We start from the raw sequence: 141,758 nt of genomic DNA, 5'->3' as shown, positions 1-141,758 counted from the left end.
TGAGGGTCATCCTGCTAGGTGACCACAGCTTGTTTTGTGTCTCTAAGAGCCAGGACCCCCGTCTCAGAGAGAACCTGGAGTCCTGACACTCCTGAGCCTGTCACTAGGATTCTGTATGAGGGTAAGTGCAGCTGGGAGTAATTATGATAATTGTCCTTATAACTATCTACCTTCTCTGCCCCACCACAGCCCCCTCAACTTCCCTCCCTACCCCCACAAATGAATATTATTGAGCTTCCCTGTAGAAGACCCCCTCTTTTTTTTAAACCAAGTTTTGTTCTCTGAAGCAATATCAAAAAACAGAACAAATCCACCCACACACAATGATGACCTCTAAATATTTGAAGAACACGTTGGTCACCATGTTAAGGCTTCATTGCTCCAGCCTAAACCAAGCCAGGTCATTGTACGATATTTTCCAAGCCCCTCGCTAGCCTGCCCACCCTTCTTAGAGGTCACCCATGGCATTGTCAAGGGCAGTGCCTGGAACCAACACGGTGGCCCCATGATCCCATCAGAAAGACTCACTCTAATTCTGCTACGGCTGCGAAGGGCATTAAGGAGGTATTTGTGTCCCCAGCTGCCCCTGCAGCATGTCGGCCTGCGGTGTGGGGCTCAAACTCAGAGCTTTGCCAAGTGAGTGGCTACTAGACCATGGCTCCCCTCTGCTGCACCTGTGCACTGGCTGGGGGCACAGGGCCACTGGTGCCAATCACAGCCCCCCAGGAGACCCAGGTCAGCGCCGGTCAGTGCAGGGCCTGGTGATAAAGTCTGGAGAAAAGATGACAAGGGAGCAGGGAACCCCACACTGCTCTGTGGGCCATGCTCTCCCTGGCCCTTTGGCAGGAACCCCCTCCTCTCACCCCCATACCCCACTGTAGGCAGAAATATCTCCCTTCCTTCTTATCGCCAAGGATGTTACCCAAGATCTTGGCCTCTCCTGCAGCTCTCCCTCCTTACTCTAGAACACGTGTACCTTTGCTGTGCTGTAGGCCTTGTCCTTCCTCCAGGGCCCCTCTTGGAGGAGACAATCCTCCCTGACATTAGAGGACTTGATCAAATTGCTGAGTATCCCCCTTTCCCCTCACAGACCCCAGGCCGTGCTCAGATCACAATAGAGGACATTCCCTCTACAGCCAAACCCACAGCACTCCAGGGCCGGCTGTGCTGGCCTCTCCTCTCCTCGGTGCACACCTCGTCCCCTCAGCTGCCTCCTCTCTTTGCTGTTGTGACCACGTTCTGGCTGACTTTGGAGCATCTCCCCCCGCCCCCGCCCCCAGCAGCATTAACTTTGGCAGATTTCTTGGGGACCAGCGATGTCCTAACCTGTTTGTTTTTCCAAGGCTGATGTTTGCAGAGGTCGTTTTGGAACCAGACCAGAAATCATCCCACATCCTTATGCAATTCCTCTGGCGGGCTCCAGCAGATAAATAAAGCCCTCAGCCCCTCCATCGGCCTACCTTTCCCAGCAGAGCACCTGGGTTGGTCCCGAAGCCTCCAGCCACCTGCCCACACCTCTCTGGGGCAGCCATGAAGTCCTTCGTCCTGCTCTTTTGCCTGGCTCAGCTCTGCCACTGCCTCTCTCTCCCAAATGGCCTAAGTCCGGCTTACAGGCAACTGAACTGTGATGACCCCGAAACAGAGCAAGCAGCCCTGTTGGCCGTGGACTACATCAACAGCCACATTCATCAGGGCTACAAGCACGTCTTGAACCAAATTGACAAAGTGCAGGTGTGGGCTCAGGTAAGTGAACCTGCTGTGCATGAGTTGAAAGAACCTGTGCGCGGGGCTCAACTGGGTGTCTCAAAAGATCACATCTCCCAGCACAAATGAAACGGCAGATGGGCATACTCTCTGATTTCTTCCCAGGACTGAGGGAGGGGGCAGAGGGAGGGGGCAGAGGGAGGACAAGAGTGGAGACAATCCGTGCATAGTCATGGGTCTCAAGGAGGGCGCTGGGTGGGGTGTGGGGGGCTGTGGGGAGGTGTGTAGGAGGAGAAAAGGCTTTGAATGGTATTTGAAGATCCCAGGTAGAAAGTGTGGCTTGCTAGAAAAACGAGGCCCTAAGAGCCTGGATTCCAGTTGCCAAATGGCCACTGACTAGAAACCACTTATTTTTCTTTGCCTCCGTTTCTCTGGATGAAGATTGAGAGTGAATGAAACGAGCATTTGACAGTTGCCTACTATGTGCCAAGCCCCCTCACATACATCATCTCCTTAACCCCTCCCACCCCTCGACCTGTGTGGTAGGTATTATCTTTGCCTTACATAAGAGGAAGCCACTGCTCTGACAAATGAGGGCATTCTTTTGCTCAAGGTCACATATTTACTAAGCATTAAGCTGGCGTTTGATTCCAGGCCTGTTCTACACAAGCTGCCTCCCAAAGAGAGGCACCCACATCTCAGAGAGAAGTCTTGGCATGAACAGAATTCACTTCCCCACACACTAGACAGGAAACCAATGCAGTCTGAAGCCAGGGACAATGAAGATCAAGGTGAAAATTATGCCTCGGGGTCAGTGGAGAGTTTTGGAGAGGTGGGGAAAAGGCATCTGTCTGCTGCCTATGTTGAAATTAGATTTTATATCTGATGGAGGATAATTCTTTCAGCAAACATTTATTTCACGCCTTTTGTGAGCAAGAAGCAGTGTCAGGTGCTATGGGCGACATTAGGTTGAACCATAAGAAATGGCCATTTTTGCATATTAAAAGCAGTCAGATATGGGCATTTTAACGGTTCAACCTAATACAAAGGTGAGAAGGACATAGTTTGCGCCCACAAGTGCAAGTGAGACAAGATATTTGAAATCAGGATTGCCCCAGGTGCATTTTCGGAGTGCTGCAACCAGACTGAAGTACGTCGGTGGTTCAGAGGACTCAGCGATCCCTTCAGGGAAAATCAACCCAACGGGCATGTGTGAAGGAAAGGTAACGAGGGGACACTGCGATTTTCACTAACGGCAGAGCTTGAGGGTTGCTTTCTGGAGACACTCAGAAGTAGCCGGCTCCTATTCACTGCAGCTCTGAGTCTTCAGGAAGTTAAGCACATCTTAACTTGAGCACATCTGCACAGCGTAAAACACAGCTTCCTCCAGGAGAGGAGATTCGAGGCTTCAGGCACGAGTGAGTCAGGCAGAAGGGAAATGAGAGGGGCAAGCAGAGCTGGGCTGAAAGAAAAACAGGCATACTTGTACCTTCTGGATTTTCTGGGCTTTGAAGAAAGGATACAGAAAGAGGTGAACTGGCAGGAACAACTCCAAGGAGTATACAAGCTCCCTTCTCACCGCCGCCCCACCCCACCCCTCCTTCCTGTCTATACTGGCGACTTAACTGCTTCCTCAGCGTCAGAGGGAGGCTCGCTCTTCCCTTTCATTTCCAGCAGGGGGCAGCAGAGAGCAGTAACTTGGCATCCTGGCATCTACAAGCCGAAAGACAAAAAGCCAAGGACAACTAGCCCTTTAGGAAGGAAAAGAAAATGCGGAAGTAAGGAAAGTAGATGATGAGAGGGAAGGAAGAAAGAAGTAGAGATAGAAAAGATAAGGAAGTGACAATAAGGTTTTATCCTACACCACCTTCTTGGCTGCTTGACTGGGAAAACCCCAAAGCTGATTTTTTCAAAGCACTGCTTGAAGGGTGGAATTTTATAAATTAAGTAAATATCGACCCTCACTTTTAGCTTCCAGATAAAGCTCAGAGTGATGACTGTGGTCCCATCCACCTGTGCAAGCCCATGCCCTCTTCTTCCTTGTGAACACAATTTAGCACTTGCCCAGTCCACTGAGGGAGACCAGAGAAGCCCTGGTCATTTCCTGTTCACTGGCCAGGCCAGAGCTAGGTGGAGTTGCAGACGTCCAGCAGGAATGACTTTTCCCTCACCTCTCCCACAGGGGGTGCGTTCAAGCCCAAGGGGGCTCACAATTTGGTCCACTCAACAGGATCAGGGGAACAGGCTGCTCACCTCTTCATTCTGTCTCCACAACAGCCCACGGGAGAGTCGTTTAAGCTTGAAATAGACACTCTGGAAACCACCTGCCATGCACTGGACCCCACGCCCTTGGCAAACTGCTCCGTGAGGCAGCTGACCCAGCACGTGAGTGCCCCTCTTAGGGTGCCCCAGCCAGTTCCACAGTGGTTCTGCAAAAAGCCGGCCCATTTTATCCAGCTTCCCTGACTGCCCTCATGACTAGCCAGTGTGCAGCTTCTAAAACTGCCATTTGATGCCACCTTCTGTGGGGATGATTTTTACAACGGTTCAACCTGCTTGCTGTAGCCCTCCCCGAAACCAGAGAGTGTAACCTTTCAGTGTCACCCAGTGAAGGGGCCCACCTTGGACAACCGTGCCTGAGGGACCCAGCCCTCCTCCGGGGCCCTCACTCTGGGTTTCTTTCTTCAGGCTGTGGAAGGAGACTGTGACGTCCGACTGCTCAAACAGAACGGCCAGTTTTCCGTGTCGTTTGTAAAATGTAAATCCAGCCCAGGTAGAGATGATTATTATCATTCTTATTTTTACCTTGTAGAGAGAGTGAGGAGGAAACCGGAATTATTTTCAAGATAAGTAGTTCTAGCCGCTTTGTTGGTGAGGAAAAGGAGAGGCCGAATTAACTGGGTTTGGGGATTTTGAAACTGTTTTTTAAGTCGTTCTCATTGGAGATGAAAATTGCCCCTTGATGAGAGGGGACTCCTGCAGAAACGTCGGCGTGACAGGAGCTCCCTGAAGGTTTAGTCAGAAGCCATTTGGAGCATGTCTTAGCCCTTTCTAAAGAAGCTGAGCTGGAGCGAATGCCCTGGAGAATTACAACCCGGATCCTGGTTTTTTCTTTCTGAGCGCAGACTCGGCCGAGGACGTGCGCAAGGTGTGCCTAGACTGCCCCCTGCTGGCCCCGCTTAACGACACCAGGGTGGTGCACGCCGTGGAGGCTGCGCTGGCCGCCTTCAACGCTCAGAATAATGGCTCCTATTTTCAGCTTGTGGAAATTTCTCGGGCTCAACTTGTGGTAAGACTGAGCCCTTTGGACAGATTGGGCAGTTCGGTGGCCCTTCGGGAATGTACGTGGTGAAGCAGGGGTGATGGACAGAGCAGGTGCAGAAGCAGGAGGGGGAGGACAAGGAAGGTGGTGGGAGAAAAGGGATTGAAAGGGCCCTGAGGGGTATGAGGACCCGGAGTGTCATGAGGACCCAAAGAACCCCCAGGGTCTCCTCCATGCTGAGTCACTCTTAACCTTACACATTGCGCCAGTTCTAGTTAACACCGGGGCTGCGTTCAGCTGGTGTGGGCGCCCAAATTTTCCGGAAGGGCTTATTGTAAATTCACGGGTCTCTGCGTCTTTCTCACCCATCACCACTGCACATCTGTAGCACTCTCATCATTGAGTCTTATAAAGGCACGAGCCTACTTACAGAGCCTGCTGACACAGATAAGCACACCCGGGATCCTAAAATGCCTTTCGAATCACTGAAAAAAATCTCATTGTACTGTGGATAGTTCCGCACGGTTGAATGCAACAGAATTCTAATATTTAAGAAAACTGGTATTCCCGATACCAGTCATGGCACACTTGGAAATGCGTTGTATAGGTGATAATTGTATTAACCGGATGGAATATGTGATTCTCAGAACACCCGCACCCCAGACTACACCAAATAACAGGTATTTTATCACTGGAGGTGTCCATATGCCCCAGGTGTCCATATGCCCTAGAAGAAAGAAAAGCACAAGTATCTTCCATACTTTAACTTATATTTTTCATTTGAGTCTGCTCTATACAATAAGTGGGAGAGGTAGTCATCTCTCTACTTCCCCACCCTGTCTAGGAGTAAGCCGAACCTTGGGTCTCAAAGTGCAGCCCCACAAGGGGAGGCTGGGGGAAGGCAGGGTTCCCACTCAGGTCAGTATAATGTCAGCCCTCTGGGTTCCTGCTTCCTGTTTGAAAACTCACCTCTGCCCTGAATGATGGGCGCTGGCTACCTGCACCTCCTTCAGGAAGGACCCCACGCTGACCTCTCTATAAAGCACTTCAGTTCACAACGCCACAATAACGGCCGTGTGTAAGCCATTGGCCTGCTTCCTGGCCGCACAGTGTGGTCTAGGTGAATGGTGCTCCCTGGAGTGTGCAAGTGCAAGGCCGTGGCCCTGGCTACTTCCCTCCAGCTTCTCCCTCCCTGCCTTTTTCATGCTAAATCGTGTTGCCTCACGAACATTTTCGTTTGTTCTCATCAGCCTCTTCCAGTTTCCGTCCATGTGGAGTTTGCAGTAGCTGCCACTGACTGTGTTGCTAAAGAGGTCATAGACCCAGCCAAGTGCAACCTGCTGGCGGAAAAGGTGAGTGGGCCAGGCCCTGGGGACAGCAAAGCTGGTCATAGAGCACACTTCCGTAGAGCAAGTTAGTGTCTTGGGGCTGCGGAAAAGAGATAACAGTGCAAAATACCCACTCCCTGTGAGGATGGGTCATGCCAGGCCTTCCTCGGGGGTGTCACCATCCCCCCCCCCTTAAAAGCTGTCGCCAAATCCTCTCGCCCACTGGAGGCCCCTGGAGTTAGGAGAAAGACAGAGGCTGCTTCCTAGTGAAGCCAGTCATGCCCAGCTGCTGGGAGTGTGAAGTGTAGAATTTCTAGATATACCTCTGATGCGAAATCTTTCAAGCCCTTGAGCCAGTAATGTTCACTTCCAGGAATTTAAAGAGAACATCAGAGATGTTTGACAGAAACATATCTATAAAGATTTATTATAGATACAAAATGACCCCAAAAAGATCTGAATGTCCAACAACTGCAAGTCATTGACTAAAATATGGCACATTGGTAAACAGAAAATTATGCAGACACTAAAAGTTATGCCTTCAAAGAATAATGAACGATATAAGAAAATGCTGTCGTATTATATAGTAAATGAAAAACATAGGCTACAAAATAGTATAGACACAATATCTCAATTTATAAATGTCACCATAGTGTTTAAAAAGAAGAAAGAAATACATGGATGTTAGTGGAAGTTCTCCTGGGTCACCAGCATTTCTGGGATTGTGGGTGATTCTCCCAGTCTCACAGCATTTCTGTATTTTCTACATTCTATGTGGAGGTATGTGTTGTATATATTCTATAAGCAGAAACTGTAAACTTTAGGAAGAAGGTATTTTTTAAAAAAAACGGAATTAGGAATTTGAGGTTTTTTTCTTTGACATATTGGCGTATCGGTGAAACTGAGGGAGAAATTTACTTTTTTGAACCAGTTCAAATAATTCCTCCCTTTTTCTGGACAGCAATATGGCTTCTGTAAGGCGACACTCACAGAGAAGGTTGGTGGGGAAGATGTTGCTGTGACCTGCACGGTGTTCCAAACACAGGTAACGGCGCCATGGGTATTCTCGCTCTCACCTTCAGAATACATTTATGCAGTGCATTAGTAACCACAGGGCGTTTGCTGCCCTGTCCTTCTGAATTCCACAGTATAAACAGCACGGGAGTATGTGGACTCATCCACGAATGGAAGGACTATTTCAGCCATGACTTCTCCTGCCACAAGCTAGCGACTACAGGGCAGAACCACCCTAATGTGTAGTTGACAAAGCCAGCTTTTCATTTGTGGGAGGTGGGAGTGGTTTTCTGAGTTCCAGAGACCGTGTGGCCAGATCTGCCTGGCATCTCCCGGTGGCTGCAGGTATAGATGACCAAGAGGATGACACTGCTGGTGAAGGTTAGCCATAAGATGGGGTGCTTTTGTTCATAGGTTGTGTGTGTGAGTCCACCGTCCCCAGGAGAATTGACGAGAAACGGGGCCAGTTACCCCAGCCCTGTAGCTCTGATGACAATCGTTTGCATCTAGGTGGTTCTTTTTTGCCAGATTCCTTGCAAATAAAAGTTATTACTGGGAGCAAGTTGGGTGGGGTTCCACCCAGAAGCATGGGTGTCCTTGTCTGGGAGAAGAAATGTAGCTAACCTAAGGAAATGGGCCTTTCTCCAGCCCGTGGTCCCGCTGCCCCAGCCAGACGGCCCTGATGTGGGGGTGCCCGGCCCTGTGGCAGACGCAGCTACGCCTGCACCTTCTCCAGCTGACCTGCCTGTAGCTTCCCTGGTGGTGGGACCTGTGGTGGTGGCAGCTCCCCAGCTCCCCCCGCCAGTGCACCGGGCACACTATGACCTACGCCACGCCTTCGCGGGTGTGGGCTCAGGGGAGTCCGCCTCAGGAGAAGCATTCCACGTGGAGAAGCCACCCAAGGTGGCACATCCTAGCACTGCTGCTGCCGCTGGTCCAGTGGTCCGCCCTTGCCCGGGGAGAATCAGATACTTCAAGATCTAGGTGAAGGTCAGAGATGAGAAGGTTTGGCACAGAGAACACAGCCACCGTTTTGTCCAAGTCTGGGTATGGTGGGGGCCCTGTCTGCTAACAAAGCAAGTTCTCCATGTGGTCTTGATTAATATCAAGTCTTGACTCCCAAGTTCTCTTCGTTCTTCAGAGGACGGAAGCAGAGCGGGTGATGGTTATGTTTGCCAGTAACTTGATTGTCCTTGTTTTGATGCTAAGCAGCCACCACTGTATTCTCTGCCTTCTTTTGACCTCACGAAAACAATTAGAACTATGACTTTCAGAGGTGCTCTTGCCAAGCTTATATGTGCTTGTTAATAAAAGTGCCTGAAGGACCTTCCTTAATAAAGAAGGTTCTGATCTGAAATGTGGTCCTGATTATTGCGTACTTCATCCACACTCACATGAGTGGTCTGTCTTCCCAACAACCACACCACAAGCGTCCCTAAGCAAAACCAAAGTAAAAATAGAAACAAAATAGAACAAAACTCTGCTCTATTACTACTGCTCATGACCCATAGGACGTCCCCATTTCCTTAGGAGAAAATAATTCTTTTCATTTCATAAGGGACGGAAAATATTAATAAAGGAGGATGAAACGCCTGAACTTTGTACAGACAAACCCACTATTGGTTTTCCCCAATACTCAGGTAAGGAGAGATTGGTAACACGGGAACCTCACTTTAATTATATCTATTCATTATTTATGTTTAAAATAACTGTTGATTGTACTATAGACACTTCATTTTATATTGAAGGGTTGGTCTTTCTAGCTAGTCCATTTTAAGGCCTTACGTTAAAGCTCTAGTTTATAGTATGAAGAGAGGAGGAATATCTAGACAGGTAAATCCAGTGGACGTTTGTAGACAGCATCCAAGTGTTCAGATAGCATAAAGGAAGAAACATTTTTTATTATAGAATAGTGCCTAGACTATTTCAATTTTGGTCTACTAGCATTGGGTTGTTCTGAGCAACCCATCACTTAAGAGGGGTCCTTTCAGATGGAATTTTAAAGGAGTAGAACTAGTAACCCGTTGAGTGGTTTCGCTTGAACCAAGGAGATTGAATCAAGCATTGACACTCATCACTCTTTTTTTGTTTTGTTTTTCTTTGAGTTCATAATAGTTTACATCATTGTGAAATTTCAGCTGTACGTTATTTCTTGTCTGTCACCACGTAGGTGCTCCCCTTCACCCCCTGTGTCCACATCCCAACCCTCTTCCCCTCATAACCACTCAAATATTTTCTTTGTCCGTATGCTTGTTTATATTCCACATACAAGTGAAATCATCTGGTGTCTCTCTCAGTCTGGCTTATTTTGCTTAGCATAATTCCCTCCAGGTCCATCCATGTTGTTGCAAATGGGATGATTTTGTCTTTTTCTCTGGCTGAGTAGTGTTTCACTGTACAAATATACCACATCTTCTTTATCCAGTCATCGGTCGATGGGCACTTGGATTGTTTCTATGTCCTGGCTATTGTGAATAGTGATGCAATGAACATAGGGGTGCATATGTTACTTTGGACTGTTGATTTCAAGTTGTTTGGGTCGATACCCAGTAGTGGGATATCTGGGTCTTATGGTAGTTCTATTTTTAGTTTTTTGAGGAATCTCCATACTGTTTTCCATAATAGCTGCACCAGTTTGCATTCCCACCAGCGACACTCATCGCTCTTGTCTAGAGGTTTTGCCAGTATTCCAGTAACCCGAGGAATGGCAAGGAAAATGGGCGAACCACTACGTATCTCAGAAGTCAAGGAAGATGAGGTATGGTGAGCTGGGCTAAATGCTGCAGAAAGAGCAATGAGAATGAGGACCGAGAAAAGGCCGTGGGGTTAGCTGACTGACTTGGAGGTCATGGTGACCTCTGGCAGATGCATTTTCAATAGAAGGATGAGTAGAAAGGCCTGGTTTCAGAGGGTTGACTGGTGGTCTATGATAAGGAAGTGGAGGGGCGCATGTATTCCCTCTTTGAAGCGGTTTGATGGTGAAGGATAGGAGAGAGAGGATGTAATCTAAAAGAATAACTGGGTGAAGGGAAAATTTCTTTTTCAGGAAAGAAGAGTCTTGAATGTATTTAGGGCAAAGGATAGGAAGAGATGGAAGAAAAAAGAAAGAAAGGAGATGATGGGGCAGGGTTGCAGGGAAGATATTTAATGGAGAGCTGGAAATGGGAGGGTCTGGACAGCTCTGCCAAGGATTCTAGTCCTTCCTTGAGGGAACTTGGAAGAGGATCCTGAAAAGGCACCTTTTACCCAGTACTTTCCACCCTTGTTACACACAGGTGTGTCTGTGAGGGAGCATGGGGAGTGTTAGTCAGTGTGCTTTCCATGGCAGATGGTAGACGCGCAACCCGAAGCAGCTTAAGTAAAAAGGGTAAAATGTTACCTCTTTGTCTACTGGGAATTCAAATGAATGAGTCTTGCCTCAGGCACAGCTGGACCTAGGGGTTCAAAAGATGTCATCCCTCTCTCTCTGTGTCCCATTCTGTCTCTCTCTTCATCTCCCAACAATGCCCGCCTTCAGTCTCAGCCACATGGCCACTGGCAGTCTACGTCAGCATTAGTGCCTAAGCCCCAAGAAAGAGAGAAAGACCATTCAAGAAGAGCCAAGAGAGGACCTATTCCGGGGAAGAGCAGGCAGAGAGGCCTAGAGGAAGGAAATCAGTGGATATGGCCAAGGATGAGAAAGGAAGCTGGAATGAAGCAAGTTAGAGGAGAAGGAGAGCTGTAGAAGATGAGGTTGAAGAAGTGGATGGGGCCAGGTCATAAACAGCCTTGAGGTTCCCGGGGGAGTTAGGATGTAACTCTCAGTGCAGTGGGAAACCACTAAAGGTTCTAGGCAGGTCAGTGACGTGATCCAATTTACATTAAAAGATCACTCAGGCTCCTTGATTCTCAAGCTGGGGATGGGGTCAGACGGGGTAGAGCTATATCATCTTCCCCCAGAGGGACATTTGGAAGTAACAATTGGAGGCATTTATGTGAGATGCTTCTAGATAGAGGCTAGGGATGCTAACCATTCTGAAATGGACAGAACAGCCCCAACAATGAAGTCCCAACAATGAACAATGATTGATTAATGCCCCAAATGCTAATAGCATTCACGTTGTTAGTTGCTGTAGAGAAAATGGGTTGTAGCTGGGCAAGAGTAGCCACAGGACAGAAAGTGACTAGAGCTTTCTAGGGGAGAGATAGTGTGCCTTAGTCCAAGGTGGTGGACAGCGGATGTGGTAAAACAAGGATATAATTTGCAGGTAGAACTCCTAGGACCTGCTGATGGATTTGATGTGGGCGTGAGAAAGAGAGAGGTGAAGGACAACTCCTGGATTTATGGCTTTGCAAACTGGGTAGATGGTGGTGCCATTAACTGAGGCAGAGGGCACTGGTTCATTTTGTTTGTTTCCTCAACTTCTCTCCTCTCTGTCTTGAAATAGTGCATTGATTTCTCTCTCAGGCTAACCTATGCCTTGATGTCCTGCCTCTCAAGGAACCAGTGAATCCAACAGACTTGCGTGACCTGGGCCAAGCTGCTTCACATTTCACCTTGCACTTCTCATTGCCCTCATTGTACAAACAGGTGTATACAACAGCCTGGCAAGGCTGTAGCGAGGATTAAGTGAGATGCTGGAAGTATAAGCTTGGAAACTTCTAGGTTCTCAGGAAATTCCCTCCCTCTCTGCTGCCTCTTCCTGTCTTCTGAATGTGGTAGCTTCAGAGGATTATGTTCTTCACCTTCTCTTACATGTGTACTCTGCTTGGCAAGTCCATCCTCTCTTATGGTTTAAACTCTCAGTCTTACACAGATGACTTCCGACTTTACAGCTCCAGCTCGGGCCTCTTTCTTGACTTCCAACATTGTGTTTCCAAATGTCTCCAGAATCTCCTCATTGAATTCACCTAGAACAGTTTCCTGTGTGATTAATTTCATCTAAGAGATGCATACCTGAAGACTCAGCAGTATTCAAAATGTGCATATTCTAGAAAAATTTCTTCCCAAGAATAAACGTAAATTAGGATGAGTTATGGAGCTATTAAATCTACTGCACTTACAGCACATTTTTGCATTAAGGCTGCTCTATACTTTCTCAATCTTATCTTTAATATTTTGCAGAGTGCTCTCTCCTAAATTAATAGCATTGCATATGTCTCATTTACTTGCCTTCTTAGTGGCTTTTTAATCACATCTAACTCATGTTCCAAAGTTATTGGATTTCAGGTATGTTTTTTAGTACTTGTAATACCACTATCAATTAACAATATTTGGTGGGTGTTATGATAATACAAATATTTACAACTATAATAACAGTAAATGTTAGAATACTAGAATAGTGATCATCAAAATCGCTTATCAAAATTTTGCTGCATGTGCAAAAAAGTGTGGTCCCCATGATGTTGACAAAGCATGATGGGTAGTTCTCTTCCAAGGGACAGTCATATAGCAATGCTGTAAACAAGGCTTACAATGCACTTGCTTTAAAAATACTTAATCTTTGGCTAATTTTTACAATTTGTGGAATTCAAATTTAGAGTGTTATGTATAAGCTGAGACTTTATTGATATTTTAATATCCCATTATTTAAAATTTTCATGATTCAAAATCATGCAATGTAACTATCACAAAATGTAACTATCTTGTATGTCCAAACCTCAACTGATCCATTTCTTTTCCGAATTGACTCCCATCCCTGCATCTTTCCCATTTGGTTCATAACACTGAGTCACCCAGCAATTAAAATTTCACTCCTCACAACCTGAATTCTGCTTTTTTAGTCTTTAAGATTTAAAGGAAGAATATGTAACCTACGTGATATATAGCATTTTTAACATTAGTTTCCTAAATAATCATTTTCATAAAATATTGCTGGTGCTGGCCTATACTACTCCTCCCACCTCTACCCCTTTGCCTACCCACCACCTAGACCCGAAAACCCCAGACACTAGGAATATGTGAAATACGATGCTGACTTACTAGCATTCCTATCACCATATACATATATAACATATGTACATATATAATTATATAAAATATCCATTCACTAGGTGATGACTCCAACCCTCCCCTCATATGACCTTCCAGAGCCAAGAATGTGCGTGATATTTGTCACAGCATTATTTGAAAGAGCAAAAATTATAAATAACATTAATTTTCTATAATGATTGACTGGCTAACTAAGTTTTGTTACATTCATTCCATGGATTACTATACAGAAACTTTAAATCATGTTACAAAAAAGTAACAATTCATATAGAAAATATTCACAATATATTTTGACATGAAAAGGCACATTTCAAAATGATATGATCCTAATTTTATAAAAGTAATCTACATATGTAGGCGTATTCATATATACATACACACAGACATGGAAATTGCAGAGTAACAGGAAGGAAAACACTAAAATATTGATACTGATTATATCTGAGTTATGAAATAACGAGGAATTGTTTTTATTTATTGTATTAATACTTTTCTAATTTCCTAAACTTTCTATAACGCTTATGTATTGCTTTTTTAGAAAAAGATTTTTATTTTATTTTGTTTGCTTAGAACAAGGATCAGCAAACTTCTTTTGTAAAGGGCCAGATAGTAAATATTTTTGGCTTCATGGGCCTTACAGTCTCTGTGTCAGCTACTCAACTCTGCTGTTGTAGCAAGAAGCAGCCATACAAAACATAAACACATAGGTGGAGCTGTGTTCCAATAAAACTTTATTTACAAAATTAACAGTGAGCTGCATCTGGCCCTCAGGTTGTAGCTTGCCAAAGTGTCCAAAACGGTGGTAATAAGGATATTAGGAGAAAAATGGTGATCAAAGAGTGGGGCAGTTCCATGTGGATTTGAGTGCTGGTCTCTGGAGTGAGAGTGGTCAAGCAAGAAGGAAGCTAGAGTGATGCCATGGGAATGATGAATTTATCTGAATAATAGCAGGTGAGGGTGGAGGGCAGGAGTGTAAGCCAGGAGCTAAAGACATTGTAGCTGAGAGGGGGTGACCAGAAGGTCAGAAGATGGCAGTGACAGGAAGGGAGAGGCTACTGCAGCCATGTGCATCCTCAAAGAAACAGGTTTTTATGCAAGCATAGAGGACTAATGTCCTGGAAATGCCAAAGTTAAGCATCCATTCCAAAGTTCTTACAGAGAAGTTGTTTCTGATACTGGCCCTGCTATCAGTTTCCCTACATTAAACCCAACATATATGGGGTTAAAAGCAAAGAACTCATTCCCTGCTTACTCCCTGGCTTCCTGGCACCAGAATCTGCTATCCACCCTGGAGACAAATGGCCAAGGACAACCACCTGGATTTGTTATCTCCTCCTCCTCCTCTCTTCAAGTAGTCTCAAGGCCAAACACAGGCTGGTGGAAAAGCTCTGACCAGCAAAGCCATATTCTCCCCCTCACGTACCTAAAACCCCAAATAAAAACCCTTACTTTTAGCTTTTTGGGGAGTTTGGGATTTCAGCATTAGCTGCCCTTTCTCGTTGCTCAGTGCTGTGCAATAATAAAATTCCTACTTTCTTCCACTACACCCAGTGTCAGAGATTGGCTTGCTGTGCAATGGGTGAGTGAACTCACTTCAGGTTCGCTATCATTTCTTTGGGGAACACCAGGCTTGAGTTGAGCCCAGGAAAATAACTAACTTAAGAAGGTAGGTAGGCTTATCTACTAAGGAGTGGGAATTTCAGAAGGCACAGCGGAAAGAAACATTTGGGCAAAAGAGGGATTCTTGATGGTATACCAATTTGAGGCAGAGGAAGCAGAGAGCACAGAGAAGATCACATGGATGAGAAAGGATAGACAATAAAAGGGGTTCTATTAGGGGCGTGTTGGGCTTGCAAGGATTAGCGTCCAGAATGAGTGGGCAACAGTCTGCATTGACTGTAGTTTGGTAATTCAAGGTGGTTCGAGAGCAGGCAGTGGGATTAATTAATTGCCAGGCTCTCAATACAGGAAACAATGACAATCTCTGGAGTATGGGAGGCCTTTTCCTAACTAGGTAGCTGCCATCCCCTCTCCTTCCAACCCCATCTCACCCAAAGCCCATACATGTCTATGTTGCCTTAGGTCCTCATTAAGACAAGCCATAGATGTAACTTATTGGGCAATAATGTTTTTATCCTCTCTAGTGCAGCCTCCTTTTATTTTCTATAACACATAGTCCTTCTTATTCACTTCACCACCTCTTGATGCATTGCCTGGAGGAGGAATTCAACAAGTAAGGAAGGGAAGAATGACCTCCTAACTGATCTTTCCAGCTCCTGCCCCTCCTTCTTCCAGCTATCCCATACTGGGCTGCCGGATGCCCATGCACAAAGCCCAGCTTGTGGCCCTCTCCTCCAAAAGGAGGGTTCATATGATCACAGGTCTCCACACTAGGGAGTGCAAACCCCAGGGAATGCACAAGATACATCACTGGCTTGTGGGGAAAAAGCATCTGAAATCGATTTTTCTAGTTTTTAATATTTTACTGTATTTACTGGCTGTGTATATTTGAGCATTTGACAGTGATCAAATGACAATGATTTTCCTTTTAAATAGACTTTATTTTTTGGAGTAGTTTTAGAATTTCAGCAAAATTCAGCAGAAAGTACAAAGATTCCCTATATACCCATTGTCCCCACTCATGCATAGGCTCCATTATCAACATCCTTGACCAGAGTGGTACAGTTGTTATAATTGATGAACCTGCATTCACATGTTATTGTCTCCCAAAGTCCATAGCTCATATTAGGGTTCACTCTTGCACATTCGGTGGGTTTGGACAAATGTATAATGACATGTATCCACCAGGATAGTATCATACAGAATAGTTTCACTGTCCTAAGATACTCTGTGTTCTGCCTAGTCATTCTCCACATTCCCTGGCAACCACTGATGTTTTTGCTGTCTCCATAGTGTCACCTTTTCCAGAATGTCATATAGTTGTAATCATACAGTATGTGTAGTCTTTTCACATTGGCTTTTTTCACTTAGTAATATGCATTTGTGGTTCCTCCATGTCTTTTCATGGCTCAAAAGCTCATTTCTTTTTAGTGTTGAATAATATTCCATTGTCTGGATGTACCACAGTTTATCCATTCACCTATTGAAGGCGTCTTGGTTGTTTCCAAGTTTTGAAAATTATGAATAAAGCTGCTGTAAACGTTCATATGCTGGTTTTTGTGTGGACTCATTTGGGTAAATACCAATGAGTGTGACTGCTGGATCATATGGTAAGAGTATGTTTAGTTTTATAAGAAATTGCCAAACTGTCTTGCAAAGTGGCTATACCATTTTGCATTCCCACCAGCAAGAGATGAGCATTCTTGTTGCTCTATATCCTCACCAGTATTTGGTGGTGTCAGTATTTTGGAATTTGGCCATTCTAAAATGTGTGTGGTGGTATCTTAGTTTTGTTTTAATTTGCATTTCCCTGATGACGTATGATGTGGAGCATCTTTTTTTTTTTTTTTGATTTGATTTTTTTCCTTTTTATCCCCAAAGCCCTGCTGTACATAGCTGTATATTCTTCATTGTGGGTCCTTCTAGTTGTGGCATGTGGGACACTGCCTCAGCGTGGTTTGATGAGCGGTGCCATGTCCGTGCCCAGGATTCGAACCAACGAAACACTGGGCTGCCTGCAGCGGAGCGCGCGAACTTAACCACTCGGCCATGGGGCCAGCCCCAGAGCATCTTTTTATATGCTCATTTACCATCTGTATATCTTCTTTCGTGAGGTTCATGTCTTTTGCCCATTTTTCAGTCAGGTTGTTCATTTTCTTATTTTTGAGTTTTAAGAGTTCTTTGAGGGGCCAGCCCAGTGGTGCAGCAGTTAAGTTCACACGTTCCGCTTCAGTGGCCCAGGGTTCACCGGTTTGGATCCCAGGTGCAGACCTACACACCACTTGTCAAGCCTCACTGTGGCAGGCATCCCACATATAAAGTAGAGGAAGATGGGCATGGATGTTAGCTCAGGGCCAGTCTTCCTTAGCAAAAAGGGGAAGATTGGTGGCAGATGTTAGCTCAGGGCTAATCTTCCTCAAAAAAAAAAAAAAAACAGAGTTCTTTGAATATTTTGGATAAAGTCCTTTAGCAGATATGTCTTCTGCAAATATTTTCTTCCTGTCTGTGACTTGCCTTTTCATTCTCTTAGAAGAATCTATTTTTATTTATTTTTAAGAAAGAAATTAAGCTTTGCTAATACTTAGCATATCAGTTATAGATATAAACATATATAATAAATAGTCTTACATATATTGGGGATGCCTATTGAAACATTTTGTTACTAATAGGGTGCATGATCAAAAAGTTTAGAAACCGCTAATGCATAGAATAAAGTCTAGACTCCTTATCTTGGCATTCAAGTCCTTACAAAATCTGCTCCCTCCTCTTCTCTATTCTATTCCCTATACATACTATGCTCTAACCAAATTCAGCTACTGGGTCTCATCTGAACAGACCCCGGGATTTCTTGTCCCTGTGCCACCTCATGCTACTCCCTGTCTCCACTGCCTCTTCTCTCCTCCCGTCCCCCTCCCAATACCGTACGTCTTAGTGCTGTCCCAAGACCCATCTCACAAACCCTCTTCTTCAGGAAGGTTTCCCAAACCCCCAACTGAAAACCCCCACCTTTTTCTGGACTGGTTTTATGGCGCAGAGCCCTTCCTATTCTATTTTGTGGTTATTTGTTTGCATGTCTCAGATTGTCTGGTCCATTTTAATTCATCCTTTTATTCTTCAGCCTACATAGGATGTGCTCTTGTCCTTAGAAAGCTCAAATCTTTGCTGAGATGAGACACAGTAAAATGACACCACTTCCCTCCACACCCTCTCCAGTGGATGGGTGGAGCGCAGTGGAGGCTGCAGTTTTCCTCAGCTCCCTGCCTCTAAGGGCCAGGAATTGGTGTTGACACACACCTGTCTCTCATTGGCTTTTAGAATCTTTTACCACCATCCCTCAAATGTTTGTTTTCCTCTACCATTGGGCTGCCCTTTCTCATCCTTGTTACTAATACTGTGATACCCCCAGGGACTCCCCAACATTCAACAATGGCTTTAGTGTCTCTCCTCTCCTGCCCAAGCCAACTTCAACAGCCCTTCTGATGGCCCACCCACATAACGTCTGGATCTCTCCCCATCTTGCCACCTCTACTGATCCTGTTTCTGCCACCCTCTTCCTCCCACAGTCACACCCTCATGGAGCAGTTGTCCTCATCCTGAATGGCAACCTGATTCCACCCTTGCTCTGCCCTTAGCCACCTTTTCTTCCACCTCTCGTTCACCCTTGATCAGGTTAAACTGATTTTTCAGCCTCACTGAGGCTTCAGCCCCTCTGTCTCTGTGTATTGGTGCAATCTGTCAGACACCTCTTGGTTTCATTTGCTTGTCTGTGAGCTCCCATCCCACAGTCAGTCATTTCAGTGATACTCACATTAGCACCTTTTGTGAGTCTTGACCTTCTATCCTCTGGACCACATGCCTTTCCAAGGCCCAGCTCCAGCCAGACGTTCCATTCCTGTTTGAGCCTGCTGGGTCCAGCTGAAGGACTTCCCATTGCTTGGCTCTTGGTGCCCTGACAAATGTTGCTCTCCATCCTCAGATGGGACCACAGGGCTACCCACCTTAATGTTCCCCATTTTTACTCTATTTCCTGTTCTGAACAATGGCTAATCCACATAATATTTGCCTCTTTAAAATCTCTGATCACAATCCCAGATCTCAACCCTCAGTAGATTGAGATTTTCAGTTTCCAAATAAAATAAATGTTCATGGGTAAAAATTCCCTTCATTTCCCTCCAATATATCTCCAAAGTTCTCATTCTTACCTCCTCTTTTGCTCAGAGATGTCTTTTTCCTTTCTCCCGCGACTCCCCCGACCCACCCCTTCACCTTTCCTAGCATCCTTTCTAACCTAACATCAACCTCACCCTTTCCATGGACCACAAACGCTTTCAGATAATCCCCATCCTAAGAAGTCGCTCTCCCCTTGATCCTGCATCCCTCTCAAGCCACTTCCCTATCCTTCCCCTTCTCTTTACCATCAAACCTCCTTTCAATAACGTTTACTTAAGGGGCCAGCCTAGTGGCCTAGTGGTTAAGTTTGCGTGCTCCACTTCAGTGGCCCAGGGTTCGTGGGTCCAGATCCTGGGCATGGACCTACACACTGCTCATTAAACCATGCTGTGGCAGCATCCCACATACAAAATAGAGAAAGATTGGCATAGATGTTAGCTCAGGAACGATCTTCCTCCAGCAAAAAGAGTAAAACTGGCAACAGATGTTAGCTCAGGGCCAATCTTCCTCATCAAAAGAAAAAAATGTTTACTTAAAATTTTTTTAAATGTTACATGCTCACTAAAGAAAATTTGGAAAATACTGAGAAGCTGAAAGAATAGAAATAGTTGCCTCCTGTAATCCTATATTTCAAATACAAACATTATGAGCATTTTTCTGTATTGTAGTCATTCTACCTCCCACCCCCACTGCCTGGAGGTGCTTTGTAAAACACAGCATAATTACCTTGTGGTTTAAAGGGTGTATCCAGCTTTGTAACTTAATGTTCTCACATAAACATTTCCTATGATGCTACATAGGCCTCACAAACATAATTTGTAATTACTAGTCAATATTCCAGCAAATGGACATACTGCAGTTTACTTAACCATTCTCCTGTTGTTGGACATATAGCTGGTTACCACCTTTTCACAGTTGGAAGTGGCATGACATTAAATGCTATTATGTATAAAATTTTCCAATATTTACGAATACTTTCTAAGGATAGAGTCTCAGAAATAGAACTAATACTCCAAAATAATGTGAATATTTTAATCTTATTGGCATTTATTATCAAATTGTTTCCCAAACGGATTTTACCAATCTGCACTGCCAAAATATGAGAGTGCCCATTTTACTGAACTTTTGTCATCCCTTGGCATTATTATTGTTTCTCCCAAAAAGTGCTAACTGATAACCGCGTTAGTAATTGAGGAAATTTATTACCTCCCTGTCACATTTCAGTCCTCTATACTTTGGCTCATATTCACACCATTATAATGCAATTACTCTGGAAAAAGGTTGCCATTGACCTCCTTATTTGCCACTGATTTGTTTCGCTTCTTATACTATTTAATCTCTCTGCCATGTTTGATGCTGCTGTCTTTCTCTGTCTCCACCTCCTCCAGCCATCTCTAAAATGTTGGAGTCCCCAGGATTTTCATCTCGACTATTCTCACTTCATATGCTCTGCCTGGCAATCTTATCCACTCTGCAACTTCAATTTACTGAGTGGTCTCATTCCATAAAGTTTTCCTCTTTCTGCTGTATTTTTGATCTTCCCTTCTCCAATGGCCCTACACTCTCAGCAGATAAACGTACTCAAATCTCTTTTATTTTTTTAAAGGCCTTTCCTCAATCCTGTATTCCTCTCTCTCATGTGCTGCTTTCTTCTAGTTACAGCCAAGCTTTTAAAAACTGTGGTCTATACTTCCTTGTCTCAGCTTCCTGAACTTCTATTCATTATTTTACTGAAATTTGGCTCCCCACCCCCCCACCTTCACTCAACTCTGCTGAAACTGTGGTCAACAGAGGCCACCAGGGACCTTGTAGATGCTGAATCCAATGGACACATGTTCAGCCCTTTCTTGTTCAAGCTCCCAGTGGCATCTGACCCTCTGGCCACCCCATTCCTTTTTGATTCAGTTCTTCCTTGTCCATGGAGCCTGGGTTTCTCCTCTGCAGCCTTTCAATCTCAGACTTGGAAAACAATTTTTTTTAGCTCGTCTTCCTCTGCTTGTCCCTTCTGTATTAATTTTCCAAGCCATCCCCCTTGATTATCATCTTCTTGTTTTACCTGTCTTCCTAGATTGACCTCATCCACTCCCTCCGTGTGGTGCTGATGGTGAGCATTTTCATCCCCTTTAAGCTTCAGAGCCATATGTCCAATTCCTATTATAAATTTCCACTTAGAGATGCATCAGGCCCTTCAAATTTAACGGTCCCAAACTCAGCTCTCCATCTCCTCCTTTCCCAAATCGCTCCATTCCTGTGATGTCAGCATGACTCCTCAGCCCAGTCTCCTAGGCTGAAACCTCTGGCATCATTCTTGACCCCTCCCTCCTCCTCATTGCAGTATTTGATGGGTCGCCACGGCTTGATTTTCTATATCCTTCATATATCTCAGATCCTTCCCTTCCTCTCTATTTGCACCGTCACTTCTGTCTCTGCAGCAGCGTCACCTCCGACAGGTCTTTCTTATTCACAACTGTATCAGTCAGAGTTCAAGCAGAGGCGCAGAACCAGCGAAAGATATCATAGGGAATTGGCTTATGCACTTGTGGGGACTGGATAAACGGTCCCTGTAAGGCTGTGTCTGTATCTGATATTGGAGCCGGTGTTAGGGAAGAGATGGATGTGAAGTGGGGGGATCAAGAGCAGGCTGGAACCCACAAACATGAGCTGGAACTCCATGAGGATGGACTGACAACCATGTCCATTCTTGTTGCCTCTGACCTTGGTGACGAGGGTGTGCTGCAGAAGCTGGGGCCTTTGATTGCTGCTACCTGCAATATTTCTGAGAACCAAGTCTTTAAAACACTTTCGTGACTCCCCAGTGTTCTGAAAAATCATTACAGCACAGAAAGTCCCCAGGTCCCCTGCCTGCCTACCTCTCTGGCTTGGTAGCTTGTCATTTTCCTGCCCTCCCTCTTCTCACCTCTTCCTCTCCCCATTCTAATTTACACGCACACACACACACACACACACACACAATCTCAAGTCACACAGAACTGTAGTAGAAAAAAATTACCCATAATATGTGGGGCCTAGTTTATTCAAAATTAACAGTATTTCTGAAGTTTAGCTATCTTAACTCCAAAAAAAGGAGAAAACTTGAAAAACGATGTTATTACCTGCCCAAACACAGAAAAGGCTGAGAACCGTCACAAATTATGCATGACAAGCCAGGTATCCCCCATGTCAGGGGAGATTTCATTATAAAGAGCATGACGCAGGGTGCTTTCTGTTGTCACTGACAGATCATTTGCAGCCCCATGGTGTCTGTCACCCGCCACATGCCACTGGAGCAAATGATTCTCCAGCTGTTACCATGGAGTAAACTGAAAAATAGGCTCTCATTTAAAAAGCCTTTTTAGAATTTAAAAATGTGGACTAAGAACAGTTTAGTGGATACCAGGGGAAAGGTGGGGTGGGGGGTGGGCACAAAGGGTGAAGTGGTGCACCTACAACACGAATGACAAACATTAATGTACAACTGAAATTTCACAAGATTGTAACCTATCATTAACTCAATAGAAAAATAAATTAAATAAATTTTTTAAAAAAGCCTTTTTAGAACATTTCTGGGTTTGGGTTTGTTGGTGTTTAGACTCCAGCGTATAGTTCCCCTGAATCTACTTGCTCCCACTTCGAGGTCTTGAACATGTGATCCCTCTGCCTTGCCCCACTTCTTCAGGGAACTAACTCCTAGTCACTCTTCAAAGCTTTTCGACGATGTCACCTCCTCCAGGAAATCTTTGCTAGTTCCTTTTGCCCCCTCTGTCTGCCCAAGTCTGGCTTAGACTTGCTTTTGTGGGTAGACGTACCACGTTGTACTGTAATCTGCTCCTCGGGATGGGGGAGATGCTTTTGCGGTTCTTTATCCCCGGCATCTAGCATGGTGCCTGTCACAGAGTAGTTGCTGTACTCACTGGAGAAGAGTTTAGGACATTACTTGAATAGGGGAGCTGCCTTCTTACCCCCCAAAGTCCTGATCCATCTATCTGTCCGCTGAGAAGCCCAGAAACCCAAGCTTTACAGCCTCTCTCTGCCCTGTCAAGAGATACATTTCTTTACCAAGCTTGGGACATTCAAATGAAGATCATTTCCTAGTGTTTTATACACTGCTGGTGTGAATACTATTTGTTATAACTTTTTGAAGGGCAGTGTGGCAAATGATATCAAAAGCTTTAACATTAGGAATTCCAGTAATTCCATTTCTAAGCATTTGTACTAAGGAAATAATTAAGGGTGTGAACACAGATTTACCCACAAGAATGCTACTTGTAGTACTGTTTATAACAGCAGAAAATTGGAAACAATCTACATGTCTATCAAAGAGAACTGGTTTGAATAATTGAATCAGCCATCAATGACTACTATGTAGTAATTAAAAATTAGGTTGTACAAGTGGGTTTATTTATATGTTAAGATGTTCATGATCTAGGGTTGGATTTTAAAAGCAAGTTACAATACAGTAGGTACAGTATTATATTATTTTTATATAAAAATGTATATGATGTATGCACAGAAGAAAGTCTAGAAGAATATCCATCAACTATTAATAGTGTTGTGGAATATTATCATCTTTTTTACTTTCTGTCTTTTTAATTTTTCTATAACGCACAAAAATTGCTTTGATAGTATTCTTTTAATGAGAAAAAGATTTAAATAATTTGTAGTGCATTCTCTAAGCCCTCCACCCAGCTCCATGAAGAGGCATAAATGCTGTTGGACCAAAAGAAAGAAGGAAAAAAATTACCAAGTATTAAGACTTATGATTGGCTGGGCATGTATCACATGCATGGTGTCATTTAGTCCTGTAAAATATATACATTGTCCCCATTTTTATTGATGGGAAAACTGATCATCAGAGAAAATAAATTGTCCCTGTGCCTGAAGTCACACAGCCCATGACAGATTCCGTCCAACAGGTCTACCCAACTATAAGCTCCGGACTTTTCTACTACTCCACACAGCAGAGGCTTCTCAAGAGCACCTACCTCTGAGGGCAGTGCCAGCACTGAGAAGGGTGAAAATAAACTAATTCCTAAGGTCATTGTCCTCTGATGTCAGCCCACCAGAAGCCAGCAACCCTTGCATTAGCAGAAGCTGAATCAAAGCTGTAGGAAGTGTATATTGGTTTTGGCCTGTAGTTAATGGATGTTACACTAGTCTCCCGTTATCCACGATTTCAGTTGCCTGTGGTCAACCATGGTCCAAAAATATTAAGTGGCAAATTCCAGAAATAGACAATTTGTAAGTTTTAAATTACACGTCGTTTTGAGTCAGTGTGATGAAATCTTGCGCCATCCCATTCCATCTCGCCCGGGATGTGAAGCATCCCTTTCTTGGATCCCCAACCATTGACATCAACAGCTCCTGACATCCAACCATCAACAACCTCATGGCTAGATGATCCCCCTTCTGATGTATTGTCGGGTCAATATGTAGGAGCCTAACGCTCGGGCACAATGCCCATGTCATTCACCTCACTTCGTCTTATCACGTAGGCCTTGCATCAGCTCACATCATCACAAGAAGAAGGGTAAGTACAGTACAATGAGATAGTTTGAGAGAGAAAGAGACCACATTCACATAACTTTTACTACAGTATATTGTTATCATTGTTCTATTTTATTATTCATTGTTGTTGTTAATCTCTTACTGTACCTAATTTATAAATTAAACTTTCTCATAGGTGGGACGGCCCGGTGTCTCTGCCTTCTTGTGTCAGCTTTCATGCTGTAAACAAGTGTACTGTTTGTGGTCTATTTAGTGCCACGATTTTCACAATTTTGTTCATTTTGTTGGTGATTTCACTGTTTAAAATGGCCCCCAAGCATATTGCCAAAGTGCTGTGTAGTGTTCCTAAGAACAAGAAGGCCGGAAATGCATGTGTTAGGTAAGCTTCATTCAGGAATGAGTTATAGTCTGTCAGTTCAGTGTTAGTGAACTAACAATGCATGTTAAATCAGATATCTTTAAACAGAAACACATATAAAACAAGATTATGTATTATTGATCAGTTGATGAAAATGTTGTGACCAGAAGCTCATTGGTACACACACACACCCCCCTACATATTATATTTTCTTCTTACAAATCTCTCTTCTCCTCTAGGCTCTGTGTGCTTTATGGGTAAGGATCTTGTCTTATTCATACCTCAATCTCCCTTGCTATTTAGTACCTGGTACAGATAGGTGCTCAGCAGGGGTTTGATGATGAGGAATGAATGACCATCCCCTAAAGCTGAACCACACTAGAAAATCTCCAGTCCTTCACACACCTCCCACAGGCCTGAATCCCCGTGTAGCTGTTTCCTCAAGGTGATCAATGTGGGAAGGATAAAGATCAAGCCATTTGTAATAGCACCAGCTGGATAAAGCAAATGCCAGCTTCATGGTTGTAATTTTATTCCCTGTGCTTCGCCATAACACATATTAGTTATAAAATGAGAAAGCCTTGGTTCTCTTGGACTCTGGCTCTGGGGGAGTAAACACCGCCAACTTATTTAAGAAAGATGAGATGGCATCTTATAAAGGACAGGGTCCATCTTATAGAGGATCAAGTCTTTTTCTTTAGAAAATTACAGAAATGCAGTAGAACTCTGACAGCCAGTATCTAAAATCCCAAGAGAGCTAGTACAAAAATTCTGTGCTTGACTCTTTCCCTAAACTCAGCCCTGGTAAATTATCGATCCTCGGGGCTTCTACTATCAACTCAAGAGGCTATCTTCCAGCCTGGCCTCTCTAACTTGGCAAACATTTCTTGAGCAGGTGCTGTCTGGTAAACATCACCTGGAATTAAACCCAATACTTATTTCAAAATTCAGATCCTCATCTCATTCCTATCTTTCTCTCAAACCTTTTCCTCCTCCCAGTACCTCCCCTTTATGGTACTCCTTTCTCATGTCCTCTCCGAATCACAACTCTGCAGCCATTTCTGACCCTTCTTCTCCAAGGTCTCCCATCAGCTGCTTGCTGAGGCCCTTCACAGTGCCTTGTGGGTTGAATGAATAAACAAACTAGGGAGATCAATCAGTGACTCAGTCCTGGGTTCAAACAGTTGAATGTTTCCTCCTCGATAGTATCAGGATCTAGAGTATGAGGCAGAGATTATCAAAAGTAATGGAAAGGAAGAAGGCTCAGGGATGAATTTTAGGTCAGCACAAGCGCAGCATCAGACCCTGTGGACCCAGGGCCCCAGAAGTGGTCCAGGGATCATCTGGGTGGTAAGTCATTGAATAGAAAAAGGAACATCTGCACTCACACAGTCTAGTGGGAGTGTGAATTGGGCACTTTTGGAATCCATGTATAATGCTGTTGTTGGAACTGTCTCAAGCTATAAACATTTTTCCTCAAAACTTAAATCTCACCAGGAGATCACTTTAGATTTAGAGTTCCCTGTTATTTGGTGCTTAGTCAGCTTGAGCTGCTGTAACAAATACCACAGATTGGGTGGCTTCAACAACAGAAATTTATTTCTCTCAGTTCTGCAGCCTAGAAGTCTTTGGCTAGAAGTTCAAGATCAGGCTGGTAGAGTTCTTGATGAGGACTCTTCCTGCCTTGTAGACAGACACTTTCTTGCTCTATCCTCACATGATGGACAGAGAGAGCTCTGTTCTCTTCATCCTCTTATGTGGGCACCAATCCCATCATGAGGGCTCCACCACATGATGTCATCCAAACCCAATTACTTCCCAAAGGCCCCACCTCCAAATGCCATCACATTGGGTATTAGGGCTTCAACATATAGATTTGGGGGGATATATTCAGTCCATAGAATGGGGACATTTATGGTAAATAAGGCCATTAATAATTTTCTGCTTCTTAATCATCTGGTGTTTATATAACTAGCAATTTTTAATTTTTATTGTTATTTAATTTATTTCTAACTTCTTATTTTGAATTATCTTCAAAATTACAGAAGAATTGCAATAGTAGAAAGAACTCCCATGTACTCTTTGTGCAAATTCAGCAATTGTTGCTATTTTGTCGCATTCTGTCTCTCTGTTTCTACATACACACGCATACACACACATTCACACACTTTATGTTTTTCTGAACTATTTGAGAATAAGTTGCAGACATTATGCACTTCTCTCTTTATCCCTAAATACTTCAGGTCTATTTCCTAAGAACAAGCACATTCTCTTACATAATCGCAGTTTAGTTACTAAATTCAGAAAATTTAACATTTGTATACTATTAGATCATTTACGTTCCATGTGCAAAATTTGCCACTGGTCCCAATGATGTTCTTTAGAGCAGTCTTTCCTCCTTATTCTATGATTCAATCTAGGGTCAAAGTGAAGTCACACGTTGCATTTAGTTATAAAGTCTCCTTAGTCTCCTTTAGTCTAGAACAGTTCTTGAGCCTTTTTTTGTCTTTCATGAGTTGACATTATAGAAGAGTGCAAGCTAGTTGTTCTGTAGAATGTCCTTCAATTCGGGTTTGCCTCAACTTTCCTCATAAGGAGATTTAGGTTATAGCTTCCTCCTTCCCCAAGGAATATCATGGAAGTGATATTATGTTCTCAGTGCATGATATCAGGAAACACATGGTATCTGTTTGTCTCATTAATGATGATGTTAATTTTGATCATTTGGTTAAGGTGGTGCCTTCCAGGTTTCTCTGCTATATAATTTCCCCCTTTATAATTAATAAGTAGTTAATTAATTTTAATTAATTATTAAGTCATAAGAGGTCTGGGGAGATACTTTGAGACTATATAGATCACTGATTCCATATAAATTTTTACTCAAGAGCTTTGATATACATTGATGATTCTTGCTTGAATTAGTTATTACAATGATGGCTGCAATGCTGATTTTCTAACTCTATTATTTCTTCTGTATTTAATAATTGGCATTTTATTGTAAGCAAGTGTTTTTCCTTCTTCCTTATTTAGTTAGTATCATTATGGACTCATGGATCACTATTTTATTCAAGAGATTGTAATTCACTACTATCATTATTTGTTTCAATGCTCAGTTTGTCCTACATTTGGCAATGGATTTCCTTCAAGTGGTTTCCTTTCACATGGACTTAGCATTCTTTGAGCACTTCCTTACTTCCTGGCACAAGGCCGTCTTGGACTTTCCCATTCCCTGGAATTAGTTGTTTCTTCAAGGAGCTTTGGTTGCTTTTGATGGGGAATAGTACCTAGAAAACAATATCTGAGCACTAGTGGGCTCACTGCTACTGAGTGTCCTTGCTCCTAGGCCTTCACAGTGGACAAAATTGGAAAGAATAGTCATTTCATAGGGTTCAGCTCACACTCATGCTATCTATGTAAAATTATGAACTCATACTGCTACCTCTAGTACCAATACAAAATCATAGAATTTTCCTTGTCTTCCCCCATTCTCACTCTCTTCCCCAGTGAGAACCCTGGCTCCCAAACATCAAAACAATGGTATCATTTGCTCAATATTACAACACACAAATAGTTTCAGGGATTGCTACATCCATTCCACTATGGAAAAACAAACTTACTAGTGTTCAAGATCTGTTTGCATTTCTTTTTTTCTTTAGACTGATGATATGTAATCCAAGAATTGTGTTCAAAAGTTACTTGGATTCGTTCTCTGTTTTCCCTTTCACCATGTCTGCTACTCATTGGAAACACAGGCTCATTTGTTTTTATTTGTATTCAATTTTAGTTTTTTCCCTCCAGCTTTATTGAATTGATTTTATTCTTTTGAATATGTAAAACATTACAATGATTCCAAAAGTCAAAACAATACAAAAAGGAATACTCTGAAAATAGTACTGGCAATTTTAAGTAATTCGTTTTTTTGTCTCATTTATGTTTAGCATCCTCTTTTAATTATTACTAGATATGCCTCCATCCAATAGGATTTGGTGAGCTCTCCCATTGAACACACCTTCTCCTTGCTCCGCTCAACTTTAGCTGTCCCATATCCCTTTTTTCCCCCAGCTTTATTCAGATATGATTGACAAAAAATATTGTGTAAATTTAAGGTGTACAGTGTGATGATTTGATATATATAGCAATATATACCACAATAAGGTTACTTAACACATCTATCACCTCACATACTTACCATTCTTTTTACTCTTTTTGTGTGGTGACAACACTTAAGATCTACTCTCTTAGAAACTTTCAAGTATACAGAACTGCATTGTTAACTATAGTCACCATGTTGTCCATTAGATCCTCAGAATCTGTTCATCTTATAGGTGCAAGTGTGTATCCTTTGACCACCTTCACCCATCTCCCCCCATCCTCCAACTCATATCCTTTTAATTGTTCATCAGAATCTCCTCAACCCCCAACATTTAGGCCAAATCCAGAAAAGAAGCAACTGAATCACAGTTGAGCTTCCATGGAAGGAAAATGTGCCAGGGCTGCCGCCCTTCCGTGAGAATGTGTCCTGCAATCAAGTTCTCGTTCTGGTATTTTGGCAGAGGTTCCCACACCTGGGGTGTTGGAGAGGACATGTGTTTGGTGTGACACAGTCATCAAATGGGGATGAAGATACTTCCCAACAAGACTTTACAAGCATTCAGTGTAAGTACCTTGCACTCAGTAGCACCGGCATGCAGTAGGCACTCAGCAGTGTTAAGTACCCTTCCCTTCTTTGGTCAGTGTGTGGGCAGTACTAGTTAGAGTGGAATTTAGCAATAAAGCCACCCATCGGGAGTGAAACCCACGAGAACCAGCACCTCTGGGTGAAGGAAGCCATCTTCATGGCGGCCGCACCCTCCAAGTTGGCTGCAAAGGCATTGGTGAGGTAACTTGGGATGTGCCCAGGTCTGAGCCAGGTGTCCAGCGGCTCCTCAGAATGAGACTGTCGTTAACTAAAGTTTGCCTTCTGCCTAGGACTCCACCTCTACTTGAGGAACTAGGGTGTGTGCTGGGCAGTGGAAGCCAACTAATGAGGTTGCAGCCCACCCACGTGTATTATTGCAGTCTGTTTGTAGGATAAATAAGGTGGTCGGAGAGGAAGAACTCGTCAGTGTCTGTCCAGCCCTGCTGGGGAGACAGCGGAGAGGCACCCCTCGCCAGTGTCATTCACCATCAGGCTTCTGGTTTATGCATCATTTGCTTGTGCAGAGGGTCAGTGTGAGGTGGCCCCCAGGCCTGAGTGACTCTGCGTCCTCAGGAGAGCCTGAGTGTGTGACCCGCAAAGCTGAGATATCTTTGACATCTCTTCGTAAACCAGCGGTGAGGCCACCACCTCATTCACGACTGTGAGTATGAGACGCGGGTCTGGAGCTCACACCTTCCCTGAGGGCCCTTCTTTTCTTTTGGAATCTCCTTGGTGAGGTGCTGAGGGCAAACTGTGTGCCAGGCATTTTCTTTTTGTGCGGGATCCTGCCTGACCCTCACATTCATCCTCTGGATGAACTGTGACCTCAGTCTATGAATGAGGAAGCTGAGATTCAGAGAGGATGAGAAACTCACCTTTGGTCACACAGCTGATGAGTGGTGGAGCTGGCATTCCAACCCAGCTTGTTTGAACCTAGAGTCTGGGCTCTTGGTCTCAACGCCATAGAGATTCTTGGAAGAGGCCCAACTTTTGATGCTGTAAGGCAGATTTGCCCTAAGAATATTGTCAATGCTGAAAAACGCATTCCAAACATTCTGAGTTTTTTCATACATTGCCTAAATTATGATTGATAAAAGTAAGGGAGAGAAAGAGCTTACAGATGTAGGGTACTTTAGGAGACAGACTGCCAAAAGGTGACCTGAGGCTCCTGGGTGGGTTGGGAACAAATACTATTTAGTTTATAGAGGGAAAGCTTGGAAGGCCACGGAAAGTAAACTATCTAATTCACATGTTTTTTACTTTTACTCCTCCTACTCCTGCTTCCTTGGGCACCCTCCCTGCCTTGCCCATCAGAATACTGCTATTCATCCTTCAAGCCCCAGACAGAATGTCACCTCCCCTGGGAAGCCTTTCTTGATTTCCCCAGCAGAGCTAGTTTCTCCCCTTGTTGCTTTCCTCGCATCTGCTCATTGAGGGCAAGAACCCCGCCTTCCTCTCTGAAGCCATATAGGCTAGATGAAAACCCTGGCTGTAAGACCTTGTGCAAGCTACTTAACCTCGCTGTTCCTCAGTTTTCCTCATCTGAACAATGGGAATAATAGTGGTACCTACAGCCCTGGGTCGGTCGTGGACCTTAAATGAGAGAAGGAACGCAAAGTGTTTAGCATGGGACGGGGCACATCCTGAGAACTCATCAGTGTTACTTATTATTTATAACGCGGGGCCTTCACAGCGTGTGGAGTCAATGTTCATTGAGTATTTGTGGAAGGAAGAAAAGATAAAAGGAGGAAAAGAGAAGAGAGAGAAACAGACCAACTAGCTGCAGAGATCTCTTTAAGCAGGGCAGTGCCAGCCTGATATTTGGAGTTGTGGCTGCTGCACAATTTCCTGCCCTCTCGGGTCAAGGCTTGGTACCTAAGAGACCAATTCCATGCGCCACGCCTCTCCCACCTCTGCAGCAAACAATCCCTCACCTGTTTGCCCTCCTAAAATCAACATCCTAAATTGCTGCCCCGAATCACACCTGTGTTGGGAGGCCCGCGGGCCAGGAAGCCTGGTACAGCACCCCCTCCCCAACCACCCCCCCCCCGCCCCGCCCAGCTCAAGAAAAATCGGCCCTGTTCCTCCTAACCTGAGCCACTCAGTGGTGACTCCATTCAGGTGGGCTGGGAAAAGGTGGCCAGCAGAGTCGCATGGGATCTGCGCTGTGTGAGACAAGGTGAGGACCACAAGGGTTAGTCACAGCACTGACAGCAGACATTGCCCTGGGTGTCCTATGCACCAGGGCTGTGCCAAACACCTTGCACCTACTTCCCCCGTGACCAGTTCTTGGACCTAAGCCTCGGGATATGTGTGCTCCTGCCACCTTCCTTTGCCACAGAGGAGCCTGTGTGGTCTAATCAGGTGGCCACCTCTGCTTATTGACCTTGAATGAGGTTTGCTGTCGCATGAACCGAAGAATGGGAACTATCTCACTCATAATTTTTATATTAATTACAGGTTCAAATGATAATATTTTGAATTTATTGGGTTAAGCAAAATATTAAAATTCATTTCATCTGCTTCTTTTTACTTTTTTTTAAGATTGGCACCTGTTCTAATATCTGTTGACAATCTATTTTTTCTTCTTCTTCTTCTCCCCAAAGCCCCCCAGTGCATAGTCGTATATTCTAGTTGTGGGTCCTTCTGGTTGTGCTATGTGGGACACCACCTCAGCGTGGCCTGACGAACGGTGCCATGTTGGCGCCCAGGATCCGAACCCATGAAACCCTGGGCCGCGGAAGTGCAGCGTGTGAATTTAACCACTTGGCCATGTGCCAGACCGCTTCTTTTTACTTTTTAAATGTGGCTACTAGAAAATTTAAACTTAAATATGTGACTTGCATTGTGTTTTTATGGAAAGCACTGGATTTAGAAAATTCCCCTAAACCACAGCCAAGATTCCATCCCAGGTCGATGTCTCCACAGCCTTGCTCTTCACTTCTGTGCTGAAACGAAACTTCTATGCTGACATTAGAATCATCCCCACATGTGATAGGGACCAAACATAAGGGTACCTGGAGTGGGGCTCCCTGGGAAAGAGGAACTATGATCCCCTCTTTCTAGCAGTGGGTGCAACTATACATGGGGGCATGTGTGCACACTGGAGTGCTGCTGTTTCATGGACGAGGAAACCAAATGGCATGGCGCACCCTCTCCCATGTGTCTTAGGCCCTCTCCCAGGTCTCAGGCCCCCTACCATGCAAATGGCAGAGGCGGAATTTAAACCCAGGTCTGGCTGGCTCCAGAGACAGGCCTCTTCCCCCTGTCGCTTCTCCCAGGGCTCCTGTACTCCACAACCTAGAAGGAGGATGGGCTCAGGTTGGTCAAGACTGGGTTGAAACCCAGATCACCGGGGGCTGATGAACAATTCCCTCGTAGCGGATCTGAGGAGTGATTCTCCTGGAAATGGAATGGTGTCAGGTAAAGAGAAAGGCAGGAATGCTTCCTGTCGGAGCTGAAAGGGCTCTCAGCAGTTGTGTGGCTCTACACCCGACTTCACGGATGAGGAAGCTGGGCTTCAGAAAGCTTATGTCATCTTTGGTCACATAGCTAAGGGCTAAACCAGCACTTGTGGGTCAGTCTGTTTACTCTCCTGTCAGTGTTGAATTCCCTTTTACTCTGAGTCCTGCCTTTCATGTTAGGGGCGGTAAGGGCCTTCACCTGTGCACATCCGGTGCCATCCCTCAGGCCTCCGACCGTCTCCTCCTGTTTTGACCCCTCCCCATTCTTGTGTCCTTGGTCCTCTTTCTGTACCTCACTCGGGGCCTAGGAATGTTCGTTCACTCACTGGCTGGAAATCTTTGTTGGACCCCAGAATCTGAATGTCTCATTTCCGTACCCACTTCTGGTTGCCAGACCCATTTTCCTACTGTTGCTCCTAGTTGAAAACCATACCTAACGGCCATCTCTGAGGAGCTGGGATCGTTAGATTTGGGTTTGTAAAATCAAGCCTGGAAAACTATTTATTTGTTTGCAGAAATTAGGGACTATATCTTATCAATTTAGTCTTATGAACCCTTGCTTCCAGACAGCCTAACACAGTTCCTGGCCTTGTGGAGTTGTTCAATAAGGTGCTGTAGAATATCAAGTAACTATCACGATTGTACTTATAACAGTAGCTACCACTGTGGGCCAAGAGTGGGTCTAGCCCTCCATGCATATAGAACCTCCTAGGATGCAGGTGCTATGATTGGCCCATTTTACAGATCTGGCTACTGAGGCTTAAGTGACTTTCCAAGGTCCTTCAGTTGGTAATTAATAAGAGTTACAATAGGCTATTGCTATAATGTTTGGTTTCCTGAAAAGAATTCTAAACTCGAAGGTTTCTGTACTGGTTCTGCCCCTAATTCATTTACGATTTTTGTTTTGGCACTCCGCCTTCCTAAATCTCAGTTTTCTCCTGAGCATTGTGCTGGTTAGATTCACTAAATTGCCATTCAGGGTACTTTTCAGTGAGTCTATATCCTACCACTGAGTGACCTACAGTGCTAAGAGTTAGCTCTCCGAGAGCACGGTTATCAAATGAGAAAAAATATTTTCCACTCAACTTTTTAATAAAAATTCAAATTGTATCATAATAGCTGATTATAGTAATCTAACTAGCAATGAAAATCATTGTTTAATGTAAAATTAAAGTTTTAAATAAACATATCTGTAATAGATGCCTTGCTTATGTTTAGTTTACTGTTGTCAGCTGTGCCTTGCCACACTCGGAATTTTGGCTCAGGCCAGAAGGACATTTCTCTCAATGCATTTGGAATATACTTCCTGTGAAAATCTTCATACCTCTGACAGTTTCTTATCAAAAACTTCAGATAGCTATCCTTCTCTATTCGTACAGCAATTCCAAAACTGTATTTTGTGGGTTACTAATAAGTGTTAAAAAAAAAAAACCCTCTCGTATATCAAGTAAGTGTAGGAAATTGTGGTATATATAGGTTTCCTCACCTCAAAGATTCGGAGAGCCTTTGATACGCTCACGTGTGTCGAGACTCTACAGGACTGTGTGTCGAGACTCTACAGAACTGTGTGTCAATGGATGCAGCAGCTTCTAACCTTCTTTCAGCACAGAACACTGAGGATGGGAGTGGGAGGCAGGGATGGGGGAGAGTCGGGTAGGGAAGCAATCTTATGGACTAGGGTTCTGTGGAATACCTTGGGTGATGTCCTAATCTAGACGCTTCCCTCTGTCTTGGTTCTTTTCTCTTATGACAAACTACCTCTGATGTGTGTATTTTTTTTTAACAGAAAGCTTTGAAGATATTTGTGTTTTGTATGTTGCCAATCAGTAGAAACTTCCTGAACCCCAAGCAGAAGATGAAAGAGAAAAGCAAGAGTCTCTACCAATGTTTTACTGGGATTCCTGCCCACCTTCCAATCATTATCCCTCTCTTCACAATAGTATCGGGTTATAGCCTCTCAACAAATTTCTTTCCAAATAGCTCCATAACAGGAAGTGGCGATTTGGGATATGATGTGAGAACTATTGATGGACCATTCACTTTCCTAAATTTAAATGAAGTCTTTGTTTTAAAAAACTTAAATAAGACTAAATAGAACACTTTCTAACCAGTTCCCAAAGTGCATTAGGAATCTCACTGGTGCTTCTTGCAGGTGATGTGAAATTATACCACTTGTTCTGATCCAACAAGAACGGTGCACACGGGGATCAGGCAGGAAGTCTCAACTCACTAAGCAACACTGGGACCAAACCCCGGGCTGCCAGCCTGGGGTAACTATTAGTGTGGCCAAAGATATCGGCTGGAGGGAAGGTGCTAGGGGAGATGGGAGAACGTGACAGTCCTCGCCCCCGCCATTCTGCTTCCGGTGGAGCACTGGACACACAGCAGAATCCAATCATGACTTCCTAGGAGCCTTGACCCAAGTGTTTGTTATGAGTTCTTAGGAAAAGGTTAGGAAACCTAAATTTGTTTACATGTACACATGAATGTGAGGTTGCTCGGGGTCCAAGGTTACAAATGTTGGCAAATCTCATCAAAAGTACTAACTCAGGGAAATCCAAATTTAGAATTTAAAGAGATAAGATGGGCTATCAGGTTTCAGATTCTGGTCACCGGTTCTGATTGTGATTCTGAAACTGCTTAAATCAGCCTTACAGAGCCCTATAAGTAACCCTGACTCTGCAACTCCACATACTGACCCCATCCTGGGCCTTGCTCCCCACAGAATGGATCTGCTGCTACCCCTGGTACTCTGTACCCTGGCCGTATGCTGTGGGGCAAGATCCCCACCTGGGCCCCCGCCTCTCTTCCCCCGAGGCTGCAATGACTCAGATGTGCTGGCAGCCTCGGACCTCGCCCTGCAGGACATCAACAGGGACCAAAGAAAAGGCTTTGTGCTGAGTCTCAACCGAGTGAGCAATGTCTACGAACACAGACAGGCAAGTGACCTTTGCACAAGCTGTGGAAGCCAGGGGTTGGGAACCCAGAGACACATGTTGGCAGGTGCTTTCCAGATTGGAAACCCTGCCGAGGATGCTGTGCTTTGCTCAGCCAGGGTGTGCTATGTGCTCTTATTGTTATTAGGAACAAATGCTAATAGTATCCTACTCTGACACTTGTTGAGTGTTCCACAGTTTATGAGAAATCTTCACAAACATGATAACCTTTGGCTCTGCCATAAAACAGAGACTTTTTCAGCCAGTCTTTAGGGGTTTCTGCTTCATGTGAGATGTGGTGCATTTCTCCGCCCCTTCCCACAGGGTGATCTGGGATCAGTGTTCTATCTCACTCTGGACGTGTTAGAGACTGACTGCCATGTGCTCACCAAGAAGCCATGGAAGGAATGTGGAGTGAAGTTCCCACATGATACAGTAAGTGCTTGTTTCCGGGGCTCTGGGGGAGAAACTAGGTGCCTCTGTCTACAGGATACAGATTGTTCAATATGCGCCATCTTTACATGTCCCTCTTTATAGTCTCCTGGGCATGGTACCCATGAGGTTATTCTAATGCTATAGACAGAACAAAATTTCACCTGTCAGGTGGGTTTCCAGAAATAGCATTGTGGTCATGGAGAACAGAACTGCCAAGTTACTCAAAAACTATTTGGTGAGTCCAGTTTTCCACCTCCCAAATTCTTCTGTAGGGTTATAACAGTGTCTAAATTGTGAGAAAGGAATGGAAGGTAGAGAACTCTGTGTTTGTGTTTAAGGTAGAGTGTAGAAGCAACAGAAGGAAGTACTTTTCGTTTGTATTGCTTTGTTTTAATGGGCCTGCAGAGAATGAGTTATAGTGTGAGAGGTTTAAAATGTGTCATGGAAAGAAAAATACTTCCCTTGAAATATAGAACTTAAAGGACCTCAGAAATGACCCTTTAACGATGACCATAGGAGGTGAGTAAAACTAATATGGTCAGTTTTCATTTCATTCTTAGTTATTTGGGGAATCTTTGCGTTGACTGATATTAGACTTGATAGGTCTAATACAGTGATATGTGTGTAGAAGTAAGCTGTTTGACCAAGATCTCTTTCTCTAATCGTTTAACCAAATTTGTCATACTGTACCTACCTGATTTTGAAAAGCAAATGGTCTTTTTACCCTGTTTTGAATTACACTTATAAAGGTGACACTAGCTGCTATAACACATACACTGGAAAGTATGTACTGATGGCAATATAGAAGTTTATTTCTCACTCATGTAAAATTCAAAATAGAAATTCCTGATCAAGAGGGACTTTCCTCCAGGAGTGACTTAGAGACCCAAGTTCCTTCCGTGTTGTGGCTCTAGACTCTGCCGCCTTCAGCTCACGGCCTCTATGGTCACCATGCTCATCTGCATCAAGCTACAGAAAGAGAAAAGCATAGAGGACAGATGGCAAATGGGAGCTCTTTGTGGGCCAGACCTGGAAGTGATTACACTCACTTCTGCTCACCTTCCTGGGGTTAGGGCTGAGTTATGCACAGCACACCTAACTAGGAGGGAGACTGGGAAATGTAGTCCTGCTGTGTCCCGGGAGAAGGTTAAACTGTGTGATGATCAGCTGGTGGTTTCTCATATCCACAGTAACCAAAATTGATCTTAAGTTTTTTATTATGTAAAAATAAAATGTCGGGGCCGGCCCAGTGGTGCAGCAGTTAATTTCGTACATTCCGCTTCGGTGGCCTGGAGTTCGCCAGTTCGGATCCCAGTTGCGGACATGGCACTGCTTGTCAAGACATATTGTGGCAGGTGTCCCACATATAAAGTAGAGGAACATGGGCATGGATGTTAGCTCAGGGCCAGTCTTCCTCAGCAAAACGAGGAGGATTGGTGGCAGATGTTAGCTCAGGGCTAATCTTCCTCAAATAAATAAATAAATATAAAAATAAAAATAAATTGTCCAATTTTATTTTGGGATGTATTTTAAAAAGTCACAGTTTGTTCTACTATGTCGTAATATGTGTTTGTTGGTTCCAGGTTTATGGTCAATGCAAAGTGATATTTTATATTAACCAGCCAAGAATTGTCTATACACCTGCTTATAACTGTACACTTCGCCCAGGTAAGAAAGCACTCTGATTTTGTTCATTTTAATAAAAAATGGGAAAAAAGTATTAACAGGGCTATGCCCAGAGTGTATAGCCTATAGGGTTCTCCCATCCTCACTTCCTATTCATACCAAGGCCAGGTTCTTAATATATCCAATATTTGCACTGCTCTGCTTCCCACAATTAAGCTTCCTAAATGATCTGCAATAGCTTGCCATTGTGTACTGCATCAAATCCTAAATTTTTAGTGTGACATAAATGGTGTAATCTCTACGACGGGTCTTCAGGCTCTCTTTCTAGCTATCTCTGCCATTATTTCTCTGGCTACTCCAACTCCGCACTCCATTCAACTGGATGCCTCATTAATTTCTGAAGACACATTGCACTTTCCAATCTCTGCATCTTGCTTGTGCCTCTTCCTCTGCTGATGATGCCCTCCCCTAATAACCTCTGCCCTTGGAACTCTTATCCATTCTTTAAGGACCATTGCCAACGCCGCTGCTTCCACCATGTTCTCTATTCCAGAAAGGAATGGTACTCTCCTGTTCTCATTCCTATAAAACTTTAGCCTAACCGCTCATAAAGCACAGACATGCACTGCCTTGATTTGGGGTCTTGTATCTTATATCATGTAGAACATTTTATCCCTTCTTCCTCCCTGCTACAACCTCCTATCAAGTGTAAGGAGTCCATACTAAGGTTGAATAAATGAATAAATGCTTTCATTCTAGGTCCTTCTTTGGAAAGCTAGCATTCATGGCATGGGAAATAGGATAAGGCTACTCGTCAAACTGTTTTGTGCCTGTGACTTCCCTGGTGGACCTTGTTCAAATGCAGATTCCAATTCTATAGTTCTGGAGCAGAGCCTGAGATTCTGCATTTCTAACAAGCTCCAGGTGATAACAATGCTGCTAGTTCCTTTGAGGGACAAGGCAACAGAGTAAACATGTTATTAATCACAGCTTAAGCTTCCTGGTTGTAAAGATGAGACTCACCTAAAATAAAGTAGAGAACAACAAAAAGTAAAACAGATCAGAACTTAATGGAAATCACAGGTCCCAGAGGTGTGGGAGGTCAGAAAGTGACCTTTCAGCTGGCGCCAAGAGTGACAAGCTGTGGGGGTAACACCGAAATACACAGTTGATCAAAACAATGTGTTTGCTCTACAAAAATAACTTCTAGACAAGTCCCCTAGCCTGATTTTCACATCAGTTTTGCCACCCCCAGCTCCTCCCAGTCAGGAATTCTGGCTGTCCCTGTTACCACACAAAATTGTGGTTCTCTTGCCCAACGCACACAAAGCCAGTTATTATGTCATCAGCTTTTGGGAAAAGTAATCAGCTTTATTGCTAGCTCGATCTGTGAGGAGACAGAGGCATATGCTCTCAGATCTGTCTCCCTCATCCAGGGCTTGGGGCACAATTTATAGGATGAAGGGCGGGGCAATCTGAAGTGTGAAGATAGATGATTGGAAGTAAGGAGAAGTGAGGTAATTGATGATCGGCGCAAGCATAGTCAAGCATCATGGCTCTTCATAGGACACATGTTCACAAAAATGGTGGCATTACCATGATCTGAGGGTGGACTTTTTAGCTCCTTAATGTCCAAAATATCACTTATTGGGGCCAGCCTAGTGGTGTGGTGGTTAAGTTCACGCGCTCCACTTCAGCGGCCTAGGGTTCACCAGTTTGGATCCTGGGCACAGACTTACGCACCACTTATCAAGCCATGCTGAGGCAGCATCCCACATACAAAGCAGAGGAAGATGGGCACAGATGTTAGCTCAGGGCCAATATTCCTCAGCAAAAAGAGGAGGATTGGCAGCAGATGTTAGCTCAGGGCTAACCTTCCTCAAAAAAAAAAAAAACAAAAAAAAAACGGTCACGTTGAGCATTTACATAGGCCCAGTTGATGGGTTGATGGTCTCAGCCGGCCTGAAATGGACAAGGGGGGACTCCCAGTACCTGAAAGACAACTCTTAATTACTCTGTTGATAAGATGGGGTCCGTTGAACGGGTCCTAGAGGGCCTGTGGTTACATATTCTTACTGTGGGTATTCTATCCAGTTGCACCACGATTTGACCAATTTTTGTTTTCTGGCTCACTTGTATCTTCTAACCAAAGAGGATGTGCTTCCACCTTCCATGTGTCATTCAACAAGCATTTACTAAGCGCTTACCATGCATTAGACAGCATTAGACATTGTCAGGTGTGGGGGACTAAAAGGTGAAGAAGACGTGACAATAATGAAATCCCAACCTTTTAAGACACTCAGTCTGCTTTACAGAGGCAACGATGATGAGAGATATTGAGCTAATTGGGAAAAAACTTTTATATCAATATACTATTATGTGTTTCTGAACAAAATTCCTATGGTAAATACATTTGTGTGAGGTGAAAACATCTTGCTTTGATTTTCTTTTAATTATGAAAGTAACTTTCTTTCTAGAAAATATCTTTTCTGTTCCATCCACGCAATACTCAACTGAAGCTTAGTATTTATCTTTTTTCTAAATCTGCCTCTGTTGTGGTCATATGATTTATAGGGTTGAAAATCAGTAAGGGGTTTACTTTTGAACTGCTCTTTTTGGCATCAACAGTTTCTCGAAGAAAGATTGTCCATACCTGCCCTGACTGCCCCGGCCCCATTAAGTTGTCAGATGCCAGTGTTTTGGAAGCTGCCCTTGAGTCTCTTGCAAAATACAACAGTGAGAGCACGTCGAAGCGGTATTCTCTCGTCCAAGTCGTCAAGGCTTCTTTCCAGGTGAGGCTAAAGTGCCCGGTTATATCAACAACGTGTCTCAAAACTGCTGCTATCAATTCCTTAGCCGAGAGGAGAGTGTCAGGGCACTCCTTCTGATTACTACTCAAGGGCCTTTTTTTTCATTACCTGATGCACATTCAATCATGTTTTGGTTTCTGAGTTGTTCCATGGAATTTCCACCTGAGTGATGTGACCCCATTTTACTTCATTGGCCCTAAGGTGAGAAGGGAAATGGACTCGTAGACTCCTTGGGGAATTCTGCTTAGCTGTTCGCTGCTGCCTTCTCAGGTCTGCTGGACCATGGACTACTCAGTCAGTTGAACTTCTACTCCATGTTAAAGCCCCGAGTAGAGGCTGTGTTTTATGGGTTAAGAGAAATGGAAGCTTATTTGTATTTGGATGATGTCAATATCTATCATATAGAGAAAAACTAATCTAAGAGACAATTCCACATAATGAAAAACACTAACCAAGAGAAGGAGTTTAGGACCCATTCAAATGTTTAAGAAGGGAAGGAAGGTATGGTAATTATATTTTCTAATTAACAAAATCCTAATACATGGTTTGATCATGGTGGGAGTTACAGGGACAGTAGGATACCTGTGTTAACAAAGACTCTGGACGTGTAAGGTTTCAGTTGCCCCCACATAAGTAGGTTGATTTTTATTTCTCAATTCTTGTCTCATCCCAGTGGGTGGTTGGCCCTTCCTACTTTGTGGAATATTTAATCACAGAGTCACCATGTACCAAATCTCAGACTGAGTCTGCTGCCAGCAAATGCCCACTGCAGCTCCCTGATGCTGAAGTAAGTATTCCTGAATGTTTTCATATGTCCAACAAATATGTCATAGATCATCTATTAATATTTCTTGATCACCAACTGCATCCTAGGTGTTGTAAATCTTCCTCAAGAAGCTTGAGGTGTGGTTGGCCATGATTCAGGCCCACAGACGATCTCCACAGTATTTCTAAAGGCCAAAATACATGGTATCGCAGTACCCAATACATTAAGATTTGAAAGGAGGAAATTATGCTAATCTGTGTTGGTCATGGAAGAAAAGGTAGACCTTAACCTGGACCTTGAAGGATGGGTAGGGGAAGGAGAGAGGAGGGCAATCCAGGAGGCAGAAAGAGTACAAACGGAGGCAGGAATGCACTGAGTATTTGCTAGGAATCCAGTGCATGACACGCTCACTCGAGAGGACTCTGAAAGCAAAAGATCAAGACGCCTCAGCACCACTTTCTTAAGAAGTTGTTTTGATACCATGTGGCCTTATGACTGAAAGGTGGGAGAGAGAAACCTTGGCAGGAAGTGACATTTGAAAGGTTGGGCTGAATGGAATGTTCAGTGTAGGGTGCAGTGTGAGAGTGCACCAGGTCAGAGGGGTAAGTGAAACAAAATCTTCAAGTTCAGGACTTAATCTGTTGCCCAAGTGCTGGAAGGAAAAGATATGGATTAGTGGTAGAGTATATAACACTTAACATTTATTTAACTCTACATGAATTTTGAGCCCAAATCAATTCTGGTCAACAGTGTGGTGCAATTGCAAAATGTGGTCACGGAGGGCAATGAAAATGTAGAGAGACTCTACAAGGAGCCCAAAGTATTTTTATATAACTGGTCCTGCCAACACTGGCATCTCCTTGATGCCTTCTATATGGCAGGCCCCAGTACTGCCAGGCTGTCTAACAGGGCACAGATGTGGGCCCTTCAGGAAGTCCTTCCCTGGCCTCTTGGGCCTCCCCACCACCAACAGGCTCTTATGTGCACCTGGGATCGGCAGGCTGCCCCTTAGACCCAAGACGCTTGTCTCATGGAGCTCTTGCACATCCTTCTAGTCCAAAAGTGAGAACAGACTGCCTGACTTCTGCTCTTTCTCTTCTTCCTCCCATTGTGGGCTGCTCCAGCCAGTTACTCCCCTTCAGAAGTCTCTAAGAGAGAAGTAGACAGCACATTAGTCTCCATTGACATATGTGCTCCCAAACACCAGAGGACACATGTCGAACTCACCCATAAATTCTCACTGGGCTGGGTTCTGTGCCAGTACTGGATGGGCCTGCTGGTTGCAGCAGCTCACAAGCCCCATCCAGGGAGGGAGTGGCCAGTCTCTACTTTTTGCCTGCATCCTGAATTTCTCCAAGGGAATCTCTTAGAGCACCTCACCTGGACTTGGTGATGGGGTAAAGAGAGGAAAAGCTATAGCACTATTCAGCAAGGATTCTCTATTTCAATGAGCTTTCCCACTGGAAGGGGTTCCTAATCTTTTTATATCATCTGGGAGATAGCTGCAGGACCTAGTTGGCCACAGGAGCTCTTTTAAATGTACAGTACTTACCACCTGTTTTCCTGAGCTTTAGAGTTTTAGCAAAAATTCTAAGACAACAGGAAAAGTCCTATTTAACATCCTGCTATACTCAAAAATGTATATATTCTCTGATCTAACAAGTCCATTCCTGGGAATTTATTCTGTGGAAATAAGCATGGATGCACGAGAAGCTTGTTCATTGTACCATCATTTATAATTACAACAACAACCCAATGTTTAAAAAAAAGAATTGTTTACAGTATGGTACATTCATACAGTGGAATATTAGTGTTTAAAAATAAGATCATAGAAGAATATTCAAGGACATGGAAACATTTTCATAATATATTAAATGATAAGAAGGTTTAAAAGCCAATCTGATAATATATTCATGTTTCTGTAAAAGAAAAAAATACAAATACCTAAAAAAAAGACTTAGAGGATACAAATAAAAAGGTTAAGTGTAGCTATCATTGAGTGGTACCATTATGGATGATTTTTTTCTTCTTTTCTGCTTATATCTCTATATTTTCTACAATGAACATTTATTATTTTAAATTGCTTTATTTTTAAATAAACAAGAATCGAAACACCTGGAAATGGTTTTAACTAGAGAAAGGAAAATTCAGGCAGGAGAGAAAAACTGTCTTTAAATACATAAAAGGCCACTATGAGAAAAAATCAATCAATTTTTCTGATGACACCACATGTAGAATCAGGAACAAGAGGTAGACGTTATGAAAAGGTAGATGTCAGTGCAAGATAATCAAAGGATTTTCTAGACATCAGAGTTCTCCGAAGATGAATGAATTTTCCAGCACCAGAAGTATTTGACCCTGGTCTAGATAATGACTTAGTAGGAGGGCTCTAGAGAGCTACAGTGACCGCCTGATACATTGAAGGAACCAAAAAAGTGTTGGTGAATTGTGTGTCAACAGAATTGGAAAGCAACTTGTTCTTCTATTAGAATCATGATGCATCTCAATAATCATGTGACATCTTGTGGTTTTCTTTACATTTTTTTTACTCCAGCCTGTTGGTATTTGTAAAGGCTCTGTGATTGGAAGTCCACTGGAAAAGATTGTCTCAGTGTCCTGCAAATTCTTTGAAACACAGGTATTTTTCAATCTCTTTTGGTGGGTTTTCTATACAGGAAAAAGAAATATGGTTTATCGTTTAGCTGCTCCTGCCCCACTCTCCCTTTTTTCTCTCCAAGTCGGATATTCTCCTCTAGCCAGGCTGCTCCAGGGCCAGGTCCACCGCATGGCTGACTGAAGACCAGAGCATGGCCATGCAGAATAAAGCAAAAGCCCATTTAAGTCAACTCTCTGGACGCTAAGTTCAGGGTCCCACAGAGACCTTACCCTGAACCCTAGGTAGAAGTAGTTTCCATGGAAATATTTACTCACTTTCTGGAAGTATTTCTCGAACACTTCTTAAGAGGCAGCCTGGTATATTAGAGAGGGTGGTTGAAACAGGCCACCTGGGTTCAAGTTCTGCTCTGCCACCTGCTGCCATTCCCGGGGCAGGGAGACAGCTCACTGAGGACTTGGAACAAGCCCTTTAACCTCTCCGGACCATTGTTCAGCTCTGGATTTGTGAGACTTGCAATCACGCCTCTACGGGTCTTCGTTCCCTGGCCCTTATCTCTTTTGCTTTTTAACCCTTTAGCCAGAGGCCCATCCCTTTGAAATATTCCATCTGAAAGGCATAGAACAGCTTGGTCTGCTACCAGGCATGGCAGGGATTTCCCTGGGGAACATCCCCTTATTTGAAAGTGTTCTTATATCAGGATCCTGCCCCCGGAGGTGAAAACTCTGCTGCTAACTGGGCATTTGTGAATCTTCCCAAGGTGGAAGAGCCCCAGAAGACAAACACAGCTCCCACCAACCCACCCTCCAAAGCTGTGCCGAAAGGATCTGTCCAACACCTCCCTGAATTGGATGATGGGAAGCCCAAAGATTCCCAGGAAGAGGGCCCCGTTGAGGCCTTCCCTCTGCATCTGGATCTAACCACGAATCCTCACGGAGAAACCCTGGACGTCTCCTTCCTCTTCGCAGCACCTGGGGAGAAGAAGGTGCTTGTCTTCCCCTTCCCCAAACAAAAGCGACGCTCTGCTGAGTGCCCTGGACCAGCCCAGGAGGACAACCCTTGGGTTCTCCCACCATGAAGACCACATAGAAGATTGCATGGGGATGCAGTGCCCTGCAGGAAATGAGAGGTGGTGGGGAAGGGGGAGAGACAGACATAGAGTTCAAATGTAAAGAGTAGCTAATAAAGTGTATCTTCTTGGCTCCTGGGTCTCATCATGTTGGCTGGAAGTGGAAATAGTGAGACTAAACTGTCATTTATACATGGACTGCATCCCTCCTAAACTGTCCGAGGCCTCATACCGAGGATAGATGCCTTTTGTATCTTCCACCCTCCCTTTCTAACGGTTACTTTCTTTTAGCGAAGTGTCTCTGACATAGGGCCTGCTATGCTTAGGAATCCCCTCCTCTTTCCGGGCAACGGCATACTGCGATTCTTTTGGTCAGAATGAGCTAAAACCTAAATGGTAACCTTCAGGTTACCAAGAGACCAGGATTCATCACAGAGTTTCCCTCTCCATAAAGATTTCAACACCAAGGCTTAGTCAGATATCATCTGCACAGCCTTCAACCTGAAGGGGAAAAATTTTTTTCTTACCTGTCTAAATAGTCTCTGTACTCCAGAACTGAAAAATTCGCTTAGCAATGGGCATAGATGGAAGAGACATTTGCCTGTGGCCCATGGTTGAGCCTGGGGAGAACCAGACATTGTTCCAAGTTGGGGAACTTTCTTGCTTTTTAAGTAGTTTTGGTAAGAGCAGAAATTAAGGGCCTGGAGAACATTCATTCCCACTTTTTTCACTTAAAAATTATGTGTGTGTATATATATATATGTATATATACACGTGTATATATATGTATATATACACATATACACATATGTGTATGCATATGTATACACACATATTATGTCATATATACATAGAAATATATACACACATATGTAATATATACGTACACACACACACACAGATATCTTTTGAAATTTGACCAGTGTTATGGGCTAAATCGTGTTGCTCCAAAATTCATATATTGAAGTCCTAACCCCTAGTAGCTCAGAATATGACTCTATTTGGAGAGAGGTCTTTAAAGAGGTAATTAAGTTAAAATGAAGTCATCAGGGTGGGCCTTAATCCAATATGGCCAGTGTCCTTATAATAAGAGGAGTTAGGACACAGATGAGCACAGAGGAGAGACCATGTGGAGACACAGAGAGAAGGTGGTCATCTATAAGCCAAGGAGAGAGGCCTCAGGAGAAACCAACCCTGTTGACACTTCGATTTCGAAATTCCAGCCTCCAGAATTGTGAGAAAATTCATTTCTGTTGTTTAAGCCACCCAATTTGTGGTACTTTGTTGTGCAGCCTAGCAAACCAATGCAACAGGGAATTTGCAGACATAACTATTGTCCTCCATCCTGGCAGCTCCTTCTTAAAAGAGGCACATAGGCCTTGGCATAATTTGCTTAACAGCTGTAGACAATATTCACACACTAGTACTCTTAGCTGCTTCCCATAAGGAGGAAAAATGATTAAGTGGGGGCGTCATGTGTGATCTTAGACCCTGTTTCAATCGTGGTCTGGCAAGAAACACAATTTTATTCAGTTCAACTGAAAAGACTTTAGCGAAGGGAGTGAAGCTTTGTGGGCCAAATGCAGGCAACAACAAGGGATACTGAGGCACCTGGCGAATAGCAACAGCAGGAAGCCTTTACCAGTCTCAGCCTGAGAAGGCAGCGGGAGGAGCAGCCTCCCCAAGCCAGGATGGGCTGAAGCAGTGGAGGAGGGGCCGCCTGGGAGGAGCTACCCCGGTGGAGGGATGCAGCCACTGCCAGAACCGGGGTCTGAAGCAAGAGGGAGCAAGGAACAAACACCCTGACTTCTCCCTCCCTCCCTCTGATCTCCTCCTCCCATTGACTCTTTGAACCCAATAGTGAACTAGACAGCAGGGGAGCCTGGATTAGTCAATCCACATGAGTCAGCCTCCTGAGACAGAGCCAGGCAGACAAAGGCAAATGAGGGACTTGATGGTAAACAGAGGAAAACCATTTCCAATCCAATGTAGGAGATTTTCCCAAGGGAGTTCCATAACACCCTCCTATACTGAAAGAATGGTGAGGAAGGATCCTAGACATTGTGTCCCTCTCTTTGGGTCCTTTGTTGGATTGACCAAGGCCCATCAGCAGAGAGACGGGATGCAGGATGAAAAGTAGGTTTGACTGGACAGTTGCTGAGTTGATGTTATTAAATCAAAGGAAGCATCTCCCTTCACTTTTTTTTTTTTAGTGAGGAAGATTGGCCCTGAGCTAACATCCATTGCCAATCTTCCTTTTTTTGCTTGAGGAAGATTGTCCCCGAGCTAACATCTATGCCAGTCTTCCTCTATTTTGTATGTGGGATGCCGCCACAGCATGGCTTGCTGAGCAGTGTGTAGGTCCACATCTGGGATCCAAACCTGTGAACCCCAGGGCGCCAAAGGGGAGCACACAAACTTAGCCACTTAGCCACTCTACACCACGGGGCCAGCCCCACTGTTCACATTTACTTATCCTCTTTCAAGCATCTGGCAGTACGGACTCTTGCTCTTTCTTCACACTTTCTCAAGTAGACTTTGTCCTACATCTTCCAGGTCCTTCTCCTACCCTTCTGATGACTTCCCCTAAGGCATTCACATTCCTATTTGGCTCTTCTCTTAGATGTTGTTTCTCCAGCTTTTGATTCTGAATCTTCATTTCTTACTCTGCAAACTGCATGCAGGCAGGCTAATCCAATAGTCTTGCCAATAGTCTCAACATACTGCAATAATTAATCATTTGAGGCCTTTGTATGCAAATACTCAGTGCTTTGCAAATTGCAAACATTAATCTTCTATGCTGCAACTTCAAGAGTTGGGCATTTCTTTTTACGTGGTATTAAGAGTTCTCTTTAATGAATCTTTAAAAATATCTCCTTAAACAATAAGAAAATGAATGACCCATTTTAAAAATGGGTTAAGGATTTGAACAGACACCTCACCAAAGAAAAGATATATGATGGCAAATAAGCATATGAAAAGATGTGCCCATCAAATGTCTTTAGGGAATTGAAAATTAAAACAACAGTGAGATGGGGCTGGCCTGGTGGCATAGTGGTTAAGTTCGCACACTTTGCTTTGGCAGTCCAGGGTTCGCGGGTTGGGATCCTGGGTGTGGACTTACACACTGCTCATCAAGCCATGCTATGGTGGCGTCCCACATACAAAACAGAGGAAGATTGGCAACAGATGTTAGCTCAGGGCCAATCTTCCTCACCAAAAATAAAAGAAAGAAAAAACTGAGATACTGCTACACCCCTATTAGAATGGCCAAAATCCGGAATGCTGACAATACTGAAAGCTGGCAAGAATGTGGAGCAACAGGAACTCTCATTTGTTGCTGTTGGGAATGCAAAATGGTACAGCCACTTTTGAGGACAGTTTGGAAATTTCTTACAAAACTAACATACTCTTATCATATGATCCAGCAATCATGCTCCTTAGTATCTACCCAAATGAATTGAAAAATTATGTCCACATAAAGACTTGTACATGAATGCTTATAGCTGCTCTACTCATAATTGCCAAAACTTAGAAGCAACCAAGTTGTCTTTCTGTAATTGAGTGGATAAACCGTGGTATGTACCGACAGTGCAATATTATTCAGTGCTAAAAGCAAATAAGCTATCAAACCATGAAAAGACATGGAGGAACCTCACATGCATATCACTAAGTGAAAGAAGCCAATCTGAAAAGGCTGCATATTCTGTGATTCCAATCACCTGACATTCTGGAAAAGGCAAAACTACAGAAACTGTAAAAAGATCGGTGGGTGCCAGGGATTGGGGGAAGGGAGGGATGAACATTTTAGGGCAGTGAAACCATTCTGTATGGTTCTATAATGATGGATACAGGTCTTTATACATTTGTCCAAACCCATAGAATGTACAACACCAAGAGTGAACTGTAACATGAACTTTGGACTGTGGGTGATAATGGTACGTCAATGTAGGTTCATGAATTATAGCAAATGTACCATTCTGGTGCGAATGTTGATAGTTAGGGAAGCTGTACATGTGGGGAGAGTGGGCAGGAAGTATATGGGAATCTTCTTTTTTTAAAAAGTGCCTTTTATTATAAAAAGCTAAATGTTATAAAATTCTGTCAACCGATCCAGAGATTTCCAAAGGAACCAGAAATTTACGAGGATGTACCTTGTAGCATTACTTACAAGAACAAATACTTGGAAACAACATACATGGCCAAAACATGGGGGAGGATTAATGTATTACAGACATAAATAACATACAATATCACATGATCTCTGAAAATAATCTTTCTGAAAAATACTTAATGATTTGGGAAATTCCTCATGGTATAACCTTAAAGGAAAATACAATGTTTAAACCATATATAACAAGAACTTGTTAAAAGTCCTTCCCTTGGGAAAGGGTTTGGAGGATGTGGGATAAGGGAGAGAGATGTAATTTTTATTTTATATATTCTGTAATTTTCTGGTTTTTTTTTTTCTTTGTTCAGGGATTATATTTGTGACTAAAAATTGTATAATTAAAATAACTCAAATAAAAAATAAAATTTTATTTTAAAAAAACAAAAACAGGCACCAGCCGAGTGGCGTAGTGATTAAGTTCATGCGCTCTGCTTCAGCGGCCTGGGGCTCATTGGTTCAGATCCCAGGTGCGGACCTACGCACCACTCATCAAGCCATGCTGTGGCGGACTCCCACACACAAAAAAATAGAGGAGGAGTGGCACAGATATTAGTTCAACTACAATCTCCCTTAAGCAAAAAGAGGAATATAGGCAACAGATGTTAGCTCAGGGCCGATCTTCCTCACCAAAAAACCCACAGAAACCCAATATTTATAAAGCTTACATGGCTTCTTTTAATGCTCCCAAAATTTAGAGGTTGTGAGTAAGTAAATTCTCAACCACAGCAGAGGGAAAAAAATGCCTGTATGTATAGAATAATTCCAATAATGTAAAAACATATATATTACAGATATTCAAGTAGAAAAAAGTCTATGAAGAAATAGATAGTAGTCAATGATTTCACTCAGGTAGTGGAATTAGATGAATTTTCCTTTATACTTTTTGTATTTTCCACATTTTTTGGAAAGAGAATGTGTTCTATTATGAGAAAAAATGTTTTAAATAACAGAAATTCTATTAAGTGAATTTTTCTGATACTGTGGCCAGGCTGCCCAGGAAGAGCCTGAATGCTGGAGTGAGTAGGGAGAGGTATAGATCTATCGACGCATTGTGAAAACTCACCCTTCCCTCTCAGTTCCACATCTCAGGCTATTCTCCAGCTCAGGACTGTCAGGAAGTTTCCCAAAGCCAGTAAGAAGCTTCACCAAAGCTAAATGTCACTTCCTAGATCAGGAGACAGTTCCCCAGGACAACTATCTCCCCTACTCACCATCATTCCGGCTCCTGACCATTGCCACCCTAGCACGTGCCATCTGCTTCCTAAGATGTTCACCTGAAGCTACCCCAGTTAACAGAATGGCATCACTAGCATTTTGTCTATATTCAAGATTCAATAGGGGCCAGCCCGGTGGCCACATTGTTAAGTTCGTGCACTCCTCTTTGTCGGCCCAGGGTTTTGCCGGGTCGGATCCTGGGTACGGACATGGCACCACTCATCAGGCCATGCTGAGGCTGCGTCCCACATAGCACGACTATGTACAGGGGAGCTTATGGGGAGAAGAAGAAGAAAAAAAGATTCAATAAAGCAAGGGGAAGAGAATGCATGGCTCTTGTGAGTACCCCCTGAGTCTCAGCAAAACAGTACTGTAGGACAAGCTGATTCTCAACCTTGGTCCCTTTTCCCAGCCCCTTCCCTTTCACGCCATCAGCATTTGGCTTGCCCACTGCACTCCCTATTGGGTGTGGCCAATATAGCAATAATAGAAAGGCTTAATTAAGGAGCTCGACTCATTGAAACATAAAACAGTTTTTGTTTTAATCAATAGCTCCTGGGTTGGAGCCTCTTAATAACACCCTGACCAGAGTCTATACTATTGCTGCATTCTGAGTTACACTGGAGTGGTCCCATTTGGGTATTTAAAAGCTAGTGTTGTTAATAATATTAAAAGTTCAACCTCAAACATAATTCAAAATGTGTTTCTTCCACTTTTAGTGCTTGCTAAACCAATCTGTGACTCTGGGAGGTGAGGTCTGCTTTTCACATACCCCTCCCCTTTCCCTCTCTCCGCAGACTCTTCCCCTCCCTTCAGATCTGTCTGGAGCCCCAGTAGTTCTCAACCTTGACTGCACATTAGAATCATCTGGGAATTTTCAAACTACCGATACTTAGGTTCACCCCCAGAGATCCTGATCTAATTGCTCTGGGGGAAAGCCTGGACATAAGGATTTTTAAGAGCTCCTTGGGTGATTCTAGTATGAAGCCACGGCTGAGAACCGTTGCTGTAGACCCTTACACACACTCACTGCAGAGAAGAGAGCAGGAAGGAACGGAGATGTTATTTAAGTGACTGGTTAGTGGGGAAGGAATCTAGGCTCATTCCCGCTAGTTCTGTCTGATGCTGCCGGGCTCTGCTGATACAAAGGGCCCATATAAGTATATTGGTTTCTTTGGAGGGGTGGGGCTGGGGATCAGCTTAATCTCAGCTCTGTCCACCAATGCTGAGCCCCTCTCCCAGTGACATGCTCCCTCTAACCCCTTCTCTGGGATAGGCATCAAATGGCTTTACTCCTACCCTTACCATGGTTCTCTTCCACGTGAACCAATTCTCTTTGGCACGCTTTAAGGGCCACAGAGAACTGGAATGATATGAGGGGCCCCAACTTCTTCCCAGGCACACATAATAATAATAACAACAATAACAATGATAATCAATAGCATCATTTATACAGCACCTGAGTCTCTGCCAAGAATTGCACTGGTTGCTTTATATGTGTTTTCTTATTATCACTCAATACTGCCAAGAGTTATTAATCCCCATTTTATAAGTGAGGAAACCAAGAATCGGAGAAGTTTTATAGCTTACTCAGCATCACACAGTAAGACAGTAACAGAGCAGGGCTGAAACTCAGATCTGACTCCAAAGCAACAGCCTCTTAATCATTCCATTTTACGTGAACTCAGTTCCTTTCCTGGTGTTAAACTTTTAATATGTTACTGCCCTTCAATAATGCGGCTGCATTCTACTGAGGACTGTTAGCAGTCATCCAAAGAGGGGGTGATGGTGGAAATATCTGACAGGGACGGGGAGGCAGATGGAGGAAAATTACTTTACTTCTAACCTGTTTCCCCACACCAATGTAGGCAGGGGTCATGGTCAAAAACGCACTCTGGATCTACCACCTACTAGAAATATCCAGATTTGCGCAACCCACAGTTTTACCACTCACCAGTGGCGTGTCTCAACTCTCTGTCCCTGGGACTTACTAATCATTTACAGCGTGTTGACAGACCTTTTAACCAGGGGTCAAGGTGAACATCCCCGGTTACACAACAAACCTGTATAAAAACTTTGTCTAATCAATAGCGTGTGTGTTTTAGAAGGTCTGTATAGAAGTCTCTGCTGTGGTACATCACAGCGAGGGATGGTTTGTACATTGTAACACAATGAAGGCGTGCACTGCAGCCCTGCTTTGGACCCTTTTGCTCACGCTGCGGGCCTCCTTTGCTGTGAGTCCCCTGAACTGCGATGAAACTGAGTCCGTGGCTAAGACAGCTCTAGACCAGATCAATAAAAGACGATGGAATGGCTACCTTTTCGAGTTGGTGCGGATTGCTGATGCCCACGTGGACAAAGCGGTGAGGAATTGCTCGTGCCAGAGCTCAGTCAGGAGACCATGCACCAGGGACCAGTGTGACTCTGGCCCCTAAGCCTACTGTTTTGCACAACAGAATGGCTTTGATCAGGGTTTTCTGTTTAGTTTCTGCTGCTGCTCTAGACTGTTCTCTTTTCCTTCAAATTAATGTTTGTTATTAGTATATACTCAACTATGAATCAATCTATAAGCATGTGTGCAGAGCACAATCAAATGCTAAGTAGTGTAAGAGAAAAATTAGAATGAGCTGCAGGCCTTGCCCTCAAGGAAATAGTAATCAGCTCGCATGCACACATGGGCAAACTGTAAGATAAGATGTACTCAAGTGACCAAGTGCGTGGTATAGATGCTGGAGCAATCTAATGAAAGGAGATTGATTAAAATTGAATGGGAGGAGGCTTCATTGGGGTCCTGAAGAGTGAACAGGATTTGAAGAGGAAGGTGACCCGGGTTAAAAGCATTCCAGGAGAATTCCAGGCATACCACCTCTATGGGGGAAGGGAATCAGGAAGGAAGGTATCAGCGAGTAACTGAACATAAGCAGAGAGGTTCCAGAAGTTCTGTGTGAGCTTTGGAGAAGCCATCAGCTTGAAAGAGAGACAGTAGGTTTGTCTTGAAGCAAAGCAAGCCTACTGTCTTCACTTAGATTCTATGCTTACTTGGAATGGATTTGAGGGCTTGTAGAGATTATGGACGGAGGCCTCCCTCCCCACCCTCCAAAAAATAACTTACCCTGTGCTGGACCCACTGAATCAGGGAGGCCAGACCACGGAGTACCACAGAGGACAAGCAGAGAAAATGATAGTTGTTAAAGTATTAGACATGAGGCACCAAAGTTTACAGAGAACGAGAGTGCAGGAATTTAGGATTCAACCAGCAATTTAGTGATCATTAGTCCCATTCCAGGCTCTCTGCCACGTGGGTAGGACACAGGATGAATCAGCACAGTGCTACCTCCCAGTGGTAGTACAGAAAGTGGAGGGGTGTGTTGGAAGCGGGCATAGCGTCCCTGGAGAGACGGATGCAACTGACAGGGATGTGAACTAGGAAGCATTTCATGAGCTAGTTCAGGAATAAGGAAATGAAGATCAGACCCAGGCAATGGGACACAGGGCAATAAGGATGAAGAAACGACATGAGACATTTCAAAGGAAGACCATTCAAGGCCTGCTGACTGAATAGTAAAAGCAAAGAAAGGGAAGAAATCAAAGTTGATGTCACATTTTTAAGCCGAAGACTAAGGCAACAAATAGTTAATGATGCTGCTGACAAAAGACAAGGGAAGTTGAGAGAGGGAAAGTTGCAATAAAAGAGGGTGATCTTAGCTTTGGTCAAGTCGAAATCAAGACAGAAATCCAAGTGCAGGAATAGAGCTGGGGGAGACAACACAACTACATATACAGATTGGAGGCCATTATGTGACTGTCATCACTTAGAATTCTAGGCTTGCACCTTCAACACCTCCACCCAAACCAACACTGCTATTTAGTGATTGCTTTTTAAAGCTCATGGGCAGGAGCAACATCACAAACTGTTAAACAGAATATTTGGAAGTAACTCTTTGAAGCTATTTATTCAAATAAATAGATCAAATGACACAAAGGTAGGACATCTGCAATGATTTGGAGAAAACCAGGAATTCTGTTTAAGAAATAAAGAGATTGTTTTTATTGAAAATGCACTGGGCTCCCGCATGCTACTCACCTGCTGCTTTCTTGGCTTTCCTTAGGAATCCGCAGCTGTCTATTATTTAGTCCTAGATGTGGAAGAATCTGACTGTCCGGTGCTATACAAGAAACACGGGGAAGACTGTGAGCCAGCTGTTTCTAGACGGCCATCTGATATAGTAAGTAAACAGGGTACCATTCCCCTCCTCTTAGCATTCTTGACTTCTGTCGACTCTGCTTACCATGGGTAGCCACATGCCTAGGCTAACACAGTAGAAGAGTAAGAGCAGCTTCTGCCTCTTGACTCATGAAGACTATGTTGACCTTGAGTGACATTCTCTTCAGAGCCATACCTGGAAACCCAGTTCAAGATAAGTCAGTGGGGCTTGTGCTCCTATGAGATAGCATGACCAGCTGTGAGACCTTGGGCAAATCACCTAACATCACCAGACTTTGTCTCCTCATCTGTAAAATAAAAGGAGGCATTGAGAGCAGATGAACTCTAAGGCCCTTTCTGGTCCTTACAGTCTATGAGTCTGAGAACCTGTGGACTTGTAATTGTGTCCTATAAAGGCTGGTAGCAGGAATGGCCGGAGGGTTTAGTTGGAGTTACCGTAAGGAATAGGGCCTTCTTCTGCACATTGCATTTGAGTACTCAGATCCCAGGCTCTCTGCCATGGGAGGAGAAAACAAAGATGAGTAAGCACAGACAGAAGATTTCAGTTCCAGAAAATAACATGTTTACATATCTAGGAGTTTTAGCATTTTTCTCCTTGAATATGTTTGGGATATGGTCATGATCCATTTAAGTAGTTTCTTCCTGGTTCTCATGAGGGTTTTAGATGCCTATAGCATCCAGCACACAGAAACAGACTAAGAAAATACAGGTTTTGAGAGAGGATTTCGTGATAGAAACAACAAATAAATTTTAAACTGATAGTAAGAGTATGTTGTCTCACTTTACTTTTTTATTCCCTCCTATTCAACCTGAGGAAAGCAGTATGCAATGACACAAACACCTCTTTCTTACAGGTGATCGGACAATGCAAGGTATTAGCAATAACATATTTGAATGAATCTCAGGATCTTAGAGTGAAAGACTTTAACTGCACCACAAGTTCCGGTATGGTAATCTGTTAAAATGCTACTTAATTCTAGATTAATATAAAATTCAATCTCTCGGTGGTATTTATCATATAATACTATAGATGTACATATCAGAAATGGTCCCTGCCTTCATGAACTTGATTATTACTTACTCTCTTGAGAAGAGAAAGGAGAGAGTTTTCCCCTGTTATTCATGCACCTTCCTTTAAAGAAATTCAATATATAAAAATAGAAATCTATGAGAGGCAGAATAGCATCATTGTTTAGAACATGGGCTCTGGGGTCAGATTTGCTTGAGTTTGAACCCCAAGCTCATTACTTCCTAGTTGTGTGGTCTCGAGGGCAATTACTTAACCTCTTTAAGCTTTCCTCTTTGGTGAAATGAGGATAGCAATAGTATTAGCCCTTCAGGTCTTTGTTAGAATTAAATAAGGTGGTCTCTGTAATATACTTTGCAAAGCACTTGGCGCTCAGCAAATATTGACGTCAACATCTAAAAGTTGTTTATTACTCTGCAGTTTGCAAAGCAATTATACATATGTTACCTCATTTAATTTCACAACGAGACCATGAGGTAAAGATTACGATACTTTCTATTTTAGAGATAAAATAACTGAGCTAAAAGAGGCTCAATAATTTGGCCTTGAGAACACAGGCAAAATGTGGGGAAGACATGACCCTATCCTACCAGGGATGATTCTAAATCCCATGTTCTTTTACTTACTTTTTCAAAAAGAATGATTACAGAGTTGCTTTAAAAATAGCAAGTCTCAACATGATTCAATATACAAAAATTCAACAGTCAAGCAACTCATTCAGGAGGTCGCCTTAAGGAAAAATTGAGCCATATCTTCTCCTTTCTCTGAGCAAAACTTTATGTTAAGGATGTCTCTCCCTCTTTGCCAGAGACAGGAAGAGTTCACTAAAATATCAACACTTTATGAGTGATGGGAGGGCATTATTAATAGAGGTCACAACAGAGACTTGAAGATCAGAAGGATCTGGGTTTACATTTGGCTCTGCTGTTGATTGGCTGATTCGATCTTGAACAAGTTACTTAGCTTCTCCAATTCTTGATTTGCCCATCTGTAAAATGGAAGCTGCTGTTATTCTTGCCACCATGCTTATACGTATTAAGTTCCAGCATTAACGCTGCTGTTTCCAAACCAGAAACTGCAAAGCCGCCATCTTCTTTCTCCAGTCTCTTCAGCGCTGGCCAATACCAAAGACAGCCCCGTACTCTTGGATTTCTTTGAGGATACCGAGCTCTACAGACAACTAGCTGACAGAGCCCTTGAGAAGTACAAGAGAGAGAATGATGATTTTGCCTCTTTCAGAGTGGACAAAGTGGAGAGAGTAGCAAGAGCGGTGAGTCTCTACTCATATCCAGCTAGTGTCCAAGAGCCCAGGCTCCAACCAGGCGGGTGCAAACTCAGCAGCTCCATCCCTCTCCACCAACCTCACTTGGCCAGCTACCTTTCAAATTGAGATCCCTGTTGCAGCTTAAACAGACAGGCAGCAAATACCAAAGAACTACCATACTGCAGTTTTTTATTTTTTGGAGTAGTAGGAAGGGTGAATGTCTGACAGAAGGGAGGGAAAACCCCAAACAGGAAAGAGGGAAAGACAAAAGAACATATTAGGGTTATGTGAATCATTCAATATCATCTGGTCCTGGGGCCAGCCCTGTGACCTAGTGGTTAAGTTCAGCATGCTCCACTTCAGTGGCCCGGGTTCTGTTCCCAGGTGTAGATTTACACCACTGGTCAGTGGCCATGCTGAGGCGGTGACCCACATAAAAAATAGAGGAAGATTGGCAAAGATGTTAGCTCAGGGCGAATCTTCCTCAGCAAGAAAAAAAAAAAATCATCTGGTCCCAACTTCTTTGTATTATGATGGGAAGCTGAGGCTCAGAGAAACTACCTCACCACACCCAGCAGTGTGGCAGGAGCTAGACAGTTTTCCTACCTCCCAGTCCAAGGACCCAAGCACCTCCCACCCAGAGTAGTCTTGTAGAGCAGCTAGTTGATGTGTATCATGCATTTTGAAAATGCAAAGTTAAATAGATTATGGTGCATACAAACAATGGAGTAAATACAACACAGTTACTAAAAAGAATGTTTTGAACCGATATGCATTGGAAAGAGTTTCACAACATGTTGCTGAGGGGAAAAGCAAGTTACAGAACAATACTTAGTCTATGAGCCCACTCATGTTAAATAATCAGATATATGTGTATATGTGCAACATATATAGGAAAAGACTAGAAGGAGAAACACATCAAATGGATGATAGTGGTACCTCAGAGAGGTTGGGGTGCAGGAAGGGTGATTTTTCACTATGCTTGTTGATGTCAGTATTATTTGAACCTTTTCAATGAGATAGTATTCACTTTATCACTTACATAACAAATTTTTAAAAGGCAGGCACCATAAGAAAAATGGCACATATTGGTGATTTTGAATCCTCACAGTACTTACAGTATATTGGATAGTAGATATCTATTTTCTGAATTTTTTTCCTACTTTTTATGTTCCTGAAACTGGTTTGATCTACTTTGTTCCAGAGAGGAGGGGAAAGAACCAAGTACTATTTGGACTTCTCTGTGAGGAACTGCTCCAGTCACCATTTTCGCAGACCGTCTAAGGTGAGCATTATGAATGTCTGTGAAACACTAGGTAACATTTAGACAGTGCTTACTGTGTGCCAGGAACACTTGTAAGTGCTTTACACTTATGTTAACTTATTAACCCCACCACCACTCTATGAGGTAGATACTATTTTTATCCCTGATTTACAGATGGGGAAACTGAGGCACAGAAAAGTTAAGTGAATCACGAGAAAATTATTTGATAATATACATGATATATACCTCAACTTAAAACTAAGTTTCTAAACCCATTATGATTAAAGACTTTGCTAAAACTAATAACCCATTTATACTAAGAACCTACACCCATGGGTGCTTTCATTTGCTTCATCTCATTTACTCCTCTCAGTGACCTCATGTGACAAATGGGGAGGGAACTGAGGCTCAGCAAAGTAAGGGCTCTTGCCCAGTGTTCACAACGAAGCTGAGATTAGAACGCATTTCTCCTGTGCTCAGCCCGGTGGGATTTTCCCCTAATCATTTATAAATTGATACTCATGAACCTGCAATAAGATCTTAATAATACTCAGCATTTGTATGGTCATAGTTTACGAAACACATTCACATGTATTACTGCCTTGTTGGAGCCCTATGACAACCCCACTGAGGAGAAGCAAGTGTCTGTCCCCATTTCCCTGGGACAGGAGGGCCTAGAAGTTTAACCACTTGCCTAAGGGCACATAGCTAGGAAGTGTTAGGATGCAGGATCTTAATGGTGGCCTTCTGATTTCAGGTCCAGGATTTTTCTGAGGTTTGACAACACATTCTTCAGGACTGGAAGAGAGGAAGCATTCATTAGCTCCTTTTCTGGCTGTTCAACTTTGCAATCTGAAGCAGTTCTAGAATCCTGCTTAAGTTGCCACCACAAAAGATGCCTCCCTCCACCTTTCCCATCCCCATCATACTTTTACATATCTTTGCATGGGTAATGAAAACCCAGTGCAGAAACATGGTGGCTGGAGAAGAGGCCTCTTAGTGCTAAGTGTTTCACAGCATTATCTCATTTAATTAAGCCATCCCACAACCTGTGGGTAGATAGTGTCACACCCGTTTTACAGATAAAGACTGAGTTTCAGAAATTTTAGAAATTTTAACTTGCCTAAACACGTAACCACTAAATGGTGAAACCAGGATTAACATAGGTCTGTCGGGCTCCAAAACTGTACTCAGAACCTCAATGCTAACAATCTCTTCCAGAAAGGAGTTTTTTTCTTGTCCTAGTCTAACTTTGAGAGCTGGGTTTAGGGTCTTCTGGGGCATAGGTTTGCAAGCCAGTCACAGCCCCTATACTTAGGGTATGGCCAGCCGACAGTCACTTTGACAGGTCATTGCAAACCGTCTTTATCCTAGCTCCCTACTTTCCAATACTTTCCTCCAAAGAACTGGTTAAAGTTGTGCAAATCCTCTTCTATGCAGCTCTTCCTTCTGTCTGGGCACAGATAACTCAGGTCTTCAGTGAAGAAAGGTTGGCCTAAAGGCAAGCACCTGATGAGGTGGTATTCCTCACTACCCCCCATGGGGAAGCCCAGTCCTGGTGATGGCTCGGGAAGGAGAATCACAGCAACTTGTAATGAAACGCTTCAGAACCTGCATTTTCCCAAAAGTGTTGACTAGGAAAGATTGTTAAATATCTGGTGGAGATATTTGATAATACTACCCTGATTTTTCTAAAGCTCTTCTTCCTTTCCCAAATGTCTGGAAGTTTATAACTCTAGCTGGGCACCTTCATACCATCTGCCACGCGCACGCACACACACACACATTAACAGGCCTCTCTCTTCTTTATAGGTCTTTGGATTCTGCAGAGCAGATTTGTCCTATGATGTAGGAGTCTCTGCCTTGGAAATCCCAAAAGACATTGTAGTAAACTGTAAAGTCTTCAACCTTGAGGTGGGTTGCCTAAGTAGCCTTTGTCATCTTTTGACATTTTTTTCACACACATGGTGTATTTTGTTCTTGTGGTTCTGTGTGTGTGTGAGAGAGAGAGAGAGGGAGGGAGAGAGAGAAGAGACTGGATCGGGGAGAAATACAGATGGTAGGTCCCTGGAAAAAGGAGTGAAATTTCTAGTATGACAAAAAAAGTATAAAAATTTTTCTAGAATTGAGGAGGGGTAAGATTTGGCAGAAGAGTAAAATCATGACTAACCAACCTTTAATGAATTTGAAAATGGCCCTTGTAGTCAGGACTCTAGTGCTGAGACCTAATAATTCCTAGCTTTTATTATTAGGTACATCTGTCTCAGAAAGCTTTGTTCTATACCAAGATATTCTTCACAGTATTTTTTTATATCAGCAAACAAACTGAAAATAATCCAGACATCCATGTGCCAAACCAAAAAAAGGGGGCATATTTGTCACCATGAACATGGCTCCATAGATTTTTTAAAATATTAAAATCTAAACAAGGAGGGGAGTGAAGAGGTGAAGTGCTCAACCTTTAGGAATAAGAGATGCTTATATCACAAAGCCTCAGACTCTGTTGAGCATATAAATTATAAGGCCCTAGTTTTCCAAATTGGTCTACAGATGAGTGCTATTCCATAATATAATTTCACCATTTTATTTTGAAACAAGAAAAATAAGGATAGTAAGGACAGTTTTTCATAATATAACATTTATTCCATGTAAAGGACCATCCTTTACTCTGAGATTATCTTTCTGACTCCTATGTTATCAAAATATTGTTCCTTTTGTGAAATAATGATGGTGGTAGATGATAGGTGTTGTTTATATTTTTAAATGTCAACTCGGCTAGATCAAAATGTGAGAACTCTTTTTTGGTACTCCTGCTTTTAATGTTGATTTGTGGAATCCAAAAGTCTGGAAGCCATTGGTCTAAATCAAGTTAAACATCTAACTTCTTTTGTATTGCCTGATAATATTCACTTTTCTGTGTCCTTTGCTAGGAGCATAGAAACATCCATGGTGGACCACGCCATTTTGGCCATCCCTTCCACTCTGGTCGGCATGAGCATAATCATAGTTTCAGTGAGCACCATCCCCATGGACACCCTCCCCATGGACCCCCTCCCCATGGACACCCTCCTCATGGACCCCCTCCCCTTGGACCCTGTCCCCATGGACCCCCTCCCCGTGGACCCCCTCCTGATGGACCCCTTCCCCTTGGACCCTGTCCCCATGGACCCCCTCCCCATGGACCTCCTCCTCATGGACCCCCTCCCCATGGACACCATCCCCATGGACCCCCACCCCATGGACCCCCTCCCCATGGACACCATCCCCATGGACCCCCTCCTCGTGGACCCCCTCCCCATAGACACCATCCCCATGGCCATGATTTCCATGACCATGGACCATGTGACCCACCACCCAATAGCCAAGGTCCCCAAGATCATCATCGCTTGGGCCATGGCCCACCACCTAGGCACTCAGAAGAAAGAGGTCCAGGTAAACGACACTTTCCCTTCCATTGGAAACAAATTGGATATGTTCACCGACTCCCTCCACTAAAGAAAGGTGAAGTTCTTCCTCTGCCCGAAGCCAATTTTCCCATCTTCTCAATACCGAACCACAATGATCCTCTAAAGCCAGAATTTCAGCCCTTCCCTCAATCAGCCTCTGACCAATGTCCAGGGACGTTCAAGAGTGAGCTTCTACAAGTCTCAACGTTTTTTGCATATACTATTTCAAAATAAAATCTGATTTCTTGATGGGGAAATATGAATAATATTCTGAATTAGAACCATAAATAAAATGTGACCAGTAATAAACACAAAATTAGAACTTGTTTTAACTTTTCTTCATACTCACATTTGGGCAAAATGTGGGTGGTGGAGGAGATGGCAGGAGAAGAGAGACAAACGGAAGCGCCATAAGTCAGAAGTTAATTCTGTCACTGGCCGCTACATTACTTGAGGCAAATCTCTGATCCTCAGAATTTCTTTCTTTCTTGGACTTAACTCTTTTAATTCTAGAGCCTTTCCTCTATTAGTACTTACACTGTAGCTGGGCATAACGGGAAGGTATGTATTATCACTTAAAGGATTATTCTCATAAAAGTGCTCCATATTCTCTCCTACTTGTTATTTCTAGTTCTCTAAATTTCCTTTTGGAAAAAAATCAGTTCTAAATTCAATTATGAAGCAAACAAAGGTCGGGCTATAAATTGCAAAGAAGGTTGTAGGCATGAATCACGATCACAAATTCAGGGGCACAGGAAATATCACTTTATTTTAGGAACAAATTAATTTCTATTTCAGGTTGCCATCCTACTGGGCTAATGGGAAACTGAGTCTCAGTCCTTCTTGGAGTTCCCCCACCCTACTACACCTCACACAAAATTATGTCACAGTTCTAGACTCTCAAGTAGTGCCAAGGTATTTGTGTGGTGGGCACGAGAAGGAGGTCTGATTCTTCATTACTGGTACACAAGGGGCCCCTGCTGAAGGATGCTTACAACCCTGTTCACATTGCTCTTTGGGTCTAGTTTATCTGCTACTTCTGTATCAAACTGGGGATATAGGAGTCCCTGTAAGACTGCTAATGGACGTGAATATTAAGAGATATCATATGGCTTTTCTCTCCCTGAAATCATCTGCCTTCCATGCTACATGTCCAGAAAGCAGGACAGAGGTGTCCTTGGCTTCAGGACCCCCAGACTCCTCTGTTCTCCCCAGACTAGGGGCTCTCTAGTCTCAGATAACTTCTCTTTCTTCTTTTTTGATGCCAGAGGACTCTTTTTCTACATCCTAATCCTCTTTCTTTTCTCTTCTTCCCAAATCAGGGCTCGAGCGTTTAGATACAGTCTACAAAGACTTCAGGTTCTCTCTACCTGACTTACTGGAGCAGTTTCAGGGGTGTGGTGATGGCAGAAGGGAGATTCTAGTGTTGGGGTTGGGGGGGTAGGAAAAAACTAAGGGTGAAAGAGACTTGGGTAAGTTCTTAGGCAGGGAAGAAGGAGGGGTCCGTAAAGATGAAGAAGCTGAAGCTGGGAAAGTAAGGCAATGACTGATGGTGCACAGTCCAGAAGGAGTTGGAAAGGAGTACAAGGCTGATCATGGTGTTTCAAATGAAGACTCAGAAAAAGGTCTTGGCAGTGTATACAGGCAGTGTAATAAACAAGAAAGAATATGACTTGGGAGGAGGCTGATCTGGGTTCTAATTCCAGTCCCACAACTTACTGACTATAAGATCCTAAGCAAGTTATTAAACCTCTTTGGGTCCCATCTTTCTTCTCTAAAAAATGATAATGGTGGAGGCCCATTTCCCTTTCCTCCTTGGAGTATGTCTAGACTTCATTTCCTAGAGCCACAATGATGATACTCAAAATATTTAATAACCAATATGATGCAAGCACTGACGATCAAACCAGACACAACCACCAGTCAGAACAGTCGCCAGCCATAAACAGCCAGAGTGGTAGCAGCTGAATGTCGGCCCTGCAGAGTCACATTCCTCCGCGTGAACACTGGATTGCCTGCTTTAATAGGGTGTAGAGAAAGGTGAAATCCAGGAAGACCAAACAAATAACTTAGGTTAATACCTCACAGAAGCATCTGAGTAGCGTTTTACAATGTATAAAGTACTTTCACAAACATTGCTTGAGTCATTGAAAATATTACCTGGAAAACATAGTATTGAAGGCTCTCAATTCATTACAATTAAATTCATTCATAATATGCAAACACGGTTGCTGCAGATGAATAATAGGGTAAGAAACAATTCCTACCCTAGGGAGCTTATGCTGTATTAGAGTTTGAGATGATAAACCATTGATTGCTCCTTGTCTAGATTTTTTTGTTACGTGACAGCTAAAAAGCATACAAATGTTTGTTGTAGCTAGTAAATTATGGGATTAGAACCCAGATCGGCCTCGTCTCAAGGTATATCCTTTCCTGTTAACTATACTGCCTGTGTACACTGCCAAGTCCTATTTCTGAGTCTTCACCTGAAACACCTACCATGATCAGCCTTGTATTTCTTTCCACCTCCTCCTGGACCATGCTCCATCAGTCACCTCCTCACTCTCCCAGCTTTAACTTCTCCATCTTTGCGGGCCCCTCCTTCTTCCCAGCCTAAGAACTTACCCAAGTCTCTTTCACCCTTAATTTTTTTCCCTACAGTCTCCCTGCCCGACCCCGAACACACACTAGAATCTACCTTTTGCCATCACCATAGACCTGAAATTGCTTCAGTAAGTCAGGAGCTCTTAACCATCTCACTCTAAGTTTAGATACAATTTATAAGAACTAATTAACAGGCCCTGCACATATATTATCTCATTCACTCCTCAAAAACCCCTGGTAGGATATTATGATTTTCTGCATTTTACAGGTAAGGAAACTGTAAGCAGAGAGGTCGTATGACCCTGACTTGCTCAGGATCACACAGCAATTAAGCAGCAGAGCTAGACTGGAATCAAGGTTGGACTTACTGCCAAGCTTGTGTTCCTGCCACTCCACTACAAGCCCACCATTCAGCTCATGGTGACCCCTCTTTTCCGGGGCTTCTCAGGGACACTGAATTGCCAATCTAGGGAGCTTAGCAACAACAACAAAGAAGCCAAACATCTTTTTGGAGGGAGGGATGGCAAGACTTGAGGGCAAAGATCTTCTAAGTCCTAGCCATGTCTTTAACCTACCCTAGCTCTCCTCTCCTCCAATAGTCTCACTTGATCATAAAAACTGCTTAGGCTTGATGAGTGAAAGACACCCACATCCGCCAAACCAGAAACAAGCAGCAGCGACAAAGGATGCAGGGCTTCACTCAACCTGTCACCTCACATGCTTCTCCCCTGTCTCCTCCACCCTGGGGAGCATTTTCCTTTCTAGAACTAGTACAATTGAGTGGAGAGAGGCTGGCTTGGCCAGAGGCCAGATAGGATGCCCATATTTTATTTTTAGTTTCACTAACATCCTGGTGTGGGACTTCCAGCACTCATTGTGGCCCTGTGCATGGGCCCCCCCAGGCATGTGATATGATTGGTAGTAGCCTGCTTCTCCGCAGCTAGATATCCTGCAAAGAAATTTTATTGAAAGATGTCTGCACATTGTACTCATTATTGCGTAGTGTCACTTGTAGTGACCTTTGTAACTGACTTTGGGAAAGTCACAAGGCAATGACAGAGGTGGTTGGTGTTTTTTTTTTCCTCCTCTTTTATTAGATTCTGCTCTGATTTGCCATAAAAAGTTGTGTAATCACATGGAAATGTGCTCTGCGCTCCCACATGCTTCTCAAATGCAAACAAGCAGGTCAACAACCCCAGTGTTGCAATGTTCCAGCCTGAAATCTGCTTGGATAACCCAGCAGAGCCATTTGTCCTTTTGGAATAGGGCAAATAGTGTATGGCAGCAGGAATCCAACCAGGGCCCTAGAGCACTGAGGCAGAGAGAGGAGAGTAGAGTAGATGAGAAGCAGGAGATTGCTAAAATCAGCATTCAAGTTGGCTCCCAATTCTTGGTGAAACTCCCAGAGGGAGAGGAGACCTTTAAGTCATGAAATTAACTGCTGTCCTTTTCCTTTGCTCCAGGCTGCTACTAAGTTTAACCCAGGAGTCCTTGCAAGAAATTGACTGCAATGATGAGGATGTATTTAAGGCTGTGGACACGGCTCTGAAGAAATATAACCAAGGGAACCAAAGTGGCTACCAGTTTGTGTTGTACCGCATCATGGAGGTCACCAAGACGGTGAGTGGGCTGGATGAACCTTGGGGTCATTTGGGGATTTGTGCTGTCGCTCGGAACCCAGGTGTCTCTCACACACACACACACACACACACACACACACGCCAATCACCAAAGAACTGTTAATCAAAGGTAGAAGCTTACAGCTCTTATAAAAGACCAACACCACTCTTTGGCCTGAGGGTAGAGGGTACGGTATGACTAGTCTTCAGGCCACCAAGCTTAGCATCCTGAGTAATCAGAGAAGCAGTATCCTAGAGTGAAATGAAACAAGGGTAGTTGGAGTAATTTGAAAGGGACTATGCAGAGTGGGAAAATACAGGGACTCAGTCAGGCTGCAGCAAGAGGATTTACTGGGTGACCAGCCCTAGACTGAAATATAAAGACCTCCAGACCTCAGGTGGAGCGGGGGAGGGGGGAGGCGGTTAAGGCAGCACATCTAACGAATACTGCATGAGCTCACTTATATGTGGAGTCTAAAAAAATTGAACTCCCAGAAGCAGAAAGTAGAATGTTGGTTGCCAGGAGCTGGGAGGTGAGGGAAATGGGGAGACGTTGGCCAAAGGGGACAAACTTCCAGTTATAAGATGAGTAGGTCCTGGGGGTCTAATGTACAGCATGGTGACTATAGGTAATAATACTGTACTGTACACTCAAAATATGCTGAAAGATTATATCTTAAGTGTTCTTGATACTGAGTAATGGGCTCGCTCTGCTCGCAGCAATCTAAGCCAATTAATCACGACGAGTTAGAGATCGAGAAGGGAAGTTTAATTAGATTAGCCGGCTAATTGGAAGACGGGTGATCAATGTCTTAAAACCCATCTTCCCAAATTACAGAATCTTGAGGCAGTTATACAGGGAAAATGGGCAGTAAGGAGCAAGTCCACGGATGTTGGTCCCCAGGCGTGATGAGCTCCAGGCATCACATTGTTCCATTCTCTGTCAGCTGTGATGGATGCCTTGTAGGTGTGTTTCCCGCCTGTGGTCAGTCTGTTCCTGGAGAGAAACTCACAGAACAAAGTTTTAATTTATCAAGCTATCAAGGAGTACATACATAAGCAGAGGCCACAAATCAGGAGAGCATGTGAATTTTTTAGAGCATCGAGTAGTCACATCGAGGAGGGGCTGGGGCCACTTAGCAAAATAAGACGGCCTCACTTTTGCTCACTTACATTCTCACTATACACACAAAAAAGGTAACTCTGGGGGCTGGCCCCGTGGCTGAGTGGTTAAGTTCGCGCACTCCGCTGCAGGCGGCCCAGTGTTTCGTTGGTTCGAATCCTGGGCGCGGACATGGCACTGCTCATCAGACCACGCTGAGGCGGCGTCCCACATGCCACAACTAGAAGGACCCACAACGAAAAATATACAACTATGTACTGGGGGGCTTTGGGGAGAAAAAGGAAATAATAAAATCTTTTTAAAAAAAAAAAAAAATTTAATAAAAAAAAAAGGTAACTCTGTGAGGTGATGGATATGTTAATTAGCTTGCTTGTGGTAATCCTTTCACAATGTACATGTATACCAAATAAGCAAGTTGTACACTTTAAATATATGCAATTTTTATCTGTCAATCATACCTCAATAAAACTAGGGCAAAGGGTGGGGAGGGTATGTGTAAGAAGAGTCAGAAGTGAGATTAATATGGTTCTGCTGCATCAGACAAAATCTCTACGATGAGGTCCGTACGGCTGAATGCATCAAAGGTAGTGGCAACGTTCTAGTTGGTTTTTCATATTTTCATCACTGACTGATGCACTCAGGGTGAAGACAAATCCTGACAAGATGTGTGATTTCAAGAAGTATTAATCTTTCAATAGTTTGTTTAAATGAATTTAACTATAAAACACTGCATCTCTGTGATAGTTAAGCAATTGTTTACTTTGGTGGAAGAAAAAATCCAGCCATTTGACATGATGAGGATAAAGAAAGAAGCCCAGTGGACATTTTTTTTTCCTGAAAGTAAAATGGAGCCATTCTGTTCCTACTAGTGTGGTCATGCGAGTCCTGATGCTCTCAAGCAACAGTTTATCCAAGTTGTCTTTATCGGCTGACATCCATGGCAAATGTGATTTTTTTGGTCTAAAATGTGCATAGAATCACTCTTTATCTTTATCTTTGCCATGTGGGCACTGCCTATGCCACTACCACCTACTGCTTTGTCAAAATCTGAGACCTAGAAGGGACCTCAGAGACTATCTTGTTTGATACTATCATTTCCCAGATGCAAATACTGTGACCCATGCAGGGTCTGAGAGAGCGCTGCCCCAGGAGTCAGGAGACCTGTGATCTGGGGCTGGCCCTGCCTTTCCAAGATGGAAAAGCTGCCTAAACCATGCCCCATCCACCCAGGGCCTCCTTTCTCTCACCTGCAAAGAGAGCAGCTGGACACCATCACCTCTCAGGTCCTTTGCTGCTGGATTTTGCACCTGAAAACTCATCTAACTCAGCACCTTTGCACTTTAAAGTTTTATATATTATTTCATGACATGCTAGAATACATAGAAAACAAAACAAAGTAAATAAAAATATAAAATTCCCCATAATTAATCCCACTGTCCAGAAACAACTGTTAACATTTTTTTCGAAAATGAAAAAAGCCCTCCTTTGTTTGTCTTCTAATTGTAAAAACAATGTTTGTTTAAGAACAAAATAGACAACTCTGGAATGTTTGTTTAAAGAAGAAAGTGAAAGACAACTGTCCTCGCACCACTGAGAGACACACAGTTTAACAGCTTCGCTGCATAACTTTCCAGACTTTTAAAAATCATGTATTTACATATAAATTGGTTTCTACAAAAATGGGCTAATACTATGGATACTACTTTGTAACTTAAAAATACATATTTGCAAGTATATTATGAACATTCTTCCGAGTAGATATTTAGAACTTTCCATATTTTTAATAAATGTTGTGCCTTAATTGAATCAAGTCAAGACCAAATCTTCATAACTGGACCAGATCCCACCCCGGGGATTTGCTGTTGGGTCAGCTGGATGAACCCTATGTGTCTTTGGTTGCTTTTTTTCAGGATGACCCTAACACATTTTACTCCTTCAAGTACCAAATCAAGGAGGGTGACTGTCCTGTTGGAAGTGGCAAAACCTGGCGGGAATGTGACTACAAAGACCCAGAGCAAGCTGTAAGTGTGTTGACAGTTCCCGAGCCTCCAGTTTTCCCTGAGGCTGCTAGATTTTTCTACTGGTGCTGGGCATGATTAATGTGGTTGAGCCTGTTTGTGAGGGATGCACATAAGCCCTCAAATGTGTAGAAAAGTCAAATGCTTGATGTCTATATTCTGCATAGACAGAAGGGGCCTGGAGAGGCCAGTGGTTAAATACGGAGCAAGCCCTCCTGTAAGAAGGGGGCTCTAATGACAAATGGAGATGCGTGGACCCGGCCCGAGAGACAACAGATGAGCATTTCCGCTGAGATCGGGGCTGGTGAGGGGAGAGCGTGGGTGCTTCAGTTGCACAGCCCTGAGTACAAATCTTGCTCTGCCTCCAACTGGCTGACCACTCAGAACCCTTGCGCTCCCTTGTAAAAGGGAGTTAAAATTGACCTCATTAGGAGCTGAGGTTGTTGGAGAGTAAAAGGGGATATCTTATGCAAGGGACCTTGTTTTAATGACAATGGCTGTGTTCACCAGATGCCTAACATATGCCAGGCGCACCACAGCTGGTTGTCTTGCCTTAATTAAGGGAGACTGCAGATGGTAACTGCCAGGAAGCAGCCACTCCTTTCACAGTCCACAGATTCACCTCTTTAAACACCAGCATCCTGTATCCAGTCTCAACACTGAAATTGAACGGTAAATCAAGAGGAGAGTTCGGCAGGCTGGTCCTAAGGCATTGTGTACATTTTGGTGAAAAAGAAATATCTCCAGGGCTCGAAACAAAGACTCTTACTTTAAAACCTCGCCCTTGATACTGCCTCTCCTTCATCTGAATATCAGGGGCTTGTAAAAAATAATCAGTAGGCTACAAAAACTTTCATCCTCATGTCTCAAAACTGTTACCAAAAAATCTTAAGTTAAAAAAAAAGAGAAAGCTGTCTTTAACAACAGTATGAGGTGGACTTCTCCATCTGAAAGATTAGATAAATGGTCTCTTGTTTATTTCCTTTTTAGGCCACAGGAGAATGCACAGCAACCATAGGGAAGAGAGAGAAGGACGGGAAGACGCTATTCTCCGTGGCTACCCAGACCTGCCAGATTACTCCAGGTAGCAGATCTGTCTGGTGGTGCTGCCCTGGAGGAAAACAAACCATTTCTGTGTGCCAGGAATGCAACCCAGACAAAGCCCCCCTCCCCCAAGGCCGGCTGTAGGGGGGCCATTTGCAGCCTTGGGGGCGGGATTGGGGTCAGGGGTCTGAGTGGGTAGAGCGGCAGAGTCTTGAGGTCAGGTCCTGCCAATCATCCTGACTCTCTTCCTCCTGTGCCACATTGCATGAGGTGTGTGCAAGGGCTGTGCAAAAAGGATGAAAAGACACAAGGACTGCCTTCAATTGCAGGCAGCATCCTCGAGTGAGGAAAGTACAGGCTTTGATATCAGACCTGGCCTGGAATCTTTCAAATCTCCTCACCTTCCCGGCTTTCCTTTTCCTTACCTATTAAAGAGAATAACAGTAATTCCCACTTCACAGGATTGTTGTAGGCTGAAGCTAGATGATACGCCTGAAGTACAATCATCATACTGTGCTAATAACAATCAGGATGAAAGCAATCCAGCTAACATTTTTTGAGCACTTATTACCAGCCACAGTTCTCATCACTTTACATGTATTCACTTATTGAATCCTCACAACTACTCTGTGACACAAGTATGAATATCCCCATTTTACAGATGAGGAAACTGAGGCCCACAGCAGTTAAGTATCTTACTCTTAGCAGAGTTGGTATAGCAGACCCTCAATAAACAAAATTCCTTTAAAATAAAGTATGGAGCAACTGATCCCCAGATATAACCACTATTACCTCCCTCCCTCTTGTGGCAGAGGGGCCAGGGACAGAAGAATGGGCACATCTGGGTGATGTCAATCACAAAAGCCATCCCAGCACTGGCCTCCTGCAGGATAGCGCTTTAGTTCACGAGGCTCCATAACAGCCTCTCAGTCACACTATTGAAACTCACCATAGTGGCAGTTGTCCCATTCCAGCCTTAGTCATCCATATGGAACCCACAAAAACCATATCCCTCAAGATATGCAAGAGGTGGCAGTTGAAGAAAAACAGTCCAAAACAGAAAAGAAAGCACAATTAATTAAAATCGCCTCCCTTTTTTGGAGTAGCTTTTTAGTATTCAGTTTAAGAACTCTACCTCGTGACCAGATTTTAACATTATCCAGAACACAGCAGTTCTATACCATGAGAGAAAAAGCTCTTTGCCACTCCTTCAGAAATTACTACTAGGTCCACACAATCCCTTATCCGAAACCTTTTTGGCCAGATGCGTTTCAGAATTCAAAAAGTTAAATCTTTATTTTAATTAAAAAACATCCTTCTAGAAATGTTGGGACAGAGCGGAAAACCATTCTGTCACCCAGAAAAGCTGAGTTCCACCTTTCCCTCCTCCCCTCACCCTCGAAAGGCTGCTTCATCTCTTTTCTTACTCCAGTGGCAGCTCCCCTTGCAGTCAGGCAAACTGCCCTCTGGTCTTTCCTCCTTCACCTCTTTCACCTCCTGTGTTCATCTTTTTTTCAGTTCTTCCATGAGCAATTCTCCCTCCTTAACCATGTAACCTTCCAGTTTTTTTACTTTGCTGGTTAGCCTGATTCAGTATAACTTCTGCAAGGAGAGGAAGTGGGAGGCGGGGCAGTTCACCCAGTAAATCTTTATCCTGACACAGGTATTTATGGAGAGAAAGCCAAGAAAGAGGTGCAAGGGGAGCTGTGTTGACCTGCTAACGACTGAGGGACAGTGTAGTAGGACACTGTTGGCCTCCTCATTCTGTGTGGATCTTACCCACTCGGGCAGCAAGAGCCCCGGGGCGAAGGGGCCTGGGACTCCTTCACTCCTCTCCCTTTTCTGTGATGGCGTGTGCTCTCCTGACCAGCCCGTTAGGGCTATCCATTATGAACATTACTTGGTAATTCAATATGAACTCTCTCCTTTTGTCATATTTTACATTGTTTTATTAAAACCCCTTCAGTGGCTCCCCTGTCTTACAGCAGGCCATTCTTAAATCACTTCAGAGGGTCTATGAATACCCTGAAATTATATGGAAAATGTTGTATGTGCATTTCCTTGGGGAGGGCTCCATCGCTCTCATCAGGTTCACCCAGGAGCTCATGACCCTTGGAATATAGTGAGTGACCCCAGGCCTCCAGCATGGGGCCCAGGTTCAACAGCAGAGGATTCTCTACCAACACAGGTCCCCTTGCAGGCCTCAGTGACCCCTCCTCGCCTCCCGCTTTAAGCTCTGGTGAAATGTGTATGCACCTCGTCCCACACCACACCGCTGTCCCTGACTCGTCCTGCTTTCTCTGGAGCCGTATGTTCCTTCTCCTCAGGCCTCACACCTCATGTTGCCTCGTTGACCTTGACCGCTCTTCTCCCTTCTTAGCTCAGGCCACCTCTGCTCAGGAGAATCTCCCCTGAGCTCACCCTGGGCCCCTGCCTTTCCAAGCTCTTGCCCAATTACATTGAAATGATCCATCTACAGGTCTGTCTCTCCCATCGACTTGCCCAACTCCTTCATGGCAGCGACCATTACTAAGGGATAATGTGTCCACGTGGCCTAGCCCAGCACCTGAGATATTACAGCAGGTGCAAAATATGTTGGCAAGGAGGTTTAATTAACATTGAAAAATAAACAAGAATATATCTGTACTGTTTTACTTTTTATAAGAAGATGAATTCATGCATTACTTCTATAATTTAAACTTTTAAATAAATTTAAAATAATTATGCACAATAGTATGGATGTAAGACGTTCCTAAGTAATGATAGGTGTTTTTCTCTGACTAAAAAGCAGTCTTGTGTTCTCTTCGCCTAATGCATACTAGGATTTACCGGAAACTTTGTTCCTCAGGGCCTTCTGAGTTATCTTACTTATTTAGGGCAATGTATCCGAATGCGGGTTTCGCTCATTAACGCTGCCCCTTTGCCTGCTCTTTGTCAAGCCGAGGGCCCTGTGGTGACAGCCCAGTATGACTGCCTTGGCTGCTCGCACCCCATACCGGCTGGGAGCCCGGACTTGGAACCTGTTCTGCAACACGCCATTCAACATTTTAACAACAACACTGCTCACTCCCACCTCTTTGTTCTTAGAGAAGTGAAAAGGGCTCAAAGACAGGTTTGTTCTTTAATTTTCCATTTTGCATGGTATTGTTAAAATTTGTTAGATCTTCATATTCAGGGTTTCATTACCTAAAATAAGCCATTGGCCAAAGGAAAACGTACGATTCCACAACGGTGGTGAGGAGCTCTTCTCTGTTCTCATCTGACCAGCACAGGAACCAAAGTGATTTGGATACTGCCATATGTATAGGGAAAAAGGAGGGCCACTCAGATCCCCTTCCTTTGAGATTTGATTTTTAGTGAATGAGTAGTCAGCAATACATGTTCTTCCTAGAGATGGTGAAATGGAAAAGTCAATCTGGGCTTAATTAAGGTCCTAAGAAAACTATACCATCGCCTAGCTACCATGAGTCAAACTTGGCTCCAAAATATTAAATTGTACCTAAAAAGGTTCGCACAGCTTTCTGGGTACCCTCTAAATTACAGTTTCCATATCATCAGAAAAAGAAGTAAACCTAGTCTTTTCTTTTTTTTTTTCTTGCTAAGGAAGACTCACACTGAGCTAACATCTGCTGCCAATCTCCCTCTCTTTTTGTATGTGAGCCACTGCCAAAGCATGGCCACAGACAGACGAGAGGTGTAGGTCCACACCTGGGAACCAAACCGGGGCTGCTGAAGTGGAGTGTGCCAAATTTAACCACTAGGCTGCCAGGGCTGGCCCAAATCTGGTCTTTTCATTGCTTCAGTTCACAAAACCTTTATTGACAGTTGAGTGGGTTCCTTGTTTTTCAGCCTCTATTTATGAGGGACTCACTTTGGTAGCATTCCCTGCTTTTAATAGACTTTCCAACTTGCCTTCATGCAAGACACACGTTCCACTCAATTATATCCATATCTGGCTATCAGAGTGGGACTAGCCCAGGATAAAGCAGGAGAAATCTTATTGTCTGGCAGTCTGGGAACCTGAGGACCTACCAGTAAAGGCCACTCCAGCTCCAAAGTTTTCTTTATCCATCTACAAGAGCATTGTTAATATTTCACAAGATTCAATAGAACATTTTCTTTTCTGCTGCCTACACAGGAAATATTGCTAGGTCTTACTTAAAGAAATGCAGTAACTCCATCCATACATCGCTTTTCATTTTCAGAGGTGTAGGAGAGTGTGTGTGTCTGTGTTGTGATGAGGGGTGTGAGGGTCATAAAGTGCTCAACATTTATTCAGTAATGACTTTTTCCTACTAATAATAACAGTTTATATTTCTGAACACTTATGATATGCCAAGCAGTATTTTAAGCTCCTTATAACTGTGAATAATGTTTAAACTGCCCTTTAAATATTCAATCCAAAATTGTTTCAGGTGGTGGCTGGATGGAACTATGATATCACTTACTCAATTGTGCAAACTAACTGTTCCAAGGAGAATTTTCTATTCTTAACTCCAGACTGCAAGTCCCTTTTGAATGGTGTAAGTAAGCAAAAATCTAATTATAAAGACCTAGCATTTTGTGTCCAATATTTACAGGTGTGGGAACCCTCAGCTGTGTAGGAAGACTCGGTACTAAAATTTTAGATGACAGGCACCAATTCCCATTCACATTCACGTGGGAACTGTGAAGCTCACGTCACTGGTCAGTGCCTTACCTAACTGGTCAGGGAATCTGCACATCTAGCAATAAGCATTTTCAGATATAACCAGGGACTAGGAATAGCCCGAGACAAAATGATGCCATGGTCAAGTTTGTCTTTTCATGTCTTCACGCTTTCCTGTCTCCTTCTCTTCCCCATGTGCCCCCGAGCTCTATCCAAGACAATTCCTCACTTCAAATTTGTCTCTGCTCTATTTCTCACCTTCCCTCGCGTACCTTATCTTTAATAAACACATCCTGAGTGTCTGTCCCTTAATGACCCTTTCTAGGATGTTATCTTGTTATCTGAACCAAACATATGTTGAAAGAGAGTGTGTCAAGGTGGCAGTAGTTAGTGCACGTTAAGACGGCTAAGGCATGATGACCTTCCCAGGGATGTTCGCATTTTAGCCGAAGACTGTGCTTTAAGCTAGAGATTGCTGCAAGCCCTTTAGTCTAAAAATTCTGCTTCTAAGATTCTATTATATGGGAAGAAAATGAGAAACCGAGACAGCAAGATGTTAATTTCAGCATTATTATTAATAGAAAAACATTGGAAATAGCTTCTATTTTCAACATTAGGGAATAATTAAGTAAATTACAGTACATCCATACAGTACAATATGTGCCGCCATTAAAGTTATGTTTATAGAGCTTTTAGTGACTTAGAAAAAGGGTTATAATATGTTAAGTAAAAAACAACAAAATCAGGATACAAAACTATACATAAGATTCATTCAAACGTACAAAGAAAATGTAAATATAAACAATGATGGGAAACATATGCAAAATTATACAGTTAACTTTCAATTGGAACTATCAGTACTTTTTCTGATTCTTTATATTTTTCGGAACTCTTTCAACTCTTCCCAATGTTTCTAATCAAGTATGTATTTATTTCATAATTGGGGGGAAAAGTAAAAGGGATACTATTAAGGGAGTGAAAAGACAACCAACAGAATGGAAGGAAATATTTGCAAATCATGTATCTGATAATAGTTTAATATGTAAAATATACAAAGAACGCATATACAATGCAACAACAATCAACCCAATTTAAAAATGGGCAAAGGACTTTAATAGATATTTCTCTAAAGAAGACATACAAATGACCAATAAGCACATGAAAAGATACTCAACATCATTAGACATCAGAGGAATGTAAATATAAACCACAATGAGATGCCACTTCACACCTAGAAGATGCCCATAATTTTAAACAATTGGAAAATAGCAAGTATCAGGAGGATGTGGAGAAAGTGGAACTTTCATGCATTGCTAATGGGAATGTAAAATGGTGGAGCCGCTGTGGAAAACAGTTTGGCAATTCCTCAAGAAGTTAAACAAAGAATTACCATATAACCCAGCAAATGCACTCCTAAGTACATACCCAAAAGAATTAAAAACAGGCACTCAGATATTTGTATGCCAATATTCAGTGCAGTATTATTCATAATAGCCAAAAGGTGGAAACAACTCAAACATCCATCAAGAGGTGAATGGATAAACAAATGTAATATATATATTATATATATATAACGATGGAATATTCTTTAGCCACAGAAAGGAATGAGATTGTTCTGACATATAGTACAACATGGATGAACCTTGAAAACATTATGCTAATAAGCCAGACACAAAAGGACAAATATTGTATGATTCCACTTATAGGAAATACCTAACATACAAAAATTTGTAGAGAGGAAACGTAGATTAGAGTTTACCAGGGACTAGGAGGGGGGAGAATGGGGATTTATTGCTTGATGGGTACAGAATTTGTGTCTGGGGTGACGAAAATTATTGGAAATAGATATGGTTGCACAACGCTGTGAATATAATCAATGCCACTGAATTGTACACTTAAAAATGGTGAAAATGGCAAATTCTATGTTATATATATTTGACCATAATAAGAAAATATAGTGAAAAGAGAGAGGAACCCTCTGAAAGCATATTCTCTAGCTACTATTTAGATTTGTCAGTTTGATGCTTTTAAGCATCTATTAACATCTTTTGTTTTTTATGCTTAGTTAACCACTTGAGGTTATAGAGACCTAAACATTATCTGACTTTAATTCTTCTGCGTCCATTAGTAAGGCCTCAATTTAGTTCTCTGTTTGCAACAGAGTTGCAAAGGGCCAGTTGGAGTCACAAAGCCAATCAGATTTTTGGTATAACTTCTCTGAGCCTCCACTTCCTCATTTGTAAAACAGTAAAGAATAATAGCATCTATCTCATAGAGTTGTTATAATAATTAAAGAACATAAAATATAAATGAATATTTTGCCCCTAGTTGGTGAGATTTAAGGCCTTGCTATTCAAAGGAGCAGCAGCAGCAGCGTCAGCAGGGAGCTCGTTAGAAAAGCAGCCTCTCACGCCACCCGTGCCTACTGAATTGGAATCTGCATACTGACCAGATTCCCAGATGATTCATTTGCACATTAATGTTTGAAAAGCACTGGTTTAAGAGGTTTCATAAGTAGTTCTCAGGCCCCGCTGCACATGAGAATCATTTGGCTAGCGTTATGCCAGATCTCTGATTTAATTGGTCTGGGTGGGTCCCCGCAGTTAAAAGGATCTAACAGCTTCCCAGGTGAACCAGATATGCTGATAGAATTGAAAACCTCTGAGCTACTTCCAGCATCCTTCTCCCCATCCAAACTCAAGGTATTATAAGTGTGGCATTCCCTGTATGTTTAAAAAACATGACTTTTACTATATATATGTTCCTTTTTTGGAAATATACATTTATAGAAAGATTTAAGACAGTACAGAAACATGGAAAAAAATAATATTGAACTACATACCCAAAGATATCTTAGTGTATTTCCCTGTTGTCTTTTTCGGGGGGAATATGGACAATTTTTGGTGATTATTTTTTGTCTTTTAATAGTTGTAATTATTTTACATGCTACATTTTCCTCACCTAAGAATTTTCCTATGTTGCTAAAACTCTTGATAAACTTCTTTTTAAATAACTGTGTAATATCCTAGCGAAGATATCATAGATTATTTTTTTAAATTACTTCCCTATTTTTGGACATTTGAGTTGTTTTCATTTTTATTATAATTAATAATTCAAATTTTTGAGGATAAAGCTATTTCTGTATCTGGTATTTTTTCCTCAGAATAAAGTCCCAGCTTTGCACATAGAATAAAATTGTAAAAAGCTCTTAAAACTCTTGATATATACAAGTTAACTGTTTGCCAAGTATACCAATTTACATCCTGTCAGCAATGTATACCCTCAGTAGAATCAGTATTATTTTTTTAAACTTAGCTAATTTCATAGAAAAAAACATTTTTAGTTTTCATTTTCTCAATCAAAATGTTTATACGCATTTATTTATCATATTTTCATCCATTTGTGATAAATTTATGGGTGGAATTTATGAATTGTCTTCCATATCCTTTGCCCATTTCTCTTTGGGATAAAGCTTCATAATTTGGAAAATAGTATTTGTATATTAAAGGTATCAGTGCTTTATCATATTTCCTCAGTTGTTTACTTTATTTAGTTTTTATTATGGTATTTCTGACTTACAAATAGTTTTTCTTTATGGGTGATCAAATCTACCAATATTTTCCTTTAGAATTCCTCCATCATTTGCTCAGCAGTCACCTTATTTTTTTAATTCTAGTTTGTCTGTGGTCAGTACTTTTAAAAGCTTTCAAATCTGTGTAGAATTAATTTTGTTATATTTTGTAGGGTATCCAAATTGATTTTTTTCAAGAGAATAACCAGATATCTCAACATTCTTTCCTTCTACATAAATTTGCAATAATCTTTATCCCATAGTAGTTTCTTAGGAAAAATCTGTTCTCTAGTCTACATTCTTTGTCATGTTAGGAAGCATCCTCATATTTCTGCTCTTTAAAGAGTTTGGTTTTAAATAAGAAATTTGCATTGAATTTAGCAAATGCTTTAGAATATATATTGAAATATCATATTATGTTTTTCTAATTTAATCTATGTTATTTTGACAACTTTCCTAGTAGTAGTCTCTAGATTCCTAAACTAAACTCTTTGTTTAGTGTTAATTATCCTTTAAATATGCATTTGGATTCTATTTCTAGTTTATTTAAGATTTCTACATCTATATTTATAAGTGAAAGTGATTTAACAGTTTTCTAGGTGTGTTTGTATGTGCATTCTATTTTTTCAGCTTTTAGTACCCAGATTATAGTTTTATAGAATGAGTTGGGTAGTTTGCCACTATTTTCTATATTCAGAAAGAGTTTATATAGCATGGAAACATATATATTTCTTTAATTTTTTAAATTATTTATCTATAAAACATTTATGTTGTTTGGAGGTGAAAAGTAGGATAGAAGTTGAGAGTAATGATAGCATTCTCTATTTCTTGTTTGGTCCTTGTTCCATTCAAGTTTTCTTCTTGTTCCTAAGTCAGTGTTGGTTATTTATAGTTTTCCAGAAAAGTATCTATTCTTTGGAGATTTAAATTAGCATATACTCATTCATAATATTCTCTTATATTTTTACACTTCTCTGTATCCTTTGTTTTATTGACTTTTTTTGCATTTGATTTTCTTTCCTTACACCAAGAATGGTCATTTGGATTTATTAATGCAAATACCTTCTGTTTTCTAATTCATCGGCTTTGCTTTTATTTTTATGGTTTTCTCCTTCTTGTCTTCCTTAAGACTATTATTTCTTTTTTTCCTAACTGCTGGAGGTAAACACCCAGAGTTGGAGTTGTTTTGTTTTGTTTGTTTCTTGCCTCTCTTTTCAAATTATGAAATTTATAAAGCCATGAGTGAACTCTGAATGCTGTTCTGGCAACATTATGTGGAATTCTCATTTTTCTTGTTTTGTTTTTTATTTTTTTTCCTGATCCAAGGAAGACCTTTACTATTTAGGCAAGTGTGTTTATATTTCAAGTAGTCGGTTTTTTGTTTGTTTATTTGTTTAAAATTATGTGATTTTTTTTCTTTTTGGTTCTGAAGTCAAAGAACATGGCCAGTATTGTTTTCGACTTGCAAAATTTATTGAGCCTTTCTTGTGATCTAGTGTAAAAGCAATTAAAAATATTTGTATCATACTTATGAAAGTATCATTTTAAATCATGTGTACCATAGGAAAATACCACTTAAATCGTTGTTATATCATTCAAGTCTTCTATGACCTTATTTATTGTTTTTTTAATCTATTTGGTCTGTCTTAGATTTATAGTTGTATGTTAAATTTTCCCACCACAATTATTTTTATTCATTTCTATTCGTATATCTGTTTTCTGCTTTATGTATTTTGATTCCACACTTGTAGACTATATTTTTTATAAAAATAAAATTATCTTTTTTACTGCCTGTATGAGTTTTTTGTTACCTTAAATTTTACTTTGTCCAATATTAATAATACTGTAGCTCCTTTTTGGTTCATATTTGCCTCATATAGCTTTGCTCATCCATTATGTTTAATCTTTCTTTATCATTTTTATTACAAGAGATCATTTTTGAAGATGTAATACATTGATTTTGTTTTTAGCTTAATTTAAAAACCTTTGCCTTTCTAAAAGAAAGTTTTACCCATTCACTTATATGGTTATTATTTCTATCTGAGGTACTCCTGTCACCTTATTTCATGTTTCCGTGTGCTTGTGGAAGTGTCTTTGTTGTTTTTGTTGATGCTAGTACCTAATTGTTTCTTATTCTCTCTTTTGCAATTAGACTATGGCTTTTATTTTTTTCTATGTGATGATTTGTAAAGCCAACACCCTATTTTTTATTTTACTTGTTTACTTTAAAGGTTCTTAAAAATGTGTTTAATTTATGCACTTATACACTTTTTAAAAACCAGGATATTGGTGAATGTACGGATAGAGCGCACGTGGATATTCAGCTAAGAATCGCTTCCCTGACCCAGAGCTGTCACATCATTCCAGGTATGGGATAGTACGTGTGGGTGCTCTAATAGTGCGTGTTGGTCCCAGACAACTGGCTAGGACTTGTCATACAAATTGCGTTTTCGTCCCCATGATATGCCACAGTCTGTATGACCAACAGACCTCCCTGAGAACACTGTACCCTGTCTCTGCTCAGCTGTGCTGCAGTGGGTGCAGCTGAGACTCCTCTGCAAGTGGCCAGAAGGGAATATGGTGACAGAAGGGAAAATTTATGTTCTCTGGGCGAAGCTTCTCTCTGGGTATGATCTCAGCTTGTCTTCCTTGTGCACAAGATGTCCCTACGTCAGATGTTGTAAATTGGGGTAGCTGTATCTCTTTTTATACACTCAGAGCTTAATCCTTCAATTAAAGATTTTTTTCCTACATGGGGCAAATGGGAGATAGTGTGAGTTTAGAGTCAAGTCAGGATTTCTTATACCAAGAGTTGGCTTTTCTCATACTTGGAAGATAGTTGTATACTCTCCACAATGAGAAGCGTTACACAAGCTGCCTGCACACCAGATTCATAGGACTTAAAATTTTCCCACTGGAGAGTGATTCCTTTATGTTAAGCACTGCTTTTTACGGTTTCCATCAAAAATGCAAAAACTTGGGAACTAAGTGCAGCATATTGATTGAGTCACTAACTAACACCTTCTGATTGAATGTTTCCCTAAACGCACTTGGCTCTGAGGAGAGGAAAAGAGGAGAGACAATAAGGTGCAGGTCAGACAGACAACCTCCACCCACCCACTACTTGGCCTTTGGGTGCCACGTGGCCCTCTATAAATGGATGCTGGATCATGTGTGGGAGAGGTACCAGGCTAGACTGCTGCTTCAATGCACACACTGACTTAAAACCTGATTCTTTCAGCGGAGGATTTTGTACAACCACCTCCCAAGATTTGCCCTGGCTGCCCCATAGATATACCTGTCAACAGCCCAGAGCTGGAGGAGCCTCTGAATCATTCCATTGCAAAGCTTAATGCAGAGAATAATGGAACTTTCTATTTCAAGATCGACACTGTGAAAAAAGCAACAGTACAGGTCTGTAAATTACGCTACAAAAATAGTGATATTATAGGCCACATGTAAATTGCTTACCAGTTTTGCCACTGATCTTGGCCCTGGATTGGGAAACACTATACCTGGTGAACAGGACTTGGGAGATTTGAATTTCAAGTCCCAACCTTGCTGTGTGCTTGGCATGAGATCATGGACAAGTCAGCGTCTAATTAAAATGTCAATATTCTCCCCTGAAAGCCCTTAGGGTAGAAACATATAATTTATGACACTATTAATTAAGCTTCTACTTTATGCTAACTAATTTTCCAGGTAGTGGCTGGACGTAGATTTTCTATTGAGTTCACAGCCACGGAAACCACATGTTCCAAGGAAAATAATGAAGAGTTGACCAACAGTTGTGAGACCAAACAATTTGGAGTGAGTAATAACACAACTATCTACCACTCCCTGGAAACCTATTTGATGTTTTATACTTGTTTAAGTTTCTCATGAATAATACTTTTCTCTCTTTTGGCTTCTGTTTTCATGGATAGCAAATTCTAAACTGTAATGCTGATGTTTATTTGATACCTTGGGAGAAAAAAATTTACCCTACTGTCAACTGTCAACCACGAAGAGAGGTATGATTCTCATTACAGTCAGTTTGAGTCAATTTTGCTCATTCTGAAAAGTTGTATTTTGGGGTTGAAAGTGAACCATTATTTAAATGAATTGGGAGACTATGTTTTCTAAAATGGGAGAACTCTCACATTTCTGTGCTGATCTTTCTTTTTTATGGCTAGGAAGGAGAGCAGCGGTCCTCTTACTAACCTCACACATTGTCAGTGTCCCGTGGTCCAATAGGCTCTCTCTTAGGGAGGTATAGTGCCTCCTGTGGAGAGCTGACACCAGCGATGCATCTTCAAGGTGTGCGTGAGGTGAGGCACAGCCCTCCACTCCTCTCTGCCTACATCCAAGGAACTTGGGAGAAATGCAGATCTCAGACCCTACTCCACATCTACTGAATCAAAATCTGCATTTAACACGATCTCCAGGAGATTCATACCCATGTTCAAGTTTGAGAAGCATTAGTTTGCATTATCTTTTTTCATTCTTAAAAGAACCCTGGGAAGTAAGTAATACTTTCCCCATTGTCTAGGATGAGACACTAAAAATTACAAAGATGCTGAGGTCCCGGAGTAAATATTAACATTATCAAGTGCTTCCTCTGTCCCCGGCACTGTACTGAAGACTTCACATATATTTTCCTCCTGACAACTCTATGAGGCAGGTGCTGCTATTATTCCTATTTACAAATGAGAAAAATGAAGCTAGTGGCACTTGGATTCAAGTCTAGGTCAAATCAGAGCCCAATCTGTTCACGATGATGCTGATAACCAGTAGGGTCTGGCTTGTTTGACTCCAAAGATCATGCTCTCTGCACCACTGAACACTGCTCCCAACCATCACGTTCTCACCAGTAGTGAAAGTGTAAGTAGATATAATCCACAATTCCATACCTTCAACGCAAGATGCCTCTTCTCACTTTTTTCTGATTTAGGTTTTTGTCATGTGGTGGTATGTATATAGTCTAAAATAAACATTATACAAAGGCTGTGTTTCACGCTTATGAACAAGTCCTAATGAGTTTCAGCCCAACAAAATGATTGTAGATTTATCCTCCCTATACATTTACTTCATAAAGCCACTTAGGGCCTTTTAGGATAAAAGCAATAATTGACCTAATAGAATTAGTATCAATTAATAAATAATGTGCCATGGCTTTACATAATCATAGGCTTAGGAGGTACCCTAGAGATTATGTAGTTCAACCACGCAATTTTTCTAGATGAAGAAAAAAAGCTCTCCAGCTTAGATTATTACTAAGAACAATAATTAATATTCACAAATTATAAAGTTAATCAAAACAAGAAAAAACATTATTCATTTTCGTCCTTTCTGGAATATTAATGTAGTATTTAAAATCTGGCTAAGACTTGTCCCATTATAAACCGAGATAGCATTGCTAGGTCTCAGTTCCTTCTTTCTTCATTGATAGTGTGGTTTTCACAGTAATACATTCATCTTAATATTTCCCATTTAGATCTCAATGCTGAAAAGGCCTCCAGGTTTTTCACCTTTCCGAACAGCACAAGTAATGGAAACAGAAAAAGGAACAACTGTAAGTCTACCCAACACTTCCGTGGCACCCATACAAGATGAAGAGCGGGATTCGGGAAAAGAACAAGGACCCAGTCGTGGGCGTGGCTGGGGCCATAAAAAGCAAATAAAACATGGCCTTGGCCATGGTTATATACATGAGCATGACCAAGGCCATGAGCACCAAAGGGGACGTGGCCTTGGCCGTGGACATCAAAAGCAACATGACCTTGGCCACGGGCATCAACAGAAACTTGACTATGATCTCAAACACCATGGTAAACATGGCGTTGGCCATGGACATCAAAAGGGACATGGCCTAGCCCATGGACATAAACATGCGCGTGGTCATGGCCATGGAAAACATAAAAATAAAACAAAAAACAATGTAAAGCACAATGGTGGGAAAACAGAGCATTTGGCAAGTTCTTCTGAAGATAGTACTACCTCTTCTGCACAGACACAAGAGAAGACAGAAGGGCCAACACCCCTCCCTTCCCTAGCCCAGCCAGGGGTAGCAGTTACCTTTCCGGACTTTCAGGACTTAGATCTCCTTGCTCCTCTGACGCCTCATACACTACCAGCTCCTACAGAGAGTGATGATGATTGGATCCCTGACATCCAGATAGAGCCAAATAGCCTTTCATTTAACCTCATATCTGATTTTCCAGAAACAACATCCCCAAAATGTCCTGGACGCCCCTGGAAGCCAGTTGATAGAATGAATCCAACTGTGGAAGTGAAAGAATTTGATGATTTCAGTCTCTCTGATGCTCTTTCTTAATTTATGCAGCCATAGGTTTTTCTTTAACACTTCATCATCTCTTCTCCACACTGTCCAAATATCCTGCTATGATGCACCAAAAAGCATGAAGCTTCAGAGCAGCCTGGAGAGAAGTGGTCAGACTCCCAGTGGGGACACGATCAATCTCCACAGACAAATTAAAACTGTGTGCAGAATTCTAAATCCTTTATGAGTCTTCCTCACAAATTTTCTTAACTATCACAGAAAATAGACAAACCAGTGTGTCTTATGGCCTACTGCAATTTGCTTTTCTAGTAATGAATGTGTACCTTAATAACGTACGTCATCGATTTTCATACAAAGATTCTTGACAATGTGAATAAACTATGGCACCTGGTCCCGGACCACGTGTGAAAATAAGGGAAATTAAGAGACTGAATGCTGAAATTCTTAACAGGGGGAAAAAATAATAAAACCTCTAGAGGTTAAAGAGAGACCATAAGAAAGAAAGACACATTGGCCAAAGGGAGGAGAGGAAGAAGTCAATTAACTTTCTGTTTCCAAAAGGGGTTAGTTACATCAAATAGTTACTCCCATTTGACAACGCTATTCTGATAATTCTCTTTCTGGGTGAGTGTTTCTTGTAAATCAATAATTTCTGTTTACTCATTAACCGCTCTTTGCAACAAGGCTTTCAAACAGGAGTTTTCTGTTTGTTTATTTGTTGCTGAGGCTAGATTGAGTAATCCTTAGTTTTCAGCAGCCCTGAGTTTAACGATAATGATGCAAAGCAGAGGAAGTAATATAAAGGCAGGCTTGTGAAGGACACCTTTTTTTTAATCGACAAGGGAATATCACAAGATATGATACAAATTTTGTTCAGAAATTTTATAAAGAGATTCCTCTCTAGTCTCACTTTATAACCACGTCATCTTTTAGCTACGACATTGAAGAACATTGATTTTTGCAAAAGAGAATAAGATGACTATCTTTAATTGCCTTAAAATGTGAGGGAGGCATACATTTTAACCCTGGCTGTGCTTTGCCTAGCGAAACAGATAGGGCTTTGGACGGCCACACTATCCTGTGGATGCACGTGTCACTGCTCTTTCAATTTTTCCAATGCTTTTAAGCCTCTGAGTTTTTATTTCACTTCAAGTATTATATGTACTTTTCAATAAATAATCAATGATGTCAGGAAAAAGTCTCATGTTGTCAACTGGTGACTTCACTTGTGTTTTATTGAATGATCACATCAGATTAACAGAGTTTTACTATACTTACAGAAGCACCTAAGGCCCTGCGAGTATGTGGGCCGACCTCGAGAGGCAGGGGCAGAGCCAGCATCTGAGAGTGAGGTCTCTTGACCAGTGAGCAGAATCTCCACACCTGGCACAATAGCCCCAACACCCTCTGTCAGCAACCCCATGTGGAAGGACAAGAAGATGGGATAGAACTTAAATAGAGAAGAACGCCATTTTATCACTCTGTTGCTGGGTGAAATAAAGTTCTGTCTTCATGTTCTCACTCCTGGTTAATCCACAGCCGTCTCCTTTTAGGCACTCCCACCCTGCAGCAGAGTCTAGCTGATGAGAGAGCCAGTGCAGTGGCTCTACCACCCATGTTCATAGCCCAACTCTGGAGCACTCTTGCTCACCAAGGCAGGAATCCCTTCGGTGGGGCTTCTCTACCACTGAGACCTTGTCACGGGTACCAAATCAAGGGTCAGTGGGTCGTGTTTCCACCAGCAATCTAAGGATTCTCTCTCCCTTCCCTCCTTCCTCCTTCTCCTGATTCCCAGCCCAAAGCCAAGAGTAATTTGTCTTGTTTTATATGATCAAGATAATTACCAAAAAGGAAATAAAAAAATCTTTGTTAATATGAGGTCTACCAACTTCTCATTATCTGAAAATATCTAACCTCAAAAAGGTTTAAATAAAATTTAAAATTATCTTTCTGATCAGGGTAAAGGAGAAAATAGAAAGCCGGTAGAATAAAGAGTGATCGAGATTTTAAATTTCCTGTAATGAAACACATTTATTGAATGTCTATTATAGCCATTTACCATGCTAGACAATTTCCTTTTGGTGGGTAACTTAATCCTCACAACCACTCTGATGTCCCTGTGGTCACCTTTTATGATGAGGAAACTGTAGCTCACAGTGCCCTGCCCAGGGTCACTCAGTTAATATGTGACAGAGCTGGTGTTCAAACTCAAACCTTTTGAACTCCATTACGCCATATGATCATGAGGCTTTATTATCAATGTTGTCCTTAGGAAAAAAACACACCAACATAATTTCTGATTCTGAGATGATCCTTTCAAAACAAAACCCTTATGAAAGATCTCATTGTGGCTGGTGCTGTTCTGAACACTGCTCAGGGTAAAGGATAACTGAGTCAAGCAGCAAGCACTGACTGTTTACCATATGCCTAGCGCTAGGTCCTGAGAAGAAGAGAAATAAATTTCAAAAGACGTAAATCCTTTCTCTCAAGAGCTTACAATCACATTGGGAAGCAAGACTAAAGCATATGGAACAGACATTTAATCCAGGCCATGATCATTTGTGGAGGAGTGAACAGACCTGACTAATGCGACAGGAAGATGTTGAAGAGGTAGAGAGACCAACTTGGAAAGATAAAATGAAGCCCAACTGGGCATTTAGATTCAAGTAGGCAGTCGAGTGCCTTTTACATTTCTTGAGCTAAGATGTGCTAAAAGAGTGGTTAAGACCCATTATTCTGAAGGTTCTGGGTAGCACTGATTAGAGAGATGAGACTGGACTCAAGGCAGTATTCCAGGTATCTGCAGGTCATCCCATTTAACAGAAGAATGACTGCTCCAGACTGGCCTACAAAGCCTACAGTTCTCACTCTCAACAGCATGAAGTACTCCCATTTCAGTCCTTTGTAAGATAAAATAATCATGAGTTTCCTGTGACCCAGAACCTACCTTTCACTGTTTTTAAATATCAGCACCCTCCTCCCACTCCGGAGCCAAAGGCACACCCATGTTTATGACTTTGGCTCTGGAACGTCATCCATTTACACTTCTCTTCAGTGCACGAATTTCCTCTTATCAAGTCCAACCCACACTCCTCATATTGTCTAGGCCTAACACCTCAAGCAAGATGTTCTTATTGATTTTTTACCCCATCTTCCATTTCCTGCTTCTAAGCTTGGTTTCAAAGGACTTAATGTTTGTTAGACTCATCTCAATCTGTCCTGCACTGCTGCTCCACTCCCTCTGCTGGTGCTCTGTGTCCTTACCTTGTGGGAGAGGCCAGACGTCCCTAGGGCTCCTATGACAAGACTTCAGAGGATCCAGTAGATACGACACCAACCCACTCTTCTGGAAGTCCCAATGTCTCTCTCTATAATAAATGAGATGGTCAGAAAGCAAAATATTATCTCAACAACTTGCAAAAATGCTTTTGTTAAATTATTTACCTTCAGTCTTTATTTTACAAGACTCTCCATTTGAACACCATTCTGTCTTTTGCAAAACTTTAATTGGAGGTACTGCTCAGTATATCAACATTGGAAGCAGTATAGTGAGGTGGTTAAGAATCAGGGTTTCCGCAGTTAGACAGCCTGAGTTCAAAAGCTGGCAATTTATTTAACTTCTGAAGACAACAGTTTCCTCATCTGGAATATTAGGTTAATAATATACTCACATCATAGGTGTGTTGAGATTTAAAAGAGGTAATTCCTTTAATTGGCATAATGCTTAGCACATGACAAGCAATCAATAAAGGGGAGCTATTTCTTTTTAAAGATTGGCACCTGAGCTAACAACTGTTGCCAATCTTCTTTCCCACCCCTCAGCCTCCCCTGTACATAGTTGTATATTTTCAGTTGTGGGTTCTCCTAGCTGTGGCATGTGGGACGCTGCCTCAATGTGGCATGATGAGTGGTGCCATGTCCACGCCCAGGATCCAAACCAGTGAAACCCTGGGTCGCCAAAGGCGGAGCACACGAACTTAACCACTCGGCCACGGGGCTGGCCCAAAGGGGAGCTATAATTGCATTATTAGAACATACAGAATATATTACTAAATTATGTAAACAGGGGAGTGTCATTAGGTACTCTGGACTAAGCTCTTGGGACACTGCAATTATAGGACTCCTTATATCAAAAAGAACAGAAAGGAAAGAAATTATTCTCCGAAAGTAATCTTAACTTCTATTTCTACTTCCGAACTAGAAACTTGAATCCAGCAAAAGACTTTTGTCGTAACAGCTTCCCGGTCCTTCGCCTTCTCTCTATGGCATTTGGAGACGGTACCATATTGAGCATGTGGAAATAACGCTATTCTGGCATGGCTATTAAAAATGGATGAAATAGTAGCTCTTGGAAAAAACATAAGACCCAGCTTTGCAGGTAAGTAATATTTACCAGCTGGGTGATTTAGTACTTTGTCAACTTGGCTAAACAGGAATTATGTTTCCAAGAAGCCCCTTTCTTGTATGGTTCTGGGTTAGCGTTGTTCAAAGGAGAAATCTGGGTGTGATTGACAAGATGGAATGAAGCAGGGCCATTACTCTCTGAAAGCCATGGGGCGAGATATAGTGAGCAATGCCATAGAGGTACTGAAGGGGTCCAGCCTGTCCTTGTCCTCCCTATTTCACACGTGGCTCTCTTCCCACAGCTGGCCATGTTGACCTACTGCCACACTAGGCCCAACAGGACAACAGCTGCAGCATATTTCTTCACTAACTTTACCTCTGGCAACTGCATCTGCTTGTCCAGATTTCCCTAAAAGCTCTGCCTTCTCCACCAGCACCAATGCCTGAGGAGGTCAGATCAGTGACTTTTCTGATTCCCCAGCTCCTTTTCCCTGGATCTTACCTCCTAGCTCCTCCCAAAATGGTGTAAAGTCTAATTCCTGAAATAAATCCTTTATCCTATAACACTCACAGTGGCTCTGCTTCCCTCGTCAAATCTTGACTGACACACCAGCCTTTTTTCCCCTCTCATTTTACATTAGGGGAACACATTCCATTGGTTTCCAGTGCAGAACCAGGCCCAGCAATGCAACTGCATTGGAGCGTCTCCTAAGAAAATGAGTAAAGGCTGCTCCTGCCCTAAGGAGATCAGTCTGGTGGGGGACACAGACATAGAAAAATATATGTAAATCAGCATAAAGATGACAATGGTGGGTAGAGGTATACATAAGTTGCAGTGAGAGCAGGAAGGAAGAGTTAAGTCTGAGAGGCTGTAAGCAAGCTGAGAGGGCACACAGCATCATGTTCCCAGGCTGAGACACAGAGCTTTAACAGGAAGTTAGCACTCAGTGAACATTTCTTGAATTGAACTGAACTAAACCGAATTTATATGGCATAGCATTAAGCCCTAGGAATCTGGCATTGAGCAAGACAAACACTTAGCTTACAATCTAGTGCAGTGGTTCACAAATATTAGCATGTATCAGAATCTCCTGGAAGGCTTGTTAAAACCCAGATTGCTGGGCCCCTTTCCAGAGTTTCTCATTCAGTAGGTGTGTGGTGGGGGCCCTGGAATTTGAGTTTCTAACAGCTCCCCAGGAGATGCTGGTGCTCCTAGACCAGGGGCCACACCCTCAGAACTGCTGGTGTAACAGTTCTCAGCCTGGCCATACATTAGAAGCTGGACAGCCTTTAAAACCTACCTTGCTAGGAGCATCTAGCCTACTAAACCATGTTTTAAAAGCTCTGCAGGTGATTTTAACATGCAGGTCAGGATTGAAACGACTAGTGTGACCAATAGTAGTAATTGATGCAGGGTCGGTGAGCCGAGGAGTCGAAAGATTTCTTAGACTCTTAAGATCTGGCAGTAGTGCTCTTTTATTTAGAGAATAGTATAGAATAGCATGGGGACAGGACCCATGGGCAGGCAGAGCTCCTGCTGCTGCCGCTTCTGCTGCCCCCGCTGGCATGGGGACAGAGCCCATGGGCAGGCAGAGCCGCTGCTGCTGCCCCCGCTGGCATGGGGACAGGACCCATGGGCAGGCAGAGCTGGTGCGTGGGGACAGGACCCACGGGCAGTCAGAGCTCCTGCTGCTGCCCCGAGTTGAGGGTTAGGGCTAAATTTAAGGCATGGGTATGTGAGTCATCTCTTTACAAGACAAAGGAAAAAAAGTTAAAATGGTACCAGTGCCGGTAGGGTCCGGCCATTCGGCGGTCCCACAACTTTTAGATAAGAATCAAACCGGATTGAGTAAATGGCAGAAGTCACCGCTCAAATATTATCTTCAACTAAAGACAAAGGAGGATTTTGGGGTGGGGGGTCAGTTACATGAGGTTGCCAGACAGTAAATGACTTAAGTTCTTGCCTTCCCCATTAAGAGTTTCCAGAGATAAGGCCATCCTCCCTTCCTCCTGGCGCAGAGAGGGAGGCATGGAGATTTCCTTCACAAATGCAATTGTCTCTGATCAAAGGGCAAGCAAATTCCACTCCTCGGAGCCTGATTCTCATCTGCAGTTTTAAAAGTAACCAGCCTAAAAATCCTCATCATAAGCCATTTTAAAATTAAGCAGCCTAAAAATCCTCATCAGTAATTACCATCTATTACTTGCCTGCTATGTGCCAGACACCATCAGAAGACCCCATGCATGTTATGATATCTGTGAACCCCATTTTACAGATAAGAAAACTAAGGCTTAGACAGGTGTGATAAGCTGACCAAGATCACACAGCAAGTGTTAGTAGGAGAGGCAGGATTCACTGACCACAGAATCCACAGTCATCACCACCAATGGCACCCATGTGCCACATGGGGCTCACAGAAACAGTCCACCTGATTTGAATATGGAATGATGAGTAGAAGTTCTCCAGGCAGACAGAGAGAAACGCATTTTAGGCAGAAGCACTGAGCTCCACCTCTCTGGCGGTGCTGAAGGAGAGGCAAGAAGTCAGAGGTATTGTGGGAAGGATTTCTGAGCTGGGTAGGAGGGCAGAACGAGATGACAGCATGGCCCGCCCTCCTCCAACAGTCTGGAACTCTACAATGAGACAATTTAGAACCTGATGGACCAAGAGGAGAAGGAGAAAGATATGGGCCATGACATTTGCTCAGATTTGCCCTGAAAGAATAACAAGCAGATGCCTTTTTCTGCATTTAGTCTCTCTGTTTTGAACATCTTCTACAGCTTGGTTCTGAAGTCTTACCCACCACAAAACAACTTTATGCTAATTACATGTGCTATATAAACATTAATAAATAAAAGCCAGAACATAGGACAGGAAAATCTAGGACTAAGATTGAGGCTATTCATATTTAAATATTTATTTGAATGTTGAAATTCACTATTAATTTTTCTCTAAGGTCCCTGACATATGTGTTCATTCTTTTTATATACTATTTTATAATATATGTTAATGTTTATTGGAATAAATTCAGAAAATACAGAATAATGTGGAGCAGAAAAAAACTAATCTCATCAGCCAAAAGAAACTACTGTTGAGATTTTGGTTATAACTTTCCAGAAATGTTTTCTCCAAATGCCTGTAGGTATGTGTATTCCAAAAAGGGAATCATGCTGTAAATATGGCAGTATTTTTTTTATGTCATTAGATTTGATTCCCATAAATCTTTCAGAATTATAATAAATATATGAATACCTTTTAATAATGATACATTGCTCAAAGACTAGAGTGGGTAAGAAAATTCAGTAGGTAGGGCATTTGTTGCTGCTGTTATTGTATTGCCCTGTGGCTGATATTATGAAAGGTGGATCCATAAAATAGGTGGAGACCCATCTATGAGTAGCTGACTCAGAAGGAGTCAACAGTCTTTACCTTCTGAATAAGTGTTTCCACACTTGTGAGAAGTCATTCAGCTTAAATCTTATTCAGATGAGTGAGGATTCTTTGTGAGATTCCAGCCCTGTAAGAAGCAAGTTTTCCCTCACCACTAATAAAATAAGAAATGGACCACAACGTGCCTAACTCCTTTCCAAGCCCATCTTCCCTCCTTTACAGGGAACTGCTGCCCCCCAGAGGATAAATGCAGAGGTGAACTCGGGGCCGCTGGGAAAAAGTACCTTCTCTTCTTCAATGAATACATTCCCATCCTTTCTTTCCTTTGTTCTTACAGGGCTGCGATGTAATTTCAGTCTGCCTAAGAGTTTACTAATTCCTTTTGTCATCTGGCTCTGACTTTTTTTTCCCTATGTGAAAGTTCATATGTCCCCAGGAGGAAGTAGGACCCCAAAAGGGACTGTAGCCTTTCTGATGCCTTTGGCAGTAAAAGCTTTCTGTTCCTGGGAGACTGTGTGGATATGCCACAGACACTAGAGGACGGGAGTCTCCCGTGGTAGAAGCCTTTGAATTATATAGGGTCACTCACCCAGGGAGGAAATTAGAAAATAAAGTCCAGGAAAATATCTCCAATTCAACAGGGCTCCTATAAGTGGTTTCAGAAGACCACTAAGACTTTATATGAAGCTAAGAGAAAGGATCATAAAGATCCGCAAGAAAAGCGAGACAGTAACCTGAAAAAAACTTTCAGGGCTGGGAGGAAAGGTGGACGCCCTGTTGTCACTCTATCTCTGGGTAAAATTACAGTGAAATTACACCTTGGCTGATAGAAATGCAGCAAGTGGGTTAAAATTAGTCTTCAGAGGATTGAAACATAAAAGGTTTTTCTTCTAGAAAAAGGTGACTTCCAAGCAGAAAAGCTGAAGCTTAGATGAGAGTTAAAACTATATCCGAACAAAATAAAATTTAAAACATATAAATTATGATAGAAAGATAACTAAATTATTAATAAAAATTTAAAGAGTACATCTATTGTTTTCTAATATAAACATTCTCAAAAATGTTTTTAGAAGAGAAAAAGGGAAATTTCACTTTCATTGAAAGACCTGATGTCCCTCTTAGTTATAAAATAAAAAATAGACCAATTGACGTCAAGCCAATAATTAGTAGTTGTAAAAGGGGAAAGAAAAGATAAAGAAATGCAGGAGACCCCTTTCATCTGTAAAATGGTTAATTATAAAGACACAGCTTCCAATGGAAAAGACTTTAAGAAATCCTTTTAAGCAAGATTTATAGGGCTTCCATATTAGTTTTAAAATAGATGAATAAAAAGTAAAATATAAGCCAAGTTTATGTAATACTACTCAAGTACTTTGAAAAATTATTTTGTATATTCTGGATGTGAAAGATAGGCATATATCTTCTCCTGGTTTTGCCATGTGAGAAATAAAAATGCAAACATAGCGTTTTATCTCATGTGAGAACTTTAGCATTTTATAAAATGGTAAATTAAATGAAAGGTTCAAAATTTCAAACACTTGCCTTATGAATTATTATTACTTACACTAATATTTTAAGATATATAAACATAAATATGGGCATACAACTAGACTGAGGTTTTATTTGAATGACTGGTGTCATTAGAAACTGGTCTTGAAAACCTCAGACAATATTGTAATTTATGAGAAGCTGTAGAGTTCTTCCACTTACCCTTTATGTGTAAACTTGTAAGATGTGATCTCTCTCCGATAAAAGATTAAAAACAGTATTATATTGAAATTTGCTGCCAACTTAATATTTTTTTCTAAAGTCCCAAATTGTCTTTGGGAACTTGGACTAAGAGATTATTGATACTTAGTTAATAATCAGTATTTGCCTGGGGATTTTTAAAAATATTAAAATTCAGAGTGACAAGGTCTATGGAGAATCCAAGATTTTGCTCTAATTTCAAGCTAACAAGTTAGCCTTCCATGGTTTCATGGATGCTGGCAGAAGACACAAGATCCCTGGGTCAGAGACAATATTACTCACAGCAATCCCAGCGTGTCACCAGTTCTCCAAGTCCCAGTTCCCACAGGGTGACACGAAGAGGGTCAGGTGGCATCTGCATTACACACACAGTGGATTGCATTACAGGAGAGGAACCCTGAGTTTAAAGAACGAAACTATTTTATAATGAGCAGTAAGTTTGCCTGAACTTTGCACTGGAAGGAGAAATAATCTTTATTATAATACACAGTAAACAAAATTGCCCCTTACTCTAGAAGGAGACACAATTTCTATCTCCCAGCCCTGTTCATTGTATAAACATCTTTGAAAGCTATTCGAGAACAAAGTTAGTCATTGCCTTTGCTCTCAAAACACACAGAATCATGAGAAACCCAAGGAGAAATGTCTCCCAATACAGAGAGAAATAAAAAACAAAATACATAGTTCCCACACAACACCTAGGCGTGTCTTAAATATATATATTCTTATTTATACATGAGCACTTTTTTCCTTCAGATTACTCAAATTAAGATAAAATAAATATAAACATCTAATAATGATATACTTGATGAAGTTCTTCTAAAAGCTAGAGTTTTAAGGCTTTAAGTATTGTCACTTAAACTTATATGACTATATAAGTGTGCATACATATGTATATATCAAAGCTATATTAAGGTTAATGAACTTTTTAAAATTATATATAACAGGAGAGATGACTTGTAGTTCGGGAAAAGAACATTTGTCTCTGGGTATGTCATCTACTGTCAATATGAAGCAAGTAAAGGTTCTTTGCCTAAATTAAGTTCTGACATGGTACCAAAAATTGTTGTCACACCTCTGAGTGTGGTCTCTCACTTTTCACAAGTGTGCCAATATTTATACTGATCCTTGTGATGCTTTTAAATACTACATGATTGTACACAAGTGTAAAAACAACACAGGTTCCACACTGCTAAAAGAATTACGGTTTTCACTGATTTCTGTGACTATTATAAAATATCCATTTTTAATTTTCAGGCATCTTTGCTATTATTTTTATCAACTGTCCAGTCTCTTGGGGCTAGTTTTTCATATATTATCTATTTCTACAATTTGACCCCAAATTCAGAAGCTTTGGGCACTTACAGGATGTAGTTTTCACCCCAACTGTCTTTCCTGCTCCCCAGAGTGACAAGGATTGGCTCCCTCACCTGTCCAGGTCAGCCCTTGCCAAGAAGGAGGGAGTGCAGGAGTGAACAGGCATGATTTATATGCTGCAGTTATTTCCACAATTGTTCTACAGTCTTTTAAAAGCTGCCCTCTTTTGTCAGCCCCTCAATGATGAAAATGATGTTAAGAATGTCTGATTAAAAGAATTGTTTTGATGACTGAAAGAAGAGGAGTGAGAGATGGGAAGTACTAAGAAAGAAAGGAAAATTCCCACTGGGACACTGTCTGCCTGTTAGCAGAAAAGTCTTAGTTGAAACTTTGTATCTATTAAAATAGATTGTACTTTGTTTCACTTAAATACAGAGGTACCTTTGCTATGCATCAAGGTTTGGCCTTGGCCACCTTTGACCCGAGGGAACTGATTCCAAAGACAATAAAACGATTAACATAGAACTTCTATATTGACAACCTCTTAGGCCAGAAACCAATTTGATCACTTTCTCATCAGGAAATGAGTATAGGTAATCCTCGCTTTGCGTAGTTCTGATATGCACAAATTTCAGTTAGATGCTGTAGTTAAATGAAGTCACTCAACAACACAGTGCAAATTTCAGTAACCACAGTATATTGCCTGTGAGTAATCACATAGTACAAACTTCAGTGTCCTTGAAGCGCTAAGGAAATAACAGATGTGCGTCATGATCAGTGGCCAATCACATCAATTCTTTCAAAGGCTGTTGATGATTAGTCACTGTGCATCTGTTACTCAGCTCACGCAGCCTAGCCAAGTATATACTTGTCCCTTTGTCTCCCAGTGATAAACCCACATGACATTTTACAAAAATGGATGATAGAAAGAAGGAATTGTCCAACAAAGATGAAAGTGCAGCAAAGAAAGGAAAAGTGATATTGCTAGAAGTGAAAGTGGATGTGATTAGAAGATGCCCATGGGGGATGTTGATACTGCTGCCATTCTCAAGACTGGGTATGCAGCCAGAGGAGTTTGTGAAGGTGAACCTACCAACATAGTGAGGAAAGTATTTGTGACACAAAAGATGAAGACGTCCCAGTGGAAGTGATGCCTGCAAAAACCTTCACATTAAGGGACCCCTAGTAGATATTTTGTAACACTGAAATCACAAGGATAAAATCTTGTAGGCAAAAATAAGCCGTCAAACTGTACTCCCCCTGAGAGCTGGGACCTACATAAATGGATTAGTAGACTTTGATGGAATTAGGGGCTGAAAAATTGTATGATGAGTTGGAACTACATTAACTTAGAGATTGCTGTTGTGTCTTGTATAAGTTGCCTTTATCTGAAATTTTGATTTCTTGCTGGTTGTCATTCTTAGTAAATTAGTGGTCTGGCAATAATATTTAAATTACTGTCTTTTTTTTTTTCATGAAAGACATAAATACTTGGGAATTTTTTTTATTAAGCTAGAAAAGGATTTTTGGCTCTTCTCCCACATTTATGGTGTTTAAAAAGGAAGAGGAGGAGAGGACAGGGGAGGGGAGGGGAGGGGGAGACAAAGACTGGAGAGGAGATGGAGGAGGTCTCTTCACCCACCACCCATCCTCCTTCCAAATTGTTCCTCTTTGTATAGTGTCTTATTCTTTTCTTAGGGATTCGATTATTCTATGTCTTAGTCATTTTAAATGTTCTTATATCATATTGTCTTTCAGATAGTCTTTCTATTGTCCCAAGTTCACAGCCACTGAATCCCACTGCTTGTTATAAGTACTGACACTCATGCATGGTGAATTGTTTCCATGTATGTTTTGATTATGAGCTCATCTGTAGCAGGGCTTGCTTTTTCCTGAGAGAACTCATTGTACCCTGGGTGAAAAAGAGTCCCAGCAGATCCATGTTCTGTTGACTTCTGCCAAGAGTCTTGGGGGGTGACTATGTTGGGACACATTTTTATGTTAAATTCTCAGTTTGGGGTTTGGGGGACTTCACTGGTAGAATAAATTAAAATTCCAAGTCTCTATGAGGAACTGGAATCTTAGATGTTAACAGTGGGGGAAATTGAGTGAGGGGTATGTTTAGGAACTCTGTGCAACTTTTCTGCAAACCTAAAATTGTTCCAAAATAAAAAGCTAATTTTTTAAAAATGAAGCCCCTAGATTACGGAAACCAATTACCCCTTAAGTAGCCATAGAGTTAGCTTGTAAGCTTACTAGTCCTGTTTTCACTTCCTTCTTCATTTTGGGTATCTGCAATAGCCCTTTTTCCTTTCAAGTTCAGCTATGAATTTAAAATAATTCTTGTTATAATTTATCTAGCATTTCTGGGAGTTATTACAAGTGGATTTTCAGATCATATCAGTCCACTACATGTGGAACCTTAACTCCCCAATTTCTCTTTAATCCACACAAATCAAGTTTTCATGCCTACCACTGAAATTGCTCCAGTCAATCTTGCCAATAACGTTCATCTTGCAAACCCAGTGGTCAACTCTTAGTAGTCGTGGACCCAGTGTTTCAGTAGCATTTGAACAGTTGAGCACACCTTCCTTGCAACCCTTTGTTCTCTTGGTTTATCACACTCCCCTCTTTTTCCTCCTAGTTCATTGGCCTCTCCCCAGACTTCTTGTGGACTCTCACTCTTTTGCTGACCTTTAATTGTTGATTGCTCTGGACTCAGTCTGCCACCTAGTCTTTTATAATCTCTAGGTGACACTATCCAGTCCAATGATTTTGTCATACGTATGCCATTGACTCCTAGACAGAGACTTTATGATCTGATTTCTTTTCCTCCCCATCACATCCCAGGTCCCCAGACTCATATATACGACTGCCTACACAATATTCCTACTTGAATGTTAAATTTACCGTAATCCTAACACAACTCTTGATTTGGTGCCAACACTAACAGAATAGGTTGTCTAGTGTACACTTGTGGTAGGCCTTGGCCTGATGGTGTAGCAGCAGATAAAACAGAAAAGTGAATCACTGTGGCAGAGCCGAATCCTCTTTATGAGATAGTAGGTAAACCTTTGAGAGTGAATGTGACCCTTCCCCAAGTCTAACTATATGAGGTGGTAAAACCACAATTCTCTACGTGGACAACCAAATTTCAGTTACTGCTTCATGAGGGCCCTCAATCCAGAGACTACTATTTCACTATCTTTGAGGAACAGACTCCCAGAGTAGTCAGAGTGAAGGAGAGAAAGTTGTCTACCTACATGGAATACAGGAAGGAATTCCTTAAGTCTAACTGCTTTTTTATTTTTTTTTCTAATTTAATTTTGTATTTATCCTCATTACATTGGGCTGGGGAAAAGGAGTCACGGCTGTGTAGAATTGTACTATTCCTTTGTCTTTCAGACAAAATTGGGATCCAGATTCTAATTTTCTTTAAGTTCAGGATCTGAATCAGAGTCAGAGGAGGTTGGCTGCTGCTGGGAGCTGGAGGCTCCTGGGAGAAAGGGAAGAAACAGGAATGTACTTGACCTTGGAGTGTTCATGTTCCAGGGCTCCCATTCGGGTACCTGAGAATCCTCCATGTAGATCACATGTTGGGGGGGAGCGGGGGAGAGAAACTCCCCAAAGGGAATATGATTGGTACAGGCCGAGCACTAACACTCAAGAGGTGGGAGGTTGGCCCCATGTGCACAGGGAGGATCTGAGAAGACATTGTCCTCCCGTCTATATTCCAGGATCCCGTGGTGGGCCTGTCTGTCAGGACAGGGCCAGGATTCACTCCTTGGCCTCTGGTTGGCATTATGAATGGTAGAGTACAAATCCTGCAAATTTATGAGCACCTGGAGACATTGTTGCCACTCTTCTTTATGACCCCACGCTTGAGACCCTGGGCAATTGCTTTTGACCATACATGATTCTTCTTCCTCACCTCTTCGTATTCAAGGAATCCCCATTCTTGAAAGGAAACTCAGGATTTCCTGGTCACCATAAGGTTTAATTGGCCTGTGGACTTTTCTGATCCTTTCAGCCTGAAATGTCACTTTCTCCATTTTTAACCCTGAGTTTTCTCTGCAGCCACAGGGTTCTATACCAGAACTGGCAGAGAGCTGGTATTTAGTCTGCCCTTCTGGAATTCAGCAGAGTCTGGAGGTGTCCTAGGGTAGAAATGTGTTTGCTCCTTTCTGCTTTGGCAGTTTCTAACTGCATTTTCAGCAGATTTTCAATGTGTTCATGTTTTAGTCTCACATCCCCATGTCCAAAGTAACATGGTCCTACCAATTCCTGAGTCTTTTGGTTGTCCTACAGTATAAATGAGGTTGCTTAATGATACCAAACCTCTTAATCTCAAGTTCATGTGTCTGATGCGCAGTAAGCCAATCACTGAGACATCAGTGCTTGGAAACAGAAAACTTTATTCAAATTGGCCAAAATGAGAAGGCAGGAGGATAGGTTCTCTCAAATCTGCATTAACAAGAGAAGAAAGCAGGAGGTTTTATAGGGCTAAGGGGCTTGGCAGGAGGAGATTTGAAGAAACAAAGTGGTAATCCATGTTTCTTTCACTCCAGATAAGTCCTTGAGCAATATGACTTCTGGACTCAGTGGCAGCTGGGGGCTGGTTATCTGGTGACTGTAACTTCCTTGAAGGCATTCTTCTTCTTCTGTAAAACAAGCTCATAAATCCTTGTGACCTTTGAGTCACTCCTCAAGTTAAACAAGAAAACAGGAAATTGACTAGATTAACTTCTTTTCATTTATGTCTGTGTTGGGAACAAGGTCAAAAGGTCTTACTGAATATTTACAGTAACCCTCTGTTACCTGGCTTCATCATTAGCTTTCCCAAGTCCCAGCTGAGGAGTAAGCTTTCTCCCATCTGCTAATTTCATCATCATTTTCCCATTTGCTTTCCAATTTAAGAAGCTTTGTAGATTATTGTCCCTTTTCCAATTCTCTTGAGCATTTAGATCTTTTGAACAAGACTTTTTGCCATTATTTTAGTGAACTTTCAAGAGAGGGCAGAGGTTAGACATCAATATTCTAACTTGAACCAAAAGTCAAGACTTTAATATATAGGGACAAAAATCCCCATTTGAAGGGGGAAGGCAGGACGGAGCAAAGGTGGGGTCATTGATGCCCCTAGGAGCCTAAAGAATCCCCCAGACCCACAAACTATGCAGAGTTCCCTGGGAAGCTCTGAAACCTCAGTTCACACTAGTTAGCTTAAGGGATTGCCAGGGGAACTCTCATCTCAATTCACTCCAGCGAAGCATTCCAATGCAAGCATTTTGAGATAAAACACTTAATCTCTGTAGTATCCAACCCCTTCCACATTTTTTACCTCTAGGAACCAGGGTCACTGCAAAGAAAAAAGGCAGCCAAAGTAGGAAAATAGGTGCCCCAGAGGAAAATTTAGTAATTATGCCTCAATGTGTACTCTGTTGAGCGTCTATCCCACAGTGATTCCCACTGCCCACAGGTAAACGTCTATCTAATCAGACAGCCTTTGATCTGATTCATCTGCATTCATGTGAAAATGCACTCCCTGACTGTACTTGTTAACCTAGGAACCTCATTTAGTTCATTTAATAGATTTCCCTTTCATTATCTATTTTAGGGAGTCTAACAGATGCAGCAGCTGATCCCAAATTAAACTAGGCAAGAAAGACAGGAAGCTTCCCACTGAAGGCCGCCGAGGACCTTCTGCCTTCGCTTCCTTTATTGAGTCAGGGGTTCAGACTGGAGCTTCTCCTGTGCCTTCTGGAGGGAGTTTGCCAGCCGAGTTTGCCACTGCACCACCTTGTCCAGGAACCAGGATTTGAAGTGTGTTTAGATTTAAATTTGTTAGCACCACCATTTTTATTTCACTTGCACAGCCAGCAAAAAGACAGCTAGACACAGGGTCTGAGGTTTTTTTAATTGACTAACAGAGAGACATCAGTTTACACAGAAAGATAGGTCATATTAAATCAAGGCTATTAAAGTTCGTCAACAGGGTAAGCAGACAAATGCCATTTTTTATTGCAAACATGTTCTGTAGATTAAAAAAACCCCTGCAAAATTGTATTTGCTTTGCAATAGAAAGGACATTAAACGTGAATGAATAGCCTAGGAAAAACAGGTAAGAAGGGCTAGACATCTCAGGAAAATTTTAGGTGTTTCTTATTGGATGTAACAAGAGACAGAGCCTTATAAATTACAATTAAATAAGAACTTTCCTCCACTGGTCTGATCTCCTTATCCCTGATATCACCAGATTGTACATATTCTTGATCCCTAACTCCTCAACTTACTGCGGAGGATAATGACCAGCCTAATACTTTCAAGATTTCAAATATTTGCCATAATAGGTTTCTTGCCCCAAAAGCTTATTGAAAGATATTTTAACTTATATAATTTCTTTTATTTAGATCAAGGCTAAGTGTAAAATTTTAAAGTTACTTTTCAAAAGGATGTTAAAGGAAAATAAAAATACAAGCCTCCAGCAAGGAGGCCCTGCCCCTTGACCCTCTCCTCCCTTCAGGGAGGACTCAAGGTCTTGGCATGCGGAGAGGGTCTCAGAGAGCGCCACCTTGTTACGCCTCCCCGCAGCCTTTCAATGGGAGTCAGGAAGATGCAGACTGGCAGTTCTAGGAGGTTGGTATTTTTTTTCTTTTTTTTTTTTTTGCCAAAGTCCTATTGATATAATCAAAAATAATTTTCACCAGAAACAACTGACAATTACTATTTATCTGGCTATTCACTGACTTCAGCAGGCCCATCATTCAGAATTCAAAACTGGAAACCAAGATCTAATTTGCCTCTGCCATGGTTTGACTAATGACTACAGATTTCCGCAGGCCTAAAATCTGTCTGTACCAGTGTATCCCAAACAGTCAGAAGATTTCAGGCACTGGCCTGGTGGCATAGTGGTTAAGTTCACATGCTCTGCTTTGGTGGCCTGGGGTTCGCTGGTTCAGATCCTGGGCACAGACCTATGCACCCCTTAGCAAGACATGCTGTGGTAGGTGTCCCACATATAAAGTAGAGAAGGATGGGCATGGATGTTAGCTCAGGGCCAGTCTTCCTCAGCAAAAAGACAAGGATTGGCAGCAGATGTTAGCTCAGGGCTAATCTTCCTCAAAAAAAAAAAAAAGAAAGATTTCAGATGGAGTATATTCACACACAGTATTTATTTTGATAGTTATGTAATTATTTTAATCAGTATTAGAAAAATACAACAAATTAAACCTGTGATTTCACTCAAGCGAAGAAAATGCAAATCAACTTTAAAAAATTAGGTAAATAACTCAGATGGTACTCAAGTATGGCAAAAATTATGAAGTTTGAAGAACTGAGGAATAGCTGGATTTACACTGAGGAAATAAGGGCTATAAACTGCTACTTTACTTCTATGTCTACTGTACCCCAGCTTCCAATGCAAGGACCCCCGCCGCCCAGCCCATGCTCCGAGCCCAGCTTCAAGTACAGGCAAAGTCGCCACACAAAATTCGCAAGTCACATCAGCAGAAGGAAAAACAGCGAAGCAGCCAATGGGGCAGCGACAGGAGGAAATGTTTCTCCACAATGAGCTTCGTTCCTTAATGTAGTAGGGTCAGGAGAAATTTTATTTTTGAAATTTATTGTTTGTGCATTAAAAAAGGAAGATAAAAAATTGCAAGTGGAGCTGCCATTGGTTTTACAGCCCAGGCAGTTTGCTCCTTGTTCAAAGCGCCTTTTGTAGACCATCACCATTTCAGTAAGTGAATGAAGGCCCACGAGTCCAGGCGATAAAAGCGGTCACCCAGGGTGGAGGGAACATCAGTATGTGTCCTTTTTGAATCTGAATAGCAAGTGGACTCTCTAAAAGGAATTAAAACAGAATATCCACATTACAGTGCTGTAGGAACTAGACACTATTCCTTCATCCTTGTAGTCCTATCATTCATTCTTCTAGTCATTTATTCATTCAAAAATATCCGAGCGCTTCCTATATGTGTAAAGAATTGCTGCTGGCAATGAAAACATCTCCTCATTAGTTTGTCTCACCTAAAAGTAAAAGAAACAAAAAAATCATTGTGCCGTTTTTTGATCAAAATTCATAACTTCTTCAAAGCTTTTCTGGATCAACTATTCTATTCTAATAATTTCTTTACTGTCTCCCCCTCAGTTCTTATTTTATTCACTGTTTAACACAGCTGATTGGCCGTTGTGGCAGGCAGAATAATGTCCCCCCAAAAATGGCCTCATCCTAATTCCCCCACACCTGTGAATATTTTATTGTATGTGGCAAAAGGGATTTTGCAGATATGATTAAGTTAACGATCTTGAGGTGGGAGATTATTCTGGATTATCCAGGTGCACCCAGTGTAACCACAAGTCCTTATAAGAGGGAAGGAGGAGGGTCAGAGTTAGAGAAGGAAATGTGACCATAATGGAAGCAGAGTGATGTGGCCAGGAGCCAAGGAATGTGTGCAGCCTCTAGAAGCTGGAAAAGACAAGGAAGAGATTCTCTCCTAGGGCCTCCAGAAAGAACGCAGCTCGGCTGACCCCTTGATTTTAGCCCTGTAAGACTTATTTCAGATTTCTGACTTCCAGAACTGTAAGATAATAAATTTGTGCTGTTTTAAGCCATTAATTTGTAGTAATTATTTACAGCAGCAATAGAAACTAACACAAACATCAAAGCATTGGGCTTCATGTTGTGGGAGATACAAAGATGAATAAAACATAATTCCTCCTCTCAAGATGCTTACGATTCGCACACTCTGCTTTGGCGGCCCAGGGTTTGCCAGTCTGGATCCCGGGCATGGACCTACACACTGCTCATCAAGCCATGCTGTGGCAGGTGTCCCACATATAAAATGGAGGAAGTTGGGCACAGATGTTAGCTCAGGGCCAATCTTCCTCAAAAAAAAAAAAAAAAGATGCTTACAATTTAGAAGAGGTGAGACATAGATTAAACTATAAGCCAGAACATGAAGAATATCATAAGAGAGGTACAAGGGAAAGGCCTTGGGAGTCCAAGGAAAGAAAGCACTTCATATTTAGGGTAATTAGGAAGCGTATAGTAGAAGAGGAGGCTTTTGAGCTGATCCATAGAGGATAAGTAAATTTTAAGACATGAAAGGGATGGAGAAAGTGGCATAACTTTTATAAATTAAATCACATAATAATAAATTATTTAAAAATAAACCTCTTAGCCATTTGGTAAGGAAATGCTCTTATAATCAAAAAATAATCATGCCCTAACATATCTTTTGCATCAAGCAAGACATAGTTAGATTTGCTTGAACGTGAAGAATGACCATCCGTTAGTCTGCCAGAGCTGCCACGCCAGAATAGCACACACTGGGTGGCTTGAACAATAGGCATTCATTTTCTACAGTTCTGGAGCCTGTGAGTCCAAGATCAAGGCGTCTACAGGTTTGGTTTCTCCAGAGGCCTCTCTCCTTGGCTTGCAGACAGGTGCCTCCTCGCTGTGTCCTCACGTGGCCTTGCCTCTGTGCTGGCCGACCCCAGTGTCTCTTCCTCTTCTGAGGATGCCCTCTATCGGATTAGAACCCCACACTTATGACTTCGTTTGACCTTAAATACCTCTTTAAAGGTCCCATCTCTAAATACAGTTGCACTGGGTGCTGGGGCTTCCACATACGACTTTTGGAGGAACACAGTTCACTCTGTATCATATTGCAATTATTATTTTTAAAGTTGTGGATGTGATATATGCTCGTGGTACAAAAAGGTATAAACCGAACAATAGTATGTCAAGTAAAATAAAAGTTCTCTTCTCTCTCACTTAGGCACTCCCTCTGGAGGAAATCAGCTTCCCTCTAGAAACGTTTGGTTGAAGTAACTATAGAAAAGACACCAGAGGGCTGGCCTCCTCTCTCTCTCTCATTCTCCACCCGAACACACTGAGGGAACGCCAGGTGAGGACACAGCAGGAAGGCGGCTGCCCGCCACTGAAGGAGAGAGCTGTCACCAGACACAGACCCTGCTGGCACCTTGGTCTCGCATTTCTAGTCTCCAGAACTGTGAGAAATAAATTCCTGTTGTTTAAGCCATCCAGTCTATGGCACTTTGTTATGGCAGCCCAAAAAACTAAGGCAACATGGTTCTCTGCATAGAACTTATGCATATATCTACCCATTTTCAACACAGATAGGATCTTACTAAATATAATGTTCTTCGGGGCCGGCCTGGTGGCACAGTGGTTAAGTTCACATGTTCCGCTTCTCGGAGGCCCAGGGTTCGCCAGTTCGGATCCCAGGTGTGGACACGGCACCGCTTGGCCTGCCATGCTGTGGCAGGCATCCCACGCATAAAGTAGAGGAAGATGGGTATGGATGTGAGCTCAGGGCCAGTTTTCCTCAGCAAAAAGATGAGGATTGACAGCAGTTATCTCAGGCCTAATCTTCCTCAAAATAAATAAATAAATAAGTAAATATAATGTTCTCCAATGAGCTTTTTTCCATTTACAATATATCTTGAACATCTTTCCCTATTGGTATGCATAGATCTAGTGACTTCATTGTTGCTGTTTTCCACTGTCATTTTATTGTACCAGGATCCAACCCAGAACACCATGTTACATTTAGCAATTATTCTCATTATTTTTTTTTTTTAAAGATTGGCACCTGAGCTAACAACTGTTGCCAATCTTCTTTTTTTTTTTCCTGCTTTTTCTCCCCGAATCCCCCCAGTATATAGTTGTATATTTTAGTTGTGGGTCCTTCTAGTTGTGGCATCTGGGATGCTGCCTCAGCGAGGCCTGATCAGTAGTGCCGTGTCGGCGCCCAGGATCCAAACCAGCGAAACGCTGGGCCACTGAAGCGGAGGGCATGAACTTAACCACTCGGCCACGGGGCCAGCCCCTCATTATTTTTTAACGAAACTTTTAATTTGTATTTTGGCATAATTGTAGATTCACATGCAGTTGTAAGAAATAGTGCATGTACTCTCCCCCCAGAATCCCCCAATGGTAAGTAACAGCTTGGAAAACTACAATACTATATCACCACCAGGATATTGACAGGGATACAGTCAAGATAAGAACACTTCCATCACAATGAGAATCTCCCTTGTTGCCTTTTTATAGCCACATCCACTTCTCCCCTGCCTGCACCCACTCCTTAACCCCTGGCAACCACTAACCTGTTCTCCATTTTTATAATTTTGCCTTTTTGTTATATAAATGGAATCATACAGTTTGTAACCTTTTGAGATTGGCTTTTTTCAGTCAGCATAAAAGTCTAGAGATTCATGCTGGTTGTGTGTGTATCAATAAACAGATCCTTTCTTTTCATCACTGAGTAGTAGTCCATGGTATTGACGTAGTACAGCTTAACCGTTCACCCTTTGAAAGCCATCTGATTGTTTCCAGCTTTTGACTATTGTAAATAAAGTTGCTATGAACATTCACGTACAAGTCTTTGTGAGAACATAAGTCTTCATTTCTCTCAGATAAATGCCCAGGAGTGAAATTGCTGCATCATATGGTAACTGTGCAGTTAGTTTTGTAAGAAACTGCCAAACTGTTTTCCAGCGTGGCTGTACCATTTTACGTGCCCACTAGCAATGTATGAGGGATATAGTTGCTCCGCATCCTTGCCAGAATTTGATGTTGTCACTATTTTTTATTTTAGCCATTCTAATAAGTATACAGTAATACTTCATTTTGGGTTTTTTAACATTTCTCAAATGGTTAACGATGTTAAACATCTTTTCACATGCTTATTTGCCATCTATATACCCTCTTTGGTGAAATGTCTCTTCATGTCTTTTGCTTATGTTCTAATAGGATTGTTTTTTTCTATTGAGTTTTTGAGTTTTAATATATTCTAGACACTAGTGCTTTGTCAGATATGTGGTTTGCAAGTATTTTCTCCCTCTCCATAGCTTCTCTTTTCATCCTTTTAATAGAGTATTTCAGAGAGCAAAGGCTTTCCCTTGCAAGAAGTGGAGGCTTGGTTGCTGGCAGGGCTGTCGGTGGTGCCCTGGGGGCCAGTAGCTGGCAGGTTGGGCTTCTGCCTGGGCCAGGCTCTGTCCTCCCTGAATACCTGCCTCCCCGAAGGCCCCATCCCAGGTCTGGCAGTCAGTGAGAGAGCTGGGCACCCAGTACCACACCTGCATCCTGAAGCACCCCGAGCTTTCCAACGCCATGGCCAAGACTCTGCACCAGCACATCATGATGGAGTGGGAGCACAAGTGGCATGAGGCAGAAGAGGTGGACAAGATGATGAGACAGAAGATGAAGGAAGAGCAGGAGAAAATGAAGAAAAAGGAGCTGGAAGTGAGAATGTCACCAGAGGAAACAAGGAACAAATTCTAAAGTTGCCAGAGAAACTTTTGGCCTGACAGGAAGAGAAGCACCAGCTTTTCCTACAGCTCAAGAGAAAGGAATTTTTCCATGAGGAAGAAAAATGGAGGCAAAAGTTGCAGAGTGGCATGATCACTCTGACATCAGCTGTGTACCGGCAGAGCCTGACTGCCACATGGGAACTCACCTCCTTGGCCTGTTGGAGACCTGGAGGACTCAATCGACCTGGCCCTCTCATGGCAGCCAACAAAGCCAAACAGATGTTTGGACCCCCAAGTGCTTACCACCCAGAACCACACAGACTCAGCAGCTGGTTTTACAGGGACCCGAGAGTATGGGCAATTCTAAGGCAGCTCAGGTGGTACTTATGGGACTGCTCAGTCCCCACCTCACTAAGGGCCCACACAGCGCCCCCGGAGCACATGCTCAGCATTTCCTGTCTTAGTCATAGCCACAGCCTTATGTCATGCACAGCCACTTTCAGCCCACCCAGACAGGGTTCCTGCAGCCTGGTGGTGCCCTGTCCTTGCAAAAGCAGATGGAACACGCTAACCATCTCTGGTCATCCTTCCTATGCCCCATGCATCCCCAGACTCTGTACCCAGCCCCTGGACTCCTCCCCGCCCCCAGATCCCTGTACAGATACAACCATCAGATTATATCTACAACTTCACCCCTCAAACACATCATGGGTAAGGATTCCTCCTCCGTGTATCCCAGTTTTAGGCCAAGAAAATCCATGTGCCACTGGAGGAAAAAAAAAAAGTAAAAGTTTTTAATTGTGAGGAAGTCCAATTTATCAATTTTTCTATTTTTTCATTTGTCTCAAGTGTGTTCATAATTGGTCACTGAAGCATTCTTATCACGACTGCTTTGAAATCTTGATCAGATAATTCTAATAGCTGTGTTACCTCAGGGTTGGCATCTGTTGTCTTTTTCATTCAGTTTGAGATCTTCATGACTCTTGGTATAACAAGCGATCTTCTACTGAAACGTGGACACTTGTATTATGTGACTCTAGATCCTTTTTTTCCCTCAGCATATTGTTTTTTTTTGATCAGTAAACTAATGACCATGTGTTAGGTAGTTCTAATAGATTAATTTAAATGACTAGAAAAGTTCTTAATTTTTTGTTGTGGTAAAATATGCATAACATAATATTTACCATTTTAACCATTTTTAAGTGTACAGTTTGATGGCATTCAGTCCGTTCACAACGTTGCATTGCTATCACCACCACCATTCATCTCCAAAACTTGTTCATCATCCCACACTAAAACTCTGTACCCATTAAACAATAATGCCCCATTCCCCTCCACCCCCCAGCTCCTGGTAACCCCTATTCAACCTGGTCTCTATGAATTTGACTATTTTAGGTACTTCATATTTGTGGAATTGTACAGTTTGGCTCATTTCACTTAACACATCTTTAAGGTTCATCCACGTTGTAGCACGCATCAGATTTCCTTCCATTTTAAGGCTAAATAATATTCTGTTGTATGCATATACCACAATTGTTTATTCACTCATCTGTTGATGACATTTATATACCACATTTGTTTTCACCTTTTGGCTATCGTGAATAATGCAGCTATGAACGTTGGTGGACAAATATCTGTTTGAGTTCCTGCTTTCAATTCTTTTAGGTCCATATCCAGGCTGTGGTCTGAATGTTTGTGTCCCCCCAAAATTCATATATTGAAACCCTGATGCCCAGAGTGATGGTATTACGAGGTGGTGCCATTGGGATGTGATTAGGTCATAAGGATGGAGCCCTCATAAATGAGATTAATGACCTTATAAGAGGGACTCCAGAGAGCTCCCCAGCCCCTTCCACCATCTGAGGACACAGTGAGAAGTCAGCAGTCTGCAACCCTTCACCAGAACTGGACCATGCTGGCGCTCTGATCAGGGACTTCCAGCTTGCAGAACTGTGAGAAATAAATTTCTGTTGTTTATAAGCTCTTAGTTTGTAATATTTTGTCGTAGCAGCCCAAATGGACTGAGACAACCCAGAAGTGGAATTTGCGGATCATATGGTAATTCTATGTTTCATTTTTTGAAGAATTGCCATACTGTTTTTCGCAGCGGCTGCACCATTTTACATCCCCAGCAGTATGTGCAAGGGTTTCAATTTCTCCACAACCTTGCCAACACTTGTTATTTTCCATGGAGTTTTCTTTTTTGATGATAAACCATCCTAATGGGTATGAAGTTGTATCTTATTGTGGTTTTTGTTTGCACTTCTCTGATTCATGAGGTTGAACATCTTTTCACATGCTCAGTAGATCTTATTTAAATCTTTTGTTTCAGCTGCCTTTCTCAGGCACTGCTCTGGCACTGCCACTGTACTGCCAGGAGGAGGCTGAAGTCCAGGTTCCCTGCTGGCCTTGGTGGACCCTTGAGGGGGGTGCTCTCTGTTACTGCTGGGTGGGGGTAGGAGTTCCAGCTCCCAGTATGATCTCCACTGGCAAAGCAATGGGTGGCCTCCCTGCTACTGTGTGATGGTGAAAGTCCTCATGTCCTAATTTGCCACTAGGCCTCCTCTGACACCACCCCAGTGGGAGGGGAAAGAGTGTCCTTGTTGCTGCCCCATGGGAATGGACGTCCAGACTCCCCTGTGGTCTTTCCTGACACCGTGGCTGTGGTAGGGATGTTGGGCCACCTCATTACAGCCTTGCATGGGTGGACTTACAGGCTTCCTGCTAGGCCTTTGCTGGCATGGGTGTAGGTAGGACCACAGTTTTTTTCTATGGTGTTTGGCTGGAATAGAGTGATTATTTTCTAAAGCTCTTCTGTCTTCCTAGGATGCCCCTCTCTTGGGCCTCTGGATAGAGAGAGTAGACTTTTGTTGGAGCATTTTTTTTAGTCTGTGCTCATTAGCTTTTCTGGGTTGCTAACTTCAGTTCCAACCCGGGATATATGAGGCAAGAGGAAAACCCAGAGAACTCAACACTATGTCCATCTCCAGGTGACTAGCCAGTCCACCTTCTTTTCTCCACCTCTCAGTCTTTTGGTGTTTGTTTTACATATAATGGCCAGGGTTTTCATAGTACCTAGCAGAAGAAATAGGGAAAAGTGGGTCTATTCTGCCTTCCCAGAAGTGAAAGTGGACCTCAACGTTTTTAATGGCTAAGTAATATGCTTGGCATACAATTTAGCAACCAATCTCCCTCTGATAGACATTTAGGGTTTTTTTTTTTTAGCTTTTTTGCTATTAAAATAATGAGAAAGGATTGAATGTCCTTGTTCATTGTCAGGGCGGGGTCGGGGGACAAGACAGGACACAGAGTCCTGGGTTCTTGTGTTATTATATGCATAGGATAAAACTCCTAAGTGAAATTGCTCAAAGGATACGTGCATTCTAATTCTTCATATTGCCAAAATATCCTCAAAAATGTTAAACTAATTTAAACTCCCACCAACAGAAGAGTATGTGTTTTCCCACTGAATATTGCCAAATTTTCTAATCTTCGATTACCTGATTGAGAATTGTTCCAAGTTGTTTTCACATGCTTATCTTATTTTCTCCGTTGGACCCAAATTGAGAAGGAGGCCCTTTTGCATTTTCTTGATGTCTGTAAGGACTCAGCACCATGCTACAGACCTTAATAGCTACTTGTTTGTTGTTGATGGTTTTAGCATTCAAATAAAGGATTAGAGCTGATAACACAGAACTCTAACAAAGTTTCATGACTTCAAATAAAGCACAAAATTTCAAAAGGTTTTAAAAGAAGGTTTTTTAAAAGTGTTGTCTGTAGACTAACGTGAATCAAAATCACCTGGGGGTAATAGGAAATCTAACTTCACTGCCTCCTGATGTGAGGGATGGAGGATGCTTCGGCATCTATAAGTAACATTCTTGCCAAACGTTGAAACTGAATCACTAATGAGAGAACAATCAACAAATTCAAAGAGACAAAACCAAACTGGTCTGGAATCTTCAAAAATGTCAATGTAATAAAAGACAAAAAAACCAGCCCAAACCAGATTAACAAGGTCACAAGACACACAAGCACGCAACACACACATTACTTACACACACGTATATATGTAATAGAATTTCTGATGAGAAAATATCTTCTCCAAAGCGGGGGAGGGTACTTTCTAGCTTAAAAGAAACTAAAGATTCAGGATCACTAATTATAATGTGTGATCTTTGCTTGGATATTAGATTCTTTTTTTAAAAGGCTAAAAAACATTACTGGGCCATTTGAGAAATGTTGAGCATAGATTTGTAGATATTATTGTATCATTAGCAAATTGGAGGGGTACAGTGATATTTTTGCGGTTTTATGAAAGAAGAATATCTTTGTTTTTAGGACGTAGTGCTGATTAGAAGCGGTCACTAATACGTCTGTGACTTTCAGAAAGTTCAGAAAAAGTGATAAATATGAGAGAGAACAAATGTAGTAAACTGTGAACAATTGGTAAGTGTGACAAACATTTGGTGTTCATTGCTTTATTCTTGCAACTTTTCTTCAGGTTTAGAATTTTGCCTCAGAACAGATCTACTGAATCTGGATGGGAGGGCAGAGTCCACAGGCATCTGCATTTCAAGTAGGTCTTCCCACTGATTTTTATGCATACCACAGTTTTAGATGGACTGACTTGAAGCACAATAATGTACTTTCATTTTACTCTTCACAAGGGTAGAGCTAGAAAAACCTCCATATCTTGGTTACACAACAGAGTTTAAAATTGAGGTCCTCCTCAATTTTCTCCATCTTCTTCAACTCTATTAACGTCTTTACTTATCTTCATACAAACGGTGATAAAAGTCACTGTGAAAAACGTGGCTGTGAGTGCCACCTTCCAAATTGCCTCGGGGAACACTGCTTATGTTCAAGCAGAATCTAGCCTCTAATTTCCTCCAGCAACTGAATAATAAAGAAGCGAGTAGCACAGCTGTCTGGCTGTCTCCATCCAGCTCGAAGGAATTCTTTTTAAACATTTAAACTATAGATGAAAGGACACCATGTATTATACCGTGGTTTAGTAATAAATGACATTAATAAGCAATAAATGAGTTAAAGATCCAAAACACATACCTTAACAAACTTTTACCTATCAGTAGTTTATCAAGACACTGCTTTAAATGGGTAGCTATCACTTAATATCAACTGATGGACTTAAAATAATGTAAGAACCCGAAGATTCACACAATATCCCCTGAATGTAGAGAATATATGGTACTTTCTAGAGGAAGATGTCACTACCAGCATAAAGCGTACTCAAGGTTTTGTTATTTTTCCATGTCCAACTGACAAATTTGTACTAACTCTTTGTTTCCTCTGGTGAACACTGGTTTACAATTGCTAGATGGCTTTAAAATTGTCAGCTGGGCCTATTGAAGAGCAAAACTAAACTAGGTGGCTGACATAGGGAAAGAATTAGATTTTTAGCATCATTTGCAGTATAAATTTTAGGCCTCATCTGCTCCAGGTCAGCAAAGAACGATTTGTAGTTGACTTTGAGATGGCTGTCTAATTTTATTTTATTTTTTTTTTGAGGAAGGTTAGCCCTCAGCTAACATCTACCGCCAATCCTTGGCTTTCTGCTGAGGAAGACTGGCCCTGAGCTAACATCCACGCCCATCTTCCTCTACTTTATATGTGGGACGCCTACCACAGCATGGGTTGTTAAATGGTGCCATATCTGCAGCTCGGATCTGACCCGGTGAACTCCGGGCTGCTGGGTGCACACCTAATCGCTGTGCCACTGGGCTGGCCCTAGGTTGTCTAATTTTAGATCTCAGGTAAGTAGAAAAGTTTATCTTAACCAGAAGAGTGTGCTCTGTGTTGATATGCAAAACTTTGTTAATGTGCACGTTTTGGATCTTTGACTCATTTATTAGTTATTAATGGTATTTAGTAAGTATATGCAAATGTGGTAAGCACAGCATTTACTAGAAATACATTGTGGGGTTGCAGGCAATGTGGGTCTGGATTTTGACTGGATTTTAGGCTATGAAGCTGTCTTACCTTGAAACCCCTTCAGCAATTGTGACGTAAACCAGAGTTTAGCCCTTGATTATTTCCTTTTAAGAGACTCTGGAACTCCTCCTCAGGGTGTAGCATAATTCGCAGTGCTAAACCTAAAGAAAACACTCAACAATTAGGTGTTAATTGTTGATTGATTTCACCTTAAGGACTCAAGGGAGACTAAATGGTTGGTCACTTTTCTGATTTAGTATTTTCTTCAGTTTCTTATGATCCCAGGAGAGTTCTAGTAGGTTTTTGGATGAGACAAGAAAGATCTCTGACTGCCATTCTCAAAAATGTCTGGCATTCCCTCAAATCTGGATTTGAACATTACAGGGGCGTGAGGAGCAACATCACTGAGGGCCACGTCCACTCTGTCTCTTGGTATTAGTTTTTGTCACAGTCCCTGGCATGATAATAATTTTCAAATAAATAAATGAAATTTTGAAAAGACATACAAGTGGTATTTATAACCAAATACTGTATCAAATATAATAGACAAACATAGAAATTTAAGAGCCAGTTTTTCCAGTTATCAGAACTTAGGTTGATCTTCTGAATTAGATGTTCTTCTGAGTGCTCGTGATAGCATGTTGCAGCGTGGGTAGTACTGTATTTTAAAGTTGGATGACTAAATATATTGTGTTTTGTTTTTATCAACAGGCCTGGGTTAGGGCTACAGTTGAAAACATCTGGGGCTTAAAGAGTCATGCAGTTTTTTTTAAGCAGCAAGGGTTGTATTGTTCTGAACTTCAGTAAATCAACATTCATTATGTATAGGCAACTAAAACAAAGTCCTTTGAAAAAAAATGACCAAAATAGACCAGAACCAAAACCCGTCTAGTTCCAAAGAGGCAAGGAGCTGTATCTGCCAGAAGCATCATTTAAAATCTTGCGTTACAGGGAAAATTACTCCTCCTTAGTATTATCACATTTGCAAAAGTTTATACTGATTTCATCAGGCATTCCTCACACCTGTTAAAATTATTAGTTTTTTAAAAAAAGACAGCGAGACAAGATCAGAGGCAACACGAGAATAGAGTTGGCTGCTCCAGGGACATTTGCAGACGACACTACACATTTTCTCTCGCCCTGCACAATGTACGGTAAACCAGATTTTCTGGGATGTGCTGGGTAGCCGACATTTTCCCCGAGCAGGAGTTTGACACTTTCAACATCTTAATGGATGGTAAACGCTCGGGCTTAAGGCCAGGCGGCTCTTTATCATCAAGTTAAATAGCGGTGGGAACAAGCAGAATAACCCGATTCCCCTCCAGAGCAGAACGTGGACGAGCCTGCCCCTACGACGCCGGGGCCGGCGCGAACGGCGAGCTCGGCCCCACTAGTCCGCGAAGCAGCCCGGCCGCCCAGCGCGCCCCAGGCTTCCGCCACCAGGTCCTGCTCGGCTCCCCCGGGCCGCCGCTGCGTCGGGGACGCGGAAACCCCGTAGGAGCACGCCGGGCGGGGAACGAGCGATGGGCTGCTGTCTGCTGCAATATTCTTCCGCCGCAAAGCAAAGAGTCCCAAACTTCCCCCAGGGTCTTGGGATTTCCGGCGACCCTGTAATGTCGAGAAATAACCAAATCTGGATTTTCCTGCCGACTGGGTTAGGATATCTTCTGAGGGAAGGAGCTCAGGATCATAATTTTGTGGCTGACCGAAGAGCGACAAGAAAATTCCTCCGCAGAAAACGGGTTCCGGCCGCGAGCCTATAAAAAACGGGCGGCGAGGTCCTGCTGTCTTTTCAGTCGGGCGCTGAGTGGTTCCCCGGATCATGTCTGGTGGCTCTGCGGATTATAACAGGTATGGGTCTTTTTCGGTGGTAGCGTTTTGTGGCGAACGTCGTACGGCAGGAGAGGAGATAGTAGTAGGTGAGTTGGAGGCAGGGAACTGTGGGTTCATAGGCGTTTTCTTGGGGTACAGTACCCCTGTGTCCTTCGAGAAGCTTCCACGATAGGTAAGGCCCCGGGTTGCGGGGAGACAAAACGAGGCTACGGAAACGGAGTGGCTAAAGGCTGTCTTTTTTTTCCCCGAAGACGCTTTGAAGTCTCGGCGGCTTCCCCGCCCGAGCGGAGCACATTTAGTTAGAGCCGTGGCGCAGCCCGCACCCGGTACAGTGTAGTCGGGGCCGAGGCCTTACTGGCGTCCAGCAGCGCGACCTGGAGTCCAGGGCTGGTGGGGGAAGGCGACGGCGGCGTCCGCTCGCCGCGGTAGAAGGCGGATGGGGCCGGCCGGCGGACCGTTGGCATAGCCCTCGCCAGGCCTCGGCCCGCGTCAATCACCCCGACTTGCGCAGTGTAGGGGGCGGAGCTCAGCGCGTGGAGCTCTCGCGAGACGGGCCGCCGCCAAGATGGGAGAGCCGGGTGCTCGGGCCTGGGGGGAAGGGCCGGCGTGGCGGGGCCTTTCTGGCCGTCCGCGGGTCTCAAGCTCCGGGCAGGCGCAGTGCGTCCTGTGCCACCGGCTTCCTTAGCTCTTCTAGGAAGTGCACACGTGCGCGGGAGGGTAACGTGGGGAGAGGTTCTGAAAGCGCTGACTCCGTAATGTGCGCTGAAGGGGGCAGGGGACAGGGATGTGCTCTAACTGCGGTATTCTTGTCGGTAGAGAACATGGCGGCCCAGAGGGAATGGACCCCGATGGTGTCATCGAGGTAAGAGTTGTGGGTGGATTTTGAAATTCTGGAAAGGTGGTTTGGTTCATCCCATTCATTTCTCCTCTTTTTTAAATTTACAGAGCAACTGGAATGAGATTGTTGATAACTTTGATGATATGAATTTAAAGGAGTCTCTTCTTCGGGGCATCTATGCTTATGGTTTTGAGAAGCCTTCAGCTATTCAGCAGCGAGCTATTATTCCTTGCATCAAAGGTAAAAGGACTCGTTGACACTTTTGAAAAATGAACTCAATGTTCTACATAGACCTGGACCATAAAAGGGGAAATAACTTCTGGGGGACTAGCACCTGTTTGTATTCCTTAAAGTGAAATGATGGCAATCATCTTTCGGGACTGACCTGAAATGAAGAATACTCATTGCTGATCACTTGATTATTTGGGCATAATTGATGTTCCAAATGGAATACATGGTGTGAACTAGAAGTGACGGTTTGATGGGGGATCGGTAAATATGTATCCTACTTTTTTTAGGGTATGATGTGATTGCTCAAGCTCAGTCAGGTACTGGCAAGACAGCCACATTTGCTATTTCCATCCTGCAACAGTTGGAGATTGAGTTCAAGGAGACCCAAGCACTAGTATTGGCCCCCACCAGAGAACTGGCTCAACAGGTATTGATAGTGTAGTTCAAAAAAACTGCTTGCGTGTTGCATAGGTTTCAGGTTTCACAACTGTGAAAGAATTTAAAGCTTAGTGTAAATTGGTCCTGTCAGAGCCCTCTTAACTACCCATGCATGCAGGGAGTGTTGAAAGTTAAACCGGAATTGGGTGTGCAGGTATGGTTTTCAGGGTTGTGTAAGGCTGAGAAACCAAGGCTTTCTGTTCAGGGTGGATGAGATCCTTTCCCGTTTTTGAGTTCGAATGCAGTTGTGCAACATGAAAACTGCAGTGACATGTTCTCATTTGACTGTCTCAGTAGTTTGTGATGCATCTGTTGCATGCTATGTTTTCAAAGCTCACTGCTATATTGGCTTTGAAGTAAATCTTGGTAATAAAATTAGGCTTTATTTAAGATCAAGGTTATGTAAGTCATAGTACCCTGTGGGAAAAATTGAAGTATCAACAGCTTGTCTTAGCTGTAAAGGCCGAGCTTGTTGGCTGTTTACATTTTCCCACACAGTGAAAAATAATGTAGGAAATGTTTTTAGTCATTTAACCCAGCTGGTATCTGGGGCAACAGGATCCCGAGTTTGACAGGGCACAAGAAAAGAAAGACACCTAAAGGGAATTTTATCTTGAGGCAGTTGGATGAGTCTGCACTTTAAGCTTGGAAGTAAAGTCCTGTGCATGCATAAAAGCTATTTGCAGACCAGATATTTGCCATTATGCTTTGGAAGTTTAGTCACAGAGCCTGTAATTCTGCTGGATAATAATTAAGGCTTTTGGCTTTTAGATCCAAAAGGTAATTCTGGCACTTGGAGACTATATGGGAGCAACTTGTCATGCCTGCATCGGTGGAACCAATGTTCGAAATGAAATGCAAAAACTGCAGGCCGAAGCACCACACATTGTTGTTGGTACACCAGGGAGAGTGTTTGATATGCTAAATAGAAGATATCTTTGTAAGTATTGCTGTCTAGTATAATTCGGACAATTATATACAATTATACAATAGTGTAATTTGTTTCTGCTACTAAAAAGTTAAATAGTATCCCTGAGAATCTAAAGATGATAGTATGACTTTGTTTTTAAATAGTATCCCTGAGAATCTAAAGATGATAGTATGACTTTGTTTTTAACAGCTCCAAAATGGATCAAAATGTTTGTTTTGGATGAAGCTGATGAAATGTTGAGCCGAGGGTTTAAGGATCAAATTTATGAGATTTTCCAAAAATTAAATACAAGTATTCAGGTGAGCTTTACTTCACTCATATAGCTGGAGGTTAGGTTTAATTAATGAGGGTACTGTTACAAAACAACTGAAGTGTTGTGTTGTCGTTTCCCCTTCTTGGAGCAATGGATGCATAACTGTCTGGCATAATTTCATAGTAAGACGCTTAGTCTCAAACATTTTTTCCATATTGAAAAATTGAGTATTGTGTTAACTACTTGTGTGACAACATAATCATCGTCATTTTCAGGTTGTGTTGCTTTCTGCCACAATGCCAACTGATGTGTTGGAAGTGACCAAAAAGTTCATGAGAGATCCAATTAGAATTCTGGTGAAAAAGGAAGAATTGACCCTTGAAGGAATCAAACAGTTTTATATTAATGTTGAAAGAGAGGTAATTTGTTTGTTAAACATTAAAATGTTAGCCAGATTTTATCCTTCTTGTATAAGCACTGTGCTAAAATTGCAGAAACTAGGATCACTTCTTGGTTTTTGTAATAATGCTAGCAGAGTACACACAAGAAGAAAAGTGACTGCACTAGATTGTAAAGACTGGGGTGGACCTCTTTCTTAATGTCCAGTGTCCTTTGTCTCAAGATTTGGTGCAATATGTCCTTAGGCTGACCCAACAGATGAATTTGTAATGAATTTAAATTGGAAAGTAAATTGTTTTAATAACTTTCTCTTTTGGAAATAACTCTAGGAATGGAAGTTGGATACACTTTGTGACTTGTATGAGACACTGACGATTACGCAGGCTGTTATATTTCTCAACACAAGACGCAAGGTGGACTGGCTCACTGAGAAAATGCATGCCAGGGACTTCACAGTTTCTGCTCTGGTAAGAGGTGTTCTAGCCTAGTAATGGTATTTACAATGTCTATGTTTCCATTAAAGCAGGATTTAGACTACAATATAGCTGTTAAGTGCTGTGTTGTCGTTCCCCCTGCTCAAAATAAAGTTGTTTCTTAACTATACCTGTCTGCTATACTCTTGTAGCAGCCAGGGACGCTTGGTCTCATACATGTTGATAAAGTTAAATATGAATTTGACTGGTGATTCTTGAATTAAGGTTTTTTAATTTGCAGCATGGAGACATGGACCAGAAGGAAAGAGATGTTATCATGAGGGAATTCCGATCAGGGTCAAGCCGTGTTCTGATCACTACTGACTTGTTGGTAAGTCTTTCACTGCTCTTTTTAATATACCAAAAGTGTTTTTTTGTGGGAAGGTTTTTTAATAACCTTTACCAACTTAGGGTTTTTGGGAGAGTAAAAAAGGCCATGCTCCACAGTGGGCTATACCACTTAATGTAGTTCACTACTATTTTGTGGCCTACATTACATGGCTGTATAGTTTAATTAGGATTTGAACAACATGCCATTGTATTTCAGGCTCGTGGGATTGATGTGCAACAAGTATCATTGGTTATAAACTACGACCTACCTACCAATCGTGAAAATTACATTCACAGGTGAGTAGACGGCATTTTGACAGTTAACTGCATTGGTAAAATGCATTTCACGTATTGTTTTTTTCCTACTGATTTGTCTGAAAGGTGACCTCAAATCAGGGAACTGATTCAGTAAAAAGACGTAATAATTGGTAAGATGTAACTAAAATTGTATTTGGGAAGATTAGTCATACACAGTGGGAAAACAGTCATAAATGATGCCCAAATTGTGGACTTAATACATGCAAATCAGGTTGTTGTAGATCTGTTGGTCTCAGCTTATTTTTGAGCTTGATTTTTAGTGATGCTCTTGTGTCCATGTGATTCCTTGGTGACTCCTCTATAGTTGGGATTTTCTTGGTGTTGTCTGGTAGCAATTTGAGCAGTCCCTGGTTTAGTTATAGTGGCTTTATCCCTAAATAAATTGAATTGTACTTTGTTATATGATGTAAAAAAAGACTTTTTAAAAAATACAGGAGTCGATAGCAGCAGTTGATGACGAGATGGCGCTCAGAAACGGCGTTGACGTAATTTAGGACGTGGAATCATAAGCGAAACAGCACACTGTTTGAATAAAGAGCGAGTCGGTATTTATATTTGTTTTTCTTTTGTCATGATTATTTGATATTTAAAGTTGCTCCAGCCAAGGCATTTTAGCATATTAGCGTATTAGGTGGTTCGTTTTGTCTGGTTTCCATCAGGCAGGTAGAAAGCTGTTTTGGAGGTAAACACGTTTTTGAGTAACTTGAGTTATATAACGTGTGAAACTGAGCAAAAAAGCAGTGATAAGTTTGGGTTACCATACCAAATACTTGTTTTCCCACTGGAAAAAGTTGTAAGTTTTAGACAGTAGTTAACCTTGCAGCATTTGTGTTTACAGTTTACTGTTCCAGAAGTGCGTCGAAATGGATTGCATAACTGTTCTTTTTGTTTTATCCCTGGTATTTACATCTGTCCCAGGCTGACATCTGCTCTTGGCTGGCCCACTTTGGTATGGGCTTTAATTTCACTACCCCAAACACAATACTGTCATCTGCTTTAAAGATAATAATGCTCAAGACACCTGATAAAGTCTCATTTTGCAGCCAGACAAGCCTTGAATCCTTTTGGCACTAACTGCAAAGGAAGATTTTTTTCTCTAGATATTGATTAGCAGCTAGTGCTCCAATTAGAAGCACGAACTATAACCTTGATAAGTTAAACAGCAGCTGATGGTTAACAAGTGGATCATCATGTTCAGTAGTTCATGCAATATGTAGGTAGCAGCATCTTCTAATTGCTGATTTCTTTTTCTTACACAGAATTGGCAGAGGGGGTCGATTTGGGAGGAAAGGTGTGGCTATAAACTTTGTTACTGAAGAAGACAAGAGGATTCTTCGTGACATTGAGACTTTCTACAATACTACAGTGGAGGAAATGCCAATGAATGTGGCTGACCTTATTTAATTCCTGGGATGAGATAGTTTGAATGCAGTGCTCGCTGTTGCTGAATAGGCGATCACAACGTGCATTGTGCTTCTTTCTTTGGGAATATTTGAATCTTGTCTCAATGCTCATAACGGATCAGAAATACAGATTTTGATAGCAAAGCGACTTTAGTCGTGAGCTCTTGTGAGGAAAGTCATTGGCTTTATCCTCTTTAGAGTTAGACTGTTGGGGTTGGGTATTAAAGATGGGGTCTGTAAAATCTTTCTTTCTTAGAAATTTATTTCCTAGTTCTGTAGAAATGGTTGTATTAGATGTTCTCTATCATTTAATAATATACTTGTGGACTAAAAGATATAAGTGCTGTATAAAATCAGCCAATTATGTTAAACTAGCATATCTGCCTTTATTGTGTTTGTCATTAGCCTGAATAGGAAGGCCTTTAAAATTGATTTTTTTAGAAAGCATTTGAATGCATTTTGTTTGGTATTGTATTTATTCAATAAAGTATTTAATTAGTGCTAAGTGTGAACTGGACCCTGTTGCTAAGCCCCAGCAAGCAATCATATCCTAGGTAGGGTTAAAACCCCCAGTAAAATTGCCATATTGCACATGTCTTAATGAAGTTTGAATGTTAAATAAATTGTATATTCACTTTAAAGGTGCTTTGGTCATTTTATTTTCATCATGTTATATTTACAAAAATTCAATAAAATGGCATACTAAATATGGTTTTAACAATTCTGAGTTAACTGCTGCATCACAGTAGCACAGAGGCTCATCAACTGCAGATGTTCGTCAGCACCGTCTGCTAAGCATTTGTCTACTTCCTACAAAAAAAGATGAGTAAATTAAATATCCCTTCCAGGTATAGTTAAAATATTTTGCTGCAATGTGTCAAAGTGCCTACTTACAGCCAGTTTTTCTGTAATAATGGACTTCTGCTTATCAGAAAGGTTATCATTTTCTACAATCACATCGTGAAGTTGATTTACAAGCTGAGTTGCTGCATGACCCTCATCTATTAAGTCCTATAACAGAAAAATCAGAGGTTTGGTATGATTGTGTAAAAGTATCCCTCCCCTGAAAGCCAGTAAACTGGATTTACCTTTACTGCAGCTTCTAGTTTGTCAAAAGAGCCACTCTGACATGCAGCAAGTAATCCATCAATTGTCTCAGCTGGTATGACCTAAAAAGTTTAAGATAGTTTCCAGGTAAAGATGGTTTGGACATTTCCTCTGCCAAGCCTACACCTACTTCCTTTTGTTCCATGCTTGGGTAATCTGTTGTGTATAAAAAGAGACACTGACACATGTCCTGCAGCATAGGACAAAGCTGTCACACTGAATCCATACTAAGTTGGGAAGGCAAAGGAAGAAAGCTGAAAAAGGGCCAGCTTTAAGCCTTATGCTCATGTTCTGAACTCTAGAAGGCCGTTGGACTTTGAAATAAGCTCTCTGGATAACCAGAACCTCTTCCTTTGACTATGCCAATCTTATGTCAGTCCAGTGCCAACTATGCAACCAGGCCACATTTTGCTTTAAGATCCTTTAATGGCTCTTTGAGAAGCATACAAAATTCATTTCCTCCTAAACAAGTCTCAAGTTCGGGCCCATGCTGGAACAAGAACAGCTGCTCTGGTCAGTGGATGAGTAGCTGAAGTTCTCCCCGCTGGCTGTAACAACTCAGAGCAGTGGTTAAAATCAGCCAGTTTGAAAGATTTTAAGGGGATGTGCCCTTTCTCCAAGTTAAAGATGCCACTAACAGAATTGACTTTAAAAGCCCATAAGACCCAGAAAGTTAAAAGAGACTAATGCTACCAGGTTCATTGTGGTATGAAAAATAGCACAGGAACTAAGTTCTGAAAGTAGTGATTCTGAGGTGAGCCCCCACATGGGAGTATCCTAACAGAGGTGTGACACTCTGGTTTTTTAAGTAGATGATTTCCATAAATTGGATATGCCCCTTGTTTTTACATGACTCTCGATCTGTTAAATCTATTTTGACTGCCACATCCCTGAAGCATTCTGATACTCCTAGGTTATTCCCTTATTACACTGTTTGTAGCACAGTACTTGGCACATACACAGAATAAATGTGCCCCCAAATCCATGTTACAATTCTCTAACATGGGGCCAGCCCTGTGGCGCAGCGCTTAAGTGTGCATGTTCCACTTTGGCAGCCCGGGGTTCGCAGGTTTGGATCCCGGGTGCGGACATGGCACCACTTGACAGGCCATGCTGTGATAGGCGTCCCACATATTAAAAAAAAAAACGGAGGAAGATGGGCACGGATGTTAGCTCAGGTCAGGGCCAGTCTTCCTCAGCAAAAAGAAGAGGATTGGTAGCAGATGTTAACTCAGGGCTAGTCTTCCTCAAAAAAAAAAAAAAAAAAAAACCTCTAATGGGATGGTGTTTGGAGGTGGGGTCTTTGAGAGGTGATTAGGTCATAAGGGTGGAGTCCTCATGAATGGGATTAGTGCCCTTATGAAGGCCCCAGAGAGCTCCCTTCTGCCACAGGAGACTGCAGTAAGATGAAGGCCATCTATGAATGAGGAGCCTATAAACTAGGAGCCTATGAACTAGGAAATGGGTCCTTATCAGACACTTCACCTGCAGGCACCTTGATCTTGGACTTCCCAGCCTCCAGAACTGTGAAATAAATTTCCATTGTTTTTAAGCCACTTAGCCTATGGTATTTTGTTATAGCAGCCTGAATGGACCAAGACAGCATATAATAAGCATTCCATATATATTTGTTGGATGAAACTTTTCTAAAAGCCAACTAAAAGAATTTCAGAACATCCAGTGCTCTTACCCCAGCAATGTCTGTGATCACCTTCTCTGTGACCTCCTTTCCACCTGTTAATCGAGTAGCACTTTGAAGAAATGTAATGGCTTTTCTCAAGTCTCCTTCTGACACTTTAACAAGATAAGCTATTCCCTAGAAAGAAAAAATTGGTTTTTTACCTATGGTGGCCAGTTAAGGCTTTTTGACTTTAATAAAGGAAAGTGAAAAACATTATGTTTTAATTTGAAGTTAGTGAGGAAAAACATAAAATTTATTTCCATTTTTGAGGGAGTATTATCAGTCCTACAGTGGCAGAATTCATGGATAGCATTAGTCCAATGGAAGGACAGCAAAGAGATCTCTTGCCTCAAAGAAATTTGCAGAGACAAGGGACGTTCCATACTTCTCATCCTATTTTCTTGATTACATAAAGCAAAGAAAATTCAAATTATGGTTAAATTCTATTAAAATGAATAAGAGGCCTATATATTCTATCACTGTACCAGGATTTCATCACACCAAATTAGTTCCTGAAGTGCAGCATTAGCTAGGAGACTACAACCTTGTCGCTCTGCAGAGATTTGTTGTTGCAGATTGTGCATTTTATGTATGAAATCTGCCCCAGTTTTGGGTGGGTCTCTGAAATATTGATAGATAATAGTAACAGAGGCTGAACCTGTAATTCCTAGACATTCCAACTGTTGCTTATTTAGCTTAAGTTTGCCTGAAGAATTGGCAACAGAAAATGAAGCAACACACATTTGACTTTCACGGCCACCTCATATGCATTCATTAAAGGAATCAGTAATTAAAATACTGTAATAATCAATTACCTCATTGCTAATTTTGACATGTTCTTTACCAGCAATGTCTAGTAACCGCTGCTGTTGAATTTTATCTGACAGAGGTTTGAAGCGGAATTTAGAACACCTAGAGGTCAGAGGTTCAATTATTCTGTAAAATATTGGAAAAAACAAGTGAGCATCTAAAGAATTTCCCCAAAGAACTCATTTTTATCAAGAATAAATTAAGATTTGATCGAGGAGAAATTAATGTAACCTTGAAATATTTAATTTTGATAACTCTAATTGGTGTTATCAAAAAAAGGCTGCCTAGCATCTATCTTCAGGGCAACATACATACCGACTGATATAGTTACAGATGAGACAGAATCGGGTGGTTTTAGACTCTTTCTCCATGGTGCGTCTTAAAGCTGCCTGAGCAGCTGAGGTCATAGAATCTGCTTCATCCAGAATTACAATCTTGAAAGGAGGACATGGCTTCCCACTGATTCAAGGAAACACATAGGAGTTATAATTCACATATCAACACTACGATCTAACTTTAGAACATTCTCATCACCCCAAAAAGAAACCCTGTGCCCATTAGGGAGTCACTCCTCCTCTCCCCCAAGTCTCCTAGCCATAGGCTATCAGCAATCTCCACTTTCTGTCTCGACAACTTGCCTATTCTGGACATTTCATATAAATGGAATATATAATATGTTGTCTTCTGTGACTGGCTTCTTTCACTTAGCATATTTTCAAGGTTCATCCATGTTGTGGTAGGTCACTACTTCATTCCTTTTTATTGCCAAATAATATGGCAAATAAATATACTACATTTTATTTGTCCATTTATTAGTTGATGGATATTTGGGTTGTTTCCATGTTTTGACTATTATGGATAATGCTCCTATGAACAAGTGTACATGTTTTGAATAGACATATGTTTTCATTTCTTGTGGCTATATACCTAGGAATGGAATTACTGGGTCATACGGTAACTTGATGTTTAACTTTTAAGAGGAACTGCCAAACTGTTTTCAAAGTGGCTGCACCATTTTACATTCCAACCAGCAATGTACAAGGGTACCAATTTCTCCACACCCTTGCCAATACTTGTTATTTTCTGTATATACTTTTCTTTTTTGCTGAGTATGATTCACCCTGAGCTAACATCTGCTGCCAATCTTCTTTTTTTTTTTAAAAAGATTGCCACCTGAGCTAACATCTATTGCCAATCTTTTTTTTTTTTCCTTTCTTCTCCCCAAAGCCCCCCAGCACATAGCTGTATATTCTAGTTGCAGGTCCTTCTGGTTGTGGTATGTGGGATGCCGCCTCAGCACAGCCTGATGAGCGGTGCCATGTCTGCGCACAGGATCCAAATCAGTGAATCCGTGGGCCGCCGAAGCAGAGTGTACAAACTTAACCACTCGGCCACGGGGACAGCTCCTCTTCCTCGTTTTTTTTTTTTTTTTGCTTGAGGAAGATTAGTTCTGAGCTAACATTTGTGCCAATCCTCCTCTATTATGTATGTGGGTTGCTGCCACAGTATGGCTGACAAGTGGTAGAGGTCCACACCTGGGATCCAAACCCATGAATCCAGGCAGCCAAAGTGGTGCACACTGAACTTAACCACCAGGCCATAGGACTGGCCCCTATTTTTTGTCTTTTTGATTAGAGCATCCTAGTGAGTGTGAAGTGTTATGGCATCACAGTTTTGATTTGCATTTCTCTAATGGCTAATGATGCTGATAAGCATGTTTTCACGTGCTTATTGGCCATTTGTGTATCTTCTTTGGAGAAACGTCTATTCAGATCCTTTGCTCATTTTTAAATTGTGTTGTGTTTTTATTGAGTTGTAAGAGTTTTTTATATATTCTTTTTCTTCCCCCCTGCTTTTTCTCCCCAAATCTCCCAAGTACATAGTTGTATATTTTAGTTGTGGGTCCTTCCAGTTGTGCTATGTGGGACGCTGCCTCAAAATGGCCTAATGAGCAGTGCCATGTCTGCACCCAGGATCCGAACGGACGAAACCCTGGGCCGCTGAAGCAGAGCACGTGAACTTAACCACTCTGCTGTGGGGCCAGCCCCTATACATTCTTGATCTAAGTTCCTTATCAGACATATGATTTATATGCATCGTAAATCCATGGTGAATATCAAAAATTAGTCATTCACTTTCTACAAATTCTTAAGTATGCTGAGATATAAATTTAAATATATGCCAGGTACCTAATTTAAAAACTTAATCTTAGAACTTTGCCATCTAAGGAGTATAAGTAGTTGACTAAACATCCCTGTTTAACTCAGCACAGTCCTATTTTAATTATTAATCATACCTCCTCTTTCACTCTAAAAGTGTCCCAGTTTGGACAAGAACTTATATGATCACCCTAATTATGAAATAGACACTGAAACTTAAGATATCTGACAGAACTTCTTTTTTTATAACACAACAGCAAAAATCAGGATCTTTATTATGAGTGTACCACCAAATCTGATTAATAAATACTCCTTAGACAAAGTATCAGTTAAAAGATCTTGAAAGCTAAATGTCTTATAATTAGTTATTATAATGGAAAGGTCATTTCTGGGTTTAAATAATTTAGATAAAAATATGATCTAACATGAAAAAGGAGTTGGAAATTTGGCAGAAACATGTATTTTAAACAAATATAATGACATGCTATGGAGAAGGGAAGGTAAGCTTACTTACTCTGAACGACTTCCTGACACAGTTAATTGAGCAAAATTCTTCACTTTCTCTCTAACTACTTGTATTCCACGTTCATCAGATGCATTTAACTCAAGAACTCTTAATCGAAAAAGTTCAGGCCTATGTCAAAATGAAATAAATATGAAACATCATGAAGCATGTAAGGACCCCAGGTTTAAACCATATTTTAACATTTGCACATTTTGCAGTAGTTTAAAATCCACCCAGTAAACAATATGGATAGAAGGCACACAATCACTTTTGTATTTTCTCTTTTGCAGAGACATGCAGTTAACACTTTGACTTTTTTCCATACATTTTTAAAAAACAGGTAGGTGATATCACACAGTGTATAAAATTTTAAATCAATTCTCCACTTAGAATTGTATCATAATCATCTTGTCATGTCATCAGAACCACTGTAAATACCATCTTAATAGCTATATGACAGTCTGTTCTATGATTGTACCATCATTTACCTAATTCATTTAACATTCTTCTACTGTTAGACATTTAGATAGCTTTAAATATGTTACAATTTTAAATAATGCTGTAATATAGATATTTTGAATTATTTCCATAGAGTAGCTTGCTATAAGAAAAATTACTAGATTCAAACATGAACAGTTTTCCTTAAGTGAGTTTTAAAAACATTATTAAAAGTAACTCACCACAAGTAGGGAAATCTGAGAAATCAAAAGAAAATTAAATCAACTGGCACATCCTGCCAAATCATTGTTTTGAAAACTTCTTTCCAGTCATTTTTCTACATATATATATATATATATATATTTACTAAAAAAACAAGAGTTTGCATTTAGTTTTCTCCTATTTTTCCTAAATAGCAAGATATCCTAGGAATTTTTCTATGAGCATAAACATTTGGTAAGCTCTGTGCATATATTTTCATTTTAAAACCACAAATACTATTATATGTGGAATTTATACTTAAAATAAGTTCTTTTAGTTCTATAAGGACAAACATTATTTTCAAAAGGATATTTTTAAAAGTTATATAATCTGGACTGACCTACTCTAGCATAACTAATAATAAACTACTTAACAGTTTCATTATAACTATATTGACAAGACTGGTTCAGTTTGGATCTAACTGACTGAGCTGTGGAAGAATCAAAAAAGTTCTTTTATAATTTCCTTGAGAAACAAAAGTTGCTGTCAAATAAATAGAATCTTAGGGTTACATTAGCTTCCCCTTTGGTCTTCCTTTGCATTTCAATAGAACTAATTATCCTTACATATTTGGTGGTTTCAGAGGCATCTAATTATTTTCAAATGTAGGATTTCAGATGTACCCTTTGGCCATACGCCTAATATAAAAACTCTTGATGAATTTAAGATAGCCTTTGCTATGCTGGTGCATGTTGCATGATATCAGACCTGGGCTGATATGGATTTTCCAACTCTAGGTAAAGGGCTCCTCTATAACAACTGGCTAAGCCAAGACAGTTAATCTAGAAAAAGGAATCTATGAAGGTGGCTCAGAGGTCTTCTGGTGTACCTGGAATCATACCACACACTCTGCTTACACTCAGGATGCTTGAGGGCAAGGAGCTGGCCTAACCACTCCAGAGGCAGGGCCTGGGAAGTCCGGAGCAATAAGGAACTTAGGAACGGGTGGTGCGGGTCAGTAGCAGCAGGCACAGCAGATTCCATCATACAATGACAGAGATGTAAACACATTAACTAAAAGAGTGATGAAACTACTGGCATGACTAGTGACAGGTTGGGTCTTCTGGGCTCCAAAATCACAATGAAAAAGTGATGAAAAAAATCACAAGGTTCTCAATGTTGTAATACACACAAACATTTGAATAAGGTTCAGAATGAAGGTTACAAAAGATGTAGGCAAGCTAATTTATTGGAGGGGAGAAATTGGAAATGGGCCACTGGATTAACAAAAAATTCAGAAGCAAAAACAAACGCAACAACTTTGCAAAGAAACCAAATGCAAATTTTTAGAGAAAGAAAAGCAGTACCAGAAATATCCTACGTCAGGTCTTTAAAAAAAGAGCGAGATTTCAACTTACCCAAAGAGTTCCCTAGCTGCTGCCAAAATAGTGGATGTTTTTCCAGTTCCAGGTGGCCCGTAAAACAAGAGATTAGGGAGCTGCAGAAGTTAAATTTTACTTTTTAAAAACTGTATTCTGGCACAAATAGATGAAAATGATCACTGAAAATGTCTATGGAACAGTGCAATGACTTCCCTAATAGAGAGGGCACATATCTGAATATAAAGATTTCTTAATATAACTGGTACCTTAGTATTAATAGTTCTAAACCCTGCTTTTTCACATAATACTATCACTTTTTCCCAAGACATCTTTCTAATATCTTAAGCTGAATCAATATTTATGATTGCTCTAAACCTAATCTAATTAGGTAGAATTTTCAAAGCTGGAATTAGAAAGCTTTATTTCTGAAGGGAATCCCAGGCTTCTGTCAGTTCCCTATGCCACCTCTTTGCTCAGGATTGGGAAAGATTTTATATTTTATAAGATGTCAGTTGCTTCAAAGGGGATAGAGACCAAAAAGAAACTGGATTTAGACAACACTGAGGAAAAAGGAGTAAAAAAGATATATTAGGGCTCTGAAAGAGCTTAAATTCCAAGAAGAAAAAATTTTAAAAACTAAGCATCTATTAAGTGCCAGGCAGTGCTCCACATCATGATTACGCACCCTGTAGGGACGCCTGCATGTATCAGGGAGAAGTCAACAGAGGAAGAAAGGATAAGATTAAATAATTAGCTATCTTCTTTTATACCTTAAGTCTAATTAGATTGGCCCCTATCAAGCAGGTGACTGATCTGTGGTACAGATTAATAAATGTACTGAATTCCAATGAGCTCCTTTACGAAACTGTACATTCTTCAGTATGTGCTTTCACACATGGCCATCACTGCACATAGGAAACTAGATAGGATGGCTTATTTGATTCCACTCTTGCCTAACCCTTCCCCTTCCCATCTGTTCACTCTTCATTCAAACCAGATGCCACCTGGCTTGCTACCTAAAACTATTTACACTCCACTTAGAAAAACAAAAACAAACAAACCAACCCTGCTTACCATAACCTACAAGGACGTCCACGATCTGCTCGCCACCTCTTTCACCTTCTAGCTTCCAACTTAAATCACCTCCAACAGCTAAGCACTTTCTGGCCTGCACACATGCCGTCCTCCATGAACTGGGGTCTCACTCTTCTTTCCTGCCCGGCCAACTCCTACTTCCTCACAAGTCAGAAGCCTTCCCTGACCACCCAATCTAAAGTGAGTCTCCTCCATTATTCTCTCATCCATCTTTGTTGCACTTGATGCAATTTGCATTTATCTATTGTTATTTATTTAATAGTTGGGTTTAATTGTAAAATACATGTCTACTTCACTAGAGGGTAAGCTTAAGAAGGTCAAGAACCATTTATTTGTTCTATTCACATTTGTATTCTCAGCATTGTGTGTAGTACTCAATATGTGCCAAATAAATAAACCAACATATAAGTATATTCATTAGAAGACTATTACTGTTACATTGATAACATATAGGTTAATATCCAGACTGTGAGATTCACTACTTAAAAACAAAAACAAAAAAAGTCCTAGGCTCCTAAGTTTTTAAGGTTATTTTGATCCATGCATACCTCAATATTTGTAACGATTCATCCAGGTCACTATCACAAACAATAACATCAATTCTTTAACACACGGTAAAATTATTAAACGGTACATTATACGACAGTATGATACATGGTGCATTCAAGAACTGTACATGGAATATCAGTTCTTAAAATTGATTTCTGAAAAAAATCTATTACAATTCTACTTTAAAACCTTTTAAAGTAAATGAAGGGATGAAGTATTTTCCTTTCCTCTTCAGAATTAAAAAAATTACTTCATCTTTAAGTTTTACAAAACTTAGTCTGAAAAGAAACACAAAATACTAAACAAGAGGTTAAAGAAGAAAAGTTCTTGATTCAGTCTCCTAAGCTGGATGGTATACAATCAAGAACTGGATCATAACCCCACTACGTTTGCCTGAAGAGTTGAGAATACTAGCAATTAAAATAGATTTTGTTCTGCCATCTATGTAAACATTACTATGCAATTAAAACTGTATACTACTATAAAATTAAAAGGTAAAGGTATTTGGTGCAAATCTGAACAAATACTGGTAAAGAAAAAGATTTTAAATAGTTTTATAACTTCTTTCAAAATATGTGCTGTTGTAATGTAATTCCAGGAAGAGAACGGTAACAGCAAAAACCAAAAGAACCTCTAATTTAAAGCAGCCAGGTTGAGAGTAAGGAAGCAAATCTTGGGAATAAAGCAGAAACCACATCCCACTTTCATCTACAACTTCTCTCCTTCCTTCACTGAGCTCTTAAAGCACTTTATCATATACAATTTTAAATTGCTAATTCTTCATCTGGTTTTGTCTCGTCTCTGAATAATCTAAAACGCAAGTCACTCAAGGATATTTTATCCCATATATCACAGCAGGAGACACTACACTGTAAGCAGACTTAAATGCTCAATTTTTGTGTGTTGTAGTTCAAACAAAATCTTTTTTTTTTTAAAGATTGACACCTAAAATCTGTTTCCAATCTTCCTTTTTTCACCTTCTTCCTCTTCCCCAAAGCCCCACAGTACATAGTTGTATATTCTAGTCGTAGGTCCTTCTAGTTGTGGCATGTGAGATGCCGCCTCAACATGGCCTAATGAGCGGTGCCGTGTCCACACTCAGGATCTGAACCGGTGAAACTCTGGGCTGCCAAAGCAGAGCCCTCGAACTTAACCACTCAGCCACGGGGCCAGCCTCCAAATCAAATCTGAAAATTAGGATTAGCCATTATACTTTCAAAGACCTCTGACTCTTCTTTAAATGCACATATCATCATCTATAATTCTCTTATTTGGCTTACATGTTTATTCTCTGTCTCTCCCCACCAAAATAAAAGCTCATGAGCAAAAGGATCCAGTATGCTCAATGGTCTATACTTGAGTACTCTATAATAATGCCATAGGATAGAATAGGAGATCCTCAATAAATATTTGTTGAATTAATAATCAATGTTAAAATAGTTATCAAGGTTATTATATACTATGTAGCATAGTATTTAAATGGGGCAGGAGGTTCTAAAGGAAGAAAGAGGGTGAATAAATTAAGTCTTAAATCTCTAAATGGCATTAAACATCATCTGCTACTCACATCAGCTCCTTCTAAAGACTTTTTCAGTACTGCAACCACTTCTTCCTGGAAAGCAACTTCATCTACACATTTTGGGCGACTGGGAAAAAAAAAAGAGAGGTTATTTAGTATATTATAGTAGCCACAGAAAAGTCTCAAGTGTTCCTTTTGCTAAAATACCAATGATAATTCTCATATCTTGGTAATGAAATGAGAAACTTTCATGATTGAAAATAGGTGGAAATCCTATTTGTATTTACCTTAAACAAATACATGCTGAAGGAATGAGACAATTTTTCACTTTTCCAAATGCAGTTTGCATCTGTTATGCTAACAAAAATTAAGCAAAAGGACTTTTTATTATACCACAAATGCCAACTGGTAAAAAATTTAAAGTGAACACTTGCTTAGAAAGTAATGTGATTTTTGACAAGATCATACAACCTAAACTGAAAAGGGAGAACCATTTAGTAAGCTCAGGATAGCTAACTATTTTGGTTAATATGGTTACATATATATAGTTACTAAGTCATTAATCGGTTAATACCAATTTCTTCTATCACCCAAATACACACAAAAAAGCAGACCTATTCACTTCATTGAAGGCTGACAAAGTAAGTTTAACCAATATGAAGTGTAATAATATGTAATTTTCATCTTACATCATTAAGTAGTAATTTTAAGAGAAGCTGGAACAAAGTTATGCTCCCAATCCTAAGATTAGGCTTTGTGCTTAGTTAACTAATCAAAAGCTCTTCTTTGATCCCTACTTTTCTAATTAATCAGGTCAATGCCAGGCAGGCATTTTATGTCAGATCATGTTTTCTAGGAAAACTACTGTATGTTATAAAGCAGGGTCTCATATTCAAATGCCTGCAGGGGCCAGGCAGATAACAAAAGTGAAGAAGGCAGAGTGCAAAGCAAGAGAAAAAGTAGGGACTGTGGTGAACTGAGGAACATATGACCTTCCCAAAATGAGAAGCAGTACTCAAGTCCACCTAACTGTTGTCATGTGAAAACTTGTACCTCCTGCTGCCTAATTCCCTGAGAAGCTGAAAATCTATGTTTCCCCTTGTATAATTTTTTTAATTAAAAAAAATCTAGATTTTTATGCAAAATTTCCTATTTTTAAAAGCATTGCTGGTGCCAAACAAAACATACGAGGGCCTTATTTGGCTTATAAGTAATCTGCAAACCCTTGGTAATAACTGAGGCTATCCCAGGGGTTACAACTACTTGTCATAGTAGTACTTAGCTGACTGAAGTTTAAGTGCTACTTCGAGTGCTGTTTTTGCCAAAAATGTATAAACAAACAAAAACTCAACAATCTCCACCTATCAGTAATGAAAACGGGAACAGACTGTTTAGACTTAAGTAGAACTCCTAACCAAGAGCTTACAGACAACTTTTGAAACCTTGTTTTCTTCACTGCTGTCCCCCAGCCGCTAAAACCATAGTCCTGAGTTACAGAGAAGACCTCGGCTCATCTATAAAATAAGGAATTAAACTGGCTCAGTCTAAGGTAACTTTCGGTTCCAAGATTCTACGACTTACATAATTGGGTGATTTTCAAAGACAACATCTAAACAGAGAAAATCATCCCCCCTAAGTAATAAAAGTGCTCAAAACTGTTTCCACAAAAACACGACAGTTCTTACTATTTTTCCACCCATGGAACAGGTTTGGCTTTCTTGTTCTCTCCACTGCTTCCGGGAGTGGCAGCTACTCCTCGATCCTTGGGCATCAGTGGTTTAGCACTGATGGATGCGCCTTTTAGAAACGCCTGCATGGTTACTTCACCCTGACCGCTGCAAGACAGAAAAGGAAAAGCTCTTTTGAAAACATTATGAGGAGGTACAGCCTGAAAGCACACACAACCTTGTGCACAGATATTCAATAACTACTAAATCAAGACATCATCCATGACCTAGCACTCTCTGAACGTACTGTACTGAGGGCTACAGGGACATAAAAGAAGCCGAAGTGCTTCAGGAACTTAGAACCTATTTATAATGAGGGAATTAGAGAATAAAGATAAATCTTACATCAGAAAATTTTTTAAGAGTTCCAAACTTTTTGATAAATATGATGTCATTAAGGCCCAACTGTTTATGGGCCTCTATAGTCTCCTCCATTTCAATCATGGGCCTAGCTCTAACTTAGACCCTGGAATGGACTCGGCAATTAGGAGCGCCAGCACCAGAGTGAGAAGCTCCACTTCTCTTCTTGGGCCTAGAGCTCCACTCCAGGGCCTGTCTGACTGGCAGAGCTAATGTCAGAGGCCTTTTTTTTTTTTTTTTTTTAAAGATTTTATTTTTCCTTTTTCTCCCCAAAGCCCCCCAGTACATAGTTGTATATTCTTCGTTGAGGGTCCTTCTAGTTGTGGCATGTGGGACGCTGCCTCAGCGTGGTTTGATGAGCAGTGCCATGTCCGCGCCCAGGATTCGAACCAACGAAACACTGGGCCGCCTGAAGCGGAGCGCGCGAACTTAACCACTCGGCCACCGGGCCAGCCCCAATGTCAGAGGCCTTTTTGTGTGGGGAAGGGAGGGCTGGGGACTCTATTAAAATGGAAACAGCTATTTTTCTGATAACGTGCTTATCTGAAAAAATCAACACGGCAGAAAAGCATGAGGAGTTTTAAAAATTCTTGCAAAATCTCACGCAGAAGATAATCACTATTAACATTCAGGTGAATATTCTTCTGGGCAGCAGAAGGCTGTCTTGAGAGACAGAAAAGCATCATTAGTTTGCCTGAAAATTCCCAGCATTAGTGGCAATTCTTTGTTTTTTACTGCTGTATTTCTCCCCTCTCCCATATCTAGAACAGCGACTAAATTATCATTTACGAGATTAAGTTTCCCCTTCTGTTAAAGGAGCTAAGGCCTATTGCATAAGGCAATTGAATTAAATAAAAAGAATTGGGCAAACACATAGCTCTGTGCTTGCCATATGGGTATATATTGAATAAATAAAATATATCGTTAAATCTGTAAAGCGCCAAGGTTTTTAACGTTATTGTATCCCTGCCACCGGCTGCTAAACCGTACTGCAGCCCACAGCAGGGCTCTGAAAGATGCTGTACTGAGCACGAAGGGGCGCGGCAGGGGTAGCAGAAGGTGGCTCGGCCGGGGCGCCCGTCCGGCCCCTGTGCGCGCTAGGACGGAGGTGGAAGACATCGCAGGGGCATCACGGCCGCAGAAATGGAGGAAGGCGAAGGTAACCCTCGCAATTTCTCCGGCTGGTCCGTCACCTGTTATCCCCACGTCCTCGCGCGCGTTCCCGGACACTGCCTGGGCCTCTCAGCAGCTCGTCTCCCGAACGAGGACGCCGCCGGCTCGTTCCTGGGGTTTCCGGGAGAGGGAAAGGGGGGGATGGTCACGAAGTCCCAGCTCCGTACCCCAATCTGAGACTATCAGGCCCAGGAAGCCTCCGCGACACTTAGAACCGGAGCCGTCTGCACGGTCACCCCTGTTCCCGCCACGGAACGGCCGGCGCAGGGCAGGGCGGGAGTACGCGGACACGTAACGCGTCACTTCCGGGCCCCCGCGCGCGCCTTGTAAGGGAGCCGTTTGCTGCTGCAGGTTTGTGTTTAAACAGATGAGGCGACACAGGCTTTTAGGAATGCAGACACTGGAGCGGGAATAACTCAGGAGGTGTAAACACAGTTCCACCTTGTCCCCGTGCGTCCCTCCAACTGGGACTGCAGGTCAAGGGCACTTGAGCGCACCCGTTCCGGAGGAGACGCTGGGCCGCGAACCGAGTGCTCAGCGGACGTGGGCTGGGAGGATGTGTGACCGCGCGCCCGCCAGGGCGGCTGGAGAGACATGCGTTCCGTGGACCACCAAAGATCTCAAATGATCCACTCTCTTTTTGGATACAACCTGTACCGCACTGTGAGCTTCACTGATAGTCATGGGGCGTCTCACTTGTATTTCTGCTGCGACACAGTTCGGCTTGCAACCTGCTGTACCGCCAGAGAAGGACCGGGATTGGAGAGGGTGGAGTTGATCCTTCGCCAGAAGAGGCCACCCTGAAGATCCCTGTCCTCCCCTCCGGGTTCTTCGTCGCGGAGCAAACCGTGTGTGCCTTAAGGGCAGAGACGTCTGAAGAAGGTGCCTTTCCTTCCCCTTCTGAGTGCTTATGGCTTATACCATTATATAACGTAGTGTCTGCCCGTTGTTGAGGGGGGAGGATCTTGCCGTGCAGCTGTGGTCATTTTCTAATCTCGAAGCCCTGTCCAGAAATCTGGTGGTGCAGACGCTCGATAAAAGTTAGAACATTGAAAATAATGTTTAACCCCATCAAGCTACGTGCACTGTGGGCTCTAGGCAGCTGTCTGAGGACACCCCTTTTATCTTTCCCCATTGCTGTCTTAGCTCTGAATTTTTTCTAAATCCTGTTGAAATCTGACCCATCTTAAGTGCTACCTTCTGCGCAGGCCTTTACTGATTACCCTAACCCATAAAGTTGACCTGGGTCTTCTCTAAAGGAATGACTCCAAATTTTGTTTGACACAAACTCAACATGATACTTCTTGTTAACTTTACATGTTTATGCGTTTGTCTTTCAACAAATGCTTATGGAGTCTTGCAGCAAATGCCCGCACACTGCTAGGTGCTGAGGATACAGCAGGGAACAAGCTGGAAGGTCTTTGCCTTCAGTAGCTTTACAGCCTAGGAGAGTGACAGACAATGTGATGTGTTATGCAGAAGTAGTATGCTCTGAAAACATATGCCCCAGGCCTAACCTAATTAAGAGGTTAACCAGATTAACTAAGCGTAGTTTATGCTACTTTCTAACTCCCTCAGGGCCTGATACAATCTCTGGATGGTACAAAAGGCAGACAGGTTGCCTGTCTGATCACTGGTTTACATTGTCGTGACTCATCAAAATGTACACTTAATGTTTTACATTTTATTGCATGTAAATTATACCGCAATAAAGTTCATAAAACAAGGATCTTTTCAGGTAGATGGTGTTCATTTGCTACTTGAACAAACACCACAACCACACAGGAGGTATAATAATCCCATTTGATAGATAAGGATATTGAGGTTTAGATGGCTAAGGTTAACAGCAAACAGCAAACTAAGCTGGAATCCACACCCAGGACTGACTCTAGAGTTAGGCTTGTAATTAGTCACTGGGTAGGTCCAGGGCTGGCATAGAGATGCCTTAATCCTAAGTAGAAAAAGAGACCTGAATGGTAGCCCCTTTGGGCAATTGGTTTAGAAAAAGTGCCACATTCCTCCAGTATATTAAGCCTCTTGATGGGGTGAAGGACTTGATGATTAGAGGTTGGGCTGGATTTCAACCTCTACTTACCCCCTCAGCCAGCCATTCCATTCTTGAACGCATCTATAGGTAGCAAGCTGACCCAGGTGTTTCATGAGTTCATGTGGCACTAAGCACTGTCTCTGTCACCAGAACCCAAAAGGTCATTATATAAATACATATCGTTTTTTTTGTACTGTGCTTGGGTGCTCATGTGATTAAACCAGTTAAATTTATAATAGCTTTTATTATTATTTTTTTAATGGGTACTCAGTTACTATTATAGTACTTTTTTTTTTTTAAAGATTGGCGCCTGAGCTAACATCTGTTGCTAATCTTTTTTTCTCCTTCTTCTCCCCAAAGCCCCTCAGTACAGAGTTGTAGGTCCTTCTGGTTGTACTATGTAGGATGCCTCAGCATGGCTTGCTGAGCGGTGCCATGTCTGCGCCCAGGATCTGAACTGGCAAAACTGCCAAAGCAGAGCATGCAAACTTAACCACTGGGCCATGATTGGTTTGTGGAGATTTGGGAAGTTTTTCCATGTTAAAAGAGAGCTTTCAAAAGTTGAATACAACTTTACCTGGTGTGTTGCCCTTTGAAACAGACAAGGCAGAACTGTACCTGGATTATGTTTTATGGATCGACTAGAAAAGGAAAAGACTTGGATGGAAAATTTTTAAAAATTGCTCTCAGGAGTGGGAAGGATTAGACAGTGGATGGCAGTGTCAATTGTAAAATCAGGAAATGCTGATGTAGTGGATGCTCTGGTGTGCCACCTTTCAGGACTGAGACTAACTCCCCCAGCTGCTGGGAGTGTCAACAGCTGACAGCTCTCAGCTGAGTCCTCTCCAGCAATTGTCGTCCGCCAAATAGAGACACTGTCCAAAGTCATATTCCTTCTGTGGGGGCAGCCCACTTCCAGGGACTAGTCTAGGAGGGGAATAAAGGCTTAGCCTCTTCGGCTTATGTGGCACAACTCATAGGTTGTCCCAGCTCCAGATCTCTCTTGTGCCTGCATCACAGTATGACTTCTTCTGCCCAGTCCTGCTCCCCTTCCCTGACTCCTCTCATGTTTTGGTCCCGTGAATACCACCCAATAAAAAACCTGCATGCAAATCTCAAAATTTCAGACTCCGTTTCCTACGGAATTCAACCCATGAGTGTTGGTACAAGAAGTGGTCCTAGAAAAACACTCCAAGATGAAATTTTGAAGTTGGATCACCTGCCAGCCTGCTGCTAATTGTCATCGCGGGTAGTAGTGAAGCACCGAGATCCCCTGGAATACCGTGGCAATTGTTAAAACCTTCATCAGCAGCAAAGTGGAATGGGATGCCAGTGGAAGGGAGTGCACCCAAAGATGCAATATCTCAGGAGTTTCAGGAAATAGTAATTATAAGAAGTTTGGAATAGGATGGTCATTTGGGGGGGCCCTCATTAATTCATTAAAGAAAGAAAATGAAAAACTGAAGGTGATTAATTGCCAATATCAGACTAAGTGTGAAAGCCAGCGGGTCTATTGGCCAGCATATAAAATTATTTGCATATCCTGCAGCCAGAGGGCAAAAAAAATCTGTGGGCCAGATCTAACAACTAAATAGCAGAGTTCCAGAGAAGGTTAAACTCTCAACCCTACCAAGCCTGCTACACCAAGGTCTAGGCCCTGATTGGAAAAATTTGAGACGCTGAGACTTGAAATGGAGTCATCTGGGTCAATGCATTTGAAAATCTTAAATTTCCATGTTTCTCTGAACGCTGTTGATCTACAGAAATAGCCCATTCTTCCCTGTTAAAGGGTCATGTTTCTCTCTTGGGGATGCATGTATTAGCTTAATGATGTAGAGGTTTCTGTAAGACAACACATATCTCCCCTTACTCCCTGATGGTCTGCCGTACTCTCCACTGTCGACTGCCAGAGTGATAGCTAGGATTAAGTCACAATGTAGCCCCGCTGGGTAAATGCTGGGCTGGCTAAAGGTAGAAAAGGATTATCTGCTGAAGGAGCTGCAGGACTGGGCAACATGAACTGGTAAAGCAGGAGAGCATATATAGGACTGTGCTGGATGAAGTGGGACAGAAAATAAAGTTGGAAAAGGGAGAATAAGCCTATGACACAGGATTTAATATTTTGGCAAAGACCCCAGGTGGCAGTATTTGGTTGGCCCCTGGAAGCTTGGAAAAAGCAATGGCCACACTAAGTAAAGTAGAAATGGCAGAACTGCAGTGATAAACACTGAGGGAAGAAATCAAAAGACTCAGAGAAGTGAGACATACTATGTAAGGCCAAAACCACTAGCCCCCTCTGTTCTTGGGATACAGTGTTTGTGTCCAAAGTGACAATGAATGTGCTGATGGGGGGTGGGCTCCAGCATTGTTAAGGAGCTCAGGGATCGGCCATCCTCTGTACCAAGGCTGCTGGTAGGAGATGCTGGGACAGAGCAGAGTTTTCTAATATTGTCTGATGGGGACAATAGAATTCCAAAATAATAGAGGCCAGATGGAAATGCTTAAATCTCAAAAGCAAGGTAGGTACACTTGTCATCAGGAGTGGCAATGTCAGAGGCAGTTAGGGAGATCTGACTCTCAGAGCTGGGGAGGTGGTTTATACAGCACAGCATCATGAGGGACATGATAGATGGGCAGCAAACAAGAGTGTTGCTCAATCTATACAACCAAAATAAATCAAAGATGGGTGATCAGGTGGCTGACTGCAGCCATGATAATAAAAAGTCATAATAACTTTCTAAGTTTCCAGACCTGAGCTAGTTTACTCACCCAAATCCCATTGACTGATGGAGAAGCTAGGTCCTCATGAAAAAGGACCCTGCAAACACCATGGCAAAAATATAACGCAATGGTTTCCTCAGTCCTTCCCCGAAGACACTTACTCATGTAACTATATATTGAGGGAAAGAGGAATACAAAACCTTTCAAGGACTACTGGATACAAGGTCTGAGCTGAGATATCCAGGGACCCAAAGCATCGTCCTAACTCCTATGTTGGAGTAGGTGGAAAGGAGTCAAGTAATAAATGGTCTGGCTCATGGTAGGTCCAGTGGCTCCACAGACTCACCTGCTGGTCTTTTCCTTGCTTCCCAAAGGAACACTTGGAATGGTCATGCTTAGGTATTGTATTGGCAGAACCCACATTGGTTTCATGGCCTGTGTGGTAAGGGCTATCATAGTGGAGAAAGTTAAGTAAAAGCCTGTGAAACCACCCTACACTCCCCAGCCAAGATAGGAAGTCAAAAACAATACCATACGTAGTGGCAAGGCAAATATTACCTTGAACACCTAAAGTAGGCAAGATTGGGGGTCCTCATCATATGCTTATTCTATTCATCAGTATGGCATCTTGTATACAACTAGATGTATCCTGGAGGATAACAGTGGGTTACCCTAAACTCAATCAAGTCATAGCCTGTCAACTGCAGCTGTGAGCCAGATATGGTATCTTTGCTACATCAGATTAAAATGGCCTTGGATACACAGTATATGGCCATCAGTCTGATCAGTGTATTCTTTTCTATCCTCATCAGGAAGAAGGACTAGAGAAGTTTACATCCACATAGGACAGGACACAGTAAACATTCACAGTGTTGCCTCTGAGCTATGTTAAATCTGCCCTCTGCCATAATACAGTCTTAAGGATCTGGACCATCTGGACATTCTGCAGA

The 141,758-nt window shown here is 42.0% G+C and overlaps 6 protein-coding genes, 1 long non-coding RNA gene, 4 other non-coding genes and 1 pseudogene across 21 annotated transcripts; 10 read left to right on the top strand and 2 right to left on the bottom strand.

Moving 5' to 3' along the window:
* The first annotated feature begins 1,421 nt into the window (after positions 1-1,421).
* AHSG (alpha 2-HS glycoprotein) lies at positions 1,422-8,665 on the top strand. Of its 2 annotated transcripts, XM_044771258.2 has the most exons (8): positions 1,422-1,743; positions 2,823-2,927; positions 3,982-4,089; positions 4,393-4,477; positions 4,830-4,993; positions 6,217-6,318; positions 7,256-7,339; positions 7,957-8,665. In XM_044771258.2, the coding sequence occupies exons 1-8, from the start codon at positions 1,531-1,533 to the stop codon at positions 8,290-8,292; spliced, it is 1,197 nt and encodes a 398-aa protein (XP_044627193.2). In that variant the 5' UTR covers positions 1,422-1,530; the 3' UTR covers positions 8,293-8,665. The 2 variants fall into 2 exon arrangements, with proteins under 2 accessions (XP_044627193.2, XP_014698830.3); XM_014843344.3 differs by lacking the exon at positions 2,823-2,927 and having other exon boundaries at positions 1,443-1,743.
* Positions 8,666-29,859: 21,194 nt separating this feature from the next.
* On the top strand, positions 29,860-45,463 carry FETUB (fetuin B). The gene is made up of 8 exons (XM_014843346.3): positions 29,860-30,271; positions 35,800-36,013; positions 36,335-36,445; positions 38,029-38,113; positions 40,700-40,863; positions 41,555-41,668; positions 44,202-44,285; positions 45,022-45,463. Exons 1-8 carry the CDS (start codon positions 30,114-30,116, stop codon positions 45,337-45,339), a joined length of 1,248 nt encoding a protein of 415 aa, XP_014698832.3. The 5' UTR covers positions 29,860-30,113; the 3' UTR covers positions 45,340-45,463.
* Positions 45,464-52,754: 7,291 nt separating this feature from the next.
* On the top strand, positions 52,755-62,258 carry HRG (histidine rich glycoprotein). Its single transcript, XM_070509261.1, has 7 exons — positions 52,755-53,079; positions 54,826-54,942; positions 55,796-55,886; positions 57,072-57,238; positions 58,437-58,517; positions 60,309-60,410; positions 61,427-62,258. The coding sequence occupies exons 1-7, from the start codon at positions 52,888-52,890 to the stop codon at positions 62,174-62,176; spliced, it is 1,500 nt and encodes a 499-aa protein (XP_070365362.1). The 5' UTR covers positions 52,755-52,887; the 3' UTR covers positions 62,177-62,258.
* A 3,490-nt stretch (positions 62,259-65,748) lies between these two features.
* Positions 65,749-86,373, top strand: KNG1 (kininogen 1). 4 transcript variants are annotated; one of them, XM_014843349.3, is made up of 11 exons: positions 65,749-66,166; positions 69,199-69,309; positions 70,297-70,390; positions 73,290-73,462; positions 74,766-74,873; positions 80,852-80,936; positions 81,811-81,983; positions 82,272-82,379; positions 82,496-82,582; positions 84,046-84,123; positions 86,133-86,373. In XM_014843349.3, exons 1-11 carry the CDS (start codon positions 65,975-65,977, stop codon positions 86,211-86,213), a joined length of 1,290 nt encoding a protein of 429 aa, XP_014698835.3. In that variant the 5' UTR covers positions 65,749-65,974; the 3' UTR covers positions 86,214-86,373. The 4 variants fall into 4 exon arrangements, with proteins under 4 accessions (XP_014698835.3, XP_044627196.2, XP_014698834.3 ...); XM_044771261.2 differs by lacking the exon at positions 86,133-86,373 and adding an exon at positions 84,773-86,050; XM_014843348.3 differs by lacking the exon at positions 86,133-86,373 and having other exon boundaries at positions 84,046-86,050.
* Positions 66,918-94,738, bottom strand: LOC123286011 (uncharacterized). 4 transcript variants are annotated; one of them, XR_011503249.1, is made up of 6 exons: positions 94,619-94,738; positions 88,117-88,220; positions 73,537-73,737; positions 71,300-71,362; positions 68,536-68,658; positions 66,918-67,162 (listed from the first exon to the last, which is right to left on the bottom strand). It is a non-coding gene; the product is annotated as an uncharacterized lncRNA (long non-coding RNA). The 4 variants fall into 4 exon arrangements; XR_011503248.1 differs by having other exon boundaries at positions 66,918-67,173; positions 68,536-68,595; XR_011503247.1 differs by having other exon boundaries at positions 68,536-68,595.
* Positions 94,739-96,666: 1,928 nt separating this feature from the next.
* On the top strand, positions 96,667-108,647 carry LOC106832502 (G protein pathway suppressor 2 pseudogene; annotated as a pseudogene).
* A 6,744-nt stretch (positions 108,648-115,391) lies between these two features.
* On the top strand, positions 115,392-121,975 carry EIF4A2 (eukaryotic translation initiation factor 4A2). Of its 3 annotated transcripts, none has more exons than XR_001398423.3 (12): positions 115,498-115,738; positions 116,537-116,582; positions 116,666-116,798; positions 117,077-117,216; positions 117,999-118,167; positions 118,348-118,457; positions 118,687-118,830; positions 119,140-119,277; positions 119,525-119,614; positions 119,831-119,910; positions 120,366-120,472; positions 121,191-121,975. XR_001398423.3 is itself a non-coding variant. In XM_014843350.3 (11 exons), the coding sequence occupies exons 1-11, from the start codon at positions 115,710-115,712 to the stop codon at positions 121,333-121,335; spliced, it is 1,224 nt and encodes a 407-aa protein (XP_014698836.1). In that variant the 5' UTR covers positions 115,392-115,709; the 3' UTR covers positions 121,336-121,975. The 3 variants fall into 3 exon arrangements, 1 of the variants encoding a protein (XP_014698836.1); XR_001398422.3 differs by having other exon boundaries at positions 120,366-120,476; XM_014843350.3 differs by lacking the exon at positions 120,366-120,472 and having other exon boundaries at positions 115,392-115,738.
* On the top strand, positions 116,909-116,975 carry LOC123286162 (small nucleolar RNA SNORD2). The gene has a single exon (XR_006528435.1). It is a non-coding gene; the product is annotated as a small nucleolar RNA SNORD2 (small nucleolar RNA).
* On the top strand, positions 118,872-119,049 carry LOC123286157 (small nucleolar RNA SNORA81). The gene has a single exon (XR_006528431.1). It is a non-coding gene; the product is annotated as a small nucleolar RNA SNORA81 (small nucleolar RNA).
* LOC123286187 (small nucleolar RNA SNORA63) lies at positions 119,331-119,462 on the top strand. Its single transcript, XR_006528457.1, has one exon. It is a non-coding gene; the product is annotated as a small nucleolar RNA SNORA63 (small nucleolar RNA).
* On the top strand, positions 119,641-119,778 carry LOC123286200 (small nucleolar RNA SNORA4). Its single transcript, XR_006528469.1, has one exon. It is a non-coding gene; the product is annotated as a small nucleolar RNA SNORA4 (small nucleolar RNA).
* On the bottom strand, positions 121,950-136,338 carry RFC4 (replication factor C subunit 4). 2 transcript variants are annotated; one of them, XM_044771262.2, is made up of 11 exons: positions 136,208-136,318; positions 134,466-134,615; positions 132,829-132,907; positions 129,654-129,733; positions 127,606-127,725; positions 125,248-125,391; positions 124,938-125,058; positions 124,132-124,257; positions 122,423-122,503; positions 122,229-122,345; positions 121,950-122,144 (listed from the first exon to the last, which is right to left on the bottom strand). In XM_044771262.2, exons 2-11 carry the CDS (start codon positions 134,594-134,596, stop codon positions 122,049-122,051), a joined length of 1,095 nt encoding a protein of 364 aa, XP_044627197.1. In that variant the 5' UTR covers positions 134,597-134,615; positions 136,208-136,318; the 3' UTR covers positions 121,950-122,048. The 2 variants fall into 2 exon arrangements, with proteins under 2 accessions (XP_044627197.1, XP_014698837.1); XM_014843351.3 differs by having other exon boundaries at positions 121,951-122,144; positions 136,061-136,338.
* Positions 136,339-141,758: the final 5,420 nt, after the last annotated feature.

Source organism: Equus asinus, chromosome 5, assembly GCF_041296235.1.
Source record: "Equus asinus isolate D_3611 breed Donkey chromosome 5, EquAss-T2T_v2, whole genome shotgun sequence".
NCBI lineage: Eukaryota > Metazoa > Chordata > Mammalia > Perissodactyla > Equidae > Equus > Equus asinus.
Note: the sequence above shows the minus strand (reverse complement) of the source record. Positions and strands in the feature narration are given on the sequence as shown.

What these genes read in the sequence shown, in the direction of transcription:
- AHSG (XM_044771258.2), top strand. Translation starts at nt 1,531, where the DNA reads ATGAAGTCCTTCGTCCTGCTCTTTTGCCTGGCTCAGCTCTGCCACTGC. An exon ending in TGAGGCAGCTGACCCAGCAC is followed by an intron (nt 4,090 to 4,392) that starts GTGAGTGCCCCT and finishes TTCTTTCTTCAG; the next exon opens with GCTGTGGAAGGAGACTGTGA. An exon ending in GCACGGTGTTCCAAACACAG is followed by an intron (nt 7,340 to 7,956) that starts GTAACGGCGCCA and finishes GCCTTTCTCCAG; the next exon opens with CCCGTGGTCCCGCTGCCCCA.
- FETUB (XM_014843346.3), top strand. Translation starts at nt 30,114, where the DNA reads ATGCATCATTTGCTTGTGCAGAGGGTCAGTGTGAGGTGGCCCCCAGGC. An exon ending in TGAAGTTCCCACATGATACA is followed by an intron (nt 36,446 to 38,028) that starts GTAAGTGCTTGT and finishes TGTTGGTTCCAG; the next exon opens with GTTTATGGTCAATGCAAAGT. An exon ending in TAACTGTACACTTCGCCCAG is followed by an intron (nt 38,114 to 40,699) that starts GTAAGAAAGCAC and finishes TGGCATCAACAG; the next exon opens with TTTCTCGAAGAAAGATTGTC.
- HRG (XM_070509261.1), top strand. Translation starts at nt 52,888, where the DNA reads ATGAAGGCGTGCACTGCAGCCCTGCTTTGGACCCTTTTGCTCACGCTG. An exon ending in TAACTGCACCACAAGTTCCG is followed by an intron (nt 55,887 to 57,071) that starts GTATGGTAATCT and finishes TTCTTTCTCCAG; the next exon opens with TCTCTTCAGCGCTGGCCAAT. An exon ending in GTAAAGTCTTCAACCTTGAG is followed by an intron (nt 60,411 to 61,426) that starts GTGGGTTGCCTA and finishes GTCCTTTGCTAG; the next exon opens with GAGCATAGAAACATCCATGG.
- KNG1 (XM_014843348.3), top strand. Translation starts at nt 65,975, where the DNA reads ATGAAATTAACTGCTGTCCTTTTCCTTTGCTCCAGGCTGCTACTAAGT. An exon ending in GACCTGCCAGATTACTCCAG is followed by an intron (nt 70,391 to 73,289) that starts GTAGCAGATCTG and finishes CTCTTTGTCAAG; the next exon opens with CCGAGGGCCCTGTGGTGACA. An exon ending in GAGCTGTCACATCATTCCAG is followed by an intron (nt 80,937 to 81,810) that starts GTATGGGATAGT and finishes TGATTCTTTCAG; the next exon opens with CGGAGGATTTTGTACAACCA.
- EIF4A2 (XM_014843350.3), top strand. Translation starts at nt 115,710, where the DNA reads ATGTCTGGTGGCTCTGCGGATTATAACAG. An exon ending in GCTAAATAGAAGATATCTTT is followed by an intron (nt 118,168 to 118,347) that starts GTAAGTATTGCT and finishes TGTTTTTAACAG; the next exon opens with CTCCAAAATGGATCAAAATG. An exon ending in AATTAAATACAAGTATTCAG is followed by an intron (nt 118,458 to 118,686) that starts GTGAGCTTTACT and finishes CGTCATTTTCAG; the next exon opens with GTTGTGTTGCTTTCTGCCAC.
- RFC4 (XM_014843351.3), bottom strand. Translation starts at nt 134,596, where the DNA reads ATGCAGGCGTTTCTAAAAGGCGCATCCATCAGTGCTAAACCACTGATG. An exon ending in ATGTCAAAATTAGCAATGAG is followed by an intron (nt 124,258 to 124,937) that starts GTAATTGATTAT and finishes TTTTCTTTCTAG; the next exon opens with GGAATAGCTTATCTTGTTAA. An exon ending in AACTAGAAGCTGCAGTAAAG is followed by an intron (nt 122,346 to 122,422) that starts GTAAATCCAGTT and finishes TTTCTGTTATAG; the next exon opens with GACTTAATAGATGAGGGTCA.